The sequence below is a fragment of the Myotis yumanensis genome, unplaced genomic scaffold (assembly GCF_028538775.1).
Source record: "Myotis yumanensis isolate MYYU_CA2020_CCGP unplaced genomic scaffold, mMyoYum1.0.hap1 SCAF_2, whole genome shotgun sequence".
Lineage (NCBI taxonomy): Eukaryota > Metazoa > Chordata > Mammalia > Chiroptera > Vespertilionidae > Myotis > Myotis yumanensis.
Genome location: NW_027223753.1, coordinates 57,999,929 through 58,144,107, shown reverse-complemented (window position 1 = coordinate 58,144,107; position 144,179 = coordinate 57,999,929). Strand labels below are relative to the sequence as shown.

The 144,179-nt window shown below is 36.1% G+C and overlaps 1 protein-coding gene and 2 pseudogenes across 1 annotated transcript; 1 reads left to right on the top strand and 2 right to left on the bottom strand.

The window, feature by feature from the left end:
• Positions 1-4,389: 4,389 nt before the first annotated feature.
• On the bottom strand, positions 4,390-5,141 carry LOC139001854 (TCF3 fusion partner pseudogene; annotated as a pseudogene).
• Positions 5,142-24,112: 18,971 nt separating this feature from the next.
• On the top strand, positions 24,113-127,925 carry ADGRL4 (adhesion G protein-coupled receptor L4). Its single transcript, XM_070405457.1, has 16 exons — positions 24,113-24,291; positions 25,617-25,763; positions 73,145-73,297; positions 80,652-80,801; positions 81,238-81,308; positions 82,116-82,295; positions 82,404-82,587; positions 84,042-84,158; positions 88,516-88,721; positions 94,068-94,241; positions 95,433-95,636; positions 98,657-98,877; positions 99,007-99,073; positions 124,343-124,434; positions 125,941-126,109; positions 126,464-127,925. Exons 1-16 carry the CDS (start codon positions 24,270-24,272, stop codon positions 126,524-126,526), a joined length of 2,220 nt encoding a protein of 739 aa, XP_070261558.1. The 5' UTR covers positions 24,113-24,269; the 3' UTR covers positions 126,527-127,925.
• LOC139004470 (small nucleolar RNA U3) lies at positions 104,393-104,470 on the bottom strand (annotated as a pseudogene).
• Positions 127,926-144,179: the final 16,254 nt, after the last annotated feature.

Here is a 144,179-nt window from a genome sequence, read left to right as displayed (position 1 = left end):
TCTCGCCTAAATAGGAATTTCTTAGCAGGATGTTGAAAATAAGAATATCTTCATATGTATAGCTCAATATACATATATTTCAATTAATTTAGTCATAATCAACTTTAAACAATTTTGAAATGATTCTACCTTAAAATGTTTAAATATTCCCCAGATTAAACACTCTGTGCACTTTACTGAAAATATGTAAGATAATTTACTACACTTCTGTTTCTATACTCACAGGACATCTTGTTTAGATTATTTTCTTTAGCCATATCATTTGATAGAAAGAAAGAATAAAAGAGATTGTACTTTATTAACAAAGATACTCTTTTTTGGATTTTTTTCTCCCACATATTTTTTTAATATGATGAACAAAGATTTCCTTTGTAAAATATACATTTTGTGTCACCCATTTTTTCAACATTCACTCAGTAAAAATATATCTGAATGCATATTATTTATGAACACCATGCTAGGTACTGTAGACTTCTTTTCAACAATTGATATCTGTTTCCTTTCTTTATATAATAACTCTGTTTTAAGTTATTTGAATTAAAAAGTTTCCACCCAAATTTCCTCTGATACTTTTTTCTACTTCAAATGCACTTGTTCTAAGTTAGTAAAAAATAGGTAGTGAATAGAGAATTACTTAGCTGTGTGTGAGTGAGCACATAAGAATCAGTCCCCACCCTCACAATCTGAGTTTAGAATAAATCCTGGAAATAGTGTTCATTTTTTCAGGGAATATGAGCATTGACATTTTTATAGTAGCATGCTTATTCTTTAGTGGTGACAGAAAAAAAAAAAGACTGATATAATCATTTCAGTACTTCAAATTACATCATAGATAGTGATTCTTTTAAATCAAAACATACTTCATAGACTTACTCTGTAAGTTTTATATTCTGTACTGTAACTAAGTATTTTGGGATTAAAAATGACAGATATGGGGTGCATTAGCAAAATGAATAGTCACTCCTTCCCACCAATGAAACACTTTTATCATCACAATTTATCATGGACTAGCTCATAATTTAAGAGGAAACATTTGAACTACAGAATATATTGCAAAGGAAGTTATTAAATTATGACTACAGACTCAGTAAGCATTTTCATTACAAATTTTAATATTTTGAAATTAGCCCTAGCTGGTTTGGCTTAGTGGATAGATCTTTGGCCTCAAGACTGAAGGGTCCCAGGTTTGAGTCTAGTCAAGGGCACTTGCTGGGGTTGCAGGATCGATCCCCGGTAGGGGGCGTGCAGGAGGCAGTCCATCAATGATACCCTCTCATCATTGATGTTTCCTATTTCTCTCTCTCCCTCTCCCTTCATCTCTGAAATCAGTAAAAACATATTAAAATATTTTTAAATTAAACTGTATCACTTGAAAGGTGGAAGAAGGAAAAAAAATACATAGTTACCATAATACTTCAGATAAGTTAGAGAGGAAGGGAGTTTACCCTGATTGAGTCAGCAGTTGCTTGCATTTTTCACTCTGCTTTGGACACCTACATTTTGGGGTATCGTTTGTCTGATTTTTGCAGGAAGTTCTGATTCTTCCCACTGCCTGAGTCACTGTTTAGAATTTCCATTGTTCCTGTTCTAACACTTCAGAAATAAATATGAGTTTAAGTTCAATAGCCAAATGCTTAAGCAGCAGAGAATTTTTATTAATTCTATTTGGCTTTATTCCACTATTCTTATTAATAGCCACTGGCATTCAGAAAGTTATTTTAAGACAATGTGTGTCCAAGAAGAATTCTATAGATAAATATGTATAATAAATGCTGATAAATGACAAAAATCCCAGAAGAAAAACATGCTTTTGAGAGAGGGAAGCATCCAATCCCTCAGTGTTTTACTCACTTCATTAGACATGAAGAACCTCCTCTTCCAGGTTCGGGGTGCAAAACTGAGAAAGATACAGCCCAGGCCCTTAGGAGCTCACACTTGATTGAGGAAACAGTTAATAATCAATTTGGCAGAGGTGCTTCCAGACAATCAGGACTGTCAATATGACATGATACTGGGCACCATTCAGGAGAATCTGCAGAGAGCAGGTTCTAGAACAGTTCAGGAGAAACCTAAAAGTGGCCACACGAAGAAAGGCATTTCCTCTTCCAGCCTTTGCATGTTACTGTGAGAATATATGATGCTAAGAGAAGCCACAGTTTTGTTACCACTCTAAGGAGAAATAAGAAAGAAAAGCCGTGGGAGGCCAATTAAACTAAACACAATCAAAAGCTCATTCAGTTATATTCTGTATTTATAAACAAAATGACTTAGACAGCTTTTCTAACTGGTCAAGAGAATTTGAAAAGTCAAATCCTATATAATAAAAGGCAAATAAAAAAAAAAAGGCAAATATGCAAATCAACAGAACCGCAGAATGACCCGTCGCTATGAGGCTCTGACCACCAGGGGGCATATGCTCAATGGCAGGAGCTACCCCGTGGTGGTCAGTGCACTCCCACAGTGGGAGAGCCACTCAGCCAGAAGCTGGGCTCACAGCTGGTGAGCACAGCGGCCACGGTGGCAGGAGTTTCTCCTACCTCCGCAGCAGTGCTAAGGATGTCCGACTGATGGCTTAGGCAGGCTCCCCACAGGAAGCGGGCCTAAGCAGTCAGTCAGACATCTCCCGAGGGCTCCCAGACTGCGAGAGAGCTGAAAGACACTCCCCCCCCCCCCCGCCAGTGCATGAATTTCATGCACCGGGCCACTAGTATGTGTATATGTATGTATATATGCATACATGTGGATAGATATATAGTTATTTCATCATCAAACACAATTTAAGTTAGCCAAAGGGAGAGATAGAATATGCAACTTGAAGTGAGAAAGTATCCTCTACTGATCTACTTAGTCCTAAATTTTCACCTTAAGTGATTCACTCCCTTGTGTCTTATAAAAAAGTTTAAATATTCTTGCATAGGTTCAGTTATTATTAGCTAATGTAACAATGCACATTATGCACATATTACACTAGGTAATGATGTAATGAATCAGATGTAGGGAAATGTGGTTGATGTTTGAGAGAGGGCTAAGTAGCAGGGGACCTAGTCAAGGGTATAAATCCAAGGAATGACAAATGTGGAAGCGAAGTTAGAATGAGATCAAAGTTGCCTACTTCCTACTTTGTCTGGCTCTACCAGTGAACACAATTTTTGAGCTAAAATCTATTTTCTTCCTTATTAATCAAGTCTATCGTCAACATGTTGATAGTTGGAAGTATTCCACAATAATATTTACATGCTTATTATGAGATAACTATAGGCCCGGTGCACGAATTTGTGCACCAGTGGGTCCCTTGGCTTGGCCTGTGGGATCAAGCCAAAGTTGGCTTTCCAACATCCTCTGAAGGGTCCCAGATTGTGAGAGGGTGTAGGCCAGGTTGAGGGGCCCCACCAGTTCATGATCGGGGCCAGGGAGGGACAAGGGAGTTTGGCCAGCCAGGGAGGGACCGCGGGAGGGCTCCAGGGTGTGTCTGCCCTGTCCTGCTCAGTCCCAATCGGCTGGACCCCAGCAGAAAACTAACCTACTGGTCAGTGCGTCTGCCCCCTGGTGGTCAGTGCATGTCATAGCGACTATTTGACCTGTCAACTGTCTGCCCCCTGGTGGTCAGTGTCCATAATAGCAAGCGGTTGAGCAGCCTTAGCATATCATTAGCATATTAAGCTTTGATTGGTTGAACAGATGACCAGATAATCGAACACTTAGCATATTAGGCTTTTATTATATAGGACATGAGGCCCAGTGCACAAAAATTTGTGCACTTGGGTGGATCCCTCAGCCCGGCCTGTGCCCTCTCGCAATCTGGAGCCCCTTGGGGGCCCCTTCCCCTGGCTGCTGGCACCAGTTTTTCTCCAGCGCCCGGAACACAGGCCTTTGCGCTTCGCCAGGAGGAGCCAGCGCGGTTGGCCAGGGGCTTAGCTCTTTTAAAAATACTTCTGAATGTTTGGTAAATAACCCTGTAGGAATCTACTTTCTGAAACATGCTGGTTGTTAAGGGCTGATTTGGGTAATCAACAACATGTATGTTAAAATCCTAATCCCCAGAACCTCAGAATGTACCTGTATATAGAGATAAGATCTTTAAAGAGGGGATTACATTAAACTGAGGCAGTTCCAGTGTGACTCTTAGCCCATCTCACTGAAGTCCTTATAAGAAGAGGAAAGTTGGGGTCCAGCCTTAGCAGGTCCAGAGGTTCCCCAAGGTGTGGACGGAGTTGGCGAAGAAGGAATGACACAGAGGCAGCATTCAGGTGATCATTATAGCCAGGTTCTCTTTTTATTGTCCTGTAACATCTATATTTATACTATTTGATCCTATAAGCATGCCTCTATAAGCTTTTTTTTTTTTTTTTTTTTTTGCCAAGGAGAGCATGGGGTCCTTTTATTGGGGGGTCAGTCAAAGGGGGAGCTGGCTAGGGTGGGGTAGGGCAGCAGCTTGTCTGGCCCCCGAGAAACCCAACTTGAGTCCAGAGCCTCGACCACTTTGAAGCCAAAGTCTTCCTCCACCTTTATCTGCAGGGGGGCCAGCTCCGGAGTCAGCGGGACTCCTGCCCGGCACCCTTCCCATGGCACTCACCGCCTCTTCCAACCGTTGGGCCCCTCACTGGGGGCCTGGCTGCTGGCTTTTGCAGGCGCTGTTGTCCTCCTGGGCGGGGACAGCCCCTCTTTCTCCGGAGGCTCGTTCTCAGTGTTGCCTGGGGTGGGGGTGTCTGTGCCCTGTTGCCCTTGTCCTCCAGTAAGATGGCTAACTGGCTGGCCCGGTAGTCCTCGCCATAGGAGTCCAGCACCTTCATGAGGAGCCTCCACTCCTGCTGGAGTCTCCATGTTATCCTCTATATCTGATGGAGCCTGTTCAGGACCTGCTCGATCTCCCTGCAGCGCCAACCCAGCACCTGGTACTTCCTGCAATTGAGTTCCCTTTGGCACAACGGCCACTGGCCTTGGGCTGCCTCCTCCTCTTCATCTCGATCCTGGAGGCTGGGGCTGCCCAGACCCCCAGACACGAACTCCCCTTCGGTCTCAAGCTCGCTCTCCAGGATGTGACCACCAAACAGTGGAGGCAGCGCCAGCTCCGAGCAGGGAGGTGCTGACAACTCCTCAAAGCCCACAGCTGCCATGGACCCCTCTCTCTGCTCCAGCTCCATTTCTCCCTGGCTCCCGGCAGAACTTCCAACCTTGCAAGCCTCTTAAAGTGCAAAACGACTCACCCCATCCGATTTCATGGCCAGGCACACAGGCCCCAGCAGCTAAGCCTCCTGGGAGTTGTAGTTCTCTATTTCCCATTTGCTTTCCTCGCCTCACCCCCACCCTCAGTCCCCACTGAAAGGCCCTGTTTGCTGGTCTAATGCTGCTGGCCAAGCATCTGAGTCACCTCCATCTTTATTCCTGTCCCAACACCGAGCAGTCTGACCATGGAGACTCTCCGCTTGGGAGGCCCCTCGGTCGCCTTCTGGGGCTAGGGATGCACCACTGCCTGGGCACCGGATCGCGTGTCCCGGCCCCTGGGTCTCCTTCTGGGGCCTGGCTGCGTCGCCCCAGGACCTGATCGCGTCCCCAGGCAGGGATGCAGCCTGGCCTCTGGCCCCGCCTCTGGGTGTTCTCTGATCACTGGTGATCAGTGATCTGAGAAGCCCGGCGTGGCAGGGAAGAGGCAAACATCCCCTCTTCCCTGCCCCACCCAGCTTCTCCGATTACTAGCCCAGAGCCGGCAAAGGCGGCCCAGTTCTCTGGCTCTTGGCTGCCACCTGGGTTCTGACACCAGTAGGCGGCTTCTTCCATCCTTCCCCTTTCACCTCCCATCATTGTGTCTATGTATGCAAATTAGCCGCCATCTTTGTTGGCGATTACGGCCATCTTAGTTGGCAGTTAATTTGCATATCGCCCTGATTAGCCAATGGGAAGGGTAGCGAAATTACGGTTAATTACCATGTTTGTCTATTATTAGATAGGATGATGACAAGTTGCTGACATTATTGAAAATGAATATAAACAAGAATTATGTTTGATGTGTATTCTCATTTAATGCTCAAAGCAAAAGTATGAGGCTGATATAGTCTTTAAACTCCTTGACAAAAACTGAGACTCGATCAAAATTTACAGAACTTGGAAGAAGCAAAAGCAAGATTCAAACCCAGGCTTTCTGGATGCATGTACTCTTAACCACTATTTATGATGTATGGCTCCCAGGAAGAAGCATGTCAGTAATTAGCCTCAGCTCAGCGTGGCACCTCTTTGCTATACCAACAACTATTTCAGAGTTTTATTTTTGAGTGTTGAAATAATCCATGGCAGTGTTTCTAGATTTTTTTATACGATCATATCAAATTATCTTTCTGAGATATAGTAAAGCTGCTTTTTATCCCACTGAGTACAGACTAAGTATTTGCAAAGATTAATAATTCATTTTTAAAATACCTGGAAACAATACTAAACAGCTTATTACTAATGCCCCTCACTTAAAAAATTAATATGTAGAAAGTTTAGGATAGCAATATTAATGTTTTCTCTTGAAATTTTACAGGGAGCATTGAGTTAATATTCATGAAATATACTGTAATTCCTAGTTTAAAGGTGCTTAATTTAAAGAATATATGGACTCTAATACAGTGGTTCTCAACCTTCTGGCCCTTTAATACAGTTCCTCATGTTGTGACCCAACCATAAAATTATTTTCATTGCTACTTCATAACTGTAATGTTGCTACTGTTATGAATCATAATGTAAATATCTGATATGCAGGATAGTCTTAGGCGACCCCTGTGAAAGGGTCGTTCGACCTCCAAAGGGGTCATGACCCACAGGTTGAGAACCGCTGCTCTAATAAAAGGTCAGATGTGAATTTTATTGAACTAAAAAATTATGTTTTTTGTGTAATTAATCATGGAACTTATCTTGATGCAGACTGAAAAACAGTGTGGCTCATTGCAATTCAACCTCATGAGGATAGTTAAATGGAGCGCGCATTATCTAAGTAACATCAGCCTAAGGGACACAACAGAACTTAACATAAGCATAAATGTCATAATTGCCATCACTTAATTTGCAGCTGCCTGCTGAGTTGATATAGCTATGATAAATGCTTTAAGAGTTTTAAAGACTGGGAGAATATCATGGGTCAACAGCACAAGAAAAGAAGTTACACAATATAATTGTAATATTTTTTAATATAGACTTCTTTCATTTATAGCAAGTATTATTCAAGCACAACTGCATTCTTTTGTGTATATTTTATTCATTGTTTATAATAGTAATAAGCTAGATACAGTATACATACTGGCTATAACTCCTGTGTCTTTTATTTTTGTCTCTCACCCAGAAGTGGACACTACCCTGATTTTTAAAAATATAATCTCATTGCTTTTTACTGTTTTAGCACACATACACCTATCCCTGAGCAATAAGGGAATTTGTTTTGAGACTTATAAAAATGGAATTATACCTATGTCCACTTCTGTGACTTGATTTTTTCTCTCCTCATTATGTTTCTAAAATATTCATTTATTTTGCATTTTGTTTTATTTATTTCCATTACTGAAAAAATTCCATTATATGAATGTACTTCAGTTATTTATCAGTTCTCTTTCCTGTGTTAAGGAAAGTTGTTTCTAGTTTTTTATGGGGTATTTGTGTGTGTGTGTGTGTGTGTGTGTGTGTGTGTGTGTGTTTAGTCTTATAAACAGAGCTGCTATGAATTGTTGTTTCTGTCCAGCAGAGCTCATATGAAACAGTTTCTCTGATTATATAGCTAGGAATAGAATTGCTGAAGGGTAGATATTAGGTTATTTTTTCTCTTAGTGTATATACCAAAATATAAAATTTCACTTGATCTACATCCACACCAACACCTGATATTGTCAGGCTTTTTACTTGTTGCCTACCTATACTTGTTCCAAAAAAGTTGAGACAACTGTATTTTGTGTTTTTTTTCAAAACTATTCATATTTAATTTCCAATTTAATTGAACATATAGATTAGTTTGTATATATATGACAAGCTTATATTTTTTATTAATTTTAATTTCCTATAAAAAGCTTCCATTAATATTTCACAATGTTTTATATACAGGTCTTCCAAATTGCATTATATAGTCTAAGGTACCTTTGTGGGGGTTTTTTTTGTTGATAGTGTAATATAGGGAACATCTGAAATCTGCAGGAGTATCAGAGATAAAAGTGGTCTTGTGGACTATTCCATAACTTTAGTAATGGCACAAATTTGTCTGCCGTATGCCCTGTTCTCTTAGGATAGGTGATCTTTCAGAAAATACGTTGGTCCCTTTACACAAAGAAGTGGATGATAGGCAGTTCCACCAAGGTAACTAACACACTTAATTATCTACAGTATATCCAATTTATATTTCTGTATAGGAACCGTATATGTAATATAAATACGTATGTATTATATATGTATATATTTTTGATTATTTAATGACTAGAGGTCCAGTGCACAAATTTGTGCACCTTGAAAGGAACTGTGGGCCACGAGGCTGTGGTGGGCACAGGGGCCGGTCTCGACTCATCCTCTGCACCTCTCCTGCTGTGGCCCCCGGTGGTCCCCTGTCTGCTGGTAGCCCTGCTCCGGTCTCCCCCACTCCCACGCGCTGATGGCACTGGCCCCGCTCGCACCCGCTGGTGGCGCGGAGCGATTGGGGCTGGTGCCAGCAGCAGGTGCCAGTGGGGCTGTTGCCAGCAGTGGGTGTAAGAGGCTGCTGCTGGCCCTGGTCACCCCTCAGAGCAGGGGGAGGTAGAGAAGCCCCAAGGGGCAATCGGAGCTGGCAGCCACTGCTCGTACCCACTGATAGCGCCGAGCGATTGGGGCCGGTGCCAGGCACTGGCCACAGGTGAAAGCGGCAGCTCAGGCGCCGGCAGTGGGTGTTGTGAGCGGCAGGTGGGACTGTGGCACACAAAAGCAAAGAATTTTCAGTAACCACCAGAGGCTCACCTTGATGACAGTGACCGGCGTCCTGCCTTGGTCTGGCGGCCCCACTCACCTGCTCCACCATCCTGCCACAGCCATTGGCAGGAGCACAGATAGAGAAAGAAACATCGATGTGAGAGAGAGAAAGAGACACATCAATTGGTTGTCTCTCCCCCATGAGCCCCAACCAGGGCAGAGGAACTGAGTCAACAACCAAGGTACATGCCCTTGACCAGAATCAAACCTGGGACCCTTCAATCCATGTGCTGATGCTTTATCCACTGAGCCAAACCAGCTAGGGCTAGTTTATTGATTTTTAGAGAGAGAAACATCAATGTAAGAGGGTAACACCGATCCTCTGCCTCCTGCACACCCCCTACCAGGGAATCAAACCCACAACTTTCAACCTTGGCATGTTCCTTTGACCAGGAATCAAACTGAATATTGTTCCTGGTGCACTGAACAATGCCAAATCAACTGAGCCACACCCACCAGGGCAAACCATAAGCTTTATCAGGTTGCATCTTGTTCACTGTTATACCCCCACTAGAGGCCCAGTGCATGAAATTTGTGCACTTAGGGGAGGGTTTCTCAGCCCAGCCTGTGCCCTATCGCAGTCCAGGAGCCCTCGCAGGATGTCCAACTGACAGCTGGCAGCCAGACATCCTTAGCACTGCAGTGGAGGCAGGAGAGACTCCCGCCACTGCTGCTGCACTTGCCAGCTGTGAGCCTGGCTTCTGGCTGAGCGGCTCTACCCCTGTGGGAGCACACTGACCACCAGGGGGCAGCTCCAGCATTGAGCGTCTGCTCCCTGGTGGTCAGTGAGCATCATAGCTACCAGTCGTTCCAACGTTCGGTCCATTTGCATATTAGCCTTTTATTATATAGGATTACTTTGCATAGTGCATTGCTCTTAGGTGCTCAATAACTAAATATTCCACACATGAAGGAATAAATGTTTTATGATGGACATGTAAAATTTGACCAGGATTTTGCCTTTAAAGGAACTGTAGAGTAAGAGTACTTAGCATAGGGCCAGGAATTTCCTTAGCATGCACTCCAGATCTATTCGTTTTTTTACCTCTATCCACTAAGCAACTTGCTTCCTGTAACTTGTTGATTTGAACAGTGATAGCCATGTGAGTCAGCTAGGATGTTGGTCAGAAAATAGACTGCTAGATAAGTAAAGGAGTTAAGCTGAGCACAGTTTAGTTTTATCTATTAGAATACCAGGTCATTTTGTGTAAAACAATAACTCTGATTTTTCAACAATCGGTATTCAGATGTTTTTCTGACAAATTGGCCAAGACATTTGGCTACCTCTGGAGACCACTCCTGGAAAGAGGAAGTTTGTTTTCCTGTTGCTCTGACAGGAAGAGGTGGATCTACTTCGTTAGAACGCAGAACCAAATTGTTAGGACACAGCTAAAAAGAATGAGTAAGTTAGTATGTGGTGCTCTTTAAAGTTATGTATCTATATAGGCAAAGTCTCCATGTGTGTGCTTGTTCACCTACTGAGTTTGCCGTGCTGAACACATCCCTTATTATAGGTTGCAGGCAACCAATTTTAAAATGCTGATGGGACAGGTGGAGCCATGGGCCTTGAGATGGGATCCAGACATTGTCACTCACCAATAGATGGTATTAGACACATTTTATTCTTGTTAATCCTCCGATCTTCATTTTTTAAATAATAATGCACATTTCACTCATAGAGTTACCTCAAATTGTGCATGAACTTATATCTAACAGATGCTTTAAGGTGGCTGGTAAATAACAAAATATTTACTACTTAGTAGTTATTAGTGTTAATAATGAATATGCACTTTGGTATTTTTCTGTTATTTACTTAAAATTTTGCTATACTAATCCTCCATGTCAATGAATAGTCTCCATAAGTAACATTTAAAAGTGATTGTGATATTTATTGTGTACAGTTATTCCAGTATCCAGAGCTATTTTTAAGAATTAATACAGCCCTATCCTGCTTGGCTCAGTGGATAGAGCGTCGGCCTGCGGACTGAAGGGTCCCAGTTTGATTTCGGCCAAGGGCACTTGCCTGGGTTGTAGGCTTGATCCCCATCCAGTAGGGGGTGTGCAGAAGGCAGCTGATCAATGATTCATTGATGTTTCTATCTCTTGCTCCTTCTCTCTTCCTCTCTGAAATCAATAAAGAAATATATATTTTTTTAAAATAATTAATACACTGGTCTGTTCTGTAAGCACTATATCATCATGTTGATCAATGATTCTCTCTCATCATTGATGCTTCTATCTCTCTTCTCTTCCTTTCTCTCTGAAATCAATTAAAAATATTTTTTTAAAAATCTGAATCAGCATTTTATTCAGATGGCATATAGTGACTCATAATTAATTTGAAAACTCAAATCAATTACTAGCCTATAATACTAGACAGTTCTATGCCAGTTAGTCTAAATAAGCAACTGTACTGTGATAGTGCAAATCTTTTGCAAGAAGACTCTTACTTTAGTTAATAGGCATTCCAATTGAATGGAATACAAACATAACAGTATTGAAACTACTATCTGGATAAGTCTGCATCAAAACTGGTATTTATTTATGATAAAACTTAAAAAAGGAAAACCAGGGAACTATTTTTTGTAACAAAAACAAAATTTAGAGCGTGCCTTCAGTAGAAAAAAACAACTAATATCTTATTTTAAATGATCTCCTCAAAGCTATCAACTAAGGGATGTATTTAAAGATGAAAGATTTTGAATAAGGTATTTGGAGTTATTTTACAGTCTCTCTCTTCATCATTCTCTTGACGAATGCAGACTCTGAAAGAGCTTCTTCAGCATCAGAGAATAATCTATACAAAAGTATACACATGAATTAACGTTAAATATATTGACAATTTCTTTAAGATAGTGTTTTATAAAATGATTAAATATTTTGCTTTAAATATTTCATAATTAAATCTACTTTTCAATTTATATTATTTTTGCTTCATTGGAAATATTTGGTTAATATATACTTGAATGAAAAAAATTAAATTTAAATTTCTACTCTATGAGTTATATATTTATAATTAATTGCATTTGAAATGAATCATCTATTTACTCTGATATTATTTTATGAATGTAAAATTGTTCTTAAATAAAAGAGTAGCACCGACATGATCATTTTGAACTTAGCCAGAAATAAATAAAAATAACCATTTTCCCCTATAATTACAATCACTAATTTTATGTAATCAGTTAACATTGACTAGTTGTGGCATAGTTTCCTTAGTTATTTCCTTTTTGTTGAGTTCTTAAGTTGTATTCAATATGTGAATGCTGTAATTAAAGTGGCAGTAATTAATTTGGTGCATAAAATGTCAAAATTTAGGGATTTATTTTAAGAATATACATAAAGAATGGGAACTATAGAGTCAAAAGATGACAATACTTTTTAGGGTATTGATATACTAGTTGAGAAGTTACTCACCAAATCGGTTTGTTTGATTTTGTTTTGTGTAACTCATTAATCAACTAGCAACTGAGGAGAATTTGCAGTATGAGACTACCTGTGTCAAGGTATTCTTAGGCATTGCTGCTTTTATAATATCCACATGATAGGTTACACAGTGGGTGGCAACGAGTAAACATAGGGTATGACCCAAAATTACATATCAATAACTGCACAGGACAGGGTGTGTCCCTGAGGAAACTTACTGTCTAGTGTGGGGTATTCTACACAAATAGCATCACTGAGGAAGACAAGCGTAAAGGTCAAAACAGATAAAGTCCTACACAGGAACACAGAGAATAAAGAAATTAAATTCCATAAACAATTGTAAGTCACAGAGCAAATGGTGTTTCTCATCACTAATGTGCACTCATAATGAGAAAAGACTTTCAGACTATTCTTATGTTGTTCTATTGAATCTCTATTTTATTTATAACGGAACAATGTACATCAACTTTTCCTTCACGTTTCCCCCTAAATTTTTTTGATCAATTATCAATATCAGAACATTTCTACTATAATATAAATTGTTTTTTAAGTTTATTTATGATTATGCAAAATACATTTGATCCATAGCAAAAATATGCATGTGCTAGATAGCACTACAGAGACATTTTGTAAAGATGAAAAGATCTTCTTTTTACCCATGTATCAAAATCCACTAATATCAATAAGCTAATGTTATCTAATAATTGCATTTGAAAGTAAAACCAGAACTGACAATTTTACTCTTAATGCTTTTAGTTCTAAGAATTTCACTTAAGATGCAAACTACTTAGGAATCAAAAGACTTTATCAATAAGCCACATTTGCTTCCCTCAAAGCCTGAGATTGTGTTACAAAAACATCGTGTGATAGTTATAAATTAATAAAAATTCCCATTATCATTTCCAGCATGTTGGGATGCTTTTTTTCATATTACGCTGATAAATACCATCTTATTTTTTCATGATCATTTTCATAATCTATAAAAGTCACCATGTTGACTCTCTAGAAATATTTTAGTAACCCTTTGATTGAACAAAGTTCTTATGGATTTCTTTGAAATCTTGATGGTTTCTCATTATTTTTAATAGACTAAGCAAAGCACCCAGAAGATTGAGTCATGAGCAGTTAAATCACTTGAATTTGGGCTTGCCACACAGAGGTACTTTCATGTAGCATTTATATATCAATCGGGGATGATCTTTTTAATTAAATTTACAACTTGAGGCTCCATTATAATAAATTCAATATGCTCAAATACTTTGGATAGACATCCAACATTAAAGCTATTATCTCATAATAAATTTTGAGAAAACAGTTGCCTTAATTTTGTTTTGATGCCTGGACTCAATAAATAAGTGAAGGAAAATAATGTGAAAATAAATATTACTATAATTTTGATTTTGTGTTGTACTTTTGTTTGCAAACAGGTTATAGTTTCAAAAATGTATCATACTTGCACCTCAAAATATTTATCAATATATATTAGAAATGTAGAAATTTGATAATGTCTTTGTAACCAGAAATATGCCATAGGAAGTTTTTACATCAATTGGCCTATTGGAAAATTGGTTTCATAAAAGTCATTTTTGCCAAAAGTCATAGTTTTCAAGAATCTATCAGTTAATTGATATAAATAAGAGTTAAGTTCCTATGGTATATCTCTAGTTACTAAAACATCACCAAATTTCTACATTTCAAATATTAATCAGTGAAATAAATGAACTATGCATACATTTTTTAAAAAGATGAATAAAAACAAGAAGATAATTCTTTTCCAACCTCTTATTCTAGTTCAGGGTCACAGGTAGGCAGAGCCTGTCAAGATAGGTCAGGGTGCAACGTTAAATGAAATTAGGGGTAGCCCACTCTGCCCATTCTGGGAGGCAGCACTGGTTTATCTCTCCACCAAGAGTATGAAATCAGCTATTTGCAAGAGTGCTGGGAAGTTCTTTGGGCACCAGGGGAAGTGAGAGTTGGCAATCCCTGCCGCACTATCATGACAGGCTACATTCTTTGTAACATTATTGACAATTATTTCTTTGTATTATTTTTTTTATTCTTGCTTAACTCTAGAATTGCTGAAGAAAAAAACATGCCATGTCAACTTTTATGATATGAGGAACAAGACTGACTGAAAGTTACTCTGAGGACTCATTCTTGATTTCCAAAGATAGCTTGGATTAGGGATTCTCTTTCCATCACCATCAGGAGGAAGTTTTCTATCCTACCCCAACTACCCGAAGGAAGACGTTTAATCTCCCAAGGGTCTTATAGTCAAAACTGATGTTATGTAGCTAGTACAGAAAGACTCCTAGCTCCAGAAAAAAAAAATTCTTAGGCTTGTGCTGTAAGAAGGGAAAACAGAAGACAGAGTCCCCTTCACTGGATTCCAAACCCACCAGGTATGTCTAGCAAAGCATTTCTCCAGATAAATTCTCAAGCCCAAGGTCAGCAGTAGAAGAGAGGCACCTGTCCTCCAGTCTTCCCATCACCCCCAGGGGAGGATTGCAGCTGGAGGCCTCTGTGCTGTACCTGAAGTACAGATGTGCCTTCTAGTGGAGAGAGCCCTGCTTTCCTTTTTGGTGGGATGAATAAGAGATCAATATTGTCTGTTGCAGAGGAAGGAATTTGCAGTCAACTTGGGGGCCAGGAAGTCTGAATTTTGAAATCAGCTATTGCCAAGAGAGGTCTGGAAAAGTAGCCGGGTACCTTTGGGCACCAGGGGAAGTGAGGTTTGGCACAGCCACTCCTTGAGAAGAAAGCAGAGGGGCATCTCCAAGTCCCAGCTGCTCACTGTCCAGGAAACCCAGAGTTAGACCCTAAGGCCATTTTATTATGCTGTAGTTCTGAATCTCCAGACTGTCACACAGAGTATGCCATGGAGTAGACACTCAATAATGTTGGCTGGAGGATGAATGAGTGAGTAGAGGATATCGATGCTACACCTAAAAGCAAAGCAACATTGAGAAATACACTAAAATTTAAATTACTTGCTTCTTTGTTGCCCTAACCGGTTTGGCTCAGTGGATAGAGCATCGGCCTGTGGACTGAAAGGTCCCAGGTTCGATTCTGGTCAAGGGCATGTACCTTGGTTGCGGGCACATCCCCAGTAGGAGGTGTGCAGGAAGCAGCTGATCGATGTTTCTCTCTCATCGATGTTTCTAACTCTCTATCCCTCACCCTTCCTCTCTGTAAAAAATCAATAAAATATATTTTATATAGATTTGTTAACCTGTTAGTGTGTGTTTTCTCATGAAAGAGCAAACCTTTCTATGACTAACAGGCGGCATATTTAGTGGGCTCTAATGGAATAATGCTAAGAGCCTTTGCCTTTAGGAACTATTCATCACATGGAAGCTCAGTCTATGCTGTTTTATGAAATTTACTTTATTTCTTGCAATCTGATTCCAATCACCTAATCAGAATAGTTTCCCTTAATCATAATATTTTTAAAAATTCTCATAAAACACAGGCCATTTTAACTGTTTTGAAGCATGTGGATGAGCAGGAAGGATGGCCATGGATGATGGTGTGTTTCCTGTTCTGATATAGATATCAGGCCACGTAGATAAAGCAATGCCTTTGGCTTCAGAAGATAAAGAAGTTTGACATCCCTTGGGCATACACAGCCACTGGAATCAATGAGGATGTGCTTGGAGTAGTGATAAATATGAACTGGGGCACAGTTCTCCAGATAAAGCAGGGCACTTAAAAATACTTTTTTTAGATTCTATTGTTCCTAGGGTCTTAGGAATTAATAGGGAAGTTATACAGATTGTTACATTTTTTGGAGATGACTCCATGCTAGTGTGACTTGCTACTCTAATAATAGATTATTAGTTTGAGAGAAAATATACATTAAAAATCATGCCTGGGCAACTTATTTTACCATATACATATGTTGTCACTGCTATGTAGCCCTCAACATACACCAAGAAGTTACCATTTAAATATTCCAATAAAATAGATGATTTTGGCATGTTATCTCTCATTAACTTTCTTGCATAGTGAAATTATGAGGTGTACTTTAAATTCAAGGATAAATTTTGGTTAGGAGCAAACATTTTATGATGACAGGGGTACAAAATTCATCCATTTTGTTGACAGTTTTATAAGTAGTTTAGAAAAAAATTAAATAAAATAAAAGATGGGATGCAGCCATTCTCTTGACAAGGATAGTAGGGAAATGGAACAAAATTAGTATATTTACAAGATAAGTTCTAAGATCATAATCATATGGCTCCTCTAAAATGCTACAGTAATGGACCACAGAACACTGTAAACAAGACATCACTTAAAAAAGTACACACATAACCTTAACAATCTTAGTGCTGAAAAATGCATATGATTAATTTCAGCCTTCAAAAACAAAACAGTCAACAGAGGATTAAGGCTTTGAAGTAACATGCATTATTATAAAGTTTTCAAAAGTACTTTCTAACAAATATAAATAAAAACATTTTTATTCTCACAAATATAAGAGCAATGAGGGACATATTTAAAAGATAAATTACTCATACTAGAATACTAAAATAATTAAAAATAAATGAAGAAAAATCACAAAAAAGAAATCTGGCCAATAGTATACAATTATTGAATAGAAATCAAATAAAAACTGCTTATGAAAGTATTTAATCAGTAGCCCAATTTTTTTATTTTTTTTAAGGAGAGTAAGTGCCTAGATTAACATAAGTGTTAACTGCTTGTTTGAATTTTATTTTTATCTTTAATGTAATTAGGCAAAATGAGAAAACACTTTTAAAAAAAGTATTTCAACCTCAGGATTAAATGTCAATTATGTTGATAATAATTTAACTGCCATTTCTATCTTTCACAGCTAAATAATTTCACATACAACCAACATTGTTACAATTTTAGTTTACAATTATTTTAATTTTAAGCACATACATTTCTATTAGAAAATAAACTTTAAAATAAGTATATTTTAGTAAATACCTGAATATCTGCTAATGAAAAAACAGCTTTTCATTCTTCCGGTGTTCTGGGAACTGTCACATTTATGCCCCCAAAAATTAATTGAGAATTTTTCTATACTATTATTCCTTATACCTTAAATAATTTTGTTTGCCTTTCACAAATAAGATTTACTTACAAAACACATCATTTAAAATGCCCCTTCCCTCTCTAGAATTCCATTCATAGGAAGAAATATTCTTGGAATTATCACCAAAACTGATCATTAGTCCAGATTTCCATCACTTGCTTGTAAGTCATTCAATAAAACAAATGTGTTTATCTAATTTCTTATAACAAAGAAACATTTTTATTGACAGATTTTTTTAGATGACATTATAGTCTGTTACTAAAAATAGTATTTGGTGTAATTAAAATTTGCAAAAATAATGTTTAAGAATTTTGTTTGAAAAACTACTACATCTGGTTTTTAAATAATTTTAAAGACATATGGAAACTTAACTCTATATCTTAGCCCTTGATTTTAAATGTTAATGTATAAGTTATGTGTAATGATGCCTTTATGTCACCATGACTTTTAGAAAAGAAAATGGTTACCTTTAGAGCTGTTTAATTATTTCTGTGTTGGCAAAATTTTATTAGCAACTGGTTGGCAACAGCACTATTCATATCATTTGTGGTTATAGCAAGAGATATGGGGAAATCTCATGGCCTGATGGCAACTTTTAATAATTTTTTAATGAGATAAATTACAAATGATTATAAGCTAATGGTTTTTATTTAGACTTCCAATTAGCTTTCTGCTTTTTAAGCCAATCACTTCTCACTGAAGGATATTAACAAAAGAGATTACAATGGAAAAATTAAATCTTGCCTGGGATTAAAGATTTGTGACAAAGAGGAAATTAAAGAGTAGGAATAAGAAGATAATTCTCTAAGTGGTAGGAAGTTAATAATAATGTGCCCCGGAGAACTAACCAGAAACTTCTTTCTTCAGTACGCATGTTACTAATGATGATGATCTGAATAACAAGCAGCTAAAGTATGCTGACAGTACATAATTACAATATTTGATTTTCCTAAGAAAAATCGAGTAATTGTGAGGAATCGTAAGAAGATATAATAAACTAGTGATTGCAGAACACAGAGGTAGATGAAGTGTAAAGCACAAGGCATCACATACATAAAGAAAGAATTTAAATTAATCCTACCTCCTGATTGATTCTTTAACCTCTCAGGATACTATTTGGACAACTCAATGAAGAAGAGCAATTAACTATGAATAAATCAATGCTCCAACCTGTTAAAGGCATAGCTAAAAAACAATATTTAATAGAAAGTGATTTTAGCATGTTTTCATGGTTTATATTTTGAAAATGCTGCCCTTTAAAGAAAATGAGGTCGGTTTAATATTTCTGTGACATGGAAAAGGTCCAAACAAAGGGAAATGCATTAATAAAATAATCTAGAAGTTGGTCACAATGCAAACAATTACATAATGCAAGTGCTTTTTACTTTTTAAAAAACAATGCCTGGCTCAAATATATGTTGAGTTGCCCTTTGGATGCTAATTTATAAATCTTTATGAACTATAGGAGAGAAAAAAAATCATACAAAACAGGAACATTAGCAAATGTTAAACAGAATAATGGAAAGATTTAGTGAGTTTTCTTAAGGTCACAAAACAATTGAATGACCAGACTGGGAAGGAACTCAGATCTCCTCCCTTCCAGTCAACTCTGAAAATTACCAGATGCTTTTTGCCCCTTTCACTAAAAACAGGAGTAGCATAAAAGCTAGTCAAGTGTTTCTGTTCATAGTTTGGGAATTCAATTTTAAATGTTTTTCAAATACTAGGTGGTTTTTTTTTAAATTAGAGTATGAAGTTGTTAAAAATACCTAAGTGGAAATGTGTATTAAAACTTAATAATTTATAATTGAGGCAAATGTTGATAGATGTTAAGTAGACTCAATATTAGATTAGAGAGACACAAATCTCCAGGTAGCTGGTTTGAAAATTGTAGAATCTCTATACTGACTATTTAAGATCATAAGTTTAACACTAGACAAAAACAAACAAAACTAAAACATACTTCTCCACTGTTTGGGAACCATGAATTACTCTACAAATAACAAACTGTTCCTCTGACTTAAAAAATTAAGTGTAAAAGATTTGAAACAGGAATTTTGGGGGGTGAAAATGACAGGTTTTAGGAAATTGTAGAAATCAAGAGGACCAGCAGAAGGTATATTTCCATAGAATCGGGCAGCTGAAAAGCTGCAACATGTACATTTCCATAGAATGAGGGAGGTGGGAACAGCAAAAGGTCTATATTTCCAAAGTAAAGAGAAGGAAGCCCTTCATCCAGAAGGAGAAGAAAGCCCAAAGGGAATAGGAAAACTATAAGGAAGGAGTGGGGAGAACCTCACATGGGACATGTGAGGTTCGACCTTTGAGCTCAGGTATTACTATAGTAACCAGTCGAAGGGAATAGTGAGCAATCAGAGCGGATATCAAGGCACCAGGACCTGCAGCCTTTATAAGCCACAGGGAAAAGGAACTCAGTGGGACCCTTTCCCCCTCCCCACATGGGAATCCATTCTGTGGGACTCTTTCCCTCTCCCTACGTGGGAGTCTGTACTTGTTCTTTAATAAATTTCCACCTTTGCTGTACCATCTTCTGCCCATGGATTCATTCTTTGACTCCGGTGGACAAAGAATCCGGGTTCCAGTCCAAAAATTCTGTGTTAGATTAATATTTGCTCAATCCCAATAACATGAAATATATCTGGGAAGCTGAAAGACTTCTAAGGCAAATAATTTCTAATTAATCTCCAAAAATAAAAACTGATATTTTTTATAGAGTTTACTATGCACTGTTGTGGATATTTATTGATTTGTTTATTCCTTTAATTGGCACATTTTTTATTACCTACCTATCATTCTAGAGGGGCTGTGAGGTGTCATGGAGGAAAAATAAAACCTATGTTTGTTTGCTTTTATGTTCGAGTTCTAAGAGACAGGTTAAGAAGCATCAATAGAAAAGTCCCTTATGGAACCTCAATCTTACCCATTTGTGGAAATTCCCTTACACTGGGGTGCTGATGTCCCACTTTGGTTTCTTTGATTTCAATACTGAGTATGTTCCAATCAGATTATTCTTCCCAACCTTACATATCATTCAATTTTCCTTTTTTACTTTTTTACAGATCTTTTGCCAAATGTACATTGTTAACTCTGGGTTTGACTAAATTGATCTGTGGTGGAAAATTTTATCTGGTGAATTGTGATATTTAGAGGTATAGTGGTCAAACACTTAGAATCCAACAGTATTACTAACACTCTCACAGAGCCTCATGATAGGGGTCCAGAAACAGCATATGTTCCTTGTGCCAGTCTCTGTGGGAACCATAAATTGTACCTTTGGAGAAAATCTTCATTTCAGTTGGGCTCTAGTTTCCTATACTTAGATGTGCTAAATATTAAAGATGTGGAATACCCAAAAGATCTGCATGTATATTAATAAACTTAGCAACCCACTATGATATAGCACAGCAGGCATTGTTATTTTCTTGTTACAATATGTGAAATGGTTCCCAAAGAGGTTAAAGAATATACTCAAAATAAAAACTACAGTTAAACCTAAGTCTTCACAATGACTACTTACCATAGCAAACTTCAACCTGACCAAGAATCTTTCAAGAAAATGCTATCTAATTTGGCATCTTATAGACAGACTCAAGATACAACTTATAATCATAGGTTTGATAAGATCTCACATTGCAGGATGAGTGTTCATAATAGTGTATTAAAACCACAATTGGGTAGGCAGCTTAAAATGACTTCACTTCCATGTGTTATACTTAGGCAAAAATCAAGCTCTAAGTAATTGTTATATCTTCAAAAGTTAGATATGTCTCAATGGTACCCAAGGGAAGTTTATTGATAAGATTTAAACTTATAGCTATATAGTCTTTGAGAATGCTTTTTAAAGATATGCTTTTATCTCACTTATAATTGAAATATTTGAATGGATTGAAAATTTTAAATGTTCCTTTTTCAATAATTTAAACACAATGGACCCAGAATTATGCAGCTATTTTCTTATATCTATTCCTTAAAAATAGTATTATTTAAGTAATATGTTTTTAATTCATTTTAATTTTTACAAAGAGCAATCTTAAAACTATAAGCAACACTAAATACTTTATGCTTGCCTGTGGGCTATTTTGTATTTTCTTGATAAAATATATGAATAAATTTTTACTTTCTACTTACATACATGCAAAAGAGAAGTTTGGAAAATATCTTTTTTTTTAAATTGAATTTTAACCCTGATAATTTTTAAGCAATTATAGAGAATGATATTTTTAATTGGCTACTCTTTATTTTTATCTTTAGGATAAAAAAATAAAAAGTAAGCTGATGTGGCTGATTTGTGAACTATTTTAAGGTAATGATTTAAAATATAGACACTGTGTTTCAGCTTATAAATTGTGTCCGATAATAATATATTTCTATATGTGTACCTTTTGAATAATGATATATTCAATGACTTTGGAAAAACTAGCTTCATATAAATGGAGTCAGGTCATTAGAATACTTTGAACTTTATATTATCAAACTGGGTTCATTAATGTGCTTTTTTTCCCTTCAAAGCTACTCCTCATTCTATCTATCCTATTTTTGTGAATGGTTCCAACTCTCTCCTGCTTGTGTAACCAGGGATACATCTAAAACATACCCCTCAACCTTAGCAAGGCAGCCTGAGATCAGTGTGTCTTTATCTAAGTCTTTCTGGAATGTCCCTCTCTCCCCACCCAAATACTCCTACCCTTGTACAGACATGTTGGGTCTATTTCCTAAATTATTCTGGCTCTCCTGCCTTTGATGTCTCCTTAACATCCCTCATTCAGATTGTTGCCAGAAATTTTTCACTGAATCACTGTCAATTTAAAAAAAAAAAAAGGAAATTACCCAAAGGAAACCAATTATCAACAGAATAAAATCCAAACCTTTCTTCTCTCTCTCTCTCTCTCTCTCTCTCTCTCTCTCTCTCTCTCTCTCCTTATTATTTATTTATTTATTGGCATTTAGAGCATTTAAATCACCTTTCAGACCCTCTGAATAGATAACTGGTGGCTTCTCATTTTTTCACTACTCTCCTGAGGGTGTACTATGGAAGAAACATAGAATGGTGACTGAGAGCACAGATTCAGGGGCAAAATAGCTCGAGTTTGAATTAAAGCCAGTCCTTTAGGTTAACTGTGTGACCCTGGGCAAGTCACAGCACACATCTGTTCCTCATTTCCCGCATCTGTTGTGATTATGGTCTCAGGTGCTTTTTGCAGGTATTAAATTAAGCTAGAAAAATACAGTGGATGGTCAGGAAAATATATCTGTGCATAAGTATTTATCTCATGGTAACGTGTCATTGTGACTAGTTTTAGATGCTGCCTTAGTAGTTTTTTTAAAATATATTTTTATTGATTTCAGAGAGGAAGGCAGAGGGAGAGAGAGATAGGAACATTAATGATGAGAGAGAATCACAGATTGGCTGCCTCCTGGGGAACCAGCAACCCAGCATGTGCCCTTGACTGGAATAGTACCCGGGACCTATCAGTCCACAGGCTGACATTCTATCCACTGAGTCAAACTGGCCAGGGTTGTTGCTTTAGTAGTTTTATTACCTTTGTGGAGTCCAAGGGTCATTCTTGTTCATCTTTCCCAGGGTATTCCCTATACAAAGTAGATTCTCAGTAGATGATCCCTAAATTGAACAGAATATATATGAAATATGACAAAGCTGTGCCGAATTCTTTAAAGATAAAATGACTTGTATTGATAGCACAAACATCAGTCATTTCTTTTATTTAAATAAGCTTTATTGAGGTATAATCTACTTACAATAAATGCACCAATTTTAAGAGTAGAGTTCAGTGAATTCTGATAAATGCATGCATTCCTGTAACCTCCATTCAATTCAAGTTGTAGAATATTTTCACCACCCCCAAATTTTCCTTTGTGCCTCTCTGCAGTCAATCCCCACTTTCTACCCTACCTGAGGGAACCACGGGTATGCTCTCCGTCATTACAGACTGGCTATACCTGCCAGTTGTTTTTCATTTTTAAGCTAGACTTCTTTCCATGTTTCAACCTGAATCATCAGTTTCTATATACTATATGGTAGCATGCAAAAGGAAGACTATATCTGTTGTACCAGATCTTATGGGCCTGGGGGTGAGGGTATGGGTAACTTTTAATTGAAAATAGAAACCATCCTTTTGTCATTTCAATGCCATTTAATTCTTGAAACTTCGCTTTTTTGATTGCTTGTTTTCCCTCAGTCGTTTCAGGCACAATCGTAACCTCTGGCATGCTAGAGAATATCCTTATTTTACACTCTGAGCCGCAACAAAGTGTGGGCTGAATACTGGCAATGAATGCTCCAATGTTTGGAGTCAGGGGTCCTGACTACTTTTTTGGCCCATGCTTTTTATGGAACCTTATCAGTGGGTAAAAGCACGCCACATCCTGAAATGCAGGCTGCAGGAGGGACCCCTATACCTGTCCAGCTCTGGACGCTGCCTCTGGCGGGACACTGCCTGGGTCTCTGTGGAGGACAGGCAGGCATTGAGTGGGGTGGGCGCTGTGGCCGCTACACCTGGGGACAGAATGACCCCAAAGAGGGTCTGCAAGGGCGCTGGCATGGTCGCCAAGAGCCAGGCAATGAAGTCACGGTGGCGTGGGGGCAGGGACCGGGGCCGGACGTGGCCGGCAGACTCGGGGCTTGACACACACACACTCACACACAGAGGCCGGAAAGTGTCCGGAGGAAGCCGGCGCGTCACTGGGGACGGAGCCGGGACCCTGCCGCGCCCGCCCAGCCGCCACCCGTCCCGGGGACACCGTCCAACACCCAGTCGCGCTGCCGCCGCCACCACCACGGCCGCCGCCAATGAAACTCCTCCCGCTCCTAGGTGAGTGCCCAGCACCCCGTCCCTGAGCTGCTGGGGGGCCCGTGGCTTGTAGGTAACCGGGGTTTCCCAAGGTGGAGCGCACTTGTCTAGTGCACGGGCCAGGTCTACAAGGAGCAGGGGCGCAGCTTCTCAGGATGTTTTTCTCTTTGGCCTTTCAACTCTGGAGTGCGATATTAGGGGCCCAGGGACTGTCATTGTTTTGTTTTTCCTGCTGACAAAATCCCCCAAATCTTCAAAGTCTTAGACTTTGACCTTTCTTCTGAGCCTTCCCCCGCCCAGAAATTTGGGGAAATCCAAACTATTAACACTTGAGGGAGTTTCCTGGCGTTCCCAGGGGACTTTGAGCCCAAACTTCAGGCTCATTTAAAATACCATTTTGATGATGCTGTACAGAAAGAAAATCGATCACATCCTTGAAGGCGAATTAATTGTGGTTTAGACAGTATATACAGCCCTATAGGAGACTGGGGTTTAGAATTTTAGAAGCAAGTGTGTAAGTATCTCTTGTTACTAGTCAGGATAGCTTATCTGAGGTGACTGAAAATATTCAGAAAATGTGAATGGTTCCTAACTGTCCCTTCTCAAGCAGGCTTGTCTTGAGAAGGCCGTAGACAATAATAAAGAAGGAAGGTCCTACGGTCTTCCGTATTTTCCCCTAAAAACCTACCATTTCCAACTTCGTTTTCAATCACTCTGAAATAAGTCTTGTTGCTGAATTTTGTTGATCAGGTGTGTGGGGGGTTGCTTTTCCGGAAAACCAATCTTTAACCAGTATGCTGTTTTATTTTAATTTTCTCTACTGGGAAAAAAATGTAAAAGAATGTTTTTAATAGAAAGGCAGATCATTAGAACATAGAAAAATAGCAATTGCATTTGTCCTGGATGTTATGTGTTGCTCTTCATCTTAAAAGAACACAAATTTGAATTTAAAAAGACTCAATTTACTGTGATTTCAGCACAGAATCATTCCCAGAGGGGGGAGGGGAATGCTTTGCAATCAGCAGTTACCTTTGAAAGGATCTCACCTGGGTGAAGGTGATCCTATGGCCCAATGACCTAGGAACACTGTATTCTTTCTAAAGCTGGTTGTTGAATTTTAGCTTTGTTGAGATTTCCTCGGTAAACACTGAGATAGAAAAAATGCCTCCATCTTTTTTACTTACTTGCTCTTCTGCTGTTTTTAGCTAAATGTTCCCTTGGGAAATCCTTATCATCTAAAGAGAGAGAAAGAAGACTTATTTGTATTATTTTTATTCTAACTCAACAATGGGAGGAAACTTTTCTTTTTCTTTCTGAAAAGGTTTTTATTTTTCTGTTTTCTTTAGTGGGTTTTTCCACTGTGTTGAATTGTTCTTATACTCAAAATTGCACCCGGACTTGTCTTCCAAATGCAAAATGTGAAATACGGAATGGAGTTGAAGCCTGTTATTGCAACATCGGATTTTCAGGAAATGGCGTCACAATTTGTGAAGGTAAACAATCATTATTAACTCTTTTGGATTTTATTGTAAGGTTAAATTTTGATGTGACTGCTTTTCCCCTGTCCAGAAATTAAAGCTTAATTAACTAAACCATAAGTTTGAATTACCCATGTTAAAATTTATACTTGATCATATATTTTTGATAATTCCATTATGTCTTTTTAAAATGAATATTAAAGACTCCCCTTGAACTTAAGCTGGAAAACTAAGTTGCAAAGAGCAGAGTCACAAAGAACAGAGTTCATGACTTCCAGGCTCTATTGCTAAATGTGGTGCTCAGATACTCCATTTAGTTCTCGATTATCTAAATTTGAGGATAATATTAAGAGAGTTCAGGTTTTCCACAGCTACCCTGGGTGATGGAGAGAGGAAAAGAGGAAGTGAGGGAGGGAGAAGAATTTTGAAAATGCATTCATTGTGGAAAAGTAGACCTCATTTTAAAAATTTTAGACTAGAGCCCAGAGCAAGAATACTAGGAGGGGTCCTTCTAGAATGCAATTTAGCCATTGACTTGATAAGCATAATACCAGCTGATAATCAAATTTAAGTGATTTCTTGTCTGTGATCTTCACCACCACCACCACCACCCTCCTCTTTCTTCAAGAGTCACTTAATCTTTCTTAATTCACTGTATTCATTTTTAGTATAATCTAGTTTTGACTGAGTCAATAGAACAACATTCTATGTAGAAGAGAGAAAGAGAAAAAAGTTTCAAACCATATAAATAAGTTTTAAAATATAAATGTCAAGTTCAAATTAGAACCATGTGGTTTTATACTATTTATATTTAAGATAATATGGACTTTTTCTAATTAAGCCAGGATATTGCACACTGTTAACATGCATGTGTTTGCTTATAGCATAAACAAGTTTTATCTTGTAAATCAATTTGATAAGCTCCTTAAAAAGATTAAATATGCAGTATATTGTAAGACCAAACCTCATTATTATAATTAGTGTAAAGTTTAACAAATGTAGAACAAAGCTACAGTAGCTTAATGTTGCATTAGATCAGGCCTTTCTCCTTGTAATATACTCATCTACAAGCATCACAAAATTCTTTCCATAAACAATCTTGCATTTTTATTGTATATTTAATTGAATGGCATTATGGAAAGTTGATAGTTGAGTGATCTTCAAAATACTGCATCAAACATATTAGTGTGCTTTTCTGCTAATCATTACAAGTTGAACCAAGGCACTTCATAAGTAGTGTTGTCTTTTTGTTAATTAGATATTTTTCAACTATTGTGATTACTATCATTAACATCAATAATTTTTCACAATTTGAAGCATCAGCAGTCAACCAGCTGTTATGTATTTAATGATTTCTATAAAAACATCTTTTCCTTGCTGCCTAAGTTAATAGCCAGCTGATGGGCAGAAAATATTTGCCACTGGAAAAAAATACTTCAGGACCTTAGCCTGCAATTTCTTCTTGCACAAAACACAATTCATAATAGGAATAGTTTTTCTTTTCAAGTTCTTTTTAACTTAAATCACCCACCTTTGTTTAAACTTAAATTCTCTTTTTTTTAGCTTAAATCCCATTCTTATTTAAAGAAAGTTATATATTCACTTGTTTTAATATTACTAGCTGAGGTTTATGACATCCTCTTAAAACTATTCAAACATTTTTTTTTATCTTTTTCACTTTTTATTAATTCACTGTCAGATTTTTTTTATTTTTAGTAAGTATATTTAATGTGCTTTTTAGAATTTAATTAAACTGAAAATATTATCAACTATTTTTGGCTTCTTTCATCTCTAGAGAAATTTCCTATGTTTCCTGTCTTTCTTTAAGATTGGTATTAGGTAAATAAGAAATCACAGAACAGGAGTTTTGTTTCAGAAGATGCCTGACAGTGGCTCTCAACCTTCCTAATGCCACGACCCTTTAATACATACAGTTCCTCATGTTGTGGTGACCCCCAACCATAACATTATTTTTGTTGCTACTTCATAACTGTAATTTTGCTACTGTTATGAATCGTAATGTAAATATCTGATATGCTATATGTGTTTTCCGATGGTCGTGACCCACAGGTTGAGAACCATAAGGTGCTCCAAGTATTTTGTGCTGGATATGTATCACAGGGTATATTAATTGAGCGATCAGTGGGAATTGTCAGGATATCAAGGGTATGAACTTCTGTTAACAAAGAAGAGTCATTGGTAGGTAGTAAGTAGCTAAGTCTCATGACCAATTGTTGTGTATTAAGATGACCCTGTTGGTAGAGTAAAAATAAATTAGCAAGGGTCAGTCAATCCACAAAAGGCTATTTTATCCAACCTATCAAAACAATAGTACTTTATATTTGTACAGTGCATTATCTTTTATGTCACGTGTACCAATGTACCTCTAATTTTTATATAAACTTTCGAAAAAAAAAGTACAGATGCTATCTTTTACTTACAAATACCCTTATGACTGGGTATAACTGGTTCTGTTGAGCTCCATGTTACAGTCTTTTGCATATGAGAGAAGCAGGACTCTGAAATCTTAAGTGAGTTCTGCAGTGTTTGAGGCTAAAGTGATAAAGCTAAGACTCAAATACTGGGAACTCAACCTTTTCTAGATTACCAAAAATATAAAAATGTTACTAGTCACCAGGCATAATTGTGTAGTACAAGTTTTTAAACCAAATTCCATTTTAATAGGAATTTATTTATTATTTCAACAACTTATAGAGGTATGGGTGGGAATTTATTTACACACTTTTCTTTATGGTGCTGGGTGAAGATAAGACACAAGATGAAGAAGTTTGTGTAAAAATTGTGGGGTATATATAAAGAATTTTGAAATGGATCTCTCCTACCCATCCCAGGTAATCAGGAGGGTATAGTCGGAAGGCTCGGAAGAATGTTTATGTATATCTAAAATATGAAATTGCTGGAATTGGAATAAACTGCTGGAGAAGTGAGAAGCTGGTACAAGGGGGTGCTGTACAGCACATGTTTGGGTGGAAGAGACAGTCTCCCTATTCTCATATAAACTTATTAAGTGGGGCTACATTCTTGGACATTTCATGGAATCCGAATGGGGTTGGGGGAAAATGTCCCAGGTTAGCACAGGAAGGATCAAGAAAGATGTCATTGCCACCTTTTATGTATGTATAGAAACCTTTTCATGGCTTGGGACATAACTATTATAAGCAACATCACAAGTATTTCACAGAAAATAATGAAGTCTCAGTGCCTGCACCCAGGGAGACATACTCTACATTTAAAAACAGTTTTTCATTATTATCTGACTAGTAGCCCGGTGCACAAAATTCGTGCACATTAAAAGGGAATTAATTGCCCTAACCGGTTTGGCTCAGTGGATACAGCATCGGTCTTCGGACTCATATATATATAGATATGGGTAAACAACGTGATTTAACAGCCTTTGAATGTGGGATATATATACATATATATATGTATATATATATATATGTATATATATATGTATATATATATATTCATATATATATATTTCATATATATATAAGTAAACAACGTGATTTAACAGCCTTTGAACGTGGGATATATATATATACTGTATATATATATATATATATATATATATACTTCATATATATATAGATATGGGTAGACAACGTGATTTAACAGCTTTTGAACGTGGGATATATATATACTTCATATATATATATATTTTTAAAAAACTTACTGTCAGATTTAACATTTTCAGAGTATTGACTTTTTTTCAAATGAAGTATACCATTTTTTGTTTTTATTTTAGGCTAAAACATTAACTGATGATATAGGTTGCTGATGATAGAGTATCAATTATAATAAAAATTAGACATTGCTTTTCTAACATTAGTTTTCATTTTGCATGCAAAATTGACATGGCAGTTGTACCATCTTGTATTTTCTTTCTGTTCAGCAATATATTTAGGAGCTGCTAGGAAATTTTAATTAAATTAAAATTGTGCTCTAAATGTGGAATTTTCATACATGTTAATCCTCAAGTAAATTAATGGTAGAAAGAGCAAAGGGATAATGGAGATAGTGCCCTCAATAGCACCAAGCAACTCACCGAGTCTCAGTTTTTTTCTGCTTCATTTATGACAGCTCTACTCTTTTGTCAATATTTTAAGATTGTCAAGTTTATTTAGAAAAATTTATCATTCCTTTGTTCTGGAATGTCACTTATCTATAGTCCCAGGTTTGTAGGTCATCGGCATACTTCATAGCCAGTTCCTAGTTGTCTCAAGAAGTAAATGAACCAGTCTTCTGATTATCAATTTTCTCATTATTTCTCTTCTTCCTTATTTAGTCTTGCTAATGCTTAAATAAGTAACTTCCATATTTATAGCTTATTTACAAAAAAGAGTAATAATATTAAATACATTAAAATTAATTTTAGTGCTTTCTGTGAGCTAGACTCCATTCTAAGCACTTTGCATAAATTTATAAATTTAATCCTTATAACAGGTCTCTGAAATAGGGCTAGTATTACCCTCAACTTATAAATTAAGTAATTTTCCCAGAGAAATCACTTTCAAAGAGTTGCCACATATGATCCTCAAAGTACAATCTGAGATACGTCTATAAATAAGGAAATTGAATCTCATTGAGATAAAAATGAATTATTTTGGTTCTCCTCCTCCCACTTTGATTCTCTTTTTCCCCACTACATGATATCAAAACAACTGATAAAAAATAAAAAAATATATTGTTCATATTTATGATACTATAAGAATAAGTATACTAGGAAAGTTAAAACTATTTACATGTTTCAGTATCTTGATCGGTTACAATGTTTTAACTCCTATTCCTCTACTGCCTTCCTGCCCAGTGTACTGAACAAAGAAATGAGTGAAATCAGGGTGGGGCCATGAGGAGTCTATAAATTGAGTGAACCTTTCAAAGCAGAATCCACAGCCACTAAACCGGGTCAGTTCAGGGCATGCAGAGAAAGCTACAGTGAAAGTGATGGCTTTTCCTTGTGGTGATGGTATCCTATCTCCTTCCCAGGAAGGGTGTGGGAATCTAGGTGACTGGTTGAGACACTATTTTCCAAAGGCCACACAGATCGGTCTCCCTATTCCCCACTGACGTTTGCTCCAAGTTAAAGCCAAGAAAATACTCCCAAAGGCAGTGTTGTCATCTGCCTGGAGGGAATTCTTGAGTGTAAAAATTAATGCCACTTTCCTGCATACTCTCTCCATGTATGTGATTGGAATCATGTCTGAAAATTGCTGCGTGCCACCCATGTGTACAGGGAACTGAAGTCTCATGCATTAAAGAGGTTGTAATAGGCTGGCAGGCAAAACCTGGGCCAAATACCTGTAATAATCAACATTGTTATTTAATTATAAACATATGAGTCATGTAAGGATAACTAGTCATCGGAGGAAAGCCAACAATACAAAGCATACAGATGAATAAATAAAACAATGGCCTGGAAAATGTAACTCTAGGAGGAGAAAAGAGATTGAGGGGAAAAGTCCAATTTATAACCTCACAGAGACTCTGGAAAATTTCGCAACTAAACAAAAAATAGAATTGACTTCCATGTACAAAGAGCTATCACACCACATAAATACTTTCTTCTTTGACAAATCCTAGAAACTCCAGGTTACTCAGTTCCTGGTACCTCCTTTCTCTAACCTACCTCTGCCTTTGTAGCAAGAGGCATCAAGACAATAAGCTGATAAAATTGTCAGTGAATAAATCAATGCTTAAAAATGGCCAAAAGATTGAGGCTAAAGTCTCCATTCCTGGGTTTCTTCTCTTACAAGGGTAATCATGCATAAACAGGGAAATGACAAGGAACCATTTTTTTTTTTTTTTTACACATCAGTGGAAGGTACACCAGGACACATTCACCTAATATCCTTTTTTTAAAGTTGTTTAAAATATTACAAATATTTTAAACAACTCCTTTTTTTTCCCAATTGACCTTCCCCATCACCTAATATTCTTGAGTTCATCAAGGAGAATCAATACTCCTTTTTATGATAATCTATAATAATCTAATTTTACCCACTTGTGATTTTTTTTTAACCTGGATCGACCTCTTCCAAATTCCTCCCCACCTTTATCTCAAAGGTGAAGCAAGGTAGCCAATGTGTTTTCTGACCTTAATTACATCATTTGCGTATCTTTTTATCACATTGCAGTGTCATTACTATGGGATGGAATCTATATATGGTAACCAGGAATAGCATATTGTTTCTGAAGAAACTCTGCCCCATTTGATTATACCAGAAGTTTGTTACTGACTCACTTATAACGCCTGTTGTTATAATATTATCTCATCCCTATGCTAGCCGTTTCCCCCAATTGATTTTGTGAATTCACTAGCTAATATGTTTTTTTTTTTTATCAAACTATGAGAAAAAGTTTATTTAGGAAATCACATAGGTAGGAGAAGTGAGCCAGCCATAGAAGAAATGAAGTCAGAAAACAAGTTAGAGAGGCAAAAGAAGGGCCCTTGTAGCTTAGGAGAAAGAGAGAGATAAGAAAAATACACCTGGGGAAGGGATGGTGAAAGGAGCTGGTATGCTCCATAGAGAGAGCCTCTTACTTGCTAATACTTTTGATTGTTCCTGCAGCTGGGGGAAGGAAGGCCCAAATCGGCCCTGGTCACTGGCCAGGCCTAGGGACCCTATCCCTGCACGAATTTCATGCACTGGGCCTCTAGTGTTATCTATATTCTAGCTCTATTCAACTGGGATTCTCATGGTAAATCACAAAGAACATTCAAGCCTCAGTTTCTCTGTAAAATGAGCTGATGAGACTAGGATCTTTATTAATGTCTCACTTAGCTTTAAAATCTTTGATTCTGTTACTGAGATAATAGTCAATTTCCAGTTCATCTATTTTTCAGGATAACTGGATTTGGGGCTCAATTTGAAACATGGACTAGAAAGATATACAGATTTCAATCTCTTGCCTCTAAACTCAGCGCACTTTCCACTGTACATTGTTCTTTTTAACTTTGGTCTCTGGAGCTGGCATTACCAATGCAGACAATGTTTTCAGTTAGTCCTTCTGCTTCCCTCTTCCCTACTTAAGACCTATGACCCATCATGATATTCTTTCCTGCTGAGCCAGGATCTGACCTCAACACTCTTCTCCAGACAAATATTACAAATCAGTAGAGGCTGACACATAAATAAAACTTATTTCCCATGTTTTCGCTAGTGACTTTCTCCTTTGGAAAGAATTTCTGGACCAATCTTCAATGAACCCCACTGAATTACAGTGCTGAAAAGTACAGTATTAAATATAATCTGATCAGCAAGAGAAGCACTATATCAGAGTCTCTTGAATCATTAAAAACAAACCATAGAAACCCTAGCTGGTTTGGCTCATTGGATAGGGTAGCAACCTGCGGACTGAAGGGTCCCAGGTTTAATTCCAGTCAAGGGCACATGCCTGCCTGGGTTATGGGCTCGATCCCCAGTAGGGGCATGCACGAGGCAGCCAAACAATGATTCTCTCTCATCGTTGATGTTTCTATCTCTCTCTCCCTCTCCTTTCCTCTCAGAAATCAATACAATATATTTTTAAAAAAACATGTTAGAGATCTCAGTTCAGGAGAGCTGGGCTCTGTGTTTAAAAAAAACAAAAACAAAACAAAACAGAGGGCTATAACACCTGGATTTTCTTATACATGTTCTCCTATTGTAGAGCTTTAATCACTGTAATATGAGTTTGAGAATAACTCCTTTAAATAAGATGCCATGCATATCCATTTTGGAGGAGGATTGTGATTTGTGTGGCTTTATAATTACCATTTAACTATCATGTGGAACAAAATGCCGCAAGATGTTACTTCTCCTCAGGCTGCAAAAGGACTTCAATGATTATTTGTTTATGAGTGGATGAGGAGCCAGTAATGGTGAAAGTGATCAGAGGAGCAGTCCTCTTAGCTAGAAACAAATAGCCAAATTTCACCATTCTGAATTACATATAATTTCAGGCAGCAAAATACTTTGTGTTATGCTCAATAAATGAGACAATATAATCAATGTGTGTGTGTGTGTGTGTGTGTGTGTGTGTGTGTTCAGGGGAGAAATTGGCACTTTCAATGTTGTAAATATAATCCAAGACTCATTGTCAAAGACCCAGTTCACATGCCACTTTCTTTGTAAGGACTTTCTTATTCTATCTGTGAAGAAAAAAAAAACTTGTTTCTTTTTTCATGTTCCTCATAATTCCCTTTAATTTTGCTTTTATATATAATATTGGAGTAAGCAGGTCTCCCTGCTTTTCAGCCATCCCTGGGGAATCCTATCAATGATCATTGTTTGAGTACAGTGACTAAGTTCTTATTCCATTATACCCTTAGAACCTACCAAAATTTCTTAGGTCCAATTTTTAAAATACTTTGGACTGTTGTTGAATGGTTGTTCTTATTTGTGGGTGCCCCATTCTTATTGTACCTTGCCTATGTTTAATTTATTAGGACATTGTGGATGATATTTCTGCTTGGGTGTATCAGTACTGATTTGTTTAAATCGTGTCCATTGTTAAAGGCTAGTACAGCAAAATTACCTTAAGTATGATCCCATTCCAAATATTTTGCTGTAAAGAAAGAGTATCCATGATAGCCAGATGGAAAATTTGCATGACCAGTTAGCATCCTATATTTCACACTGGTTTTCTCTAATCATTTTCCTACCTTATTTTGAGTGACCTATTATGCCAGGCTGAATTTTCATTAACCTAATTATTGCTCTTTTGAACATTTTCATGAATTAGGAAGTGGTGTGTCCTAAGGCAGGACCAGTTGTAATGCTAGTACTGGTGCTTTGTGATGATGGACTTCTGATTTGGAGCCACTCTGGCCCTGATCTTCAGACTCTCATGAGTCATGCTGACTATGCTATTTCCTTCTGCATCGTATGTATCAAATATGCCTTTTACACAAAACCCTAGAAAGTGTGAAATTATTGGCTCTTAAAAAGAAATGATATTTTTACTTCTAATTAATTAGTACTTTGACAGTTTTTTTCTAATTTCAAAAAAGTTTAGTTTATGTATTATTGAGACTGTCTCCCATTTATCACTCCTTCCAGTGCAACTGACCTTTCTAAGCACAATTGATATGAAGCCGCATTTAACGATCAGTACCTTTTTAAGATGAAGTTTTATCTTTTTGAATTAATGTGCACAAAGTGAAGGACTGTCATTGAAACAAACTTTGTTTTTTTATGAAGCTCTAAATTTGATTAAAACAGAATAAATGATCACATGAATGAATTGGGAAGAAATAAACTATTTTTACTCTTTGTAACTTTAAATTATTTCATTAGAATTATGATACTTCCAAATATAAAGATTATGAAGAAAATATTATCTCCATCCACAAAAAATATTTCGTTTTCTATTTTTTAATAGAGTCTTTAATGAAGGTCCGTGTATACAAGTGTGGATAAATTGAAGGGTGCTGGTGAGGCATGGGGACTAACAGTAACTTGGAACAATTCCCATTCCCAGAGCTGCAGGGAGAGGGTGGAGGGAACCCAGAGAGAAATGGAACCTTGGAGAATAGGTCCCTGTGAAGAGCCGAGGCTGGGGAACCTGCCACTGCCAGAGGGGGCACTAAAGGTTGGAGGTTGTAGGAAGGTTTTACCAACTTCCCTCTCTTCCCATCCCTCAGTCTCCAATCAGGAACTCCACCAGGGAGTCTGGGGGATGCTTGTGGTCTGTGGGGATCAGCCTCCTGGGGCAGAATGTAGGCAGTGAAGGGTCTTTCTGGTGCTCTGTCTAACAGGTTTTTAATGTTCACTTCTAGGCCTTTATCACAACAACTTCTCCATACAGGTTTTTTGTTTACTATGACTTTGCTTATTTTTATTCTTTCCTGCTTGCTGAGAGTGTGTCTCTATTTTCTCCCCATGAAAAGTGGAGTCCTGCATGGCATGTGTCCTAAGCTCTGGCATTAGGAGTCTTCATGCCGAATGCCCCTGCAGATGGTTGACGTTTTTGGTTAAACTGATCTCTCAAAATTTTGTAGGAGTGGTTCTCAGAGTGCATTCCACTGAGCACTCCTCTTATCACACATGGAAAAGGGTTTCACCATTAAATGCATTTGGGAGAGTGTGCTTGCTAGTACCATTAACTTAATGTGCAGAGGAGGAAATCTACATCATTTCTGAAAATGTGTAATTGCAAGAGAGATTACATGGAATATTGGAAAGTGATTTTGGTAGAGGAAAAAAGGTTCTTTTATAAAACAAACTTGGAAAATGATGAATGAAGCAAAAACAAAAACAAAAACAAAAAAACCCACCAAAAAACCCCAAAAAACAAGAAACAAAATTTTATACTGAGGCCTTTTCAGGTATTTTTTTTTTTTAATTTTTAAAAATGTTTTTTAACTCTTCCCAAAAGATACTCACTTCCTTGCTCTGGGAAAAATTGAAGCATGCTGTAATTAACTAAATGATTACTTGTTTAGGAGAATGAGGGAAAAATGGTTTGAAAAACAGATTATCTCAGATAATTTCTTCTTCCTGTATTCTTGAGATATGATTTTATATCCAGTATTTTACCAACCATCAAACATCAAACTGTTCCCAAAGATCTAAATTTACAATATGCTTGTATAACTTGTTAGCCATCTGTATGAGAAAAATACCACTGTATAATGTACATTATATAGCATGTGTATAAATGCATCATGCAGTTGGAATGTTAAAAAGTTATAGAATAAAGCATATTGGTCTGGAATAAAAAATTTTATTTTCTGAATATTAAAACATTAAGGCAATATTAATAAGTTAAATATAAATATTTTAGCTCCTTTAAATATTTTGGTCCATTGCCATTAAGAAAAAGGGCACCAGCCCTTAAGATACTATAGACATATGTGTAGTTCTGAGTAGGGGGAGAATTAGGATATTAGGATAAAACAAAATCTGTTTAAAGAAATTGGAAATCAAAGAACTTCAACACATGAATGTAATAGATGATGATATTTAATACTCAAGTCAAAGAGTTTTCATTAAAATTTGTGTTTGTCTTGCATGTCATTGGTCAGACAAGTTCAATTCCTGCAAAATCCCTTTACATGGAATTTACCGCAGAGTAATGCTATTTTCTATATTAACATGATTTTCCCACAATTTTACAGTAGTTCAGATACTTATATTATCAAGAAATCCAGATTAGTGTATAGTTTCATGGATTCCCTTTATAATTGTTTGAAAGTTCCCAAATGAATTGCTGGAATATACAATATCAGAACTATTCAACCTTGGACTGGTTTTAAGGAGGAAATTAATACTTTTGACTTTTATTTGCTATGAAAAGAGCTAGTGACGTTCTCTAGGAAGTTTAGAATCTAACCAAACACTGTAGGCTACATCACATTCAAAGCCTTGTGCCATTTGTGAAAAGTCGGGAGAACCCAACGACTGAGTTTCTGTACTATATTTTTTAAGTACACAGATTTAATTTTAAGGTTATGGTTTGACAATAAAATTTGCTATATGAGTGTTTTTGACTGATAAGAAATTGATTTTGTGGCCTTGATACACATTAATTAAAATATCTGGCAATGTGTCAGGGCTAGATTTAAGGAAACACATGTACTGGGAACCCTATCATTTCTTCACATTAAACTCACAGGTCAATCACGATGTTATCATTATAAGGAAGGAAACTACTTTTTGCTACTGTGGAGTCTGAATATTCTCCCCCGATTGCATAAAAGCGTGTTTTATAAAAGTGATGTTATATTTATCTGATTCATTATATTGAAGGTGGAGCCTTTTAACTTATTTAAGTGATTTACTTATTGATGAATACAGTACTTTATATTTTCTAATATTAAAAGTTATATTTGTAAAGTAAGAATACAAGCACATGAGCTCATTTAGGCATAAAATTTACTTGTTTAAATTATTCAATGCATTTTAGAATGTAGTTTTTAAGAAGTTACAATAGAAGGGAGGAAGTAAGTTGTCAATGTTCTCCATATATTTTACATTTTAGCTTAATAGGTTGTGTTTATACAGGAAAACTAATGGATTACAGAGGAGAGTTAAAACAAATGGTGAAATTCGTGATATTTTCCCAAAGAAAGCCAAAATATATAATTTGTTTGAGATTTTTGTGGGCTTGACTCACCAGATCAGTTACCTATTATGTAAAATAATTATCCTGCCAAGTGGACATCTCCACTGTATTTCTCTCTTGTGGATATACAGCATCAGAACCAAAAATTTGGGTCATGTGTATTTAGTGACTTCCTGCGGTTGGCCTTCTGCTGATCAAAGAACATCTGAGTATTAAAGAATTTAGTATGAAAAATATAACTCAGGTTGTGTTTAACATTTACAACTGTTTTATTGTGCATTTTTTAATTATTAAAGTCAACATGCATAGACAAACAAATCAATTTTGATGAGATTTCAGCACAGAATGTTAGGTGGTTCTAACATTTGCTTGATAGTTGCTCGTTTGTGGCAAACATTTTATATTTTGAAATAAGAGAATTGTATAATCCTTTGGGCCGGAAAGGTTGTTATGCCAGGTTTTTTTGTGCCATATGGAGGATAAGTTCTAAAGATAATTTCTGGACCTTTGTGAACACAGAGATCTATTGAGAATACTAAAGAAAGTACAACAAACCTCTGTTGGATATGCAAGGCAGGAAGGCGAGCAGATGCTTGATTATAGTGTTATGTTTGTTCAACTAATGTTATGTTCATTGCAGCAGTTTCATAATGGAATACCATGTGGAAAAGAATGTGTTTTTATGTGATTTGGACTCTGAATTTCAGTTTATTAGTGGACAAATGTGTCAGAAAAATTTTAGTAAAGGCCATTAATTTTGTTTTATAGTCAATAATTTCATTATACTTATCCTTTGAAAAAATCAGGTGGTTGCTTTAAGAGTAAATAAGAGTCTGAATTTAAGCAAGGCTTTGGATTATAACCCATAGTTCAATTTCATTATTATGTTGAGAAAAGAAACATCAAGTCTTATGAATTATTGGTAATAATTTTAATAAAAGATTCCAGTGATTCATATATTGCTAATATCTTAATATTTTCAGGTCAATTCATTTATTAATGAAAAAGTAATTGTCCTTATAACACTATTTACAATTGAATAGAAATAAGATACACTTATTGATCAGGATTTAAAATGAAATTTTGATGTATAATAAGTATTCATTAAATACATATAATAAATATAGGAGAAAACAAAATGACTACTGTTTATTTTAAAGTTGGTTTCAGAAGCTGAAGCATTATGAAGAAGACCCACTATGATAATCAGAGCCTCTACTTTTTTTTTTTTAACTCTCAGGAAAATCAATTTCCATTGATTTTCAGACAGAGTGGAAAGGAGGGACGGGGAGGCAGAGAGAGAGAGAGAGAGAAAAAGAAAGAGAGAGAAAAAGAAAGAGAGAGAGAGAGAGAGAGAGAGAGAGAAGCATCTTTGTAAGAGAGGCACATTGGTTGCCACGAGAGAGAGAGAGAGAGAGAGAGAGAGAGAGAGAAGCATCTTTGTAAGAGAGGCACATTGGTTGCCACCCGCATGTGCCCCAATAGGGGCTGAGGATCAAAAACCTGCGACTAAGGTATGGACCCTTGGCTGGAAATCGACCCATTGACACTTCAGTCTGAGGGCCGATGCTCTAACCACTGAACGAACACTCGACCAAGGCTGAACCTTAACGTTTTAGATTCAACCTATGACAATTTCAACCAAGATTTATCAAATATAGAATTACAGTGTATTGTGGGAGGTGAGGCCATAGGAAAAGCAGAGCCTCTAAAGAAACCATGGGATCAAATCCTGGTTCTGTCATTTACTAGCTGTCAGATTTGGACCACTTTCTATATATCTTGATATAAATAGTTTCATTAACATCAAAATATTTTTGAGGATTAAAGAAGATAATACAAATAAAGCACTTCATTATGATACTGGTTATATATAAAGACCTCAATAAATGATTATTGTTAGTAATGTAAATCTGTCAATCACATTCTGCCAAATTAGTTTTGGTAAATTCATTCTCTTTCTACTTCTCAAACCATCCAGAAAACCAGATTATCTAGGCTTCTAGGTTCTGAGGTTAAAGTTACACATAGAATAACAAGATTCTCTTCTGCTTTTCCCAAACTCTACAAATATGATTCCCTATTTGTTAACAGTTCATTAATTTTTAACTTACATTTTAAGCTCACTGTGTCTGAAGGGAAAAAGAATTAAATCATTTACTTATTAGTAAGCTTTCTTTAAAGAGTGAGTTCTTAAAATATTATTTGTACCTATCATTTGGTCAACATAATTGAAGACTGAATTTAAACTAGAAACAGGTTTTTTAAATGTCAATGATCAGAAAACAGGTTTTTAAAAAATATTAGTATGGATATATACCATTATTAACAAATATATTAATATCCATCTTGTTTATTGCTTGAAAACAATAGGGTTTCTATGAAGCCTTGAAGAAATCTCTGCATTATAAAATTCTGAATATTTTTGTTTAACTTAACAAATCTGCTACTGAAATTTGCTATTTAAAAGTGAACAGATTACAGATATTTCTATATGTGAAGTTTCTTTTCACTATTTTGCAATTTCAAAAAAGGACTTGCATAATACTTTGACATAGCTTATTTAAATAGAGAAATATATATTTACATATGTGTTTTTGTGTGTATATATATCATATAATATCACTATAAATAGTATCGTTTTATATATATCATATTTATTTTTCATTGCATAAGATTGTTCTGAGAAAAACATAAAGGTAAATAATTTTGCAAAGTGGAAGGATTGAATATTTGGCACAACTTTGTTTCAAAGATGAAAATTTAGTGTCTTACCTCTCAGTATAATCTCCAGGTATATTCTTAAACTCTGAGAGAAATCATGGATCCTTAGAAAAACCTCATGAAAGTACAGGATTTTCAGTGCCTGGGAGAAATGATGTGTATGCATTGATGGGAACTTGTTGAGAGGAATGATTGGAGTTACTCTATCATGATTCTGCTCTTCTGTGGCTGTTCAAGCATTCAACAGTGTAATATCTCAACCTGAATAATGATAGATTTGAGTGAAAACATGTCAAGACACCTTTATTTAGTTTAACAATATTTCTGAGTTATGGTTTAACTTATGTCAACTCAAGATGGTCAAATATTTACTCATTGCATTTGAACCCTCTGTAATTTCTTGGAAACCTTTCCAATAAACGAAAAGTAGAAAGGCAAAATAAGAATCCAATGAATTAAAAATGAAAAGGAATCCTTTTTGAAACTAAATCTCACTTACTATTTTTTTTAAAAAGACAAAACCAACTTCTCAACACTTGGCCAGTGGTGGAAACTCCCAACAGGCTCTCCTCAGTCTAAATTACTTCACTCTAATTTTTTTAACCTATCATTTCAACATTACTGTTATTAAGGAGCTGATGATCAATTGAACTCTTTTAGAAAGTCCTGAAATAAAGTGTTTATACCCTCAATATAATATTTGCATTTTGTTATTTGGCAATAAAGTACTAGGTTATGACTAAATTCCTTCACTTTTAAGTTCTGTAGGGCCTTGATGTTATCCATAGAAAAACTGGATTCTATTTTCAGATATTTGCATGTTGAATATTACATTTTCTTCTAAAAATAAAATAAATTGCAGGCCAGTAAAGGTGAATGCAGGCTCATCAGGTGGAGACTGTTGAATTGGTCAGGAAGAGAGAATATTGGCTTACTCAAGATCAGTGACCAAAAGGATGGAAGAAAATAGATAAGAATCTATACTAATAAAAGGGTAATATACTAATTAGGGCAGACATCTTCCAGACGACCTTCCAGATTTCCTTCCTGACAAAGCTGCAGCGGCTGCAAAGGACCAAGGTGTGCCTGTGAAGGGCCCAGGCTCATGCCAGCAGTGGCAGCAGCAGTGGGGTAATGGGGGCGGCTCCTTCCCCTATCCGCCAGGTCACCTCTGGCAGAGGGAGGCCAGACTGCAGCTTAGGCCAGGGACCAAGGCAGAAGTGGTTAGGGGCAATCAGGCTGGCAGGGGGCAAGTTAGGGGCAATCAGGCCAGTAGGGGAGCAAGTTAGGGTTGATCAGGCCAGCAGAGAGGCAGTTAGGGGTGATCAGGCAGGCAGGCATGCGAGTGGTTAGGAGCCAGTGGTCCCCGATTGCAAGAGGGATCCCAGATTGGAGAGGGTGCAGGCCAGGCTGAGGGGACCGCCCCCCATGAATTTTGTGAACCGGGCCTCTAGTGATATATAATATGTAGGGATCTATAGGTCTTGATAATAAAAGGGTAATATACCCTTGGATATTCCAAGTGAAAAGCAGAAAAATGAGAAGGATATCTCTTGGGTTTGTTATATGAACAATTGGGTAAATGATTAGGCATCTGATGAGAAAACATGAAGAAAAATGGATTATTTCTGTTTGGATATGGTATGCCTATTATGCTAATATAAGAGGAGACAATAACACATATTGGTCTGAAACTTAGACAAGACTTACGTAGACAGAAAAAAAAATTGGAGTCATTAGCAGAATGTTGTTCTTAATAGAAGCCATGTAAGCAAATATGATTACCTATAGAAACTACATAAGAGATCATTGAATGAAAATAAAGAACTAAGTAAAAGCCCTAAGAGACTCAGAGACTCCAATATTTAATAAATATGGAAAACAAAATTGACAGGGGATTTATAAATGTGGCCTTAAAAGTAGGGAGACCTTGTGTGTTATCATTAAAGATAAGGGAATGGGTACATGAAGAGAAATGGAGAATTCCTGATTCAAATGCTACTGAAAGGCCCAATAAAAATTGCAAAACACCCTATAACTTTTAAGATAGAGATCAATGGTGACATTAGTAAGAACTACTTTGGTGAAGTTTTGGTGATTGAATCTAACCTAGAATGGGTTGAGCAGTGTCTGAGAAGTAAAGAAATCCTTCTAAGTAGTATGATTATGAAACCAATATAGAAATCAACCAAATGTATAGGCTGTTGGAAGGAATTGAGTAGAGAAAGAGTAGAAGATGACAGAAAAGACTAGAATAAAGTATACATTCAATGAAGACAAAAATGCACAGGCTCTCGAGCATCAGAAAAGGAACACCAAACTAAGTGAGGATTCAGAGCAGGAGGTTCTGGCTTCCTTATAGGCACAGGTTGGCATTCGCATGCTATTTAAAAAAAAAGGCAGGGGGAGGGGGCGATAAATGTGGCCTGCCCGGAAAATCACAGGACTATTGCAGTATTGAAAAGGAAAGGATAGCAACAAAGAAATTATCCACATAAAATAACCAAGCAGTCTTTGCCAGTGCCTAGATCAGGATGCTAAATGACAGTTCCAATGATGCCAAACTTCCTATCTTTTCCCATAGGTAACCACCGTGATTTCTTTCTTACTCAGCTCAGGCTGCTAAAACAAATACCAAAGATTGGGTGATTTAAACAACAAACATGACATATAGCTCTGGAGGCTGGGAAGTCCAAGATCAAGGTGTTAGCAGACTAGGTGTCTGGTGAGACACTCTTCCAGGTTTACAGATGCCCATTTTCTCTTTGTTCCCTCACGTGGCAAATAGGCAACACTCTGGTCCTTTCATCTTCTTACGTAAAAGAGGACTAATATCAGTAATGAGGTCTCTACTCTCCTGAACCTGATTGTCCCAAAGGCCTTACCTCCAAAGACCATTACATTTGGGAGTTAGGGTTTTAAGATAGGAATTGGGGGAAGAGGGACACAAATATTTAATCCATTGCAGTATCCCTTACCAACATTGGCTAAACTGTGCTTTAGAATGTTTAGAATTGGCATGGGAATTAATACATTATAATTAACGATGGTAAAAAAATTTTTTAATCCTGCATTTATGCTGTAAATTAGATTTTTCAGACTGCATATCTAATATATGTATATTTATTTACTTATTATACTTATATACGTCTACAATATGAAACACCCCAGAATGGAAATGTAAAAAGAAATCTATGTGAATATACAAAGAAATGTTAACATTTCTTCCTATATATGTATGGCTAATTCTGCGTGCATTTTGAGGTACATTTTCTCCACTGTAATTTGGAAACAACTGTAATTGATGAGGTCCTCTTTAACAAATATACCATGGTAGCCTGCCATGGTATATACTGTGTGGCTGTCTTAAATCATGCATGGATGTTGTAATTATTGTGCTTTCTGTTAGCTGTGGATTTAGATATTGAGATTTGCAGATACTCTTAACTAATGTTCTTGGGGCGGGGGGCGGAAATTCATCTGAGATTGAAAATTTACTGTTAAAAATAACACTGACAACTCCTTCCAAAATATCCTTTTTAAATGATGCCAATGTGGCATGATTTATCTATTTTTGTTCCATGACATATGTTATTGAGATTAAAGTGCTTTCAAAGCATCATATTGCTATAGAACACCACTCTTATGGTCAAATTCATCTTTAGACTCTTTATCCAACATCTTTTCCAAGATACATTTTTTTTCTATTTTTGATCATCTTTTGAGGCATTAACTTAGACTATTTACAGACATTTCAAATAGAACATCAGCTGCCTTTAGTTATGATGAGCTAACAATTTTGAAAATATTTGAATTTGAGTACAAACATAGTTTGCATTTAGATTTCAACTTTATTAATTGCAAAATATTATTCCAGATCCATCTTTTGAAAGTTTGAATAAGAGAAGAAGAATAATGCATACTGCTTTTTAAGATTTTAAGATTTTTAAGATTTTTGTCATTCATCTTTATTTAGATGAAAAATGAGAGATTATACAAATAGTTATCAACCGATTTGAAGTAACTATCAAAAAGGTCAAAATTAAGATTCTATTACTAAGCTAAATTCATCAAAAAGGAATAAACTTTATTTTTCATATATTTTAAAATTACATTTTTGTTTTTATAAAAGTGATGCATGTGCATTACAAAAATTTCAAGTCATTTAAATAGTAGAAAGAAAAAAGCAAAATATCACTTAAATCTCTATGCCCACCTCCCCCAAGCCTGCTTTCATGTAATTAATGAAAATTAGTATGGAGATTTTTCCATGAACACTTAGAAAAGGATATTATAGATAAGGGAAATGATAGATGATGATGATGATGATGATGATGATGAAGAAGAAGATGACGATAGATGATAGATAGATGATAGATAGATAGATAGATAGATAGACAGACAGATAGATAGACAGACTATTGTAACAGTTGGGTTATTATTTTACTGAAAGGTGCCCACTATCATTTTACTAAAAGTTAACAGAAGTGAAGGAAAATACTATTCTAATAGAAAGTATACAATATATACTATACACTGAAAGATGCTCACTCTCATTTTACTAGAAGTTAACAGATGAAAAAAAAAAACCTGTAATGAGCCCAAAAGAATTGCTGATTCCAGATTTCTATTTTTAATCACCAGAGAAATGAATTTTAAGAGAACTGTGTACATATAAAAATATATAAATAGAATCAGCCTGCTGAGACAATTTTTTAAATACTTATTTTAATTTCAGACAGTAGTTTGCCTGCTGCTACAAAAGATGAATCAATTACATAAAAACACTTTCTTCTCCCTTCCCCTCTCTTTTTACCTGGTTTTGTTGCTTATGCTATTTTCGCTTTGTCAAGGCTTATACTATTGATATTCTCTTCTTCCACAATTCCCATAGAATATTAGTCTTCATTTTATGTTTAAAACCTTTCAATGCTTTGGTTGAGTAATTTTCACTATTGACTCTCCATGTTTTAGGGGTTAAAATATATCTTCTCTAATTAGCTGAATTTCATTATTGAATCTATTTTATCAAGAAGAATTTCTGACCACTGTGTTCTCTGTAGTCCTCTATATTTGAAAAGGTCTAACAGTTCCTTTTGTATTAGAAAACCTTTTTCTGGACATACTATTTTTTTAATGCATTTTTTGTTGTTACTGCTTATACAGTATGGTTGTGTTGGATTTACCTGGTTATTTGCTCATTTCTTTCTCAGCATTCCCTAATGTTTACCATTCCTTCCTTCTGTGTTCAATATTCTTTGCCCTGAGGTTCACCATTGGTGGCAAATTTTGCAGTGTTTGTTTATCTGAAGATATCTGTATTTTTTGTTTTTTAATTTAATGTAACATCTAAGTTGACAGATAAATTTTACCTTAAATCTGTGAAATTGTATCATATATTATTTTCTAGCAGTCACTGTTTAAAAAGTCTGTCATTATCTGTCTTGACTCTATAGCTGTGTGTATTAGCTTGGGCTTTCTTTTTTTTTTTATTGTTTTTGTGATTAATCACTATGCTTTAATTATGTTCAATTTGTAACAATGAAATTGGGGGTCACCACAACAAGAGGAACTGTATTAAAGGGTCACGGCATTAGGAAGGTTGAGAACCACTGAATAAACAATCCTTTGAAAGGCAGAGAGCATAAACCAATCAGCTTTTTTGCTTGTCCTGAATCATCACTATCTTTTGTCTTTTTTTTTTTTTTAATTTTTATTTCTTGAATTATTACAAAGAGTATTACATATGTCTCCTTTTTCCCCCCCCTTGACATTCCCCTGGCCCCTACCCCCCGCCCCCCCCCCCCCCCGCCCCGTGTCTTGTGTCCATTGGTTAATCTTATATGCATGCATATAAGTCCTTCAATTGGTCTCTTAATCCCCCCCCCCAACCCTCCCCAGGCTTCCCACTGTAGTTTAACATTCTGTTCAATGTTGCTCTGCTTGTGTATCTACTCCTGTACATCAGTAGCTTGGGCTTTCTTAACAAAGTACTATAAACTGACGTCAGGTGTCAGCAGCATTGGGTTCATCCTGGCATGGAGAGAGTCACCTTCTGGCTTTGTCCTAACATGTCCAAAATAATGTTTATAAGGTCTTCTGTTTACAAGACCATCTATGCATGTCACTATGATGTGTCCAGGCTTAAATTTCTTTTCATTTTATTGCTTGAAAAATTGAATTTTCCTAAATAGAAACATTTTTTGTCTTTATTTCTATAAAATATTTATTTTAGCTCATAAAATAATGACTCCTTTATTTATTCTAATTGAATGTTTTTCTCTTTCTAGCCCTCATGTCTCTTAAACAACCCCTACCTGTTAAGTAATTTCTTCAGATCTACATGTTAAGTAATTTCTTCAGATCTACATGTTAAGTAATTTCTTCAGATCTACATTAATTTTTTGCTACATGTTAAGTAATTTCTTCAGATCTACATTAATTTTTTTTACCAAATGAGGAAATAACCTTGATGACATGGCTGTGCTACTAAATGAATCAAGGCTGTAGTTACTCAACTGCAGTACTTTTTCTTTTGCGAGATAATTCATTATCTTATGGTTTAAGTCACTTTGAAATGGGTTTTCTATTATTTATAGTTAAAGCACCTTCCATAATTGATAATCAGTTTGTTTGCTTTGATTTCCCAGCTGTCCCCACTTGTGCCTTGCTTGTAAGGCCATATTGATGTGAGCTCTTGGCCTACCATTCATGGGAGAATGTTACAGCAAGGGGGGTTGACTGGCTCTAACAAAAATGCCACACATATTTTGCAAAGGTACTTGCAAATATGGGAAATAAAAGTGAGACTTTCAAGTCAGAAAGCTCTTGAGCTTAAGTTAATGATGTCAAAAAGTAATCTTTAATATAACTCTATGAACACAAAAATTATGTAACCTTCAAAGAAGTATATTGTTTCTCAGAAGGTCCTAAAAGTTGAACTCAAGGGAATTGAAATGGACAGGTGGGGAAGATTACAAAGAAGACTAAAAATCGAGATAAAAAGTGACAGTTGAAAATGAATTTTAATATCTATGGAACATAAAGTGAAAATGATTCTTAGCTGCCACTTTTATAAAACTGAGGAAAACCAGGATATCAAATTGACTCATATTTCTGTAAAACCGTATTTCTAGTCATTTTATATCTTTTTTTGAGAATTGAAATTATATAATATGGTTAATGTGTTTAAGGAGAGTAAAAGATCATAAATACTACTAATAATAATATTTACTGAGCACCTACTCAATAAAATAACTCTTTTTATTCAATTATGCTATTCTTATGAGGTAGGTTCTTTTATTGTAATTATTTTATTGGTGAAAATACATAGTTAAATTTAACTTTTATGCCTGAATCAATAGTGCTGTAAATCAACAGAAAATAATCTGAAACATCATGAAGGGAATAGACATGATATAATCATGGCTTTTATTCTTCAACCAGTCCTTGCTATATCAGTCATTTCATATTAATTAATCTGTTTTTCTTTCAATAACTTTTTTTATTCTGTCCTCTTTGTAATTTACATGATAATCTGACTGCTCTTGGAGGGAGAGCTTATTGAGGGACAGGGGTGAAAATTAAAAGCTGTTGTAGAGAGAAGCTGATGCCTTTGGCAAGAATTCCTAGAGGTGTCACAAAGATTAATACAATTTTGGAAAATGACTCAACCTGAGACAAAAGAAATGCTGTGGGCTCCCGTAATAGACTGTATTGTACAAGCTGCTCACATGGAGGAGATTAATGTACTATTCTCAGGCTTAAATAGTGATGGTATAAGAGGAAATGGGTTTCATCTCTAGCCATAGAAATTTAGGTTATATTTAGGGAGAAATTTTCAGGGTGAAAGGTGTTAAGTATTGGAATGAGTGCGAAGAGAAGTTGCCATATCTACTCTTATAGAGGTTTTTACAAACAGTATAGCTTCTTGTTTCTTTGAGATGATTTAAACATGAGAGATGAACTATGTGACCTTCCTAGTTTATTTCCAGCCTTGTAATTCTGTGAAGAAATAAAATGTTTCTTCAGAACTATTCATAAATTCCATTAGGCTACAGTTTAGTGCTCTCAATGGTAAACTAATTACTAAAGATTTCTTCTAAATTTTATGACTTTATAAATAACTCCTCGGTGGCTGTGAAACTTTTCGTTTTAAGAATATTAAGTAAAACCCTTTAATTGTAGAAGTCAGCACTATTTTTCAGTGAGACAGTCAAATGGACTTGATTTATTGGTTTCTATTAGAGACAGTGTTATATTGTAAGAAGCAGCATTTCTTTAACTAAATATTTATTGTGTCTATTCTTAGATGAAAGGTATGAAACACTAGAAAGAAACAAAGATGATGTCCCTAGCCTTCAGAAGAAAGACCAAGTGAAAATGTTATGTAGTAAATAAAAAGGATTGGAACTCAGTGTGAATAACCACAATGAGAAGAGATAGCACATGGGAGAAAGGAATGCCTTCCAACTGGCTCACAGGCACGTGCAGATGGGAAATTAGAAAGGCTGCTTGGAAAAAGATGAAATTTGAACTGTGTCCTAAAACATTAGTATTTTTTACTAAAGTGAAGTTAAGAAAAAATGTCAGAAACAGTATGTTTAATGGTTCCAAAAATTAGAGACATGAGGTTTTTGAAAATATTTATATACTTCATAGATGTGAAATATTGGCTGCAAGAGAGAGGTGAGAAGAGAGATGCAGTTAAGGGTTGGACTGTGAAGGGGCTTCAGTATCAAGCTATGGGAAAATGGACTTAAATACATGGGATTTGAAGTTAATTTTGAAAACAAAGGGTTTTTAAGAAGTGAGAGAATATGATGACATTTATATTTGGGGTCTATAACTCTCATGACTCTATTAACAGTGATTATATTTGAGGGTCAGGGTAACCATTTACAAGTTATCATAAATGTTTGTTTTTACCTTCTTAGGAAGGCTAGCATATTATGGGGATAACTAAGCCAGGTCTAGAGAAGACTGTAATGTTTTCTGAGTTTAAGTCAGGCACATTTGGAGATGTGTTTTTGTTAAATTCAACTCATAACTGATTTGAAAAAGTTGCTGCTGCTAGTGATAAATGATGAGTATTCGCTCCAAAATATTAAAATAGAGAACACTGACATTATTTGTCATTCTAATATCTATACTATACTATATTATACTATACTGAACTACACTATGTTATAGATGTTAGAAGAGAGAAGGAAAAAATAGTTGATATTAGATTAACTTTTGTTCTTAGTCCTAACTGTAAGATTTACAGCTTTGTAAAAAGAAGGATTAAAAAAAAAAGATGTCTTTTCGTCTACTTTTCTAACTGATGAAATAGAACTAATAAAATCCAACCCACAGGAACTTTTGTAAGGATCAATTGAAACAACACATGTAAAGCACTTACAGATTTCAGCACCTGGAAAGTACTTGATAAATGTCAGTCTGCTCTTGTGCATATTTGTAAAATACAGTAACATTTCTTAGGGAATTCTTTGCAAAGGGAAGTATATATCATATATGTTGAAGAGTAAGGTTATGAGAAAAAGATGATAATAAAAACAGAAATATCTTGCAGCAATGGCCTGAGGAATTACAGGGGAGAGGAATTGAAGCATTGATTATTGCAGGCAATTTTCTACTTGGAAATTGTAGCTTTTCATCTTCCATGTTCTTGTGGGCAAAGATAGTGCCTTTCACATTTACCGTGCCGGCTATAGGGTAGGCGATACATTTTAACACAAAAATAGTTGTGTGGGTAAAAGGACCAGTTATACAGACAGATGGTCTATGTTAATCCTTTGCAAGGGGCAAGAAAATTCTCCAAGAGTCCCCCAAGCTTCAGAAATATGGAACCTGATAACAGACACAAAAATTAGAGTCAGGAGTACAGCTTCTAATGAGTACTTTTAAACTGGAAGATAACTGATTATTTGATTGGTGACTTAGGGTCCAAGAGCTAAATGGAAGTCCTGTTATTTTGGATTCTGGGGAAGTTGAACCTTTTCCACATAGACAACGTAAATGAGGAGATAGGACAGAGGATGCAATGGTTATAGGAATTTAAATGGCTGAAAACTTTTGTGGGGATGATACTGTTAATTTTGATATTAATTCCTAATGATCAGTTATTTGTTAATTTTTTGTTTATTTAATGAATTTCTTTTCTGGTCTAGTGACCTATATTTATTTGTTAGTATTTTCTACCACTAATACATGATGGGGGTGACTGTCAGGTATTTTAATTGTGTTAGACTTTGCTCATCAATTCTAGGTTAAGGACATTATTTACTAGCATAGTCTATAACTAGGTTCTGGGGGTGCTAAAAGAAAATAGCACTTATTCTCCAAACTACTCATCAATACACACACACATACTTCTGCTAATACCACTACTACTACACACAGGTTTTTGCACATGGATCTGTTTCTGGCTTCTCTAGTCTATTTTCTATTATATGTACTGTGGTGAGATTGGTTAATAAAATAAACAACTTGTTTTTATTTTTTTTTAAATATATTTTATTGGTTTTTTACAGAGAGGAAGGGAGAGGGATAGAGAGTTAGAAACATCGATGAGAGCGAAACATCCATCAGCTGCCTCCTGCACGCCCCCTACTGGGGATGTGCCTGCAACCAAGGTACATGCCCTTGACCGGAATCAAACCTGGGACCCTTCGGTCCACAGGCTGATGCTCAATCCATTGAGCCAAACCAGTCAGGGCAACAACTTGTTTTTAAAATACTTTAAAACTAGCTCATAAGGAAAGAAAAGACAAAATCTGGAAGGAAAACAAAGGTGTAAAGTGGAGATATTTGAGAGAAAATGCTAATGGTAACAACCCAAGGGTATCACCTGTCTGGCTTCCTGTAAAACCACAGAAATATGTGCTTTCCACGTGAATTCAGTCTGATGTTCAGAGCTGAGAGGCCCACTCCTGGTGGGAGCAAGGTCCACTGGCAACATCATTCCTCAACCAGACTTCCCACATGTTTGTTGCAAAACCAGAGAGTCAGAAGCAACAGATGGAGTTGCACTATGGCACCAAAAACATTCAGGGGAAACATGCCCAGGTGTATATTGACCATGAAACTATGTGCAAAATCTGATGATTTTTGAGAGATTAATCAGAAAACAGAACTATTGCACAGAATTTGAGAATGTTTGCTAATAAACAGATTACATTTGTGAAACCAAACAGGCAACACTGTCCTTGCCTTTCAAACAACAAATTTTATTTCTCAATATATCTTCAAGCATGATTGTATTAAAATTTTTAAAAATTAAACAATGTTAGCTTTTACATTAAAAAGGAATCTCCTAAAATATATATATTTGCATTTTATCAGAACTCTGGACTAGATAATTATAACCATTAGATTTGTATATTACGAGTTAGGCAAATTCCTATTTTTAAAGACTAAAATACTAGACATAAAATAACTTCATAGTTTTAATTATTCATGTTCATGTAAAGTCACTATCTCATTTATTACAGAAAACAATTCTACAGAAATTTGGAAAGGTGCAGTATTAATTTCACCACTTTGTAGGTGAGAAAACACAGATACAAAATAGATCTAAATGACTTCCCTGAGGTAAACAAACAAACAAACAAACAAAAAACCCACAAACCTAGTTGTAAATAATTCTAGAATTGGGTTTTATCTTCTCAACTTAATATGTTCTCACTTTTTTAACACACCAATAAGTAGAATTGTATTTGGATCACATACACATCTTTCTTCTTCCAAGATATTAAGTATGAGTCATTTAGCAGGAACCAAGAAGTTGCCATGTTCAATAAGACTGCACAATGAAGGCATTAGGTATAACTATTATCGAACCCATCTCCACAAGGCCTTTGAAATAAACAACTTTGATACTCTAACAGAAAACATCGCAGAAGCAGAAAACTGATTTTTATTTGATGAGTTTAACAATATCTCAACTAATAAATTGGCTGCCGTCCTTGCCCAGTGTGGAGATGGGGGGAGGAGGATATGTAGATGCACTTTTTGGCATGCCAATTTGCAATCACCCCATGACAGAGCACAGTTTTACTATGATTGATGAAACATTTTAGGGGTAAAGGTGAACTTAAATGGAAGAATTTTATTTTGGAATGACATTGCTAACAATAGTGCTGGGGAAAAATAAACATGAAAACATTTTAAATAGATAGTAGGAATGAAGCCCAATCCAAGCTGTCTGGAATGTCCTTGCTGTTTTCACCTACTTTTGCATCACATCTGGGATGTAAACAACTTAACTTTAAGGTTATTGCTGAAACCTATTCTGCATTGTACGTTGATCAGAAATTGTGTCTGAAATAAAAACGAGAAACCTTTAAGACTTAAGTGGCTTGTCATAAAAGGATATTATTAAACATAAAAAATGCACTAACTGCATACTCTGAGCTAGAAAAGCATGAACGTGATAAAGAATGTACATTACACAATACTATCAGGATCACGCTGGTCTTGAACCTTGATTTTTAAGTGCAACAAAGTTTTTATCAGTTTTCTTTGCTCTTAAGTATTCATACCTCAAGTTGTATAGTCAGTTTAACCATTCTGTATTGGCTCAGATCACTGGACCAGAAAATAAGGCATCATGCCTTTTCCCAGTGTCTGTACTATTAGCTAAATCATCTTCACGCAGCTCAGGGTACCTAACCAGTACTATAAGGCTACAAAGCTGATTGAAGAAAGTAATTTATACTTAACCCTTAAGGCAATTATTTCAGGGCTGGAAGTGTGATATTTGAATATACCTAGTTCCATTTTCAATTTAAATAGCTATGAATTATTCATACCTTGTTTTGAATAGTAAAAATTTTTAAATTAATGAACTCTTCTACAAATAGAAGAAATGTCAATGTATTTATTGTATGTCCCATAAAACATTGTTTCTTTATGTATTTTAATGATCTCTTGAGGCCTAGATTTTATTATTTGTAAATTTATTTTTACCTTTTTTACTAAAAAAATCATGTAAAACACTCAAGTGACTGATGGTTTGAGACTGGCCAGACATAAATGGTAGAGTAATAGTTTTGTGGTATGCTTTAGGATAAAGTGGGCAAAGGAAATGCAGAGTATGAATATTTTATTAAGCAGCATAGCCTCTGCATTGCAGTAGGGTCACTAGTATTATTCACACCTCTTACAAATCCCATACCAAGTTTTTAGAAGCTTGTCCATAAAGGTATATGACATACTCAGATTTGGTGCCAACAAGAATTAATATTGCGGTCTCCTCAATGAACAAGCACTTACTATGCATCTAATATGTGCCAGATATCACTAATATATAGCCTTTTTCCTTGAGAATCTCAGAACTGAAAAAGGACAAATTAGTAGATTTCATCAACTTATAATAATAAAATATAGAAACAATATTTTAAAATAATAAAATATAAAAAACAAGCTTTTATGCACACCATAGTTTTCCATATCGTTTTCTTAAGAAAAGGTAAGCTTCCATGGCCATTTTTCTTAAGTACATTGGCTCCTTTTTTTAATTAATTAAAGTGTGTTGCTTAATTAATTTTATGTAGCCAGAATTTTAAATATGGCATCAGAATTATTGTACTTTATTTTGCATATAGTGATATACCTGTCATATTTGAAAAGATGTTATTATCAGAATGATGAAAAAGTCATGAAATTTAATTTCTGTATTCTTCCATTCAATAAATAGAAATAATTAATAGATATACAGATATATACATATATAAATAAATCAAAATACATGTGAAATTTCACTGATTTTTTTGAAGACTGATATGCTTTATGGGAACTATATAAAGACAAAGATGTCATTCTGACATTGTCAAGATAAAGTTTATGCTTGGATGGAGAAAATTATAGAGCAAGGAATCGAAGATGTCTTCAACATGGGTCTGTAGGAGGATTTGTGAAATAAATGGTGTGGATACAAAGAACTTGAGGGAAGAAAAATGGCTGTTGCCTTTGAAGCAGATGGTAAAAAAGTTCCAATATTTAATACAGGGAAATGTTGGGAGAAGTAAGTGGGAATGTCCAGTAAATATTGAGTTAAAATTCAAAGATAGATCAAGGGTGGAAGAATATAACATAGATGTGTCCTCAGGGATAACAGGTGAACACAGAGGGTGAATGTTATCTCTAAAGAGGACAAAAAGCTGCTAACTGAGGCATGTTATGAATGCATTCAATGTCAGTTAAAATATAGCCTGAAATCCTGCTCCTGCTGTGGTCTCCAGGTCTAGTACCATGACACAGGTATTAGAGACTGCATGTGCGTAGAGGAAGGTTTTTGGTTTTTTTCCCAGTGTTCAAAGGTTCCCTCTGCTCACTTACCCCCATCCCACAGAGCTGTGTCCACCCATAGAGGGCACATATTTCTAATACATATGATAGTCCCATATTAAGGACATCAAGGCTAACATGCAGCGTGGATACCTGTGCTTCCAGGTTTTAACTGCTGGTAAAACAAGACAAAACAAAACAAAAACACAGATTGGCCTCTGGTATAGAGTAGGTCATCAACAAAGGTGTCTTGGAATGTGGAACTTAGATTAAACAGAATTAAGTGATTTGAGCCAAATACGCTTGTTCAAACTATAGTTCATGACCCATTAGGAGGCCGCTCAGTCAATGTAGTAGATCAGGGACAGCATTTTAAAACATACTGAAATATGATAGAATAAATAGTATCAGAGCACGGTACATGACAGAAGGTGTTTTAAGTTTCAATTTACTTATTAATATACCCACATGTGGGTGTGTAAAATGCCTTTTTTACTAATATATCCACATGTGGGTGTGTAAAATGGCTTTTTTACTATTTATATATCCACATGTGGGTGTGTAAAATGGCTTTTTTACTATTAATATATCCACATGTGGGTGTGTAAAATGGCTTTTTTACTATTAATATATCCACATGTGGGTGTGTAAAATGGCTTTTTTACTATACTTGACTGTTTTAAAAAGTTTTCAAAAATTTACTCTAGGAAATACACAAAGTGGTAAAGTTAAGACAATATCTCAAATTTACTAACTCCTCAAGGCAATCACAGTTGGCTATAGATATAAGATAATGTTAGGTCACTCAGTAAAGGTGTCAGGGCTGTAATTATGGTTTCAAGAGCAAGGAATCATGTTTATTGTCAAAGTTATGGTGAAATCCAAAGGCCTATGGCTACCCAAAACATGCTTTAAATATTTATTATGGTATCTGTGTGATAATTTAAAACACTAGCTATTATTTACCACATCCTATATAATAAAAGCCTAATATGCTAAGTGTTCGGTAGTCCTGTTGGCCTTTAATCAATCAAAGCGTAATATGCTAATGATATGCTAAGGCTGCTCAACCGCTCACTATGATGTGCACTGACCACCAGGGGGCAGATGCTCCAACTGGTAGGTTAGTTTGCTGCTGGGGTCCAGCCGGCCAGGACTGAGTGAGACAGGCCAGACACGCCCTGGAGCCCTCCCATGGTCCCTCCCCAACTGGCAAACCTCCCACGTCCCTCCCTGGCCCTGACGTGAACCAGTGGGGTCCCTAGCCTTTAGCTATAGCCAGGACCCCTCGGGATGTCGGAGAGCTGGTTTTGGCACGTATTTGTGCACTGGGCCTATAGTAAAATATATGCAATTATAAATGGCCGTGGCTATAGATACAGTTCAGAACACATCTGAATAGCTTTTGCAAAATATCATAGATTTTAAAAATCAAGCTGCAAGCATATGCTTTTTTAGAAAAGCCACATTTTTATTTCGCAGACATAGTTCATATGAAGATATGCCTCTAACGATATTGATGCCTGCTGAAGCTTCTAAGCTGAGGCTAGCTCTTTGTTGAAAAGGGAGATTAGCAAGGTACAGAAAGAGGCAAAGTGCATACTTTCTCAATATGGAAAAAGTAATATTTTTTCTTTATAACTGAATTCGATTCTTGATTGTAATATTGTCAAAAATGGTTTTGTTTTCTTAGTATTTGATTAATATATCATTTTTAAACTTAGGGTGCAATTTTGTAAATGCATAGTTGCTTTTAATCCAATATTATTTTAACAATAGGCTTTGTCTATGAAAAAAGGTATGCCTCTAAGTGAGCATCTTTTGTAGAAGATTTCAGAGATATTTCAACCAATTTGTAAGCAACGGAAGGTGGAATTTAACTCTGCATGTTCAGGATGTTTCATTTATTATTAAACTATGGGCATTATCTAAGGTTAGCCAATATTCTTCAAAATGTAATTTTGAATGGCTATACATTATCAGATAATTTTAAAAAATATATTGAGTATTTAGGCTCTTGCTTATTCTTAATATTATATTACTTTATATTCTTGTACATAATTTTTGCCAGATCTCTGAACCTTTGAATTGGTACCTGGAAAGGAGATCCTGGGGAAAAGGATATGGCCATTTTATACAGTGACAGGAAATTAAAATGTTAGAGTAACATAAAATGAGTCCTGACCAGTAAGATCAAAGGAAATATAAGTTGAATTCCATTACTTCTGTTAATTGCTATTTTTTTAAATAGGGGTCATCATACCAGGTTTCCCACTAGGCTAGACACTGTTCTGATACTTGCACTGGAAGAAATAACCAAGGGTCAAAGTTGAGGCAGGATTGGAGTAAGATGTTAAGGAAGATATTTATGTCTTTGCATTTTCTGCCTTATGGCCCATTTTATATCAAAGTTCAGGGTGGAGCAAAAGTAGGTTTACAGTTGTGATTACACAAAACAATTTATTATATTACTAGAGGCCTGGTGCACAGATTCGTGCACATTGAAAGAAAATTAATTAAAAGGTAGCTGGCTGGCAGGACGGGCTGAGACGGGCCAGACATACCTTGAAGCCAACCTCTCAAGGTCCCTCCCTAGCTGGCCGCAACTGGGGCAGCGCCGGGGCTCGAGGGTGTCTGTGGAGTGAATGGGGTCCCTCCGGTAGGAGGGGTCCCTTGGCTTGGCTTATGGGGATAGGGCCAAAACTGGCATTCCTACATCCCCTGAGGGGTCCTAGAATGCAAGAGGGCACTCTGCAAAGTTGCTGTCACTCAATAGCTCCTGCATTGAACATCTGCCCCCTGGTGGTCAGTGTGCATCATAGCTACTGGTCAGGTGGTTGGACGCTCGTTTAACATTTTATATAGAGAGATTAATAATTTATTTTTATATTCCATTTTATACAAACAACTGTAACCTACTTCTGTCTCACCCTGTATATACTTACATGACTGCCAGCCTCATTTAAGTATTAATGTGATCTTATTTCCTTGATTTTAAGATGCCATAAATGTTGACATGTCATCAATGTAATACAATATTTTCCAAAAAAAATCCAACTATATCCAATTTACACTTACTGAAAGCTTAGATATGTGCCCATATAACTACAAAATATAGCTGAATTTCATCTATAATCTAATCTAACAAGTGGTGTCTTATGATGGGGAAATATGGGTCTTTTCCTTTTAGTGTAACAGTCTGTACATTTGATTGATATTTTTATTCCACCAAATTTATTTCATATTAGCTATTTCATAATTTTATTTTTCTCTTAGTTTTGACCTTGTCAGTTTACTTTTTATACCGCTTTTCCTTATTTTTTATGAAAATTCAATTGTGAATTTTAAGTCCATTTCTTATTTCTGTTATTCATAAATAAATGCATATTTTTGTACTTTAAATTAGATAATGACACTTCCTTTTAGCAGTGTGCTTTACTTGACTACTTCACTCTGTTCTCACCCTGACCAAAGAAATATGAACCTTATTAACCTTACTATGTCCAGACTATTTATTAGTTGGTTTCAGTTGATATTTTGTGAGAATCCTAATTATCCCTTATATTACACATTTATAACATACATTCATCATCCATTTGAATTTATATATTGCAGGGTTTATGGTCCACCACAGTTATATCTTTACCTAATTTTTCCATGTTGAGGTCTGTCTCCTAAATTTATTGTTATTTAAATAGAACATTATCTTGCATATTATCTTTACATAGAGTGCATCGGTGACCTACTCTCTGAGTCGAGCTATACTCTCTGACCAAAAAAGATCCTATATAATAAAAGAGAAACACGTAAATTGACTGTCCCTTCACTACGCCCACCAGCCAATCAGGAGTGAATATGCAAATCAACCCAACAAAAATGGCAGGTTAATTTGCATACACAGGCACCAGGTGGAGAGCAGAGCAGGAGAGCTGGAAGCTTAGGGGCCATGGCTCCCCTGGTCGCTCCCAGCATGGGGAGCACCAGGAATTCTGGGAATAGTAGTTCTGATGGCATCCCTAGGACCGGAAGCAGAAGCCCAGAGCACAGGGAGCACCAGGAATGCTGGGAATCATAGTTCTGGTGGCAGATGGATCTCCTAGACACTAGAGCAGGGGTCCTCAAACTACAGCCCGTGGGCCACATGCAAATACAAATATTGTATTTGTTCCTGTTTTGTTTTTTTACTTCAAAATAAGATATGTGCAGTGTGCATAGGAATTTGTTCATAGTTTTTTTTTAAACTATAGTTCGGCCCTCCAATGGTCTGAGGGACAGTGAACTGGCCCCCTGTTTAAAAAGTTTGAGGACCCCTGCACTAGAGCAAAGTGAGCCTGGAGCAAGTTACTGTTGCAGTGGGGGATGGAGGGAAAACAAAGATGAGAGATATAAGTAAAATCAGAGTGTCTAGGAAAAATTAAAGGGAAGATATCCTAAAACTTCCAGGAAATCTCCACCAATGAAGCAAAGAAAAAAAAAATGCCTCTATTATTCTGTAAGCAACAAACCAAACTGGGTTGAGGGTCTCAGAGAATTCGCTCATATGATTGCAAAGACAGAAACTCCCAGAATGGAGAAGGCTCCCCTGAGGGCTGCCAGATTGGAGAGGGTGCAGGTCGGGCTGAGCCCCCCCCCCCCCAGCACCCCCCCCCCCCCCCCCCGCTCCCGTGCATGAATCTTTGTGCACTGGGCCCCTAGTAGTAATATTTATCCTCATGATTTATACATGCTACTGCACTGTCTCTCAGTCCTATTAGGGAGAATCAGATACTATTCTAATAATTTTTCCTTTGTAAACTGGCAACTATTTTTGCAACTGAGAGATTATAAAGTTTTTCTCTCACTCACTGACTTGATTCTCCCCTTCAATGTGTATTACTTTAATGATTAGAAACAAAAATCAATAAAGCTAGTTTTTAAAAAACTATTTCTTAACCATCACTTAAAGTACCACAAAGACTATAAATATTATTCATAACTGTACCATTACCATTATAGATATAATGGAATGAAAAAATTTCAGAATCATTGACTCATAATTTGAATTGAATGTATGAGAATTTTTCTCCTACCGTCTGTGTCCAATGAACAAGAAAAGTGGTTTCTAGTGACTAGAGATATGAGATGGTTTCTTTTCTTTTTATTTGCCTACTCTACTTATGTTCGATTTTGCTTTTTTTGCTCTAAAATGTGTGTTTTACTAGTTCAGACAAAAAGAAGACTAAAAAAGATGGTAAAATAAGATGTGACCATTTTTTTAATGCTGTCTTTCCTTCAGAAGACAAATAAATGCCAAAACAGCAACAGAGACAATTTTATACATGTTTTCTCTGCCCTCCCCCAGGCTGACAAATCCTTTGCAAAATCTGATCCCTAGTTAAAGACAAACTTTTTCTCTAAAAATATTGAAATGATACTTGGTGCTTCAAACAGTTTAAAAAACTCATTTCCACTAAGTAAAGTTTTAAAAATAATAAATAGCTAACATAAACATTTTATTCTTGTATAATCAATTCTGCTTTCTTTTTTTTAATATTTTAAACTGCCCCTTCTTTATTTAAAACACGAGACTGGGGACATTTCCATTATATAATTATTATGCCATAATTGGATGCATTTGTCAGCCAAACATTTCAATATTCATTTAGCTTCTTTTGAAGTCCAAGAAGAGCAAGTGGAAATGTCGGTCTGCTGTGACATTTCACGGCTTCTCATCAGACTAGTTTGGCAGCATATATTTTCCTGAGGATTTTAATTTCTTTCCAGGTATCTTTTTTTATTTTTAAATTGTTTTATTGCTTAAAGTATTACAAAGGGTATTACATATGTGTCCTTTTTTTCCCCCCCGCCCTTGACAATCCCCTGGCCTCCCCTACCCCCCAGTGTCTTATGTCCATTGGTTATGCTTATATGCATGCATACAAGTCCTTCGGTTGATCTCTTACCCACCTCCCTCCTGTTCCCCAACCCTCCCTGGCCTTCCTGCTGCAGTTTGACAATCAGTTTGAGGCAGCTCTGCCTCTGTATCTATTATTGTTCATAAGTTTATAATGGTCTTTATTATCCATGAATGAGTGAGATCATGTGGTATTTTTCCTTCATTGACTGGCTTATTTCACTTAGCATAATGCTCTCCAGTTCCATCCATGCTGTTGCAAATGGTAAGAGTTCCTTCTTTTTTACAGCAGCATAGTATTCCATCGTGTAGATGTACCACAGTTTTCTAATCCATTCATCTACTGATGGGCACTTAGGCTGTTTCCAGATCTTAGCTATGGTGAATTGTGCTGCTATGAATATATGGGTGCATATATCCTTTCTGATTGGTGTTTCTGGTTTCTTGGGATATATTCCTAGAAGTGGGATCACAGGGTCAAATGGGAGTTCCCTTTTTAGTTTTTTGAGGAAACTCCATACTGTCTTCCATAGTGGCTGCACCAGTCTGCATTCCTACCAGCAGTGCACGAGTGTTCCTTTTTCTCCACATCCTCTCCAGCACTTGTCGTTTGTTGATTTGTTGATGATAGCCAGTCTGACAGGTGTGAGATGGTACCTCATTGTTGTTTTGATTTGCATCTCTCGGATGATTAGTGACTTTGAGCATGTTTTCATATGTCTCTTGGCTCTCTGAATGTCCTCTTTTGAAAGGTGTCTATTTAGATCCTTTGCCTATTTTTTGATTGGATTGTTTATCTTCCTTTTGTTAAGTTGTATGAGTTCCCTATAAATTTTGGAGATTAGGCCCTTATCAGATATGACTTTGGCAAATATGTTTTCCCAAGCAGTGGGCTTTCTTGTTTCTTTGTTGATGGTTTCTTTTGCTGTGCCGAAGCTTTTTATTTTGATGTAGTCCCATCTGTTCATTTTCTCTTTAGTTTCAACTGCCCTAGGAGCTGTATCAGTGAAGAAATTGCTTCGGCATATGTCTGAGATTTTGTTGCCTTTGGATTCTTCTAGAATTTTTATCGTTTCCCGTCATACATTTAAATCCTTTATCCATTTTGAGTTTGTTCTTGTGTATGGTATAAGTTGGTGGTCTAGTTTCATTTTCTTGCATATATCTGTCCAATTTTCCCAACACCATTTATTGAAGAGACTATCTTGGCTCCATTGTATGTTCTTGCCTCCTTTGTCAAATATTAATTGAGCATATTGGTTCGGGCCAATTTCTGGGCTCTCAGTTCTATTCCATTGATCTATATGTCTGTTCTTGTGCCACAATTCTGCTTTCTTTACCAGGATTATTCTGGCATTTGTATTTGATGTGTCTGACCTTTTCTTTACTAAAGTAGACATACTCATTCAATTCCTATGGGAAAGAGGCATTTATACTTTGTGTTTTATATTCAAGAATGAAAAAATGGGAAGTATTTTCTCAATATTGTATTTATTTTTATATTTGTCTTCTTAATAACATTGCATATGATACTACGTGGATATGGAGGGATGGGTTACGTGTGCATCATACTCATAGACTGGTCTGCACTTAAAGATTCAGGTGCAGAAGAAATTCCCAGAGTGGAGGAGAGATATAATGCTATGTCTTTCCTTTGGTCCCCTTCTTTGTCTCATGTAGAGGACAGTAATGACAGTTCCATTGTGGAAACAATAACTCTGTTACTTTTCTTGACCAACTGAACCCATTGCAGTTCTCTTTTGTTCCTTTTCCTTCACCTCAACTTTCCTACCTCCTTCCCTTGATATTTGTTTACCTTGATATTTCCAAGGTAATCCAAAGAAAAATATTTCCAAGAAAAACCCAAATCATAGAAAGTCCATAATCGAGGAGGCTCATAATGATGATTTTTCTAAGTTCATTAGAGTGCTGGGTATAAGAAGAGAATTGACAGTCTACTGAAAACAAAGGAGCCCAGCAAGCTGCCTTGGGTAGAAATGCCTTGGGTGCAGGGGCACGGAGTGAGAGGGAGCTTCTGCCTGGCTCCCCCTTAGACATATTTGACAAAGAGGGCCTATTTCACAAGGAATCACATATTGGTTATAGTCATTGCAGTGTTCACATTTACAGAGCAATACTGGAATCATATCCAGAGGGAAAATGTGTGGAAGGGTGATACTGCTGTTAAAGCTCCTTTCTTTCAAGTTGTTACAATTAATTTGAGCTTCACCAATACTATTTTAAGTGCTAAGAAAAGAGAGGAGAGTATTTCTTTTCTTTTTAACTTACTTTCCCCATCTGTGGTCAGTAGATTGAAAATGGAGTACAAGTAAAATCTTATTTAGATTTTAGCATATCAGTGTCTTACTAAACCAGTAACATTCGAATTTATTACTTCATATCACCCTTGAAATTGGATAATTAGATGCCCACAACTTGTGTTTTCTTCAAAGCACACTTTCTTCAAAGTACACCTCACTCTACAATGCAAAGATATAACTTGGTCTTTGGAGTCAGGCAGTCTTACCGTGTCCAACAGATTCTCTCTCTAAACTGGCATAATTTAAGCCATCTGAGAATTGGTTTCCTCTTAAGTAAAACGGGGACATCAATCATTTTGTTATCATAGCAAATAAAAGAAAATGAGCAATCTAGCAGAACACTTGAAAAATGCTTTCTCTCTTTTTATGATTATGAGATGTAAATCATGCTGATCTAGTTTTTAAAACAAGCCCATCACAACTAAATGAATAACCAACTGTAGTTTCAAGCTGCCCAAAAATACTAGACAGGGGTTGGCAAAGGAAGCTTACAGTTGTTCATAGGGGGAAAAAAACATGCAGGTTATGTTTATTACAATAGCTTTAACTTGAGCATTTACAATCTTTTTTTAAAAAAAATCTTTAAATTCTTTATTAGTTAAGGAATTACAAATGTGTCCTCATTCCCCCCTATTATCCCCCATCTCCCCCCCGCCCCCACTCATGCTCTCATCCCGCTGTTGTCCATGTCCATTGGTTTGGCTTATATGCATGCATACAAGTCCTTTGGTTGATCTCTTCGCCTTACCCCCACACTCCCCTACTTAGCATTTACAATCTTAAAGTGCTCAAATTGCCAGCCTTCAATCTTTACACATTCTTGCAGTCTACTGGCTATACTCAAGCACACTTTGCCATAGAGTTCTTTATAAACCTACTTTTGTCCACCCCTGTATTGAGAAAGGATATTTCTGGCATATGCATCTTTTATTATCTTTACTCCCTCTGTGGGTTTTTTTGGTAAGCTGGACTGAACCATGTGGAACTTCAAGGATTTTTTCTAGCCAACACTGAAAACAAAAATGTAATAAGGGACTTTGTTGGCCCCTTTTCTCTATTCTCACATCCTAAATTCTGGACATTGTCACTCAGTTGGTAAGAATAGGCAAACCCAAGTAACAAAACAAAAGTAAACAAACAAACAGAGAAACAAGAGGAGAAAAGAAAAACAGGGATGCAATAATGGTCACAGCAAAGTTCATTTTCACTGCTGAGATCAAAGCAGGTGGAGTCTGGAGGGAAAGGTTATCCAGAGATAAGTGCAAAGGAAGACAGCAGACTGCCTTGCACTGGAGCCTAGTAAATGCCAGGCTCTTGATTCAGATGCTTCTCTGGAAGGGAGTCTTGAGCTCCACCTTGTGATTAAACAATTCATGGCATAAGGTTGACCCTCCAACTGCTGAAAGTTCCATCTAAATGTCCTATAGGCACCTCAATCTTTCCATGTCCAAAAGTGAACTCACTCTCTCAGCTCAGAAGAAAGCTCCTCCTCTCCTTCTCCTTGTCTCAGTAAGTGAATCAAGTTACTCACCAAATCCTTCCAGGTCAGAATTGGGAGTCATCCTTGTTTCCTCTCTCTCTCTCCAAGTAGCTCCTATCCAATTAGTCCCCAATCCCCTCTGATTTTTAAAATTTACTTTATTATGAAAAATTTCAAATACACACAAGTAATAATAATAATAATAATATGAAGATCTACATGTAGTGATTATGCAGGTGACACAATTTTCAATTTATGCCTCATCTAGTTTAATCTTACCCACTTTCTTTCTCTCCCAGATTATTAACTTTTTAACAACTAGGTGCACCCTAACCAGCTTGGCTCAGTGGATAGAGCGTCAGTCTGCGGACTGAAAGGTCCCAGGTTCGATTCCGGTCAAGGGCATGTACCTGGGTTGTGGGCACATCCCCATTGGGGGGTGTGCAGGAGGCAGCTGATCGATGCTTCTCTCTCATCGATGTTTCTAACTCTATCCTTCTCCTTTCCCCTCTGTAAAAAATCAATAAAATATATTTAAGAAACAACAACTAGGTGCTTCTGAAATGGTTGGTTCTTCGTGGCTTGCAGTGTTCTACCAGGTCTACCTGGATCTTAGCTAGTTTTCCTTATATTTCCAAAACTGTTTTGAAATTCAGATTCCATCTGATTTCTTCACTACATACAATCTGATGATGGCCATGCTTTACCTAATGAATATATTCCTAAACTCTTAGCAAGTGTTTTTCCACTTTAGACCATGCCTACCAGCTCAGATTCTTAACCAGCAACCTCTGCCCTCATACCCAGTGTTCAACAATAGAAGTCTTGAAAATATGCTGCTTTTGCAGGCTTACAGACATTTCAGTAAACATTTTCTTTTGTCTGAATGGATTATTGGGAACCCTTTGTCTAAATTCTTCTTATACGTCATTGCCTGGCTCAGGCATTTCCTCCTCTCTAAACCTTCCTATAAATCACCTTCATCCCCTCATCCTGAAAACTTGTTGAGGAAACCATTCTCTTTCCTGAGTTACTATTGTTCCACTAGATACCTCTTTTATTTGTTACACATAATACTTTCTAAAAATTTGGGTTTTGCCCATCTTCTCCAGTAGCCCTGGATCCTTTACGTCTCAGACTGTGTGCATGCCTTTGCTCTTGCTGTGCTTTATGCAGTGTATTAGACATAAGCCAGGAATAATTTTTGCTAAAAGAATGTCAAATATTTCTTAGTAAATGTTTATGATAAGTTTTAAAATTTAACTTCATTTTCAGTGTATCAGTGAATTTTTCAAGTGACATTCTTATCTAAACATTTATTTTATAATCCCACAAGACAGATTAAATGTAGTGATAAAAGATTTGGTATCATAACTGGCAAATTGATTGTAACAATGGAAATAATAGCACAAAAGAAGCAGGTTTCTATTTTTTTTATACTACCCCCAACCAGAGAAACTTTCTCCCTGACAATTAATTATTGAGAAGCTGGACACTGGAAAGTATAAGGCAATTTAAATAATTCAAATTTATATATTACTTTACAAGATAATTTCTTACCTATCTCTAGGACCTCAGGGGAAAAGAGGAGGTTACTTTCAGATAAATGGTATTTTATGGAACAAGATTTGAGCTCGACTTCTAGGAAATTCATCCATATTGTATATCTTGGACAGAAGATTGGGTGATAGACAAGAAAATATTTTTATTTCCAAGTTCTTGATAAGGAAGCTAAGAGGTCAAGTGCTCAAATCCACACAGTAGAGAAACAAACAAACAAAAAAAACAAAAAAAAAACATTTTCAATCTTTTTTATTTGGCCTATTAATATGTTACCCAAGACTTTTTGAAATGTGTTGGAGTTCAAATAACATACTGGCATGTTAATTTGTTTTTAGAAACACAACTAGGTGATATAAAGTGCCTCCTTTTCTTGGACTCTGACCAATACCACAGACCTAGTGGGTCCTTTTTCACTGTATTTTTGCATATCATTTTTACAGCTCTAGACCACAAGGGATTCATCTTCATTATTCTCTATATTACCAATAACTGATCTGAGAGTACAATTCCTTTTAAAGTTAATATAAACTTTTCCCAGTATGCCATGAAGGCAAGCAAATTTTGTGATAAAAATGGAAACTTTTTATTTTAATAAGACCTCAATTATATGGGCCTGTGTTAACTTGCTTTAAAATGTGAACTCTGACAGCAGGGCACCAATCCTGACTTTTTGATTAATTTTTATATATTTCCCTGTATAGACATAGTCATATCTGGGGACTGGGAAACTCCATAAATATTTGAGTAACTGAATGATTGAATCAAGACCAATGTATGTGAAATATGTTTCTTAAACTTGATTTAAATGGTTGTGTTCAATTTGTGAGCCATTCTCAGCTAACTTTAATAAACCAGTCTAATTTTTATATTAATATATAGACATATATGTTTGCTTTCTGAGTATATATGCACAATATATCTCTATATACAGAATAGATAAGTTAATAATTAAATACAGCCACACTAATAAATTATTAACACTTCAGCATTTTATATAAGGTTGTTTATAATTTATCTTACTTTATTATTATTTTTTCAGCAATTTTACTCAATTCCTCCAACCGCCATATACTTTATCTTAGGGGTGACAAATGCCTGGCCAAATGCTAAATCTGAGCAAAGTGTTTTAAATATGCTTTTTACATTTTTAAAAATGTAAATCCTTTATATATGGGGTGAACTTCCCAGTAACACAAACCATATCAGCCTTCTATTGTCTGCTGTCTGTTGGAGTCAAATGTTAGATTATACCTACCTGACCTGCACAAGTTTCTGAGAGCCCCTTTCTTCATAATGTGTCTCCAAGTCGTTGGCCTCCAGGGGGCGCTCAAAATTCTTCTCTTGCTCTGTTCTTTCTATTCACCCCAAAATAAATCAGGCCACAGGCTGGAGATTAGAACTTTCTAGGGACAAGGGATTAGAACTCCAAATATCAGAGAGATGCCTATGGTAAGGTATAAAGAGGGCTGACTAGTTTTTCATCTCACCTGGTTTTTCCAAGCAATTGAAATGGTGGCATGCCTAACATAGAGATTTGGGTGTATGCTCAGAGCGAAAACATTCTAGGTGATGCTTGGTTCCTTTGTTTTATGTTTCTTTAACTTGATTTAAATGGTTGTGTTCTATTTGTGAGCCATTCCTCAGACTAGGAAGGGATTCTCACCAGTTTTGCCATCAGAGGGATCTGAGTTGAATAAATCCTCACAGTAATGAAAATTTTACATTTGTTGATCTTTGGACCTTATAGAATACTAAAGAGTCAAGGACAGGTCTCAAGTATTTGAGAGTTTGTTTCCAGAGAGCTTTTGTGAAGTAAATTATATTTTTTTACACGACATAAAATGAAATACCATTATTTCATTGATGTTGGATAATTTTTAATAGCATGGAATAATTCTTACAAAAATGTTATTACAATGGTACTGTTTAAAATGGAGGTGCCTAAAAAGATGAGCCTTATAAATGATTTTTATTTTATTTCTCTTCTTTAAGCCTTCTTTCAAAGAATTACAATAAGTAGCTTAGGAGCATTCAATTATTGGAACTTTTAAAAATGGATTATGGAGAAACTAGTTTGATCTTTTCTTATATTTCATAAAGAAATATCCTATCCATACTAATGGAAACCCTTAGCATTTTGAGATCTTACATTATAAATTCTTCACAAATATCTTTATTAACACACACACACACACACACACACACACACACAGGGATGAGTGATGTAAACTGGTTCCCAGACTTTGAAAGCTCATTTCTATATAAAAAAGAGATAAGGCACGTTTACTTATGAAGGATCTTACATTTCATGCTAAAAATCAGGTAGCTGTTAAGAATTTTAAATAGGGTATGATAAGAGCTGATTATATAGCAATAAAAATATTTTTAATAAGATTAGCACACCTGTATATAGCCACTTACTACAAGTGAGGCACCAGTCTAGGCATGGTCTGCACATCAGCTCCTTTCATCCTCTTGACAACCTGAGGTAGGCACAAGGTATTTTCCATTTTACAGTAATCTTCTGATTACAATGACTAGCACATAATAAACATTGAATAAATGATAGTGGTTACTACTATAAACCTTTTAAATAATATTGTATGTAAGAAAAATAAGACCACTTTGACATTCAGAATACTGTAGGCTTGAATCAAACTTTGCTCTTTATTAGTTGTGTTTCTTAAAGCAAAGTAATCCAACATTTTATATTACAGTTTTCTTATTTATAAAATGAGGATAATGCATGTCTAACAGGGTTTATATAAGGATTAAAAATGCAAGTCAGATCATGTATATGAAGTGCTTAGCATGGTGCCTGATCCATTGGGAGACTTCAGTGAATGCTATTAATCATGTCAATCAGACGACCATGTCAGTCATCTCTTAAAGGGGGTTCCCTAGAAGCTACAAGTCATGAAACTACCCTATCGTCAGGTAGGAGGTGAACATACATCACTTACATTATTTTTTTATGCTCATGACATCTCTTAACTGTTTCATAATATCTAAATAATATCTAAACAAAATAATATAAAAATGTAATGCAGGAAAGCCTCATCTTTCAATACCCAATAATCTTCTCTGACCTCTTTCCTCACCCCAATAAAATGAAGGAGCCCACTATTTACCCTTGCCACCTTCTTTCACCACACCCACACTTCCTGCTCTATCTTGCTTATATCTACATTTGCCTGTCAAGATGCTCAGGTTCTAGAAAACAAAGACAAAGTCGTGGTTCTTTTATTACCCATTAAAGACACAATACCAAAATATCATAACTATACAAAATAAATGGTTGGCCAGGGGAAGAGTAAATGTTATTAATGCAATGGATTTGCCTAATTCAGATTATATTTATTAAGAAAATTATCAAAAGTATAATACTATCTTCCTTTTGTGATTCAACCAATTAATTATGTAAGTTTGTGGTTAATCAAATACATTTTCTTATATTTGGAAATTCTTTTTGGTATTCCTATAAATATATGGTTTCATTATACAAGTATCATTATACTTGTGAAAAAATAAGTATGTCAGAGACTTCTTGGCTGTGCAACATCTCTTCTTTCCTCTTCTTAGGCACCGAGCTGGCCTATAACCATCAACCTCCCTTATAGTTAGGTGTGGCCATTTGAATGAATTCTGGTGAATAGAATATAAATGAAAGTGATTGGTACTATTTATAGGCAGAGTTCATACTCAATTATGCTCTATTCAACTCCCTACCTGGATAAATACAGACAGCTGGGAAGCCCTATGGGTGGTGAAGCCTTTAGATGAAAGAAACCTGGGCCCCTGACCTGTGGGAGAAGCCACACCATAAACCTAAAGACTAAACCTGGTTTCGGACTATAGCATTAAATAATCTTTTATTGTCCTGAGTCATTACATGGTTTTGTATATTTAAAGGAGCTGACCTATTATAACTAATATCATAAAAATGATAAAAATTAATATTAAATAATAGGAAGAATATCTTGAAATGCTAGCATTTGCAAATTTTATCTGACCTGTTTCATAGTAGTCATTTATGAAAAAAGAGAGGACTTCACCTGCAGTTGTCTGTCAAATGTTAACTTATATACTTAGATCCTTTTTGCTTGAAAATAAGTAAGTGGGAATAAAATTTAAGTTAAAATAAGAATGTAAATAAAGTTTTCATTTTCCTTCTGAAATCATTACCTCAATATCTTTCCTTCTCTCAAAATAGATCTATAATTCATTAGATATGTTCTATGATATATTTTGGCTTTTAAAAATGATGCTTAGTTAGACAGCAGGATTCAACAGTTAAGAGAACAGGCTTTGGAAATAAAACTCCTGGTTCTGTAATGAAGTGGCTATGTGATTTGGCAAATTACTTTTCCTCTCTATGCCTTATTTTCCTCATCCCTATGAGAGGATAATAATGGTACCTACTTCCTAGAGTGTAAATTAATATTTATAAAATGTTTGAAAAAAATTCAACTCATAGTTATCACTATATGTGTACAACAGCCTGTGTATGATTAAAGATTATCTAATTTATTCTTTAAAAAGAAATTGAACTTTGTTTTACTAAAATGGAAAATAAAAATCTAAGATGTTTTTAAGGTTGACTTGTTTTTATACCTAATTGCCTATGATTTCTTTCTCTGCTCCTCAATTAGACTTTCAGAAATGACTCCGTCAACCTATGCTTACATACTTGCCCAACATCCTGTCTTTCCTTAGTGATCTTCCTTCTCTTTCTCTAACCAGTACTTAGTTACCTGTGCTACAGTGGCCAATTTGGATCTATTAATTTTCCAGGGCTCTCCTAGCAAACGAGCACAAAGGTGGTGGCTCAAAACAACATGAATGTATTTCCTCACAGTTCTGGAGGCTAGAAGTCTGAAATCAAAGTGTGTGAAAAGCCATTCTTCCTCTGAAGGGTCTTTGGAAGAATCCTTCCTTGTCTCTTATCAGCTTCTACTGGTTGCCAGCTATCTTTGCATCTGTCTGTGCATAGCCTTCTCCTCTGTGTCTCCTTGTCCAAATTTCCTATAAGTATAAGGACACCATTCACTGGATTGGGGCCCAGGTAATCCACTCTGACCACATCTTAACTTGATTGCTTCAGCAAAGATCCTATTTTCAAATAAAGTTACATTCACAGACATGGAATTAGGTTTTAAACATATCTTTTTGGGAGATAAAATTTAATAAACAACAGGATTTTATGGAACTAAAAATATTCTCTTTCTCCTCCAGCCCACCATGATCACTTCAGAGAAACATTTATTTTCTATTTCATTTATTTGACAGACTACAGGCCTAGTGCATGAAATTCTTGCACAAGTAGGGTCCCTAGGCCTGGCCGGAGGTCAGGGCTGAACGGGGCCTTCCTGGCTGCCGGCCGGGGCGTCCCTTCCCTGGCTGCTGGCTGCTGGCTGGGGCCTTCCTTCATTCTGCACTGCCCCCAGTAGTCAGCACACATCATAGTGAGTGGTCGAACTCCCAGTCTCCCAGTTGAACTCCCAAGGGGATAATTTGCATATTAGGCTTTTATATATATAGAAAATATAAATCCACTTTCTGACTTTACAAAGGAATTATTAACCTATATATTTTCTGGCAAATCCTATATAATAAAAGGCTAATATGCAAATTGTCCCCTCAACCAGGAGTTCGATCAGGGGGCAGGGCTGGCCAGCCAACCTCCTGTGTCCCCTCCCCGTGACTGGCCCACCCTTATTGGCCCCAATCAGGGTGGGCTGGCTAGACCCCACCTGTGCACGAATTCATGCACCAGGCCTCTAGTTATATTATAAGCACCTAAGGGTTGTCACAAATGACAGTATTTCATCTTTTTTATGGCTGAGTAGTATTTTATTATGTATTTATACCATATCTTTATCCAATCATCCATGGAAGGATACTTTAGCTGTTCTTTGCCACTGTGAATGATGATTTCACTCATATGTGAGATATAGAACTGAAAGCAACAAATAAATAAACAAGACAGACCAACAAAAACTCATAGGCACAGACAGTAGTACAGTGGTTAACAGAGGAAAATGGACAGAGGGAGGTAGTAAAGGGTAAAGGGGGCCAAACATATGGTGACAAAGGAGATTTTATTTTGGGTGGTAAAAGCACAATATAATATGCAGATTATGTATTATAAAATTATACAGGTAAAAACCTATATAATTATATCAATGTCACCCCAATAAATTTATTAAATTATTTAAAAAGAAAAGCATTAATCCAAAATGAAAAAGATAATCTAAGGGTAAGGACCATGGACTATGATACAGTTTATTGTTGTTATTGTTTTTTTTTTTTAAATATATTTTATTGATTTTTTTACAGAGAGGAAGTGAGAGGGATAGAGAGTTAGAAACATCAATGAGAGAAACATTGATCAGCTGCCTCTTGCACACCCCCTACTGGGGATGTGCCCACAACCAGCAACCAAGGAACATGCCCTTGATCGGATTCGAACCTGGGATCCTTCAGTCCGCAGGCCACCGCTCTATCCACTGAGCCAAACCGGTTAGGGTTATGACACAGTTTTGCGTGCATTTGTATACTTTTCTATAGGACAATATAATGCATGTAGTAATTAATGCATTAATGAGTAAATGAAGGAATATAGAGCTAGTAATTAAAAATTATTGTAGAGAGCAAGTGATAAAAATAAATGTACATGATTAGAACATGTCATTTTTAACTTATGGAATTCTTTTGACTGATTGTAAGTATTATAAATTCACAAATTGACATTATTATAATTAAATTACATATAAAATATGAAAATATTCCAATATAGATTCCACAGCTATATTCACTACTTTTGAAGTAAGAGATCCTATTTTGTTTTGCAACTGCAAACAAGCTTTTACGTTATAAACAAGAATAACACAAGTATGGAATGTGAATTCTCTAGTACTAACTTTTCTTAGCAAAAAACATTGTATTGCTTTAAACTATTTAACAGTCAAAATCCCCAATGACTAATGGAAAATAGTAGGAATTCATCTCAATTGTATAAAAATAATGTTTTAAATTTATATTTGCACAGATGATAATGAGTGTGGAAATTTAACCCAGTCCTGCGGTGAAAATGCTAACTGCACTAACACAGAGGGAAGTTACTATTGCATGTGTGCACCTGGTTTTCGATCCAGCAGTAACCAAGTCAGATTTATCACTAATGATGGAACCAAATGCATAGGTAAGTCAACTGTCTCACTTAAGCTTTTACCTATCGCTTAATGCTTAGTACCTCCATAGATGAAATAATTTTTAAACAAATTCTGCCAGTCCTTGTTTATATTCTAGTTGTTAAATGCTTTCAGAAACTTCATTAATTTCTTTATTTATCCAATGTTATTTGATCAGTTACTATGGAATATTCGAGAATATAAGAAAAGGATTTTTTTGAGACAAATCAAATAGTTTACAAAACAAAACTCATGAACTATGGTGACAAACGACAGAATAACTACTTGCATTTTAAAGTCCTAACTCAAGAAAATAATGATTTGCATCACAAGATACCAATGCTTTTATAAATATGCTGAAAAGGGGTCTACATTTTCTTAGAATATGTTCAAATAGAAATTACTTATGAAAGACTTGTTCTAGTGCTTTACTACTTCCTTCAAAAAGTTACTTACACTTAAGATTTCTAGTAAGGTTTTCTGAACACTAGAGTCTTATTTAGAAAAGCATTTCCATTTCACTAAAATGTCCTCTGGGAGGATAATAATTTCAATTCAATCCCTAAATGAAATATAATACTGAGTCTGAAGAGAGTATCTAGAAGATGTTTTTAAATGTCCTATTGTAACTTGGTTATGCATTGGATTTATCAGATCCTATAGAGTTTGGATAATAGTCTGAGAAGAAAAGATTGTTTAGAAACTTCAAAAGATGAACAGCTCCACAGGAAAATTCTCTGAAGTGAAAGACTTGAACTTTAAAAATAAATTATAAATCATCTTACTCATGTTTTCTAAAAAGTGTCCAGTTTACCAACAACTTGTATAATTAATTATGATTGATAATTGTCTGTAAGATTAATAGGTGAACTGAGGCCCTAAGAGTTAAATCACATAGCCAGGGGTATATAAATATAGGACTAGAACTCAGGACTTTCTATGCATCACAGACAGGAATAGTGTGCTGCTTCTACTTTACATAATTAAAAGAAAGAGATTCTAGAGGTTAATCTAGATCGCACTAAGGCCTTTGATTAGGTCCTTAGTGAGATTCTCATCAGTAAACTAAGTAGAATTCTGGCAGTGTTATTATTAACAACATGATGAACTAGGAGATAATATTCAAAGAAAATTTATCAGTGAAATGTCTTTATCAAAGAAATTATGATATCTCATGTACTTGCGGTTCATAACGTTTACTTTGCAATGTAAACAGGAAAGATTTTATTCTCCTCATTTTATAGCCAAGGGAAGTACAGGACTACACTCAATTCATTTATGATAAAGGGAGAATTAGATCACAGTCTTGTATCTAGAAAGCTATTGTTATTTCAACATGAGACTGAAGTCGGTGGGCCATTAAATTCTCATACATTGATGTGAATCACACAAATGCAGTGGGTCAAGCTTTGCAAGGGCATAAAGGGCATAAGGGATTTAAAATATGAGAAAATAATACTATTTTGTTGAATGATAATTTTATCTTTAGTGTTTGTAGCATTTTTATTGGAATGTAGATTTACCTTTATTAAGGAAATAGGATAAACATGAAGTTCTAAGCAGAAAACTTACAGTACCTCACTCTTTGTTCTTCTTGAGCCTACACTCTTGTTGCTAGTCTCCTTATAATGTTATTTAATGTGAGTATTTTACCTTTAGTAGCTAAGTTCTAATTTTGTAGGTCTGTAAGCTTTACTATAAATGTTCCAGTAAGTGAAAAAAATCTAACTTGTGACATCTTAATCACGGTATTTAATACAGTTTTAATTGTGCTCTTCATTCCTTCTCATCTTTAGAAGACATCTTGCATTTTCATCTGATCATGTTTATTTTAATATGCATCAGTTCACAAAGGGTTCTATATCTCTCTGTTCTTTATAAGTATAGAATTTCTATATTGGGGAAAAAAAGTGAATCACAGATACAGAGAAAACACACACACACACAAATTGTTTAATGCCAACATCTTTTGGGGATATAATACATTTGTAATTCAAAACTATTTCTCCTGCCCTAGATGGTTTGGCTCAGTGGATAGAGCATCGGTTTGAGGACTGAAGGGTTTAGGGTTCCATTCCAGTCAAAGGCACATGACAAGGTTGCAAGCTTGATCCCCAGTAGGGGGTGTGCAGGAGGCAGCCAATGGATGATTCTCTCTCATAATTGATGTCTCTCTCTCTCTCTCTCTTCCTTCCTCTCTGAAATCAATAATATATTGATTTCTCCCAATGTTTATTTATTATTGAGATACTGTGGAATGGCCCTAATTTTTTGTTAATTTCCTTTTTTTTTTGCTATTTTAAGTAATCAGTAAACACAACAATTATATGAAAACCCAATACCCAGTACTGAGTCCTTCAGTTTCTACTTGTTTTGTTTGATGGATTATTCAGTAAAAAACTCCTTCTCTGGAAAATTGTTATTTCTCACCAATCTTGTTGTCCTTAAGGATTAAACTTCTTTTTTGAGAAGCAGAGCATCTATTTCTTTTTTCCAGTCCTGTAGTAAAATCCTCAGGGAATTTGAACAGAGAACCATAATTCTATTCCTTTTATACATTAGTATATCACCTTGTACTATGTTGCCTGTAATTTGAAAGTTTAGCTGATAGTTAAATTTGATATGTCTGATAATTATAGTCATTAAGAATCTCTATAAATAGATAATGAAAAACTGCAATTCAGGGCAAAAATGACCCAAGCAAAATTCTTTACTTTTAGTCTATATTTAAATACTATTTAACACAGATAAGGTGATTTTGTTACAGAATGCTTTGAGCAAGATTTAGCACCATGCAGGATTTTCTTCACCTTGGAATCACAGTAAAGCAAAAGTTAATTTGCCCAGCTTCCCAGAGACCTGGTACAGGCTTGCATTTCACAAATGCAGAAACTGTGGCAATCAATAGTAAAGTGACTCTCCCAATACCAAATGAGTAGAATCTAAGAATGCCTTCACATTTACTATTGTGCTTAAGAGCTGTGTTTACTGCTTGTAATTTTTATGTCCTGTTTTCATGGATAATCTTATAGTTTCAGATTTTTTTCTCGTTTTGAATAATATTAGCATCCAATTTTGTCTCTGCAGGTTACTCCTAGTAATTGAACATTGTATCTTTTCTTTGAAGTCTGTGAGTTAAACAACTTTAGAAAATTCTGCTACTGATGAAAATTATAAGAATCAAAACAATTAAATGATCATGTTTTGAAAAGGAAATTCTGATAATATTCTGGGTTGGATTATTGTAGACATAAAAAAAACAAATATATGCCAGAACCGGTTTGGCTCAGTGGATAGAGCTTCGGCCTGCGGACTCAAGGGTCCCGGGTTCGATTCCGGTCAAGGGCATGTACCTTGGTTGCGGGCACATCCCCAGTGGGGGGCGTGCAGGAGGCAGCTGATCAATGTTTCACTCTCATTGATGTTTCTGGCTCTCTATCCCTCTCCCTTCCTCTCTGTAAAAAATCAATAAAATATATTTAAAAAAAATATATAACCTTATTACTGAAAAAGTAACAAATGAATTTTTGATGTGCAAAACAAGCACATGATTTTTATGATGTGCCTACATTTAGAGAAATCGAGTTTGCATTAATAAGCCAAGAGTTAGGTTGGTAGTGGAAAAAGTAGATCAATTCTTAAATATGGTATGTCAATTCTAGTCCAATTGAAATAATTACATAGTACAATTTTGCTTTAATTAAGAAGGGGAGGGAGTTCTTTTTCTCTCCTTTATAGCTTTGGGAAGTTCCAAGACAGAGCAACCTAATGAGACACTCATTATCAATCTATTTTCTCCAAACTGGCATGTTCACAGGGCTCCTAATATTAGAAAAAAAAACATAATGGAACCTCTGGACCTGATTTCTAGTTACAATATCTACTACATCTTCGACTCTACTCCAAACACCTTCACATACATTTCCTCATTTGTTATGAAAAATAACTATTTGGAGATAAAAGGTATTTTTATAGTATTACCGAGGGTCCCAAAATTAATAAATAACATAGATTTAGGGGGAATCCATTGTTGTTTTAGTAGGTCCAAGCCAATTATGCCCTGCAAGAAATTGCAAGAGAAGTTAGGGTGGATCTCGCTGCAAATTGGCAGTCATATTCATTTTGGCTGATCTAGTTTCATCCTATTTGAACATGGGATAGTCTTTCAATATTTTATGATTCTCTCTATATTGCTAGGTAACCAAGGCGTATAGAATGATAAGCTGAGGGTAGTGGAAGCACCTAGCCAGTTGTGGTAGCCACACACTCCATTACTAGGTTAAACTCAATAAACTACTGCTGAGGCTCTGAGTGAAAAGGATATCAAATTCAGCAAACCTCACATCCACATTTTACATAAAAGTAATGGGAAAAAATATAAACAAGAAAAGTATATATAAAGAGTTTGGAAAACATTACTTAGATGGGATGATTAGGGTTTGGAAAACATTACTTTGGTGAGATATTTAATATTCTTTTATAACATTTGGAATCTATAATAAAAGGGTAATATGCTAATTAGACCAGACATCCTTCTGGACGTCCTTCTAGTCCAGCAGTTCTCAACCTGTGGGTCGCGACCCCTTTGGGGGTCGAACGACCCTTTCACAGGGGTCGCCTGAGACCATCGGAAAACACATATATAATTACATATTGTTTTTGTGATTAATCACTATGCTTTAATCATGTTCAATTTGTAACAATGAAAATACATCCTGCATATCAGATATTTACATTACGATTCATAACAGTAGCAAAATTACAGTTATGAAGTAGCAACAAAAATAATTTTATGGTTGGGGGTCACTGCAACATGAGGAACTGTATTAAAGGGTCGCGGCATTAGGAAGGTTGAGAACCACTGTTCTAGACAAAGCCGGGGCTGGAGGGAAGCCAGCCCTGGTCCCAGGTGCATGCGGAAAGCCAGTGCCGGTAGCCAGGGGAAGGAAATCCTACTCTTGCACAAATTTTGTGCATCAGGCCTCTAGTCAGAATATAAACATTTGCATAATCCTAATTTTGAATACTAGTCTCCCAGGATATTACCTCATGATTTTTACAGACTACCATTTTGTGAACTGGTGAATTCAGAAGTTGAAATACCTTCTTTGGTCAAAGGCTGACATTCTGAGATACCACGTAGCTGATACCACTTGGTGGTGCGAGGGCTTGAACTAGAGCAGAGCACCAACATAAGCATCCCAGGCTGAGGCGGATGCACATGGGAGAGCTGAAGCACAATCCGTTATGAGCAGGATTGTGTACACCTGTGCCCAAAGTACAAGAGGGCAGATAAAAGTTGAGTTTGTACAGCCAAGATTTGTATGTTGCTCAGAGATTGGATGTGGGATGAAGTTCCCAAGGTATGTTGCACCTTTAAATAATTTTGAAATTGAGAGAATCAACACCATGATTACTGTTAATCCATAAAAGGCATCTAAAAGTATGAAACTTGAGTAATCAAAAACATAGCTTTCTGCCCGGTCTGAGTGGCTCAGTTGGTTGAGTGTCATCCCATGCACCTAGAGGTCTTTGTTCAATTCCCCATCAAGGCACATGCCCTAGTTTTGGGCTTGATCCCCAGTATAGGGCACACAGGAGGCATCTAATCTATGTACCTTTCTCATTGATGTTTCTATCTCCCTCTCCCTTGCTTTCTCTCTAAAACTCAATTTTTAAAAAATCTTATAAACAAAACAAAACATAGCTTTTCTTATCCATGGAAGAAATTGTTCTGTTCATGATACTTCATGGATGTTTTCACACTTTCTTTGGAGTGTTTTCCCCACTTGATTACAGTTAATGCTACTTCTTCAGCACTGTTCCAAAAAGAACTAGTCTTTTGTTTTCTCATACTTTTTTTTTATCACTTCGTTGTTTTCATGAAAAAATAATAACCCTAGTATGTGCTCCTACCTGGGTCCTTCTCTTCAGCTCAACCTGGGATGCTTTCCCTGATGGTTCTACATATTCCAAGAGTCAACCTGCTCTTACTCCCCTCCACTTTAGTTTGTCTCCCCCACTCCTTTTTTTTGAGTGACAATTTATGGACACATATATAGAAATAAGAGGAAGAGGGTGAGGATGCTAGAGCAGTCCTGTTTCTTTAAAAGTAATGTACTTGGATTCCTGGATAGTACAGATCATGAATGCACAGACGTGGCAGAAGAACATGGGGCTTTCTACCTTTTTGGGGGCCTGTTAATTGTCTTCTTAAATCTAGTACCATCACTTTTATAGCTAATAGAGTTTTCTTCAAGAATCTGGCAAGACATCTATTATTAGTTTCACTTTTGTGTGGTGTGAGTTTTAATGTTTTTCTGTAGCTTTATTGCATTTTTAAAGTGAAAAATTAGTATCAGCTACATTTAAGATAACTAACTAAATGACATTTTAATGAACTTCAATTACTTTCCTTTGTTATGACAAACAGTATTATGCCACTCTATTAGTTTTATTTAATAAAATTGTATACTTAAGAGTACAGATTTATTCATTAATCTAACAGAGTAGTTCTAAGATGTCAGAACTAGGCTGGAAACACAAAAAAATCTTTGCATTAGTTTAAGGTAACAATCTGGACTTCAGTTCCTTGGAATCATTCTCTATTGGAACTATGCCTACTGGCAGAGCATTTATACTGCATTTATTACTTTAAGACTTATTTCACTATAGTATGTAAAATTTTTAAAATTAGGAATATAAATTATGTGAGCTTAAAACCTATCATTTTTCTTGTGGCTTTGATATATAGCTACTGAAAAATCAAACACTTAATTCTGTACAATTTGTTACTTTATCTACATTGGGTATGTATTAAGAATCATAATATAATGTAACCTGAACAAAAAAATAACATTTGAGGTAAAATTTTAAGGGAGTTGAATCACACATTTGCTACATCTTAATTTTTAGAGTAATTTGCATGCAAAAATGGAGCCTTGGAAAGAAATGGGCTATTCTTTTTTATCCTCCAGAGTTATTTAAGCTGAATTGTTATAATTAATTAAGTTTAATATTAGAAAGCTAAGTATTTTAAAAATTGGGTTTTTATTAAATTAGGACTAAATATTACATAGTCAATGATGAAATTAATGACTTTGTTGATGAATCATGCCATTCAGAAAACAGTTCAAGAGTTTGGCCCATGAATAACATTTTCAGTACACTGTCAAAATACATTGGCTAAATCAAGGTTAAACAAATATATGAGGCTAAGGTAGCTTTGTCATTTTTCTAAATGATGGGATTTTCCTTGCATTTTTATACAATTTGCTATGACTAAATAGACATAATATCAGCAATGTAGCATCTATATGAGTACTAAATTAAAAAGTTGTGTTTTTTTTTTTCAAATATTTCCAGATATAGATGAATGCAGTGAATCAGTTGCCTGTGGTGATCATGCAGTATGTGAAAATGTGGATGGTGGGTATAACTGCTCCTGCAAGGAAGGTTATCAGACATCCACAGGAAAAGCACAGTTCACACCTAATGATGGCACTTACTGCCAAGGTAAATTATCAAATAACTATGTAAAATATGTACTACACAGTTGTAAAGTGTCAAAGAGCTATACCTTCCAAGAAATGTTTCAGTATTCTTTACTTGCTTATAAAGTGAAATTTAAAAAAATAATAAAAATAAAAATATATAAAATTTTCTTTATAGAAGATGTAGACCACATGTTTGATATAGTTAAATACATCATATTCCTTAGGGTGACTAAAATCTTCCATTTTTAATAAAATAGTGTGTATTTATGAATAAAAATGAATAATTTTTAAATTAATAAATAATGAAAAATAATTGAATTTTAATGAATGAAAATTGAAAATGACACTTGGGTTAAGAATGTGTTTTAAATAAGTAAGCAAAATTATTGTAATCGATATAATCATCTTAGAAAAAATATTTTAAAACTTACTATATGATCCATTTTCTTCTACAGAAAATGTGAATGCAGACTGCTATTTAGATAATGCCTGTATTGCTGCAAATGTTGATAAAATTTTAACAAAAGTAAGTAAACTAGTTGAATTAAAATTTTATCTTTATATTTTGATTTTAGTTAAAATGTTTTCAGTGTCACATTGTAAAAAGTGTAACAAGCAATTGATTTTCATGAAGAGTTGAAACTATTTACATATAGAGATCTAAGAATTTTGAGTCACAGGCAGGATTAATTTGAAAATCACCAAAGTTTTGAAGAAGACTTTCACATATCTAGTTTATGCTACTTTTCACAATTCAATATAGTCAAAAATTCTTTTAAATATGTAAAGAAAGTTGACAAACAAGATAGAAAAAACATACTTTGATGTCAGGCCCATTCCCACATTCTAAGGAGTTATAAATGAATGAATCTAAATTTTGCTCTCTTTAGCAAATATTTCAAAAAGTAGGGCATCTATAAAATTTTTATCATGTGATTGAAAGTGTGAGTCTCAACAAGACTAATTAACAATCAGCTAAAGCAATTTCCATTTTATCGCGTTGTAAAGAATTTTCTGTGGTTGATTACAATCTAATTCAAATTAAGTTTATAAGTATTATAACTTTAAAAAGATGATTTAAAAAATTACCAATTCAAACATGCTGTTCCTTTTCTGAAGTAATTTTTATGTTTTTTAAGTTATTTGGAAAGCTTTTCTAAATAATTTTGTGTTGAAGTGCTGCATGTTATAATTTGGGTTTAATATGGTAACTTATTAATATATAGGACAAGAAAACCAAATTCAGAATAAATTGAACATGTAACCTTTAGTCTTGAAAAGATCCAATAGTACTCTAATCTGGTTTCATTTTTTGGAACTTATTTTTGTTCAGATTAGGAACATAGGCCAACTTGTGGCTTTACTACAAGATGTCTATAGGAATTCTGTGAAACATCTTTCACCAATGGATATAACTACATACATAGAAATATTAGCAGAATCATCACCATTCCTTGGTTACATGAATAGCACTATCTCAGACAAGGGCGGCCTTTCTAATTCAACTCTTGCTGTAAGTATGCTGAACTTTAACTCAATATTATTGAGCTTCAAAATTCCCCTTACATCTATGATTAATGAAAAATTCCAACATTTTTAAAAGATACACATTTTTCAACAGGAATTTGTGAAAACTGTGAATAATTTTGTTCAAAAGGATACATTTATAGTCTGGGACAAGTTACCTGCGACTCATAGAATAACTCATCTTACAAAGCTGATGCATGCTGTCGAACAAGCTACCTTACAGATTTCTCAAAACTTCCAAAAGACCACTCAGTTTGATACTAATTCAAGTGATGTAGGTAAGAAGCCAAGGTCAACTTCAAAGCAATGGTATTTTCCAAGCAAGCCATTCTCAAAAGGAAGGAGAATATTTAAAACTAGAGGTCCAGTGCACGAATTCATGCATGGGTGGGGTCCTCGGCCTGGCCGGTGATCAGGGCCATTTGGGGCCATCTCACCCAGTCCCGATTGGGGCTGATAGGGGTTGGCCAGCCAGGGAGGGACCTCGGGAGGTTGGCTGGTTGGCCCCAATAGGGGCCCATGGGGGTCAGGGGCCACCGGCTGGGAAAGGACCACAAGAGGGCTCCAGGGCTTATCTGGCCCTTTCACCCAGTCCTGATCCACTGGACCCCAGCAGCAAGCTAACCTACCAATTTGAGCATCAGCCCCCTGGTGGTCAGTGTGCGTCATAGTGATTGGTTGAGTGGTTGACCGAACCGTCAACCAATTGGTCAGACACTTAGCATATTATACTTTTATTATATAGAATACTGTTGATTAAATAGGCATTTTTTTCATATCAATGTAGAAAGAAATAGTGATGCATAGTACAAGAGTGACATGAATAAAGGATCACTAAAAAGGGATGAATACATGAGCACTTCCTTATTCCTACAATCTCCACCTTTTCCTATTCCTGAACTGCTGAGCATTTAAATGCACAAAGCATATTACTCCCTTGCCATTCTGAGTTAGTCATCTCATAACTTGTTAGGATCTACCTTGACCAATGATAGTAACAGAGAGATTCTCTGGATATAGTATTTTTAAATTTCTTTTTAGAAATCTTTGTCTTTTGATAACTTAAAGCAATTAATATAGTATATTAGAATGTTTCCTGCTTCATGCAGTATTATACTTAAAACATTAGGAATCTTGGATCAAATTGAAGATGCTGATTATGTAGTTCAGAGGAAACAGAGTACATCTCTACCATATATTGTGGGTGACATCCTGCTGTGCAACAGTAGATATGCAACAGAAATCATTATCTCATCAGGGTTCATCATTTACTCAAAATTAAAGTAGCAAGCATTGTGACTAATATATAGGAGCAAACATTTCTATGATGATCCTGCATGGAAAAGGTGAAAATACACCAGTTAAAAAAAGTACCCTACAGGAATTTAATTAGATCCTCTCCATATTGTATATTATAATACCATCCTCTAGGACATTATAATTCTTATTCTTTGCTTTGGTAATTATGATATATAGCCTCCCTGTGTTCATACATGTTTTATCTTTTATTTTTTATTTAATAAAAGTATATATAAACTATGAGCATTATAGTAAATTAAAAAAATAACCTTGAATCAGATAAATTATAATGTTCAAACATGTTCAAAACAGGTTCATTCTATCTGTCATAAATAAGAAGTTGAAATAACAATAGCTGAAATTGTCTATTAACTAAATAAATATTGATTAAACTAATTTTAGGAAATTTATGATTTTCATGCTTTTGTTTCAGCTCTCAAAGCTTTCTTTTTTGATTCACATCACATGAAACATATTCATCCCAATATGAATGTGGATGGAGATTACATAAAGATATTTCCAAAGAGAAAAGCTGCAGATGATACAGACGGTAAGACTTTGACAATCATATACACAATGTCAGTGATTTGCAATAAATACTTATCAAGGATTTGATTATATCACGTGTACATATAATATGTATGGTTTTCTATAAGCATTTGATGTTTAAAAACAGAATTTCCATATTTTTACTTGAGATTTTCATTTGGATAGAAATACCTGGGAAGAATTTTAGCTGACAATATCTACACCCTTCTTGTCTTACCTCCAACTTCTGTAACTGTCTGATATTGAGATGCTAATGAAAATATTTTAAAAATGTGGTTTTATTACTTGGTTTGCAGCAGTCTATAAATGTTATGATTTGCATACAGTTTTTAATTTTTCTTCAGTAATGCTTCATATTTCTCATTGTGAGACTCAATTTGTGATTGTGTAAGGAAGGCAAATAATGTTCAAAAAGACAGAAAGTTATTTAAACTTGGACTTTTTTTCCACTTATCATTGCTTAGTCTTCAACTGAACTAAAGGCACTATTTCTTAAGGAATGGAATCACAGAATGCTAGACTAGAAGGTAACAGTAATTATCTAAACTAAATCCTTAATTCCCACTATAGTTAATAAATTTGTCTCTAACCATATCAACGGATAGTACAGAACCAGCAGTAGAATGGAGGGAGTTGAATAATTCAGTCATGGCCAGCTTTTCCTTGCCCCCTAACCACAGACAATCTATCAGCTGCTATTTTAATTTAACCATTTATCTGCTCTCTAAGTGCAATGCACTTAGAAAAAAAAATGTCTGCCAATAGCAGAACTGTTGTGGTTGTTCTTCAAAATATATTACCTAGGGAAAACATGAACTATATTTTCTCAAGAATCTATGGGTGGTCATAAATACATATGAAAAATATATACAATAACACATTTGTTCTCTGTTATAACCATCCTACATAATAAAAGGGTAATATGCAAATTGAACCTAACAGCAGAACAACCAGTCGCAATGATGTGCACTGACCACCAGGGAGCAGATGCTCAATGCAGGAGCTGCCCCCTGGTGGTCAGTGGGCTCCCACAGGGAGAGCTCTGCTCAGCCACAAGCCAGGCTGATTGCTGCATGCAGCAGTGGTCGCGGGAGCCTCTCCCACCTCTCCCGCCACCTCGGCAGCGCTAAGGATGTCCAACTGATGGCTTAGACCCACTCCCTGCGGGCGTAAGAGTCAGTCAGACATCCTAGGAGGGCTCCCAGGCTGCCAGAGGGATGTCTGACTGCCAGTTTAGGCCCACTTCCTTGGGGAATGGGCCTAAGCTGGCAGGTGAACATACCCTGAGGGTTCCCAGACTGAAGGGAGAGCACAGGCCGGGCTGAGGGACACTCCTCCCTACCCCCCTGCCCCCAGAGTGCATGAATCTTGTGCACTGAGCCTCTAGTAGGTTATAAAAATACATCTTATATTTTATATTTTTGGTGCTACATTGGATTTTGGACCATGTCCTACTACAACTACTCACTGTTGCATGAACTGGTTTATTAACTGGTATAGATCAAGTTGACCTAAAAGGTTTTCAAGTCCCACTTCCGGCCCTAGTCTATCCATCAAAAAACCTGGATTAGTTGCCATCTCTTTGAGTTATTATAATTTCAGTAGCCCAATCATGTTTTACTAACATTATTTCTTTTTTGATATACTTTTTCTAGGCTAGCAGTTCAAGAAAATATGTAATGTGTCTGAATTTCAGCAAGGTTATCAATGTCTCTTATGATACTATTAGGTTAATATAAAAAATATCAATAGCAATATACTTGGGCAGCTTCAAGGTCACATAACCATATCCAAAGAGTATTATTTAATAGTACTAGAGGCCCGGTGCACGAAATTTGTGCACTGAGATGGTGGGGGGTGTCCCTCAGCCCAGCCTGCACCCTCTCCAATCTGGGACCCCTCGGACATCCCTCTTCCAATCCGGGACTGCTGGATCCCAACCACTTGCCTGCCTGCCTGCCTGATTACCCCTAACCACTTCTGCCTGCCGGCCTGATCACCCCCTAACTGCTCCCCTGCCAGCCTGATCGACATCTAACTGCTCCCTTGCAGGCCCGATTGACCCCAATTGCCCTCCCCTGCAGGCCCAGTCACCCCTAACTGCCCTCCCCTGAAGGCCTGATCACCCCTAACTGCCCTCCCCTGCAGGCCCGATCACCCCTAACTGTCCTCCCCTGCAGGCCTGGTCACCCCCTACTACCCTCCCCTGCTGGCCATCTTGTGCCCACATGGGGGCAGCCAATTTGTGTGAGGGCATGATGGTCAATTTGCGTATTACCTCTTTATGAAATAGGATGATATTGTGATGTGGAGAATTCAAGCTTTGTATAATATCCTTTTTTTCATGATTTATCAACATTTATATTTATAATTTTGATTATGCTTTGTAAATTATTTGCCAGTGTCACAAATTTGAAGGAGCTAATGAATATGGTAGAGTTTTTTCTATGGGAAGTTGTACAAATATCTAACATAAACATATAATGTCTCTAGTTAATAAGTATAATAGTAATCATCTTATATAATAAAGAGGTAATATACAAATTGACCATCACGCCCTCGCACAAGATGGCCACACCCATGTGGTCAAATATGGCCGCCCCCATGTGGTCACAAGGTGGCCACCAAAAGATGGCTGCAGGGGAGGGCAGTTGTGAGCTATCAGGCCTGCAGGTGAGGGCACTTGGGGGCAACCAGGCTGGCAGGGGAGGGCAGTTTGGGGTGACTGGGCCAGCAGGGGAGGACAGTTGGGGGCAACCAGGCCTGCAGGGGAGGGCAGTTGGGGGCGATCGGGCCAGCAGAGGAGCAGTTAGGTGTCGATCAGGTTTGGCAGGGGAGTGGTTAGGAGGTGATCAGGCTGACAGGCAGAAGTGATTAGGGGAAATCAGGCAGGCAGTCAGGCAGGCAAGTGGTTGGGAGCCAGCAGTCCCGGACTGTGAGAGGGATGTCTGACTGCCGGTTTAGGCCCGATCCCACAGGAATCGGGCCTAAATCGGCAGTCGGACATCCCCCGAGGGGGTCCCAGATTGGAGAGGTGCAGGCTGGGCTGAGGGACACCCCCCCCAAGTGCATAAATTTTGTGCACTAGGCCTCTAGTAATAATATAGTATCTTAAACTTTACAGAAGACTCTCACATGTATTACTTCACTTGATCTCCACCTTATCTTAATAAATAGCTAGTATATTACTGCAATCATTTTAAGAGGAGAAAGCTAAAGTTCTAAGCCCGTGGTTGGCAAACTGTGGCTCGCGAGCCACATGCATCTCTTTGGCCCCTTGAGTGTGGCTCTTCCTAAACCTTAGGAGTACCCTAATTAAGTTAATAACAGTGTACCTATCTATATAGTTTAAGTTTAAAAAATGTGGCTCTCAAAAGAAATTTCAATCGTTGTACTGTTGATATTTGGCTCTGTTGACTAATGAGTTTGCCGACCACTGTTCTAAGCAGTTAGTTACTTTATCAAGTAGCAGCAGTGACTGAAAGTGGAATTTCCGATTCTAAGAGTAAAGTCTGACTATAAAGTCCTATATGTATCTTTTATATTTCTGTAGAACAAATAGAGACATAATATGATCTGAGTTGAAACAAAAAGTTTGAAATATACTAGATCTAGATGTTGAGTTGTTCATACATTTAAAATCAGTGATAATAAACTGCTACAAAAACCCAGGCAATTTGAGCTCCATTAATAGAGGTGTAGTGTCTAGGCTAAGGGGAATATAGTCACATGATAGTCTGTACTGATCAGGTTACATGTCTAGTATTGGGTTATGTGTTGATGCACTGTATTTGAGGGGCATTATAGGGTGCTGGTCAATGACTACTTTGAAGAACAATAAATGTCCAATACTAAGACTGCATATCTATATGTCATCAATATTAAATAGAAAAAAATTTTTAGTAAGCATGAAGTTGACCTCTTACAGCTCTTTCAATTATAAACTTTCTTAATGCTATACATCTTTGATAATTCTCTCCCAATCACTTTCTAACTCACATATTTACACAGCAAAGTAATAACTCAAACATTTATCTTTTGGGTGAATATCCTTCACACTTTGGTTCTTAGGACTGGGATGTAAATTTACTTACGACTATTTTTCTCTTAAATATAGTTTGTGCAAAAGAGATGTTATAGTCTGTAATCAGTTTCAGAGACACAGAGGTGAGAGATATGTATTAATATGGTTTGGTGATGCCAGCATGAACTTATAATGACTCAGATTTCAGTATCTGGGTGTTTTTTGTATGACTCCCAGGGTAAAAAAAAAAATGTTCCAATTATGTTTATTTTAACAGCTTAAAAATGTTTTTGTTTTATAAATATTTCACCAAGTACACTCATTTGATTTATAGGCAATGTTGCAGTTGCATTTTTATATTATAAGAGTATTGGTCCCTTGTTTTCATCGTCTGACAACTTCTTATTGGAACCTCAAAGTGATGATCGTTCTGAAGAGGAGAAAAGAGTCATCTCTTCAATAATTTCTGTCTCAATTAGCTCAAACCCACCCACATTGTATGAACTTGAAAAAATAACATTTACATTAAGACATATAAAGGTAAGTTGTGACTGGTGAATATTGATTGTGATTGTGAAACATTCAAATAAGTGGATATCTGTACTGTGTCACTTTAATTATATGTAAGTTCTTGAGTATAAAAATTCAAAATTAAAAGTGTAAAGTGGTTACAACTAATTTTCTATATATTTTTATACTTCCAATGTCCTTTAAACTGCCTAATAAAAACCCAAAAAACTAACATATTTGATTCTCCAAATTTAAGCTATATTTTAGTTTTAGTTTTAAGGACATATATCATTCATTATGGAAGTCTCTGTACCTTTAAGGAATGAATTATAAAAATGTATCAGTGTCAAAGAGATAAATATTACTTTTTTAATGAAGGCAATGTTTGGTTAGTAATTATCATTTAAAATAATGTTTGTGCAGATTTGGTACTGATTAGAACAAAATCACAACGAAGTTTATAATATTTCAGAAAGAAATTAGCTGAGACCATTTTACTCTGTTATTGTTATTCTAAATCTTTTTTTCAAATTCATATGTAATTGAAACAATACAATAAAAAAAATCATTAGAAATAATCAAGTACTTAGTTTTTTTACATACCTAAAAATGAATGGGGAAACACAAAGTCATAGATTGCTGCCTTTTTACAGTTTCTTCGGCTCTCAGTCGAATTTCAGCCCTGGAACAAGATTAAAGGACCACTAATGCTCCATTTGGAGAACCTTGAAGTTGGCCAATTACATTGACATGTTTATGGGAGAGGGAAAGGACTGAAAGAACATATATGCTTGCCCACAATACAAATGTGTCACTATAAATAAAGACATCTAATGTGGAGAGAAACTAAGTGTAGGAAAGTGGAAGAAAAGAGCTCACACCTAAACATCGGTAGGCATTATGTTGAGGGAGATAGAAGGTGTGAAATGCTGTATGAACAGAAACTAAACAGATATTTTGATATGCTAAATGCAAACGACCCTTTTGACACCAGAAACTAAACACTGTTCTTTTACATAGCCTGACGGTGTTTCTACAGTTTTGTTGGAGGAATGTTTTGGCAGGTGAAAAGATGCCCGGGTCAACCTACTTCAATCTCTTTGACACCGCAACAGAACAAATCACACATTTCAACAAAAAATCTTCATTATAATTAATGGAAAAATTTTATTGTTCTAATCTGCCACTCTTATCAAAATTTCTTTTTCACTCAAAGTAATTATCATAATGAAATTTCATCACTTTTCTCTGACAACACACCTACTTATGCATGGTTCCTTGTCTCTAATAATAAAACTTTGATCCTATTTTTTTTTTCTGAGAAAGTACAAGTTATACATAACACCTTTAGTTTCCTGATTCCCTGAAAATTTACTCGCAACTTTACCAATGAGTATATACTTCTCCATTGCCCCAGAGGAATATTAGTAATAGTTGTCATAAAAATATTATCCTTATTCTAAGTTACTTTTTAAATAACTCAGTTGATTCTTACAATAGTCCTGTGAGATATGTACTATTATCTCCATCTTGTGAATAAGAAACGAAACTCTGAGAAATTAAATAACTTGCCTGTGGTCACTCAATAACCATCTTGTAGAAATAAGTTTTATACCCATAGTCCTCCTCCATAATCCATGTTTTCAGCAGTTGTAATACTCTTCTGCCCAGTGCTGTTCTCTGAAACCCTCCCCTACCGGCCTCTCAAGAAATTATATTTCATTCATGATTTATTCTTCTCTAGATATCTCCACATTGGTGCCAGTGTCTCCACTAACAAATAAGCTCAAGTTTCTGGCTTCCTACCCAAAAGGGACCACACTCTCAGTGTCTCTGTATCTCCTTCATCCAAGCTCAGTAACACCTCTTATTTTAAGTTTCTAAAATAGGTATTATCAATTGACTTTGATCTGTGGAAAATTTGGATTTTGTTTTCCTGCACACAACTTCCCCTGTGATACACATACTCCCACAACTATCCATACTCCCATGCTTAGATCAAATTGTAGGTCAAATCACTTTTTAATGTGCATATTTTCATAATTTAGTGTGTATTGTTCACAATCGAATCATGAGCATGAAACATCTTTCAAGAGTTAGTACATTCCTCTAATTTAGCTGGCTTAGATTTCTATTTAACCACTACTAAGTTGTACCCAAACTTTCTGACAATACTCTATATCTCCTCGCAAAATGTTTAAATACGTAAGATTACCTACCAGCTAATTTGATATCCTAGAGGCATCCTCCCTCAGCCTCTGTAAACTTGATCTTATCTGGACAGTTTGCTCTTTGGCCTGGACATGGCTTTCACCATCATCCTGAACATGCAACTCACCTGTCTCCTTGATCAGATTCAATGTTTCCCTGGGCCAGTGTTCCCTCTTCCTTAGTTTATTTACACATATAATGAATATTCTTCAGTGGCTCTTGAGAAAAGAATATTGAGGTATATTATCATTACACTTTGATAAATTCCATGACAGAGTTATAAATTGTAAACAATTTTTTTTTCCAGATTTTTCTAGACCTTTCTCAGTTGTCTTCTAGCTCTTAAAGTTAACCTGGAGAAGTTGATTACAATTCATAATGTCTCTTTTTCAGACCACAGTCTTTTGTGTATGATCACTTTTTTTTTCTATCTATAAAGTTTTGAGATCTTATTTTTATTCTGAGAGTTCTGATCTAAGATGAACCTTGGTGTAAGACTTTCTCCATGAATTGCATTAGGCCTAAATGAGCCTGTGTAGTCAGTTCTATGGAACTTTCTAGTATTACATCTTTGGTAATTTCTTCCTTTCCAGTGTCTCTGTTCTCTTCTCCAGCTGCTCCTATTATTGGATTCTTAGACTTCCTAAGCAAGCCTCTAAGGCAGTCGTTCTCAACCTTCTGGCCCTTTAAATACAGCTCCTCATGTTGTGACCCAACCATAAAATTATTTTCGTTGCTACTTCATAACTGTAATGTTGCTACTGTTATGAATCGTAATGTAAATATCTGATATGCAGGATGGTCTTAGGCGACCCCTGTGAAAGGGTCGTTTGACCGGCAAAGGGGTCTCGACCCACAGGTTGAGAACCACTGCACGAAGGTGTTTGTTTGTTTTTAAATTTTATTTTCCTTTTTTTTCTGCTAATATTTTTTATTTCAATGTTATTTCACTAAAAACATTATTGCTGTTACCCTGATTTCACTTACTGGGTTAAATATCTCTCTCTCAGCTACTATTTCTATTTTTTAAAACAACGTTTTCTGCTCCCTATCTTGTGTTGCTCCTGATTTCCCTTGTTTGGCTTGTTTGCCTTTGTGTCCTTCCTTTCATGCTAGAGCTCGTCCTCAGAGGTGTGGTGCTTCATGACTAGCCACTGGGATCTGGTACAGGCATTGAGAGATTGAAGAGCACATGCTGAGGTGGCTGAGGCAGTGGTGTGCTTCAGGAGAGAGTTATCAGGCACGTTTCTACCTTTCCTGAACGTCACTACCTAATAGTCATTTCTCTTGGGTCTGTGAGTTTCACAAAAGGACTCCTTTCAGTCTCATGCCTATGGACAGAAGCTTCTGCAAGAATTAGGAGAAGGAAGAGAACATGGTGAGCGAAGGTGGGAGGTCAGTGTGTAGACAGTCTCTTAACCCATTTTTAAGTGACGCTCACCCTCAGCTGACTCTGGCTTCCCAGTTTTAGAGTCCCTCTATTTTTTTCTGGCTTATCTGTTTTCCAACAAGCATGGAGTTGATCATTTTCCTATATGTTTGGGGATGGGGGGACTGGATATGAAGTCAATTTTCTTCACATAGCTTGACCTCTTTGAAGAAATGTTTTGTCATGTCCTTAATTTTAGCTCAGTTACTGTCTCTTCAGACTCAGTCCACTTAAATCGTCCTTTTCACCAGGGCTGAAGCTGTTGATCTAAGTGTTGGGTTTAGCTTATATCTCATTAAAGCAATGGTATGATTTTGTGAAAAATCATCTGAGTTTCTATCATTCTGAGGGTAGATGCTTTATCTTTTTAACTAAGAATTTCTGGCTTTGCAACAAAAGCCTATCATCTATTTGATACTCAACTGATATTTTCCTTAATATATAGTTGTCTTAGGTTTGATTCTGTCTTATTCCACTTCCTAATGATTAGTCTTGAATATATTTTTTGATACCTCTTGGCCTCTTAACACAATACTTACCTCACAAGGCTCTTTTAAGGGTAAAATTAAATAAAGTACGTGAGAAAGCACCTAGTTAAAATGCAAACTGTTATATAATTATAAGTAGTTTTATTTCTACAAGATACAAGATTAAGGTATTCACCATTCTATTAATAAATAATTGTTAAAACTTATAGTTCATTAGATATTGTGTTATGATTTTTAATATAAATATGTGATAAAGAGAACTACTATTTATTGAACAGCCATCTGATAGTCTATGTGATCAGCCCCTGTCTATCTCTGTTCTTGTCTTCACTCCTTTTTTTTTTATCCTCACCTGAGAATATGCTTATTTTTAGAGAGAGAGGAAGGGAGAGAGAGAGAAAAAAAAAACACACACACACACATTGATACGAGAAACATTGATCAGTTGTCTCTCATAGCGCCCCAACTGAGGATCGAACCCACAACCTAGGTATGTGCTTTGAATGGGAATCAAATCCACAACCTTCTGGTGTACCAGACAATGCTCCAACCAACTGAGCCACCCAGGCAGGGCTTCATTACAATTTATCTCATTCATTGTGCACTAACTACACTGGTTTCTACATGCTTCTGGGAGATCCCTGTTCAGTCTCACTTCATAGCTTTCCCATTTTCCATTCCAAGTCTCTGGGACCTTCTGTTCTCCAGTCTCCAGAGCTCATGCTCTCACTACATTAAGGTATTCACTTAGATATAATCTCCTGGGGAAGGCCTCCTCACATGAAACTCCATACTACTTTCTATCTCCTTTCCCTGGGTTATTTTTCTTGTTTAATAATTTCTCATCTCCTCATGAGAATGTAAGGTCAACAATACAAATACTTTTTCTGTTTGTTCAGTGTTGTATTTTCAGAACCCAGGTCAACAATTAATATCTATTGTATAAATATCATATAATTATGAGTGTCATGCACTCTTCAAAATGATACATACATGATCTAATTTGATAATAAATCATTTTCACATCAATTTTGTGACCCAGGGTTGATAAAATATGACATTGTTGCAATGTTAACTTCAATTTTTCCATATAAAAGCATCCTTCATTCATTAGCATTGATTTATGCTTCAGTTTTTAGACATGGTTTTAATTATATTGATATGCAAATGGTATTTTAAATATTACAAAGTGATGCCATATGTGTAACTTTTTCTCTTTTTTCCATCAGTAAAATGTCTCTTTTTCAGATCACAGATAAGTATAGGAGTCAATGTGCATTTTGGAACTACTCCCCTGACACCATGAATGGCAGCTGGTCCTTAGAGGGCTGTGAGCTAACGTACTCCAATGAGACCCACACTTCTTGCAGCTGTAATCATCTGACACATTTTGCCATTTTGATGTCTTCTGGCACTTCCATTGTAAAGCAACTTTCTACTTCATATTTATAAATCACCATGTGTTCTTTTTGTGTCATTTAAGAGAATGATTACTTTTTATATATTTTCTTTGGGTATAAATAGCATATTTCATTAATGGATGAAACTCCAACATTATCTTTTTATAGTCTTTGTTTCTGTTTTTCTTACCTGCCTTCTATGACATATCTAGACTAAATTTTAGCTTATTTTTAGTCTAGGACTTATCTAGTCTGTAAATATGTAGTAGATTGTTAAATATTGATGCATTGACTCTTTGTTTTCAATGGTCCCTTTAAAGGCCACTTATACATGTTAATGTATACTGGACTTTAAGGATTTTTGGCTTTGTATACAAAGTTTATTCTTACAATAAAATGTAGTTAAAATATTTGATACCTGGTCAATAAGAATTAGCATATTCATAACTAATATCATGTTTTAATAGAATCCCACAAGATTTTTAAACATGAAAAATCTCTCTAAGGTGAATAGCTTTAGAATGTGCATGTTATATCAGTAATATCTTGGATTTATATTACATAATATTTTATATATTGGTTTGATAATCTTAATTAGATTATAGGTTCATTTTCACATAAACATATACAAGTAAATCTTCCTAAGCATAATGTCAGTCATAAAGATGCTTTCTTTTTCTGAATGTTAAGTAAGCAAAGAAACTTCTATTCTGTATATAAAATATTAATATTCATCTAGTTGTAATAAAACCAACTTTCTCATTTCAAAATCTCTCAACTATACTTGACACTATATGTTCAGCATTTCTAATACCTTTGTTAATGTGTTTTAGATGAATGGCTGCATAGCAATAAGAATTGGTCTTACCACTGATAAATCTGTTTTAATTAACCATGTTCACATTACAATAATGAATTACCATTCTAATATCATGAAACTGATGATGATAACAGTACTAAACCATATACTAAAATATACTATGCCTAGAAAAAAAATCACTAATTATAGAACTATTAAAGTGCCTCATGATTTACATCACATTCCTCTGAATATTGAGCATTTTCAAGTCATCTAAATGCACATTTGTATTTTTACAGTTTATGGACATTTTGATTAATGTTTCACCAAAAATGAAAGTTCATTATATGGTGTAGTTCCTTTGACAAGTTACTGAGTTATTCTCTTAACAGCTTTATTATTATTTTCCCTTAGGGTATCAAAGATTATAATATTCTTACAAGGATCACTCAACTAGGAATAATTATTTCTTTGATTTGCCTGTCCATATGCATTTTTACCTTCTGGTTCTTTAGTGAAATTCAAAGCACCAGGACAACAATTCACAAAAATCTCTGTTGTAACCTATTCCTTGCTGAACTTGTTTTTCTGGTTGGGATCAATACAAATTCTAATAAGGTATGTAAATCTCCTTTACTCTCTATTTTTATTTTCTAAATGTGTAGGTCCCTATGTCTATATGTCATAGAAACATGAATTATAATTAAGGGTTTAATGGGCAAACACAATATATACTTTGTTTGTAAGTCTTTTCTAAGTTTAATAATGCTAACATATCTAAGCATCCTGCCTATCCATTTCATTAACTAAAATGTCCTTCATTATGAGGAACTATTGGCACAAATGAAAACTTTGCCACAAAATAAAGAAATAGACTTTTTGTTTTGTTTTGATTTTACATGGGCATTAAACAAAGGCAGGAGGAGAAAAATGGAAATAAAGTTTCTCTTAACACAGGGACTGAACATAAAAGCAGCAATGGTTCATAGGTTGAAATATGATAAATCGGATCTACCTAGTTACTACACTTTATTTAAACTACCCACTACCCATTTTCACCATTATTGACCAAGGGCCTTATAAAATAGTTTTCCGTATTATGTCTAGTTGGGTCCTCCTTGAGACAGACACTAAAATATAATTAAACATGTAATGCTTTTATTAGATGAAATGACTATGAGAGAAAATCAGAAGAAAGATACTTGGAGAGCCGTCAGACTACGATGCAGGTCTGATCCTGAGTGAAGGAGAGAGGAAAGCAAGTGGGGTGGGTGGAAGCATCTAAACCAGCAGTGCAGTTGTTGTTGTTGTTGTTGTTGCTGTTGCTGTTGCTGTTGCTGTTGTTGTTCTTCCTCTTCTTCCTCTTCTTCTTCTTCTTCTCCTTCTCCTTCTCCTTCTCCTTCTCCTTCTCCTTCTCCTTCTCCTTCTCCTTCTCCTTTTCTCCCTCTCCCTCTCCCTCTCCCTCTCCCTCTCCCTCTCCCTCTCCCTCTCCCTTTCCCTCTCCCTCTCCTTCTCCTTCTCCTTCTCCTTCTCCTTCTCCTTCTCCTTCTCCTTCTTCTTCTTCTTAACTTATCTAGTAATTTAATGCTAGAAATGGATTTCAGTCTCCTTTTTTTAGTCGTGTCCCATATCAGCAGTGCATTCTAAAGAAAGTTTAGCATGGTTGTTCGGGACTCCTTTCAGAAGACCTTGAGCCAAAGTCACATGACAAAAAATCCTCTGTCTCTCAGAGTACAGGAACATCTTAAAAGCCTGCTGTTCCAGGTTATTGGCTGGCAGCAGCCCGGGGGAAATATAGGCACAGCAATGGTTTTTCTAGTGCAGCATCTGGAGCCCCAGGCCAGCTGCTCTTCCTGCAGGTGAAGCCTGGAGAAGTGCATTGTCATGGCCATGGGGCCTGCTGCTTTTTATAACTACTTTATATCTATCATTGAAGTTTGGCTTATAGAAATAACAAAAGAAGTAGCTACACACTTCTGTATTAATAGAACTAATACAATGGAGACTAGAGAAATGCATTGTCATGGCCATGGAGCCAGCTGCTCTTCCTGCAGGTGGAGCCTGGAGAAGTGCATTGTCATGCCTAGGAACATGAAATTGTCTCCAATTCTCCATTGTTTCTAAAAATCTTTCAAGTATTAAACTAACCATTGGCTGTCCAGGTTTTCTTCTGAAGCAGATGCGGCAAAGCATCTATTTTAAATAGTATACATTAGGCATGTCTGGTGTTTGTTTATTGTTTGTTTGTTTTGCAGTGGTAGTCAGGACACCTCTCAATTTTATTTATCTATTTTATATATTTATTCTTATAAAGTGTTTATTTTTCATTCTATTTCATCTAGCAAATTCTTGCCATTTTCAAGCCATATTTCAGATCCCATGCCCTCACTAAAGTGGTTCCCAAATTTTCATTGCCAGTGATCTCTCTGTTCCCAACCTTACATAGTACTCTCCAATGTATTTTAGTATTCAGTCTCATTTATGCTTGAATGATACTGTTTTAATTAATGCAATCTATATATATAAAAGCCTACACGACCAAATGACCAAACAACTGTTTGGCCAGTTGCTATGATGTGCTTTGACCACCAGGGGGCAGACGCTCAACGTAGGGGCTGCCCCCTGGTGGTCAGTGCGCTCCCACAGTGGGAGCGCCGCTGCGCTGACTGACGGGTGCCAGACACCAGGCTCATGGCTAGTGAGCGCAGCTGTGACAATGCGAGCCCCTCCTGCCTCCACAGCAGTGCTCTACCTGGCAGCGCAGTGGCAGGCGCAGAGGGGCCGGAATGAGTGGAAGCAGTGCGGCTCCTGGCCCAGGCTTGGGCTCCTTGCTGGCTGCCTGCTGGTTAGCGTACTACCACATCCCCCGAGCGGCCCCAGATTGCGACAAGGCACAGGCCAGGCAGAGGGACCCCACCGGTGCACGAATCTGTGCACCAGGCCTCAAATATGTATATAAGTATGTATTATGTTATCTCTCCTAAAATAGGTTGTATTAGTTCTATTAATACAGAAGTATGTAGCTATTTCTTTTGTTATTTCTAACAAAAGTAATTACTAATAAATAATATTTAACTGGAATCATCTCAAATTTACCTGGCAATCTTATAACTTAAAGTGATATTTCAATGGATATTTTGTAAAATATATCATCATTTGTTTTATAAATTCAATATTTGATACTTAATCAAGATATTATGCTTTGTTTAGCATAGTATTAGAAATAATTTTTATTCTTTGAGCCTGAATAAAATAGAGTGAAGGCATCCCCAAAACAGAAATTAACTTAAATCAAAATATATTCACTAAGACATCATGGTTTACATGTAAATTCACAATTTATCATTTTTCACATAATGTAAATGTATAACTAACTCTCTGGACAAGGACAGTAACTTAATTCTATCACAGGATCGGTGAATATTTTACATTGATGAAGCACAGTTCTTTCAAGTCAGCTGTAAGTGGTACATCTTAAAAAGCTGACACTTGCCAGGAATATTTTAATGTGATCAGGCATTATATAAAGTGGCATGATTTACAGAGAAAGTCATGATTTTGTGATACAGTAATGTTTAAGCAAACATTTCTTATGTGCCTTTTTTCTTTCTTTCTTTTTTTTTTTTTTTGGTTTCTAGCTCTTTTGTTCAATCATTGCTGGTCTGCTGCATTACTTCTTTTTAGCTGCCTTTGCATGGATGTGCATTGAAGGCATTCACCTCTATCTCATTGTTGTTGGAGTTATCTACAACAAGGGATTTCTGCACAAGAATTTTTATATCTTTGGCTATCTCAGCCCAGCTGTGGTGGTTGGATTTTCAGCATCATTAGGATATAGATATTATGGCACCACCAAAGTGTAAGTTAAGATGATCTTAAAGCATTTGAAATATAATTCTAAATATGCTTTGTATATCACTGAAATTTTTGTTTTTTTAAAGTACATACAAGCACATTCATAGATTTTTATCTACTATTTACTTTTCAGGTGTTGGCTTAGCACAGAAAACAACTTTATTTGGAGTTTTATAGGACCAGCATGTCTAATCATCCTTGTACGTATATTTAAAATTGTTGCTAGAGTTAAAACAAAAAAAGTGATAAAGAGGGCTTAAAATTTTCGGCCATTAGGCATTATTCTGAGGGGGGGAAAATGTATTTGAGCATTTTAAGTATATCACTTATTAACATTTAAATACATTGTATCCTTATGAGAAAAATTTATATGCATCTTAAATACAAATCTATTACAATCATTTACCCCTCCTGGGGGAGGGTATATTTCTGTATAAGATATAGAAAAAAAAAAACATTTCCCACTTATCAGTAGTATCTCAGCATACCTCAATACCTAGAATGTTCCAAACAGCTGATAATCTGGCATTTCACATGTGTTTGTTACTTTATATTTTATCGCTGATCAGTGAACTTTGAAGATTAGACTGTCATCTTTATAGTGCTATCATTCTGTGTACCCTGTTATCATGAAAGTGATTTTACACTAAATTGCGACATCTGAGGCAAGAACCCTCTATTTCTCATGAGCAGACAAGTCATACTGATAGTCCTATTTCAGCTAGAAAGAGGGCCGTTTAATTCTTATCAGAAGTGGTTTCAAACCTACAAATGTGGCAGGTGTTATATGTTCCATTCTAAATAAAAACATTTTTATATGTCTCAGGAGCATTTTTAAGGGCTGTAAGTTTTCAAAGCCATTCTGAATATAATAATCTGTCAATGAATCTGGGAGGTCAGGCAAGGCTCCAGGATGAAATGAATTATCGGAGGAGTTATGACCATATTTTGGACAACTTTGTCCTATATGTTTTGACCATAAGCTAACGAGCTAATTTTTGAAAAAATATTTTCCCTCTCACTATTTCCCGATATGATTTTTACTGTTATGAGGAAGCTGCTAAATGGAGAAGACTTGAAATACAAAGCATAGAATTTCCGTCAAGGTTTATTTTTTAATGATGGGGATGAAATAAAATGCAGTCAGACACTACATTTGTTTCATTGTCACATAAAATTGTTTATCATTTTTACAACAAATCCAGTAATATAAAAAGAAACCATTGACTAGATTTTAGCTAAAATTATTTCAGAGTTAGTGTATTATAGTGTCCCATTCACATATTTTCATATGTCATCCTGATATGAGTATTTTGTGTGAAGAAATGTTGTATGTATTCTAATTTTACCGAATCACTCTACAGAATGGACTATCTCTGACATTTTTTCATACAAGTGAAAGTTCTGTGGATCAGTGATTCTTGTAGTTTAGATGAAAAGTAGAAAGTTAGCCGAAACCGGTTTGGCTCGGTGGATAGAGCATCGGCCAGTGGACTGAAAGGTCCCAGGTTCGATTCCGGTCAAGGGCATGTACCTGGGTTGCGGGCACATCCTCACTAGGAGTTTCTAACTCTCTATCTCCCTTCCTCTCTGTAAAAAATCAATAAAATATATATTTTTTAAAAAAGTAGAAAGTTAGAAAGTATACTGAAAACAGGAAAAATAGTAGTCTATCTAAAGTAAAAAAGAGAAAGTATTCCCTGAATTTTTTTTTTACTTTTGCTTATATAAAGGAAAAAACAAAAACCTGTGTATTATTTTATAGTAAAGTCTGCAGACTTTAGATGGGCTTATCTAAAAATGAGTCTTGCAGACTTTCCCAGAAACCTAAATGAACAATGTCACACTGTCCTAGTTTGGAATTAATGAACCAATTTATCTTTCATACAGTTTTGGTATGTAATTATTCCTTTCAACCAGAGGGTCAAGCTACTTAAGAAATGTATCAGGCTACTCAGTTTTACTCTAAAATTGTTTATCATTTGTATTATCTTTAAAAACTTCAGAAATTCCTTAAATAATTACTGTATTGAAGTGAATTCATTCACTCTAGTTGTTCCTGACTTTCTGTGCTAATGCTGGTTTTTTTTCATTCTCATTTTTCTTTTCTTCATACTGTTATTATTACTAGTACTACTGCTGTTATGCTACTGTATAACAGAAAAGTCAGGCGAAACTTTTCTGATAGTCCTAAAACAGTATTCAGTTCAAAGATTAAAGAAAAGAAATATTGAGTACCAGGCATTTGGAAAAGAGCCACCAGCAGGTTGGGTGGCTTCCCATGGGCCTTACAGAGAGACTGTAGGAACACCTCTAGCCCAGAAAGAGGACTGGAGAGAGGGGCCCCAGGCTAGTGGCTCAGAGTTAGGAGTCCTTGGCCTTTGGGAGAGAATAATATTCTCTATGAGAAAGTTTTCTCTGCCTGTGAGAAGAAAGTTAGGTGCTCCCCTTTCTCCTAAAGACAAGCTGGGGAGGCACATTCAAAAGGTTTGTAGAAAATGGAATCAGAAATGGTAAAACTATCATCCTGATCACACATTGAATGCTAGTGTGACTCTGGAATTTTCGTGATGAGCACATTCTTTATGGGAGCTTGACCTTTGTCCCTTGACCGTGGACCAAACGTCAATATAAAGACTAGACCTGCTTTTCTTTGGAGTTTCTTGCAAGCTGCATGCTTACTGGAGTTTCCTTTGACAGAAGGGAAGGATAGGATTATTATATAGCCTGCCCAGGAATAAAATGATGGGGGAACACACAAAGCTATTAACTGTTCTGTACGCACAGAAAAGTTAGAGAAGTTGTAGGGCTGCCCGGAAGGTTGCCAGGTCAAGTAAAGTTATGTACAACTAAAATAATGGGTTGAATAGAGATGAGGTTAAATGGTGACGTGGCTGCCCTTCTCTGAAGAATAGAAGGAGCCAAGATGTAAAGGAAATACTATAAACATCAAGACAATCACATTTACTGTCTAAGTGGAGGTCATCACATAAGCCAAGGTTACCAACAGTAATGAGAACCAAAATAAAACAAAGTGATGCCATGAAGCTTCCTCCATCACCAAGAGGTGATTAGAGCCTTCTAGCCCCCAAAAGCAGAGGAGTTGAGCTTTGAAGAAACAGTATGCTGCCTTCACACTCATCTACACAGATCTACTTGGAAATCATCATTCTATAATTGGGAATATACTAGTAGGTAAGGATCTCAAGCCCTATCACTAAGTTTACCATGCTAATTGGGTGTGGATATGATGGGCAAACAAAACAAACAAATATATATTATCCCAAATCACTGTAGTATTAATGCAGAGAAGACAAAACAAATGACAAAGAACAATATATAATGAAATATAAGTGACACTGATTTGATATGGATAGATTAATGTGGGACATAATAATCATTCAAGGAATCTTCATTGAGAGGGAGGGACTTGTTTGAGGATGGGCCAAGAAGCAGATTCTTGTTCACATGTAATAGATTCTAGCTGTGGATGTGTCTACCAAGCTGCTTGTATACTTGCCAGATTTCCTTTTCAAGGAAAGCAAAGGGCACAAACAAAATAGTAACCATCCTATATAATAAAGAGGTAATATACAAATGGACTCTCATGCCCTTGTTTCACAAGATGGCCACCCCAATGTTGTCACAAGATGGCCTGCAGGGCAGGGCAGCTGGGGGGGACCAGGCCTGCAGGGGAGGGCAGTTGAGGGTGATCAGGCCTGCAGGGGAGCAGTTAGGTGTCAATCAGGCCAGCAGGGGAGCGGTTAGGGGGTGATCAGGCTGGCAGGCAGAAGTGGTTAGGGGCAATCAGGCAGGCAGGTGAGTGGTTAGGAGCCAGCAGTCCCAATTGCAAGAGGGATGTCCTACTGCCGGACATCCCCCAAGGGGTCCCAGATTGGAGAGGATGCAGGGCCTCTAGTTGTAAATAAATCAATAACTTACAAAACAAAATTATCATCTGTGTTATTAAAAATATTCAACAATCATATTTCATAGATTCATCACTCCCTTGGTTAGATGTCAGTATTTATCAAATTTTTACCTTCATACGTGTACCTGTTTCTTCTCTATTTTCATAGTCAAACCTTTGTTATTCTGTAATAAGATTGTAATATTACTAATAGAATTTTTAAATGTGTAATTTATTGAGCAGCATTTGTTTTTGAAACACACAGCTAATACATTAATACTTAGTCTCCTTAAATATCACATTATTATCCAATTTTATAGTTAACAAAAAATAGGATTTTATTCAAATGTTAAGTCATTGGTCCAAGGTTCTAAGTCTACAGGTAATATTGATGTTAGAACTTAAAATTATCTGTCTTAATCAAAAGCCCACTTTTCATTTTACTTTGCATCTTTCGTAATTGTCTTCTAACCTATCTTTCTGCTGCCATTTTCTCCCATTTGTTTAATCTGTCTATAATAAACTCAGATAATGGGAACTATTAATAAGAAAAATAAGAATGTTTATGCTAAATCTTAGTATATTTCTGGCATTAATATAAATATTCTCCATGTGTCAGCACATTCAATCTAATCATTCAAACAACTCAAAATGGCTGTGTGTATGTGGGCACACACACCCAATTTATTTTATTTTGAAGTTGTGTAGATTGAAGCATAGAGTGATTGCATATCTTACCCAAGAGCTAGTAATTACCTGAGCTGGAACTCACATTCATGAAATTGAATCTATGGCCTATCTTCTTAATCCCAGTTCTGATAGTTGTTTTTTTTTTGTTTTTTGTTTTTTTGTTTTGTGTGTGTGTGTGTGTGTGTGTGTGTGTGTGTTGTGTGTGCGCGCCAATAGACCAAATGCCATAGGCTGGTACATAAAATTCTCAGAAATCTAGCTGAACCTTGCCTATGTTCAGCCATTTTTCACTCTGCATATCCTCCAAAACAACTCCTCCAAGAACTTTATGCCCCTTAGAATAGTTGCAATTCCTTGGATATTTTCTTGGGCCTTTGCAATCAATAATCCTGCCACTTCCTGCAAAATTTTTCTGCTTAATATCTTATTATTAATTAATATACAACTTGGTGAAAACCTCTCCAGGTTTTTAACTAATCTACAGAGTAAGGGCTAGGTTTTGTAAGTGATATTTGCTTGCTTTTATGAATGGAGCACTGAGGCATGTCTGGTTTGGGATCCAATATAATAAAAGGCTAATATGCAAATAGACCACATGGTGAACAACCATTCGCTATGATGCACACTGACCACCAGGGGGTAGAAGCCCAATGCAGGAGCTGCCCCCTGGTGGTCAGTGTGCTCCCAAAGGGGGAACACCACTCAGCCAAAAGCCAGGATCACAGCTGGCGAGCACAGTGGCGGTAGCACTAAGGATGTCCGACTGACAGCTTAAGCCCACTCCCCAACAAAGATGGTGGTTAATTTGCATACATAGGCACGAAGCAGTGGAGCGAAGACTGAAGGCGGCTCTGGCCAGTGCGAAGGCCTGGGTACTGGGTGCTGGAGGAAAATCGTTGCCGGCAGCCAGGTGAAGGGAAGGCCTATTGCACAAATCTTTTTGTGCAACAGGCCTCTAGTAATGAACTATAGAAATGATCCCTGAAAGTATAGTCTTAGGCCTCTAGTTAATAATAAGGATCTCTCAGAATTCTGAAGTATGAGCCAGTGACCCCACTAATTCCATCTACAAATCACCACATTTAGAATGGTAAGATTGTAACTATACATAAAAATGTCCAGCCATGCTTTTGAAAGATTGCAATAAGAAAAAGTCTTCTAGATCTTTGTAAAGAAAGCTGCAAACTGAAGATAATTTCTTTCTTTCTTTGACATTTTTCATCTTTAATGCTATATTCTTTCAACTAAAACCATGCAAGGGATTAGGTTCAAGTACAGAAATATAAAAAAGAATTTGCAAAAATCATTTAACTTTTAAGTAGAAATTGAAGTTTTTCATAGACATGTTCAATATTGAAGAATAGAGTTTCCTTGATTGAAGCAAATACTAATTAAACTATGTCCAAATAAGGTATTGTCATTATATAATATAAGCTTTCATTTAAATTCAAATTACAACTCTTATAATTGAGCGTTTCTGTATTGCTACTCTTACCCACCACTTCTCAAGTTTTCCAGAACTGCACTGAGTTGTTTGTAGTGGCCTCCTCCAGTTGTTCTGTCCATGTCTACACTACCTTAATTCCCTTTCACCAGGAAACACCTGGTAAAACCTACTCAAAGTTAATGCCTCACATAATGCTTACAAGATGGACATGTTTATATATAGTTATTATTATGTGATGCATTCTTATTACATTTTTTTAATTTCACAAATTTCCCAAGCTTGAAAAAAAAAAGAAAATATTACAAGACTGTGTAAAGTAAAAAGTGAACATTTCACCCCATACTCATTCTCAATGACTACTCTTTTTCTTAATGGTTACTCTGCTCCTTCCTGACCTTTGCTATGGCACACACACATATATAAATTTATTTACATAAGTTTAAGAAAGAATTTTGTTTATAAATTCAAGCAACCTGAATTATTTATAACCTGCAATATATCATATTAATACTTTTTTGTTAGAATATACAATTCTACCATTTCTTATTATTGCCTCCTATGACTGTGCTCTAATTTATTTAACCTCTTCTTTACTAATGAATATTTGTTTCAAAGACTTTCTTATTGCAGATAATACTGAATAGAGGATTCTTGTTCCAATATAGTTACATATATACGTAATGTAAAATTTTTAGAAAGTGCTTCTTAAAAGTAGAAATGCAAGTAGAGGCAAATTTTTAAATTTACAATTGCCTACGAAACATTTTCTTCAATTGATACTTCTACCAACAATATGAGAATGTCCTTTTTCTGACATTTTTGCCAACAGTACATATTGTCTACTGTGCTATCTAAATGGCTAAATTGGAATACATAAAACAGAAGGAAAAATTATGATAGACCACAGTTCTGCAGTAGTGGCACCATTGACCAAAATTTTGGACCAAAATTTTATAGCAGCTGTCCTGTACATTATAGGGAGTTTAACAGAATCTCTGGCTTCTTTTCACCAGATGCCAGTAGCACCACCACCTGTATACTAGAGGCCCAATGCACAAAATTCATGCAAGAGTAGGCTTTCCTTCTCCCAGCACTGGCACCCGGGACCCAGGCTTCCCTCCCGCTGCTGGCACCCAGGACCCGGGCTTCCCTCACTGAGGGAGGCCCTGCACACCTACTGCAGCCCGCTGATTGGTGGCTTGGGCCTCCCTCTTTGGAGCAATTGTGGAACCCCCCGATTGATCGCCCCGCCAGCCAGTGGCCTGGGCCTCCCTCTGCAGGGCGATCATGGGGCAATGACTGGGCCACCTTGGCTGGCCTGGTGCCAGTGGGTGTCATAGCATGGTCCCCAATGGTCGTCCGGATGATTGTCTGGGTGGTCCTTCTGCTGTTAAGCCATTTGGTCGATTTGCATATTACGCTTTTATTATATAGGATAACCAAAAATGCCTCCAGGCACACCAAATGTTCCATGGGGGACAATATCCCCATTTCTATTCATTGGAAACCACTAGTTTAGACTTTTATATTAAGTCTCTTATATAAAAGTTTATTTTGCCGCTTGCTTTAAATGGCATAAATATTTTAAAAAGAATTAAAATTATTGTTTGGGTAATGTCTTTTAGATGACCCCACTGAAGCTATATTAGAAACCCTACCCACTGTAAATTTTAACTGTTGTGGATAATAGCATTAACATTTTAATTACATGTTTTAATTTAATGGCATCATAATTGTTTGGTACATCTTTTTGTGACCTCTGTAGTTTAAGGTGCTTTAATATTCTAACCTTTCCTCCATATTATGTATTAATAAACATTTTAGTACATGTAACATCTAGCTACTTTTTTCATATTATTCTGACCTTCTTAGAACTATAGGTAGCTGGGATTTTAAAAGAAAAAGTGGAGTTCAAAAACATCTTAAATAATGCACTTGTAGTTTTCAATGTATTCCCATACATGGGAACTATATTCTTACTGGAAATACCGTCACAGATAATCTGCTTAGGACTCATACTAAAAATTTCATAAAAATTTAATAACTTCACATAAATTAGAGATAAAAAAAATTCCTTAGGTTCCCCAAACCCTATTAGAAATAACTGGCCATGATGAAGTTTGTCATTGATATTTTTTATGATCATAGCTTTACAGTGAGGGGTGCTGTACAATGAAAGGGAAACTATGGATAGTGGTAGAGCAAGCTGGTCCTTAGAATTGTTCTTCGCTTTACATTTGTATAATCTTCTAGTCTTTACAAAACCCTTTAACATCTTAGTTAATCCTCAAAACATCAGTAGTACATCAAAACAAAAATGGTAATAGCATTGGGTAAGAGATAAAGTTTTTTTTTATTTTCACTAGATTTAGTGACTGTAATCTTGACTACCGAATTTATATATACAAATGGACATCCTGCTATTTATGGCTTTTTAAAGAACTGTACCAATTCCTTGAGAAGGTCTGGTTACAATCAAGCAAATTATGTGTGTTCTTATGTAGTTAAAAGGCAAAACCTTCAAGCTTCTACTCATTTAGAACTTATAAAAACCCTTAAACTTGGCCAAGGGCACACTGCATGTTCTGATCATTCTTATACTTCTTTTTAAAAAAAATATTTTTTATTGATTTCAGAGAGGAAGGGAGAGGGGGAGATAGAAACATCAATGATGAGAGAGAATCATTGATTTGCTGCCTCCTGCATGCCCCCCCACTGGGAACTGAGCCTGCAATCCAGTCATGTGCTCCTGACCAGAATCAAACCCAGGATCCCTCATTCCACAGGCTGATGCTCTGTCCACTGAGCCAAACCAGGTAGGGCCTTATACTTCTGATCAGCCTCCCAGCATAAGTGCCCTTGCCCAAGCTGATCTGCAAGAAGAGTGAGCAAGGCCTTCTTTGAATCAGTATTTATTAACATTTGCAGAGCCCTTGTTCTACACATCTGAAAATATTTAATATTCTCTATAAGTATTTATTATATCCCTCTATTCCCTTCAATATTTCCTATAAAATATAAATTACTCATTTTGAGAGAATAGACTATCTGTATGGCTATGTCTTGATTTCTGTTTCTCATATGAAAATGTTGTTTCTAGTTTCAGGGCTTCCCAAGAAAAGAATATTTAAAATTCCTTCTGATGAAAAAAATATGCCTCCTGATGGTATTAGATAAAAAAAAAAAAAAGAGCCCAAGTTGTTTGATATTAGGGCACATCCTTTAGTCATTACAGTTTAATTCACACTATTTCAGTAAGAACCACCATTTTATCTGTATTTTAATTAATTGGAAACTGAGGCTTGCAGTGCTTAAGCAATTTACTCGGGATCACACAGCTACTAACAGGTCAAGGCAAGCTCAATGATTTGCAGTTTCATTCTGTGCTGTTTCACTACCACATAGCCTTTCCTCTTCCCACGCACAGGAGATTGAAGGGAATAGTTCTTTGTTAGGTTCATGAAACACTTGTTCCTATCTCCTGAATTCCACAAATGGGTTCAGGTTGAGTTTTGAGAGACCTGGCACCGCAGACCTTCTAGAAGTTATTTATAAACTTTCAATTCTTAATTTTACTTAGCAAAGATGTCAGAATAAATTACTTTGCATCTTATTGAAAATGAAGGAACTCTTGAACTTTTCTTCCCTAATTTTGTATTGCTTTCATCTAAATACTTGTCAGAATATCCCATCTAAAATGCTGACTGCATCAGATTACAGATCAATATATGGAATACATATATTGGATGTTTACTGTATTTAAATTGATGGGTATCATTAAGCAATTTCCAATGCCCTGTATAACATCTAATTGCTCAAATCCTTTTTTAAAATTTTGTCAAATAAAGAAAAACCAAAAAGGTGAGTTAAAAGCTTCATCCATTTAAGTTGTCCTTAATTTTATATTTCTAATGAACAGTTATTTTCTTCCAGGGGAAAAGGTATGTTTTTTTGGAATCTTTGAAAAATCTTTATGATTTTCTCTAATTAATATTAACCTATTCATATAGGTAGTATTAAATCAAAATAAAAGTTCAGGTAGTATAAAAAGATAAAAAAAAACTGGGGAAAAATAGGTACAACATTTTGAATATTTCAGAATATTTATCAAGTATTAAAGTCCCAAGTAAGGCTGTGCTAGTAAGTAAGGGGGATAAATGGAGAAACCTTGCTCTCAAAAAACATCTCCAGAGGTCACTCTATGACAATATATCAGTAAGCTTGAAGCAATATATTGGAAAAGCAAATCTGAACATTTCTTTAGCCCTGTTTACATGTTTTTGACTTTTACATTGCTCTTGGGGTCAAGTCTAAAGCTTTTAACAAAGCCTATGATAAGAATTATATTGGTTTATTATCAAACTTTGGACATTTTGAGAGTGATAGTGGGTGATAAAAGTACTTCAAATTGATTTCATTGTATTGGTAGACCTATAAAACATCTCATTCAAAAATCTATTTTGAAAGTAATTTTTTCTACAATGTAAAAATTATCTGGAATAGAGCGCTATGTGCCTGACAATGACAGCATTTGGAATCTTTCTTCCACAGCTCCCTGACACGGAGGAGGTAGTTGTCCCTAACCACTAAGTGTATTTGAACGCAAGCTGACGCTCACACCATATCTGGATAGGGTCTGGAAAGAGAAGTGAGATATCGCTGATTATCTTTCATATTTCAACATGTGAAAGTTAGAATGATCACTGCACATGTGAGTCTCACACAGTCACTAAAACACTGCAGGAACTGGAAGTAGAGCTTACCAAACATACCCAAGCTTGTCTAAGTTTTGTAAGCAAATTAAAAAACTCAGACAAATGCTGAACTGAACAGAACACGGGGCAACAGACATGAAAATTACTGGCCCTGGCAAATAGGGATAAGGTGGACACTCTACCATTGAGGCACCTCATGTTCTGGCACCTGCTGCTCAACCTCGTCTCCCAAGAGAGTCCCATAGACCTTTGCAGTTTAGTCACACTGGCTGCTTCACAGCTTCTCAGAGGTTCTGTGTACCTTCTCACATCAGCACCTCTGCACCAAAACACTCCCTGTGGCCTCCCTCTAGCCACCCTTTTATTCACTTAACTCCTGTTTGATTTTCAGATATCAATTCAAACACTACTTCCGGAGGAAGTCCTCCCTGGCTCAGCTCACCAGTCTAGATATTTTTGTCACATGCCTGCATAGAAGCTCATTATTTTCTTTGGAATACTTTCCTCAAAGTAAAATGACACATTAGTGTGAATCACTGATTAATAACCAATTCATATCTGTCTTAGTCTCCAGGAGGCTAAGTGCTGTGAGAGCCAAACCTTATGGAAGTTTTCTCACTATATTATCCTTGAGGTTTATCAGGTAGTAATCACTCAAGTAATGTTGTTGAATTAATAAATAAATGATGCAAGCATAGTAGTTAGTCAAAAGTGTCAATTTCTTTCCCCAAAGGAAATTTAAACAAATCATCATCATGGAAATGAGATTTTCTTGAGAAGATTTCACATAAGAAATAACACAGGAGCATTCATTATAGCCTATCACTCTTTATCTCTTTTTTTCCTTAGGAATGATTGCTCTAGCTATCATCTACCTATCATTATTTATCTATCTTTCTATCTACCTATCTATCTATCTATCTATCTAATCATCTATCATCTATCTATCTATCTACCTACCTACCTATCTATATCCACCTATCTATCTATAGCATGCTTTCACTAGGAATTTAATTGGCATTTTATGTTTAACTGAATACAATGAGATCTTGGCCAAATAATGGCAAAGGTTTTCAAAGACAATATGATTGGCAAAAGTCCCACACCATGGGTTCTTTCTATGCACTGGATTTCTAATATGTAAATGAAGATCATGATGCCAACTCTATATACACAGCTACTATTTTAAAAATAAATTAAAATTGAAAGAATAAAAGTAGACTTTAAATGTTGAAAATAAAATTTTTAATAATTTAGGGAGCAATTATGTCTCCTGTTTTTTCACCTTTTTAATTGGTAATAGGTTTAGTACAATTTATATTTAATTATGCAATTTCTATCTAGTTGCTGAATAACAATAAAATATTTTCATATTTTTTATAAAATTAGTTAATTCTTACAAACCTCTGTCTTCATTTTATACCACATGTATATATAAGGAACAGTTTTTTCTTGCTTATGTTAACAAGATATGTTATGACTCAGTTTTCATTATTGCATTAAATCAAACAATTGCTGGAAATACTCTTCACATATTGTTTTTCTCCTTTACCTTTGTTTCTTTTCTATTATCTTTCTATTACTTATAACCATCTAGAGTTAAAATCATATAAAAAATAAGCCCATGACATTCACTTAGACCCATGAAGGTCACTTTAGCCTTCATTTTTATAAATTTTAAGTTCTCTCTACCTTTTGATTCTGTTTTAGAGACCAGTAAATTATTTTTTAAATACTAAAAAAAAAAATCAGCTATTAATATATTCCTAATGCAAATATGTTAAAAAGATGAAGTGTAAATATTTTTAATGCCTAAGATGATTAAATATTGGAATGGAATCTATAATAAACTAGAGAAATTATTTAGCAATTCATACATCAATAAATGTATAATTTTTTATCTTGAAAAATTACATACGTTTACTAATTTACTAATATTTTAAGCACATTACATTATACATTATGCAGGATAGGGTAAAAGTAGGTTTATAGTTGTGAGTAATCAAAACACAAAGTTCTTTTATTATTTATTAACTAGAGACCCAGTGCACAAAAATTTGTGCACTCAGGAGGGTCCCTCAGCCTGGCCTATGCCCTCTTGCAGTCTGGGACCCCTCGGAGGATGTCCACCTGCTGGCTTAGACCCACTCCCTGGGGGGCCGGGCCCAAGCTAGCAGTCAGACATCCCTCTGGCAGCCCAGGAGCCCTGGGGGGATGTCCACTTGCCAGCAGAGAGCAGGCCTAAGCTGCAGTCGGACAACCTTAGCGCTGCTGAGAAGGCGGGAGAGGCTCCCACCACCACCGCTGTACTGGCAGCCATCAGCCTGGCTTTTGGCTGAGCGGAGCTCCCCCTGTGGGAGCGCACTGACCACCAGGGGACAGCTCCTGCATTGAGTGCCTGCCCCCTGGTGGTCAGTGTGTGTCATAGTGACCAGTCATTCTCAGTCATTCTGCTGTTAGGGTCAGTTTGCATATTACCCTTTTATTATATACTAGAAGCCTGGTGCACGAAATTCGTGCATGAGGGGGGGTTCCCCTCAGCCCAGCCTGCACCCTCTCCAATCCGGGACCCCTCAGGGGATGTCTGACTGCTGGTTTAGGCCCAAACCTGGCAGTCGGACATCCCTCTCACAATCCTGGACTGCTGGCTCCTAATCACTCACCTGCCTGCCTGCCTGGTTGCCCCTAACTGCCCCCGCCCCCTGCTGGCCTGATCACCCTTCACTGCCTCTGCATGTTGGCATGATCACCCCTAACTGCCCCCCTTGCTGGCCTGGTCACCCCTAACTGCCCCCTGCTGCTGGCCAGGTCACCCCCAACTGCCCCCTCCCCGCCAGCCTGGTCACCCCTTACTGCCCCCTCACCAGCCTGATCACCCCTCACTGCCTCTGTATGCTGGCCTGATTGCCCCTAAGTGCCCTCCGCTGATGGCCAGGTCACCTCCAATTGCCCCTTCCCTGCTGACCTGGTCACTTCTAACTGCCCCCCTGCCAGCCTGGTCACCCTTTACTGCCCCCCTCTGCCAAACTGGTCACCCCTAACTGCCCCCCCTGCCAGCCTGGTTGCCCCTCACAGCCCCCCTGCCAGCCTGGTTGCCCCACGCAGCCTGCTGTTCAGTCATTTGGTCGTCCCTCACTAACCCCCCTGCCGGCCTGGTTAAAGGCAGCCATCTTGTGAGGGCGTGAGGGTTAATTTGCATATTATCTCTTTATTATATAGGATGATAGAGGCCTGCTGCATCGGTAGGGTCCAGCTGGTTTGCCCTGAAGGGTGTCCCGGATCAGGGTGGGGGTCCCCCTAGGGTGCCTGGCCAGCCTGGGTGAGGGGCTGATGGCTGTTTTCAGGCTAGCCAAACCCCCTTCAGGGTGGGAGGTCCCCGCTGGGGTGCCTGGCCAGTCAGGGTGAGGGGATGAGAGCCGTTTTCAGGCTGGCCAAGCCCCCCTAGCGACGGAAGCTCCCAGCCTCTCCTTTTTTTTCTTTTTTCTTTTTTATTCTGGGATTATTTACTTTCTATAATTAAAACTTTGTAGCCTGGGCAGGCGGGAGGGAAGCTTGGCTTCCTCCATTGCCAGGGGCAACCCACTCCTGCTCGCTCCAGCTCTGTGGCCATGGCCAGCTGAAAGCAGGTCTATTTACCTTCTATAATTGAAACTTTGTTGCTTTGAGTGGAGCTCAGAGCCGCCGTGGCAGCTGGGAAGCTTGGCTTCCTCCATCATTGGGGCAACCAAGCCTCCTGCTTATTCCAGCTCCGTGGCTGCCGGCCGCCATCTTGGTTAGGTTAATTTGCATATAGTCGCTCTGATTGGCTGGTGGGCATGGCTTAAGGTGTAGCGAAGGTACGGTCAATTAGCATGTTTGTCTTTTATTAGTGTAGATTATTGTATTCTTTTCCATATGAACAATTGTCAACTTACTTTTGATCAACCCTATATATAATGTATATTATAAAACAATTGAAAATATAATCTAAAAGATTAAAGATGTAATGACAATATTTAAATATGTTCAATATGGTCCTTACTAAAATATTATTAGTATTATGTTTTTAACACAGAAATCCCAATGTCTAGCCCTAAGTTCAGTTTATTTTAATACTTAATGGTTATCAGAGCTGAACTTAATGTTTATCAGAGCTGAAACCTTACAAAGATACATTAAATCTGTGCTTTAGTATGACTGGATGGTAGACATACAACAATGACTACTCTGTTCTAATACTAATTTCTTCAGGAATTCAATAATTCTCCCTAATTGCACTTTTATTATTGAAAAATATAAATTTAAATTTATAAAGAAAATGTATTTGTTTTTGCCATGATATTTTCCATGTATTATTTCAGTTAACTTCATCATAAAGAACAGAGTATTTCCTTAACGGGAAATGACTTTTTAAAACTCTCACTATTAAGTAGAAAACATTAAAAGAGACTTCAAAACATGTATCATTGACTTAAGAAAAATTATGTGTTTACTTGATATGCATGACTTTAAATATGATTAAAAGCTGTGAATCTAAATTCATATTTCAAATATTCCTTTTAATAATTTGAATTTTTAAATAATATTTTATTAAATCTGATTACATCTTCATGGATTTTAACCTGGCTGACTTACATGGACTTGCAAATCAGCTGGCAAATAACTCACTCTAGGAGTAGGAAAAATGTCAGTTTTGTCATTTTCTCATTTGAATATTCATTAGTATGAATTTTAACCCACAGTGCACTTGGAGACATCTTGGGTCTTATTTTTGGTTTGTATCTTGTATGTGACTCTATTTGACATGTTAAAAGTGAGGCTACCAGTGTCATCTTTATCTTAAGTATTAAACCTCAATGGTCTCCTTAGAAAAATATCAGTGGGAATTCTAATATGTTCTTCCTGTGCCCCAATAGATAATTGTGGCATTGCATTTTGGGGTCCTCTAGCATGAACACGGTAACCATATTCAAATGCTAAGGGATAGAAAGCTCTGTTTTTCACCAGAACAGGAAGAATTACCACCTTCTTAGATCCTTTGACCACAAAGAACAATGAGGACAGGTATCTCCTTTGGCGTTTGCTGGCATAGCATACTAAATCCTGTTCAGTGTTAACAAGATCTTCATCACTGTTATCCGAAGTTCAATGAACCCTAATGCCAGTTAACTAACCACATCACTACTCATTAATGTCTTACTCTTCTATACTTAACCATGTCTAAAATGAAGTAACTTTTAGCAGTTAATATAAATGAATGTATAAACAGTTAAATTATGGAAATTTTAGATGTCAATTTAACTTCTCTTTATTGGTCCTTCATTTGTGGTTTGCTAGTTTTGTTAAGTTCTTAGGATTATAAACTCTGGAACCAATATGAATTTTGGCTTGGCTACTTCCTAACCATATCATCTTGGCCAAGTTATTTTACCTCTTTATGCCTCTGTTGCCATAAATGTTAATGTAATGATAATGATAATGATAATGATAATAAGAATACTTACCCCATTATGTTGGTGTGATGATTAAATGAATTAATAAAATAGAGAAGACTTGGAATAGTGTCTGGCATATAGAAAACACTCTTTTATTTCAGAATAACTATCCATCCATTTGATACCCCAGTGGTCAATGCACGGTGGAAGAACATTGCTGTCTTCTAAAGTGTAAACCTTAAGATATTAGTGAAATATCATGAGTACTGTTATTCCCAGAGTAATTTATAAAAGATCTTCTTATGATATTTAGAGCCTACTTAAATATATTTGTTATATTTTCAGGTTTCAGATGTTTCAGATTACTCTTAATATATGTATTTTTTTCATATAATTATAGACTTCACTCCCATTTCTCTTTGGTCTGCTCTCTACTGAACCTGTTGGTAATAACCTGAGCATAGAAGTATCCCTTAGCTCTGTAGATATTCCCAAGGATGCTGAATCCCAAGCTTAGTGAATGCTAACAAGATGAGGTTTGGAGAACTATTTCCTAGCAGTGTCATGTAGAGAAAAAAAGTGATCCCATTCTCTAATTCTGACCATAGGTCAACAAAAACTGTGATATTATAACTTGTCTATTTTCACTAAATTTGTATTATTAAAATTTTACATCTAAGCTTTGAAAATTTTATTTCCAACTATCACTTTATTAACAAAAGTATTTAAAAAGTGCCGGCCCAACCATCACTTCCTAGCACAGCTTCACCATGCACAGGTGGAGGAATTCTGTCAAGTCTGGGTGTATTCTTTACTCAAACCTTTTAGACATGATTTCAGCCTCTATACACTTTGAGAATATTTTATCAGTCTCAGTACACATGTTCCACAGCAGTTGCCACATCTGAAAATGTATCCATTCTTCATTTGAGATCTTTTTTCAAACAGTTATGGATCAGCCTATCTGAAGAGGGTGATGTCCTTGGGATTTTCTACTTAGAAGCCAGTGTCCTCAGATGTAAAAATAAATTAAAAGCTATGAAGTTAATGGTTGCCATATAAAACACAGGGTGGCCAGCTAATTTGAATAATGGTTGCCATACAAAACACAGTGTGACCAGTTAATTTGAATTTCAGATAAACAACAAATTGCTTAAAAATAATATGTTATTTATCTGAAATTCAAATTAACTGGGCATCCTATATTTTTACTTACTTATCTGGCAACCTGATGAGAACAGCCTATAAAGGAAGGAATTATAGACAAAATAATTGACAGATACTTGAAATTCAAAATGCGTTTTGTATTTCCTGGGAAGTCACTTATTAATTAAAATTTATCTGGATCTTTGTATTTTAAGAAATATAGAAGCAGAATCCACAAATAATAAAGAAGATTTTATATAATTTACTACTCACCAAATATCTAGAACATGAATAACTAAAGGCCTGGTGCATGAAATTCATGCACGGGGGGAGAGAGGGTGTCCCTCAGCCCAGCCTGCACCTTCTCCAATCTGGGATCCCTCTTACAATCCAGGACTTCTGGTTCCCAATTGCTTGCCTACCTGCTTGCCTGATTTCCCCTAACTGCTTCTGCCTGCCAGCCTGATCACCCCCTAACCACCGTCCTGTCAGCCTGATCACCCCCTAACCACTCCCATGCCAGCCTGATTGATGCCTAACTGCTCCCGTTGGCCTGATTGCTCCTAACTGCTCTCCCCTGCTGGCCTGGTCACCCCTAACTGCCCTCCCCTGTGAGCCCAGTCACCCCTAATTGCCCTCCCCTGCAAGCCTAGTACCCCAACTGCTCTCCCCTGCTGACCATCTTGTGTCCACATGGGGGCGGTCATCTTGTGTGTTGGAGTGATGGTCAATTTGCATATTACCTCTTTATTATATAGGATAAATGAGTTATTGATAAATAAGCATTTATTTTATAAATTTTATTTTAAAAATAGGAAACACTTTAGTATAGGGTATTTCACATATATTTTTAACCCTGTATTAGTTTTCTATTGCTGTCTTTTATTACTACAAACTTAGTGGCTTAAACAGCATAAATCTATTAGCTCACAGCACTGTAGGTCAGAAGTCTGGGTGCAGTGTGGCTCAGCTAGTTTCTCTGCATAGTTTCATTCAACTAAAATCAAGGCATCAGCCATTCTGGTAGCTCTGAGGGAGAATTTATTTTCATGTTTATTCAGGTCATTGGCCAAATTCACTTTCATGTGATTGTTTTCCTGGCTGGCTGTTGGACAGGAGTCAATCTTAACTTGTAGAGTCTCCCACATTTCCTGGCTCACTTTGTCCTCAGTCTTCTCTGACCTCTACTTCTGACTCATCTCTCCTGCCTTCTCTTGTCCTGCATCTCACAGAGTCTTTTCTGTCTTCCTCTATTGCCTCTAGGGGCTCACAGATTTACATTGGGCCCAACAGGATGTCACCGGATGACTTTTTTATCTCAAAGTCCACAACCTAAATTTTATCTGCAAAACTCCTTTTGACATATTCACAGGGTCCAGACATTAGGGTGTGGACATTTTTTGGAGACTGGATTATTCTGCTTAATACTCCAATCCGATGTGATTAGCATTGTAACTAAGCATTTACTTGAATGATTTTAATTGGGAAATAATAAAAAAAGGAAATCAGACAGAAGTCAAAACTCTAACTACTTGATTCCAATCTAGCTAGTACAGAATATTTTTTTATTAAAAGATTATTTTATTTAATTTTAAAGCTTAAATTGAAAACTACTTAGTTGCCTCTGCAGGGGTCTTGTGATTGAGAATGAGTCCATATTTTTTCATGGCCTCTCAGAAGGCCTGAAAAAAACCCACCTTTTGTCCTTAGCAGAAACAAATTTGTCCTGGGCCAGTTCATTTAAAGGCAATAAAACTACTTGAAAGGACACAGTAGTTGTGATCATGACACATTCTTAAATGAACCAGATTCCTTTTGATATATATGAAAAATTAAAGCCTGGGTCTAAAAGTGCTGTAAGAGAAATTGTCTCATTCTTTTTGGTGAGATCTGACATCAGCATATAGATGGCTTCATCAATTATTGAGGGAAAGACTAAGAAAAGAAAAATGACTGATTGGGATGCTTCATTTTGAAGTCTGAATGTGAAGCCCTTGGGTTGAATGTACCTGTAGGTCGAAATCTTTCAGAATTAGATCCTGTTCTCTCCAGCTCATCTCTTTAAATTTTTTGTTTAAAAAAAATAAGGCACTTAAAAATTTTATCGCACTCTGTGAAACATCAGAACATGTGTGCCAAACTTTGAAGTAACCATATATGTCAATGATGTTAAGGAACAGATTTCTGTTCAGATAAATACCCTTAAGATGAAGCAAGGGGAATTATTTTAAATTTAAAATATTACTTTTATTCTCAAGGGTTAACTTTTCATGACTTTGAATGACTTTTACTTCACAGCTACTTTCATTCTCTTTTGTATTCTAAAGTGCAGCAATGAATTTCAAGAGTTCTTGGTTTGGCATGTGATGTCCTTGTCTTGTTTATTCCTAGAAAAGTATTATGAACCCCTACTTGACAAGCTAAAACTGTTTTCTTTTTATTGAGACAAAGATGATAATGAATGACTTTGTTCATTTGCAACTCATTAATTAGCTCTTGTGCTTTTGTGGCATTAACACCTAGAGATAAATAATAAGAGAATCACAACTAATAAAACTACCACATGTATGTATACACTAATGAGCCAAAGTGGGAATAATTTTAAAGGCATCATTTTCTTAAAGTTAGTATTAATGATTTTCAAATATTTTTTTAAAATTATACATTCAAGTTAGTTATCAGTGATGTAACTGTTGCCTGTAGTATAGTGCTTATAGTATTTTTCCAACTATTTAACCTACAATGCAGATATTTCTCTATTCTCAAAACCATTACTTCTGAAACAATTGTAAACTATTTCTTATCAGAAATAATTTTAATTCTATATAATTTTGTTTTGAACTTTTGTTTTTTATTTCATATTAGACCATTCATACTTATTTCATAAAACATCCCCCCCCCCCAATAAAAGAGACATTTCCATATCATGTAAAATGCAGACTTTCAACTTAATTTCTACCTCTAAGTAAATAAGGTCATGTGCATTTAGGTGATATTAATTCTTCATTTACATTTTTAAAATCTATTATAAAAGGGACTTAAACTAGCTTCCTATCCTATATAATGAAAGCCTGATATGCAAATTGTCCCCTCTGGTGGTTGTTCAACCAGGAGTTCAACTGGGAGTTCTACTGCTCGCTATGACATGTGCTGACCACCAGGGGGCAGAATGGAACATGGTGGGAGTTGGCGATGCTGTGCTGGCAGGAGGCAGCAGTGGAGGCGCTGCTGGCCCTGATGGGCCCTGACCAGAATGGGTCCGTGGTGGGATGGTGGAGCAGTTGAGCAAGTGGTGCCAGGTAAAGGTGGGGTGCCAGATGGGGCTGCAGGACTGCGAGGCTGGGGGCACAAACTGGGGCCCAATCTCCGCAGGCTACCCTGAGGGACCCCACCAGTATAGGCCCAGTGCATGAAATTCCTGCACCCTCTCACAGACCGGAAGCCCTCAGGGGATGTCCCACTAACGGCTTAAGCCCGCTCCCCATGCTGGCAGTCAGACATCCTTATCGCTACAGCTGCACTTGCCAACTGTGAGTCCGGCTTCTGGCTGAGCAGCACTCCCCCTGTTTTAGTGCACTGACCACCAGGGGCAGCTCCTGTGTTGAGCATCTGCCCCCTGGTAGTAGGTGAGTATCATAGTGACTGGTCGTTCCGTCGTTGGGCTGAAACCAGATCTCCAACATCCCCCGAGGTGTCCTGGATTGTGAGAGGGCACAAGCCAGGGCGAGGGACCTCACTGGTGCATGATCGGGGCTGGGGAAGTTGGCCAGCCGGGGAGGGACCATGGGAGGGCTCCAGGGCATGTCCGGCCCATCTCGCTCAGTCCTGATTGGCCAGACCCCAGCAGCAAGCTAACCTATCAGTCAGAGTGTCTGCCCCCTGATGGTCAGTGTACATCATAGTGAGCGGTTGAGCAGCCTTAGCATATCATTAGCATATTATGCTTTGATTGGTTGAATGGATGGCCAGACCCTTAGCATATTAGGCTATTATTATAACTTGATGTTAACTTTGAGTTTTGTTAAAAAAATAATACTCTGATATTTGTTAAAATGGTAAGGAAGACTTTATTTGGGACTATTGTGATGGGTGTTAAGACTGTCACAATAGGGAAGACAGATTCGTTTCAACTCTAAATACAATAAAGACATCTGGGGATTATAGCCAAGAAACAGGTTGTGTGTTGGGGGTAGCTTGAGGTTGGTGAGTGAAAAATTACTAGAGGATACATCAAGATTAGGGAGAATTCTAGCTATACACTTTAACAATATTCTTATTGAAAGGCAGGTCAAGATGATCAGATATCAAGGCTGGGGGATGAGGAATTTGATTAGATATCAAGAGTAGGAGGATCCTCTTTAAGCTGACTTAGCAGGATTCTTACCAAAACTGGACTGTGCAAGGATGGCCACTGAAGCCGTAGGTCAAGGCCTAGAAGAGGGCTCAGAGGAAACTAACAAACATTTAGTGGAGGAAAATCTGTCATTTTGCCAGTGATGAAAGCAAGGGAAGGACATGTTGGCCTACAGAATCAGCATTGTTCACATGGTAATGAATACCATCATTTTCTACATTTTCATGGAATTGATCTCAGATCTGATTTATCATTTGTGTTCCAAATTTTCATAAAAGTACACTGGGAGGCAGTATGTGGACAAGCAGCATTTAAGCAGAGGTAGTGAGGGAAATAGCTAGGGGGAATATATCTGAGGGCCCAGCAAGTACAATCACCCTCAAGGCATCTCGGTGTGCTGGAGGAAGGACAAAAAATCCAATGTGACATGATCAGAAGGTGGAGTAGGACTTGAGGGAATAGTTATATCATTTCAGATCCTAGAGGCTATTGTGAAATCTTCAGATCTAACTCTGAGATGGAAAGCCATTCCAGGGTTCTGAATAGAGAAATGGTCTAACTTACATTTTAAAGAGATCTGTCTTCTGTCATGAGGAGGGACTATAGGAAAGCAAGCTAGAAGAGGGGAGACTGATTAAAAGGCTTTTCTAGTAGCCTAGGGAGGCATGATGGTGGCCCCTTCTAGGGTAGGACTTATGAAGATGGTGCTTGGTAGAGATATTCTAAATATGAATTGAAGGTAGAGGTGAAGGGTTGGCTGATAAATATGCCTGATCTGCTAGAAAGATGAGATAACTTTATTATTTGTTTGTTTTTTTGTTTTGGGGGCAGGCAAGATTGCAGCAAAGATGAGTTCTTTGAAGAAAGACTAGCAGTTTGGGTTTTGACATTTTAATCCAGGATGCCTATTACATTTCTGAGTGGTGAGGTCAGACAGGACCTAAGGATAATATTGTGAGTCACAGGATGCGATCACCTGGGAAATGAGTGTACATAGGTAGGTCCAATGGCTGTGATCCAAAGTGCTCATTTATTTTGTTTTGCAATTCTTTGGTTCTGGTCATTTAAGATTGGCTTAGGAATCAAAACATGAGGGTGTTTCCACCTGTATTCTTTACAATGCAAACAATTGCATGCACTTACTGAATAGTATTGAACTTGCCTACTGACTGTTCATCTTCTCCATTATGCTGTGATTTCCTTAAGGAAAAGCCCTACAGTACTTTTTGTATGATTACTAAGTAAAATAATAAATAAAAACTTTTGCATTTAAGATAAAAATCAAGAACTATCTCTGTCTACCTGGCCCACCTCACTTCATGGGACTCTTCTCTGTGTTTACTACCCCCCAGCCACTGTTATTAGTTACTTAAAGGCACACTGCATTCTCAACTCTTTCGTTCCTCTTTGCTTTTTTCAATTTCCCTCATAGAATGTATTTCTCCCCTCATTCTTGATCTGCTAATGTATTATAATTGATCAGGTACTAGTTTAAATGCTAGATCTTGAGAGGTACTTCCCAAATCTTCATTCTAATCTAGCCCCATCTTGCCACTCCTAACAGTCTAAATCTGTGACTTAGTAGCACTTATCATAGTTTGTAGATTTATAAATATTTGTATGATTGTTTACTACCTTCTTCTTAGTAAGTTTATGAGAACAAAGGACAATGTCTATTTTGTTCATTAATATGTACCAGCCCTCACCACTATACTAGACACTCAATAGACCCTTTAGAAATGCAAATAAAGAGTTCCATATATTTGTATTATTATCAATGTTGGTGGATAACACAATCAATGTGTGATTATTTTCATTTCATAAAACCATAATACCTTTTGATAAACATGTTTAAACCTCTTTTCTCTTACAATTGGAAAAATATGAGTTTATGGAATAGGAATTAGTTTCCTACTTGTCCAGCAGCACCTGGTTTTACAAGTATGTAAACATTTTCCCTTTTGTTCAGAAAAAAAAACGGGGTCACCTATAGGGAATGTCCCATTTCAGAATGGGATCACCTATAGGAAATGTTCCATTTCTATTCTTTACCGTATGATGTAGAAAAGCATGTCCAAAATGTATCTGCACTTCTGAGAAACCATAGCAGTACGAGCAACTATTTTTCAAATATATTTTATTAAAAACAGGAATTTAAGAAACTTTATTTGATGACTATTATAAATTACTCCTGGGAAAATGATGCATTAGAGAATAATTTTTATCATTTAAAGTTGTTTTATGTTATAACTCTTCCTTTGTTGAGATAAGTTCAGTATAAACATCTTATAAAAGTTATTTGAAGCTTTCAAACCAATAATGTGTTGAGTATATTATTTATACTAACAAAATTCTAACATTTTTATTATTTAAAAAATTTATATATTTATAAACTAAATACAGCCATTGTTTCCAAATTTATTTAAAGCAGCGATAGGTATAGAAACCTAGAAAATATGATACTTCTCTTTTTCATAAGTAGTAAAGATTATTTATAAAATTAAATTGTCATTTCAATTACTTATTTGTGTATACAATAAAATGAAACTGTCAACTAAATCTATTAAATTTACTTTATCTTCTCACTGCAATTGCTAAAGTTTTTTTTCTTTATATGAAAGCATTAGTGTAATTAGAATTAATTAATCATATAATTAGAAGTAATAAACATTTGGAAGCAGGAAAAAGGGATTAGACCTCATTTCTCTAAGATTTTGCTCTCAAGGACTTCTCTGTGGAGAAGTGACAACATAAAATTATCTGAGCCATTACATAAAACTGCTTTTTATAACAATAATTATTAAATTTTATTTTGAGAAGTAATATAAAATGTCCTAAAATATGGAATAGAATCTTTCCATAACTATGAGCTCTTGAATACTCGTTTAAGAATTAGCTGAAAATTAAAATATTACACTTTGCTATTGTTATTACAAAATGGCTTTTGAAAACCTGTTTGGATTAATAAAATATATTCAATAAAGGATTAATATACAAATTATTTCTATAATATTTAATATTTAAAATTTATTAATATGCTCATATTAATATAGATATTCATTTAAAATATCTCTCTCAATTAGTCCTCTGATACTTAAATATGACTTACAGGTTTCCAAAAATATAGGAATTATAAATGTTTATCAACAAAATGTATATATACCTTCAAACAAACATTTCATTGATTAACATTTTAAAGTTTCTGAAGTTAAAATCAAATCTCAACTTAAATATTAAAAGAGATAGCTAGATGAACTATATAAAAGAAAGAACATTCAAACATTTTCTAGCAAAAAAAAGTGTTTTGTTGAGTTTTCTAATTTCCTTTCAATTTCTATTTTCATTTAAAGGGTTGACAGAATTATCACTAACATGTCTCCTTAAAGAAACAAAACACGATTTAATGAACAAATATTTGATTTCTCAAGTGTTCATAAAGTTTTTCAAACCAAAATTTATCTGAATATGTATATTAATCATAATATTGGTAGTGGATGATACTCATCAATCTATAGATGTGATAATTAAATCTGAAGTTTCTTGAACAGGTTATTTAGTCCAATTTGGTAAATTGTACTAATTACCATGTGTACTAACAATTTTCAGTGATAATGTAAACATCAACCACAGATTTTTTTTGCTAAGTGCACCAGAGTGTACTTTGTAATGCACATAAAAATGCCATGATTTTCTAGTTTCTGATCTTTGAAATCTTTACTATTTGTTTATTTCCTTTATATGCATATAATTTACCATGAAAATTATCTCCTTTGAAATTAATTTATTTTCTCAGGTTAATCTCTTGGCTTTTGGATTTATCATATACAAAGTTTTTCGTCACACTGCAGGGTTGAAACCAGAAGTCAGTTGCTATGAGAACATAAGGTAAATGTTCCATTAAGTTTACTTTGTGTGTGTGTGTGTGTGTGTGTGTGTGTGTGTGTGATTAAAAGCTTTAGTAACTTAAGGTACAAATAACTTTTGAAAGGACAAATTTTGAATGATTTTTCATGCTTTCTTCCTCTATACTTAAAGTACTTTTTGTTAAGTAGAATTTAGTATGTTTAATAAGCCTACAATTACCACTTATCAAATGGTAAGTAAAACAATCTTTATAAGCATACTTCTCTTTGAAAGAAAAGACAATGATCATTTTAAGAAAAAGTGGGCCTTAGTGATTTTTTTTTTGCAAAACACTTCTCAAAGCTTCGTACCTGAGTTTCTTCCTTGTGTTTCCTAGTTTACATGTGGCCATGGTTTTTCCTTTAACCCCTCTCTTTAACATTGATTTATTAAGACTGTGAAAAAAGTTTGTTTAGGGAAAACTTTAGTGTATCATAGGGAACATTAGACATAACTAATGTTTGGGTTGCTTGGAAACACTACTGTAGTTTCATTACCTTGCACAAGATTTATAGTTAGAATTTAGCAAATGTTTGATTGATTACTTTCTTTTACTACTCACCATTCATAGTTTCACATAGCGTGCTGGTTTTAATTTTCTGAAGTACACTGCTAAAACATCTTCTGCATAAAGAATGCTTAGACTAAAAAGAAATAAAAAAATAATCATTAGTTGCCTCATTCTTAAGGCAGTGAGCAGGATTGAATAGTGTTTTACCAAAAGTCATAGGATAAAGGCTGAAAATAAGTAAGAGTGAGTATGGGCATGCATTATCTTTTAATTTTTAAGAGATTAGTATTTTGACATGAATTTATTTGGAGGTAACGGTATTAGAAAAGCTATAAAATAAAATCTAATTTTATACTTTACTAAACCAGAAAGGAAAGTTTTCTTTGATGTCAGGTATACAGTGGGGCCTTGACTTACGAGTGTCCCGACTAACGATTTTTTTGAAATACCAGCTGTCTCTCGGCCGATTTTTTGCATTGAGTTGATAGAGTAATTTGAGTTAACGAGCTCCTTAACGAGGTCGGTCTTGGAACGAATTAAATTCGTAAGTCAAGGCCCCGCTGTATGTGCTGACCACAGTTTGTATGGTATACTTTTTAAGATTTCTTAAAGAAAATATTTCCGAACAGACATATGTGTTACCTTCGGGAATTACTGCAACGTTCGATGTGAAATCAAAGCACACACACTGCAGTACACAGATAAAAATATTTTTAAGATTAAGAAAATTCCCTGAGAAATGGTATATTTTAATAACGCTACCTTGATTTCGGAAGCCCATCCTTGCCGCAGTGCAGTAGCATGCTCTGAAGGCTGTCCCATGTAACTGTGCAGAGCTTGCCAGAGTTTGTCAAATTGCTATTGGTTTTTGCAAGATGTCTCACTTATACTACAAACTAGTTTCCCACATCATTTGAGGAATCAGGGATATGAGTCCATGTAACTTTCTTAACTGGAACATTTCCAACACGTTCTAGGTCTTGTGCCAGAGGAGCCCTTGCTCTCCTGTTCCTTCTTGGCACCACCTGGATCTTTGGGGTCCTTCATGTTGTACACGCATCGGTGGTGACAGCTTACCTCTTCACCATCAGCAATGCCTTCCAAGGAATGTTCATTTTCTTATTCCTGTGTGTTTTATCTAGAAAGGTAAGCGGTTTGTTATATTGGCCAACTCTATGACATATTCATATAGCATCAGTTACCAAATTGATAAAAACCCTTATTCTCAATAAAGGCATGACTTGTGCCTTTATTGCCTAAGTGCAGTACATTTTAGTATAAAAAAAATAAGAACACCTACTTGTTCTCAGAAAAATATGCTTTTTGTAAACTTGCTACTCACAGAAAAATATGCTTTTTGTAAACTTGCATATTCTCACAGATAATTACAAGGCATTAATAATTTAGAAAACATAACAATAAAATGTGATTTGAAAATAATTTGATGTGACTGTTGAAATTATATTTAATATTTCTCTCTTCCCTTTTGCTTTTCTTTAGATCCAGGAAGAATATTATAGGTTGTTCAAAAATGTCCCTTGTTGTTTTGGATGTTTAAGGTAAACAGAGGAAACTATGGATAATTATTGCTACACAAAAATAAAAAAGCCAAGCTGTGGATGGCCAATGCATGAAAATGACTCAAGCAAATTATCCAATTAATAACTAGATAATCAAATATTTTAAGTCAGTTTTTCTGTTTACAGTGTAGGAACTGAATATAATAGGTGAAATTATGTACCATGTAGCTACAGTATGCTTCCCTACATGATTTAGTTATGTCAAAAATAATATTACAGATATTTGGAAAGTAATTGGTTTCTCAGGAGTGATATCACTGCGCCCAAGGATAGATTTTCTTTCTAACACAAGAAATATATGAATGTCCTGAAGGAAACCACTGGCTTGATATTTTATGACTCATGTTGACTTTAAAACTAGTCCCCTATCACCTTGGTAATGAGCTCTGTTACAGAAAGTGGAACATAAGAGAATAAAGGAGCAGAATATAAAATAGTAGAAAGGGAATGACTGTCATAACAATGGAATGTATTTTGAATGAACTTGGGTGGGTTTTTTTTGTAAACTAGATGAGAAATTATAAAGATAAAATAAAGAATTGAATAAACACATCTTACCACTTCGTGAATTGTTCTGAACATAAATTTCTACAAAAATAACTTGCACCTAAAAAATAAAATAAAAATAACTTGCACCTGTATTTGTTATATTCACTTTCTTTTCCAATATTTCTAAAAACTGCACAGCTTCACAAAAGAAAAACATACACATTTCTGTTCTGTTTTTACGTTAACATTAGAATGAAGCATATGCTATTTCTATACTTGCTTCACAGATTGTAACTTCAAATGCATAATCAGTAATGCACAAATGTGTCAAAATATAATATTGTTCATGCCTGTAAATGTTGTTCATGCCTGTAAATAAAGCTGAAGCTTTCTATTCTATGACCTTCAGTGTAGTGAAAAATATTGTATCTCATTAGACTGGTAAAGTTGAGTTCCTTATTTGTTTAATTTCAAAAATATTATAGTTTACATTGCAATATTCCCTTTTAACTTACTGTTTTTAAAAGGGCATTGTAAATATGGAAGTATTCATAAAGTGAGTTGCTTTTTTTTTCTGTTCAGAAAAGTACACACTTCAAAGTGTTATTTATGACAAAGAAATCACTCAGAACTTCAGAAATTTTCACAGTGGATCTATTTTCTGACAGTTTTCCACTATCTATTAAAGCATATCTGTTTAAATGTACTGCTGCTATCTATCCTCAAATTGTCTCATTAAAATGAAGAAGCACTAAGATTTCAAATATGTCACTGTTCTGTGCTTACCTGTAAAAGTATGCCAATACGCTAAATGCTGTGATTTTAATTTCTCCAGCTGTTGAAATGCAGTCTGTCAGATCTTTCTCTAACAAATAAAATGTTATCTAAATGAATCCTGCTACTGCTTTGCTAAGTCCTTTCCTCAGGAAAGATGAGCTACCTGCCAATATGGCTTATACATTTTTAGACAATCCGTGATCATAACTTTTTATTATGTTTTTTATCTCTTACATAGTAACCTATGAGCTATTATTGTCATTGTCATTATAGGACAGTGTTTGGGGAATGTCATATGGAAAAGTAATTTGTTCAATCCATGGGGTGGTAGGCAGAATAATGACCCTCCAAAATGTTCACACCCTAAGTCATAGCTTATGACTATTTTAGGTTGCATGGAGAGAAGAATTTAGGTTGATAATCAGCTGGCCTTCACATTGGAAGAGCATCATGGATTTTCTGGTTGGCCCAATGTAATCACAAAATTCCTTATATAAGTAAAAGAGGAGGTATAACAGAGAGCTTGTCAGAATAAGAAACCTATATTCTTTCGCATGAGATTTCAGGCCTTCTCATATCACCCTACCTCCCTGGTTTTCACTTTTGCCCTATCAACGTTTCTTTAGTCATACCAAACTGTTTATTTTCCCCCAAACATGTTATCTGTTACCTAATCCCCTATTTCTGGAATTTTCTCGTTGTTACCATCATTACTCTGACAAACATCTACTTATCCCTAATGTATCTTTCTCAATGAAACCTTCCTTGATTCACCCAAAGAATTAATACTTCCACCTTTGTGTCACTGCTGTCTAGTAGATATTTATTTTACCATTTATCACTTTGTATTGCAATTATTTAGCCTTTGGACATTCATTGTACCAAGTTTTGTTCTGCCGTAAAGGCAGGTACCTTCTCTTTTTTTGCTTCCTGAGTCAATATTACTGCCTTCTGCTATCTTGTGACGACACAATTGATGTGATAAGAGAGTCCGGACCCTCTGAACTAGTCTGCATTTTGCTCTTTCCCTTTAGGTTTTCCATACTGGAGTCCATGGGGTGATCCGGCTTTCTCAGGGAAAGCCCTCCCTGCTTGTCTCTTACTGTCACGCAGTGAGGCAGAAAGAGATGACCCAGCAAGGTCAAACTGATGAAGTGGAGCAGGCAGGAGAATGAAGCTGCCTTGAGTTCATACTAAAGCTTAACTCAATTTTCCAGGAAAGAACTTTGGGGATTTGTAAGGAACTTGCCAAACTACTAACAGAGTAGTACTTCATTACCCATTTGGCTTTTTATTTTATTTTATTATGGTTTAAAGTATTATACATGTCTCCTTCTTTCCCAATTGACTCCCCTCTTCCCAGCCATTAGCACCCCCGAGGGCAAGTTCCCACCACCCCAGTGTCTGTGTCCATTGGTTATGCTGATATGCATGCATACAAGTCCTTTGGTTGATCTCTAACCTCCCCTCCTCCCCTGCCTTCTCTCTATGGTTGAATGGTCTGTTCAGTGCTACCTTGTCTCTGGATCTATTTTTGTTCATTAGTTTTTGTTGATCATTATATCTCATATATGAGTGAGGTCATATGATATTTATCTTTCTCTGACTGGCTTATTTCACTTAACCTAATGCTCTCCAGTTCCATCCATGCTGCAGCAAATGGTAAAAATTCCTTTTTTATAGCAACATAGCATTCCATTGTGTAGATGTACCACAGTTTTTTAACCCACTCATCTGCTGATGGACACTTAGGCTGTTTCCAAATCTTAGCTGTTGTAAGGGATCACAATACCAGATATCAAGCTATATTACAAAGCCATGGTTCTCAAAACTGCCTGGTACTGGCATAAGAACCGACATATAGACCAAGGAACAGAATAGAGAACCCAGAAATAGACCCACGCCATTATGCTCAATTAATATTTGACAAAGGAGGCAAGAGCATACAATGGAATCAAGACAGTCTTTAATAAATGGTGCTGGGAAATTTGGTCAGATACATGCAAAAGAAAAAAAAAAAGAAACTAGATCACCAACTTACACCATACACAAAAATAAACTCAAAATGACTAAAGGACTTGAATGTAAGACGGGAAACCATAAAAATCATACAAGACTCCATAGGCAGCAAAACAGCAGACATATGTCATAGCAATATCTTTACCAACACAGTTCCTAGGGCAATGGAGACGAAGGAGAAAATGAACAAATGGGACTACACCAAAATAAAAAGCTTCTGCACAGAAAAGAAACCAACAAAACAACAAGAAAGTCCACTGCATGGGAGAACATATTTGCCAGTGCTATTTCAGATAAAGGTTTCATCTCCAAAATTTACAGAAAACTCACACAACTTAACAAGAGGAAATAAACAATCCAATAAAAAATGGGCAAAGGACCTAAGTAGACACTTTTCGAAAGAGGACATACAGAAGGCCGAGAGACATGAAAACATGCTCAAAGTCAGTAATCATTCGAGAGATGCAAATCAAAACAACAATGAGGTACCATCTCACACCTGTCAGAATGGTTATCAACAAATTAACAAATGACAAGTGCTGGCGAGGATATGGAGAAAAAAGAACCCTCTTGCACTGCTGGTGGGAATGCAGACTGGTGCAGCCACTGTAGAAAACAGTATGGAGTTTCCTCAAAAAGCTAAAAAAGGGAACTCCCATTTGACCCAGTAATCCCACTTCTAGGTTGATATCCCAAGAAACCAGAAACACCAATCAGAAAGGACATATGCATCCATTTGGCTTTTATTCCTCATATACCACTTCCTCATTTGATAGTGATTGTGGTAAATATTAGGATTTGATACTCAATCTCCTCAATCTATAAAATATATCACACATTCATTAATAAATATGCATTTAAGGCTCTTCATAAACAAATGGGGATGATGGGTTATAGGATCTCAAGAGATTAAATCAAAGAACTCAATACATTAAGTTTGGCCTGAAATAATGAGACAAATAGATACCAAAGAGTATAAAATAAATTCCCTGACTGTGTTTCCCCCCACAAAAAAAAAATATGTTGATTAACTAACGACACTTTGAATAGGAAAATATATTTACACACAATATAATATTCAGAAAAAGCATAAGAAAGTTTATAAACACGATCTTCATGCTATACATAACCAAGAAACTATATATACTAAGTTGATGATATCATTTCTTAAGTCCCTTTTAATTCAATGCTATACCCCTAAACTTAGTGACTGCATTCTTTTTCCTTTTTTATTTTTTTATTGATTTCAGAGAGAGGAAGGGAACCGAGAGATAGAAACATCAAGGCTGAGATTCATCCATAGGCTGCCTCTTGCACAACCCCTACTGGGGACTGAGCCTACAGCAATCCAGGCATGTTCTTCTCTGACCAGGAATTGAACCCTGACCTCCTGATTGATAGGTTGACACTCAACCATTGATCCACACCGGTCAGGCACAACTCCGCAGTCTTACTTTTTTGTGAAGTCAGTCTAACTTACTGTACCCATTTTCAATGTCTTATAAAATAAGGTATTTTTTTGTGTATCAATATTATTCTCTAATTTCTCTAACATGAGACCTTTGAGAGAAAAAAATGAATTATGGATTAAGTAAGGATCCAGAGAGAGTACCCATTATTCAGATTATCTTCTATCTAGCATGTCTTCCCTCATGAAAATTCTACCCATTATACGAAACATCTTGTTATAAAACCTCTCTGATCAATTTGGTTTTAATGCCCCCAGTCACTATAGCTATAGCACTTACAGATTGTACATAATAATAGAACTTAATTTGGGTCATTGTGAAGTCATCATGCAGTGTTCAAACTTAAAAGTTTTAGGCTTTAGATTACAAATATGAGAAAAATAACAGGGATGACACTTAAAAAAAAAGTTTTCTCCTTGGAAGGTGATACAGATTTCAATTGTTAAATTGCATGACCTCATTTTATTCTCAGAGTAGCATATGCAATTCTATCCTCATTTTTCAGTGTGAAAAGTGCTCAATGTCCCACAGCTAGGAAATCGTTCAGAATGGCAGCCCCAGCTCTTTCTGTTCCCCCAGGTGACTGAGAAACTTGCTGACTCAGATAGGAAGTGACTGGATTCATACCCAGGCTTTTTGCCTCTAATTCCAGGGTATGTCCCACTGTTCCATGCTATTGGACAATATTAGGGCAATATTCCTGTTTACAATGACATGCTTTTTTGACAGGTCTCTTCTACGTGCATATGCGATTTGAAATAAGGCAATTTCATTTTTTTTTAAGGTGAAATTTTTCTTCTTTTCTCTTTGCTTGGCCCCGCTTTTCTTACACATTTATTTCTATCCCTCAATTTCCACCGGCATCCTCAACCAGGCAATTTATTTTAGCTACCTGGTACATATTCTTTCATATTTTTCTTCGTGTTTATATTATCATATTCAAATCATTAATGTGAAATCACATTATAAAAACATGGTACCTGTTTTTCTCACGTAACTCACAGGTATAGCTAATTCATTCTTTTTAATGACTGAATAATAGTCCATATTGAGGATGGATCATAAATTGCGCAGCTGTATGCAACCTTAATTAATTCAATAATACATTCAAAAACTACTATATTTTTCAGAAGTAATGTTCATCATGCAATGTGACTTGGTTTTGTTGTTGAAAAGAACAAACACCAATACATTTTTTTCCTACAATAGATGGGGACCCTTGTTAATAAGCTAAAACACCATAACCCTTTTATTGATATCGATTTGCTTGTTATTTCTGGTAAGTATTCAGTGAAAACCATATCAGAGATTTGAGGTCCAAAAAGCTCCTTGAGAATTTTCACTTAAGTGAAAATGATTTTAATCATTTACCCTAGATTGAAGGCTTGAGCAAGCGTTAACTTTGGTAGGCAGTCTGCAAGTACACAACATTTTATTTGGTAATTCATTCAGATGTTATACATCATAGGTTTGTATGTAGTTATCATTCACATAAAATGAAAGGGTTAGTTTAGCTGCAATGGCTCTCTTCCCATGCCAACATAACAGGATTTTAATTCTGCCCCCCACTTTGAGGCATTGTAAATAATAACATCTACAAAGTATATTACAATTTATACACTAAAAATAAGGGAAAAAATAATAGGTTTCCTTCAAAATTGCCCTTAAGAAATGTGGTTTTATTTCCTATTGGGCTGCAATTTGCAATATATCAGTATCCAAGGGCCAGTCTGCTCAACCTGAAAATGTTATTTTCTTCCTTCTCCTTAATGTATCAGAAGTGGATCTAAAAGGACCTCCAATATGCAGGGAGTCAGTTTAGCTCTGGAAGCTTTAGATGATAAGAACAGAGCCTTAAAAAGGACTCCCTGTTATTTCTGCCCGCTGTGAAGAAAGAACCATGCACTGCCATCACTGTAAATAGTGTTCAAATTCCCCTAAAATTCCCCTGGTTTTCTGTGCATCTTGGCTCCTGTGAGGTCATTTATTCTGTCACTTCAGCCCACAGGCAATCATGATAACTACATCTTTCACTCAATCTAATGCAGGAGGCTTTTCTGCAAGACCTTCAGTGACCAAGTGAGGAAAATAATTATTCAAAACAACATTGCTTCTTGTTTCTCAAGTGTTGTTGCAGACTTCTCTGCAGAACCACCTAAATGCTCCCCAATTTCATCTTCCCACTCAGATCAATTTCTCAGACTCCCCTAAGAAACATGTAAATAAACAGCTACCTCTCACATGTTAGACCTATACTTTCAGAGAGGGAGTGGGTGCTGTGAACACTTGCACAGACTCTGCAGTCAGATTGCCTGGGCTAGAATTCCATTTCTACCTCCTGAGGTCCATGATCTCAGGCCACTTATGGCCCTGTGCCTCAGTTTCTCATCTAGGAAATGCCGATAATGACAGTACCTACCGCATAATGTTGTTATGCAAATTAAATCATCTAATAGGCGAACCTATGACATCCATGTCAGAGATGACACGCGAACTCATTTTTTTGGTTGATTTTTCTTTGTTAAAGGGCATTTAAATATATAAGATAAATATCAAAAATATAAATCTTTGTTTTACTATGGTTGCAAAGATCAAAAAATTTCTATATGTGACACGGCACCAGAGTTAAGTTAGGGTTTTTCAAAATGCTGACATGCCGAGCTCAAAAGGTTCACCATCACTGTAATAGATGGAAGACAATCACTACAGTGCTTAGCACATAGAAATCGACATTGAAGTATTAGCTATTATTATTATAACCTGGGTGAGCAACTATTGACTGTGCAACTACTAGGTGCCAGCTACTGTTCTAAGCATGTGGTAGAATTCACTAGTAAACACCAAACTAATAAAAAATAGACATAAATTTGTGGTACGGAGGGAGGATTTCCACACCATTGATTATCAGCAGGTGATTCCTGAAACAAGCAAGGAACAGTAAAAAAAAAAAAAAAAATCCCTATTTTCTACCACTTCCTAATCTACCTTCCCAACCTCTACCCTGCCCCATCCTAAACTTTTAATTCAAATCACTCTTTCATCCATCGTGAAGCTGGTAGGATGTCAGAGAGAATTTTAGATGTTCAACGTTACTGACATGTCCTTTGGAGAGGGGGTGCCCCCAGGATCCACACTGTTTGGTACATGTAAAATATCTGTTCCTGCAGGGATAATGTTCTACAACGTGATTAAAATTGCTTTCCTGTACAAAGGTGCATCAATATATTTTTATTTAAATATAAATACTATTAGCATTTACATGAATTTGAAAAACATAATCTCCTCTTTAAACAGGGTATATAAGCAAAGTTAAATTGGAATTCTCAGCTTTCCATATATTCTTATAAATAAGAGAGAAATGTATACTGGCATTATTCAGGTACTTCATAGTCTCTGTTTAGGACACTTTGCAGTCATATGATTTGCTCTTGCTTAATGTAAAACATGGAAACCATGCTCCTTTATAACATAGTCTTGATCTTTTTAAAAGCAAAAGCGCATGATCTATTTTGATACTTAGAAAAAACAATACAGGAATCTTTAGTAGAAAAAAATATCCTATATAATAAAAGCCTAATATACTAAGTGTCCCGTTGTCTGGTCAGCCATTCAACCAATCAAAGCGTAATATGCTAATGATATGCTAAGGCCGCTCAAGAGCTCTCTATGACATGCACTGACCACCAGGGGCCAGACAGTCAACTGGTAGGTTAGCTTGCTGCTGGGGTCCGGCTGATAGGGACTGAGCAAGATTGGCCAGACATGCCCTGGAGCCCTCCCACGGTCTTTTCCTGGCTGGCCAACCTCCCGTGTCCCTCCCTGGCCTCAATCGTGCACAGGTGGGTCCCTCAGCCTGGCCTGAGCCTCTCGCAATCTGGGGCCTCTAGGGGGATGGTGGAGAGCCAGTTTTGGCCCAATCCCAGGCTGAGGCCGAGGGACCCCACTGGTGCACGAATTCGTGCCCTGAACCTCTAGTGCTTTGATAAATGTCTGTTACTCAAATGCAGACTGCATGTGAGTTTTGTTTTATCTATTATTTCTGCTACTTAAATGTTCAGCATTATTTCCTGAACAATACGATGAATATTTTGTAAGTATATAAAGGTAATTTCTAGTTTCCATATTTAGTAAGCTAGAAATTGCAAATTTCTGAGGCAAATGAACTAGAATTTCTATTTGTTGCTAATTTAGGAATTTAGATATTTTGTTATATATGTTACCCTTCTTTGCATACCTCATCATTCTGATAAAGAATGCTTCAGAGTGTAGAAATATAGTTCTTTATTCTTCTCTGTGCTAAAATATATAAGACATGTTTAGGATTGTGTAATTTTTTTTTTTGCCCCAAGTAGATTTGTATACATAGCTTGAATACATAGAGGCACTTCCTACCCACCTCCTCCCCCACCCTCAGGAGATGTGAAAGTAAAATAGAATCTCTTTCTTGCTCACCAAATCTCTATTTTCTTGAGAGGAGGAATATAACATTGTTTCTTAGCGGCCCTCCATTTTCTTTATAAAACTCAGAAAAATTAAATGGATAGTATATAGGTTTTGACTTGGGCATCATGTGTATTTTATATACAAAGAATTATGCTCATTCAAAGTTCTTACAAAATGAATTTAAGGCCCTTTACAAAGATGGAAAAAACTAGCAACTAGATAGTATAAATGCAAAGCACATATGAGAGTTGAATCAAAAGAAAAACAAGGGTATAGTCATACAATGGAGGTAAAAACTATAGTAAAACAATAATGCTTTACTCACGCAAGTTAGGTCTTTTATGTGTTGCTGTGTGACAAACACTCCAAAATCTGGTGCATTAAAAAAGTGGTTTATTATTGTTTCTCACATTTCTGTTGGTTGATTGAGCTCAATAGGGTAACCCTCACCTACAGTTGCTCATGAAGCTGCAGTCAGATGTTCACTGAGGTTGCAGGCATCTGACATGGTTGTCCATTACAATCTCAACATGTACTGCTGATGAGCAGCTGTTCACGGTCTCTCCATGTCATTTAGGTTTCACACAGCGTGGATTCTGGGGTCCTTGAGAGAGATTGCAAAAGCAAGCATTTCAAGAGGCCTCCATAGAGGTTAAAAGGCTTTTTAACCTCTGAAGTCATATAGTTTACTTCTGTCAAAGCAGTCAGTCACAAAGCCCATCCAGACTTAAAGGGTTAAAGAAATAGATCCACCTTTTAATGACGAAATGACAACGTCACATTGCATAAGAGCATATAGATATGGGAAATATCATTGAGGTCATTTTGGGGAAAATACAACTTGCCACATTTTTATCTTCTTGCCAATATCTGTATATCATAATGATGTCCTTCTATTAGACAATGCAATGAGCATCATAAGATGGTTTCCTGGTGTCCTTAGTACAAGCCAATGAAATCACACTAAAAAAAAATTCAGCAAAAGCAATAAAAGCCATAAAAGTCTCAAGTTATATGACCTAGGTAACTATTTTTACTATTATATCTTAATCCAGAGGTAGATTTAAAAATCCGTGTCTGTATCAGTATTTCTCATACTATATTCTAGTATTCTGAACACCAGTACTCAGATCAATGGTAATAGGGGTCCCTTTGAAAAGAATAAAATAATAAAAAGCATTTCATAAGTAAAATTTTTTGAGAAACCTGCATATTTTTCCTATACGCACTGCCCCACTCCACTACTAACTCTGAGTCAGCCTGTCAATTGTTTTAATAGATAAAAAGTTTTGAGAATTATTGCCATTTTAAAAACCACACAAATAAAAATGTTGCTGTTATTTTAACATAATTTTGCCATTCTTTTTAAAACTCAGAATACTTTCCCACAACCTTGAGTACACCAATTAAGATCTGAGACACCTCACAGATCATAGACGGGGGAGTTCTGATATGATACAATGGAGTCTCCACATCCTCATACTGTCACTCATCTACAATTATTGACTCCATCAGTTGAGTTGTCCAGAAATATTGAGAATAAACTCTAAGCCAAGTATGTGTTAGATATGAAACAATATCCCTTTGCATTCAATCAATCCAGGAAAATAGTAGGTGGTCCATTGTAAAAACAAGTACAACAAATGGGGGATCCCAAAGCTTTATTAAAGAGGCAAACCAAGGGAGTGCTTTCCAGAGAACAAAACAAATGATCGGGTGACTGAGAACCCAGAGTTCAACTCTATATGTAGCACAGTGGAAAGAGTTTAGTAAAATCATTCCTGGTCAAGATATAGACAAATATCAAGCAAGATGACTTTTGCAAATAAATTGATCTTAATATTAAATACAAGGTTACACGTGTAAAATCAAAAGTCAGTGTAAACATCTACAAATGTCCTCTTTCACTCATTCGATAACTTCCAGTTTCAAGGTTAGAACATACTTGCATATATTTGCTGCCCCAACGCCCCCTCCAAAAAACACAAAAACTATAATTCTAAAAATTAGATAACCATATTTCTTTTTATAAAATAGCATAGAAATTATTTTGTATTACTCTTCATATAATTATGATTCTCAATCTAATCATTGTAAGACAGTTAATATTTTTTTCTAAACTAATGTGAACTAACATTTAGTAAATAAATGAATGCATTTTAAAGGTTATATAATGTTCCCAGCTCTGGCACTGGTCTACTTCATGTTGCTTAGAGAATAATATTTCTACAAAGAATTGTGATTTGAAAAAATAGAAAGCAAATGTCTGATATAAAAAAAAGGGGGGGGGAAAGAGTTTATAAGCCTAATGAATCTATTTTAAAAGTTTTATATATTCAGTGAAACCAAACAATGTCATATTTTCTCTTTCCCTGACCACCTGAGTCATAAAGCTATGACCTAAAACAAATTGTACTACACTATGACTAGATTTTATCAAACCCAGATCTAGTTTTGACACTTTTTTAAGGCAAAATGACTGATTCAAAAATAATACAAGTGCTACCAAGATATGAAAGAACTTTTGGGTCCCTGTTTCACTGTGACAGTGTACCAAAGAGAAAGGAAAATTATGAAGTTGTGTTTAAGGGAAAGTGAATTTCTGAATTATAAGGAAATAAAAGAAACTTTAAATGAATGTGGTTTGCAGGGATGCCTCCCCTGGAGCTACACAAAATTGAAAAGCCATCTACCGAATCTTAAAATAGCATTCAATGATATCTTCTAGTCTACTCTTTAATGGATGATTTGTATGGAACACTTCCAAGTGAGATGAGAGTATTACAAACTACTGACTCAGATTTAATCACCCTTCAGACCCAGCAGGGGGTAGGTAGAGATAATAGGGGAGGAGTAGAAAATCCCATGTTTCAGTGTTTTATTCTGCAACCACCCAAGCACCACATCCAGTGAGCGCGACACATATCATCATGCACCTTGGCCATACATTATGCTTCTCATTTTTAAAGGGAAAATAACCACCACCAAAAAATTAACCTGCTTCTCTAGCACTATATCTGCAATAAGCTAAATCTCAAAGTAAGTAGTTATTGCCTTTTTGTGGCACTACACAAACGAACATGCTTGAAATGAAGAAACAGACAGCTATTTTAGTTTTAATTTAATTTGTTTTCAAGAGGTAGCATTCTATTATAAGATGATTAAAGCCAATGAAGAGACCTTTACTTTTAAATAGTAACCCAGTCATTGAAAAAAACACACACATAAAATAATGTTATTTTATAAGCAAGGAATGATAGTTAAGATTAAAAACCTACCACCTTCTTTAAATACACCCATGCCTGAAACACCATGTATGGGGTTCTGCTCTTTCCTAAAATGTTAGAGATAAATAACATCCTATAAAGACTAGCGTGTAATAATATAGAAAGACTTCTACAACTCAGATGCCTAAAGATAAAAATTAACCATTTTTCTTATTCAAAAGTTTGTGTTACAAAATACTTAAACATACAAGAACTCACAACCAACTTTCTTATAGAAAAGAAAAAAACAAGTTCTTTAAAAATCTCAAAGTGTGTATTTTTTTGGGCACTGGTAATTATTGTCAGTACCATTCATATTTAAATTCTGGTTTTGATACTTAAATTTCATATTACTGCTTTATTATATAATGTGGTGTGCAGTGAAGAACTAATATTAACCAAAGAGAGGTCTGAGCTTTGCCTTCAATTTTTGGATGCTAATCTTCAGGTTTCTGGAATGTTCTGCTTGATAAGATTGTCTTTGTGGGCCTGGGGGCTTTGGCTGCCATACAGCATAACAACATAATTTGTAATGAAAGATTTGGGCCACACTGCATTGGTTCTGAGCTACAGAGGAACTAGAGACTGAAGTTCTTGGGAGGAGCTGCAGACTACAGGTCAGCAGGAAGTATATAATCAAGCCCCAATAAAAATATTGGGCACCAAAGGTTCTGGTGAGCTTCTTTTGCTGAAAATACTGTGTGTATTGTCTTATATCATAGCCAGGAGTATTTATATAATGGAGAGAGAGACAGACAGACGGACACAGATAGACATACACAGGGAGAGACAGAATTCTTTTTTTTGTGTGTGTTGTTGTTTTAAGAAATTGGCTCATGCGATTTTATGCTAACTGGCAAGTTCAAAATGTTTATGACAGACTGGCAGTTTGGGAACTAGGAAGGAGTTGATGTTCTAGTCTTGAAGCAGAATTTTTTTTTTATTCTCTTGGAAACCCAATTGTGTTACTCTTAAGGCCTTCAAATGATTTGGATTAGACTCATCCACATTATTGAGGATAATTTTCCTTAAAATAAATTGATTGTAGATGTTAACCACATCAACAAAATACACTCACAGCAACATCTATACTAGTGTTTGAGTAAATATGAGACTATCTGAGAGGGCACATAAGACTAACAATCACAGTAGCCAACTAGTCTGAGTACAATCCCAGGACCCCGTGAATTTATGACTGATATCTAAAATGAGGATAGTCTTGTGGGGATTGTGTCCTCTAATGAATACAGTCAACTGATTTTTGACAAGGGCACAAAGCCAATTCAATGGAGAAAGAACAAATGGTGCTAGAAAAATTAGGTATCCATATTATTATAAAACCTATAAACAGACTTTACTCATTATGAAAAAATAACTTAAAATGAATAGTAGACTTAAATTTCTAACTACAACATTTCTGGGGAGAAATCATGGTGAAAAAAATCAAATTTGATGATGAGCTTTTGGACCTAACAAGAAAAGTACAATCCATGAAAGAAAAAATTGATAATTTCAACTTTTTAAAAAATGAAAACCAATGCTCTACATCTACAAAGACAGTGTGAAGAGAATGAAAAGACAAGCCACACACTGAGAGAAAATATTTGCACGTCAACTATCTGATAAAGCATTTGTATTCAAAATATACAAAGAATTCCAAAACTCAACAATAAAAACCAAATGATACAATTTTAAAATGAGAAAAACATCTAAAGCAGAAATATGGTAAACAGGCATATGAAAAGATATTCAACATCATTTGGCATTAGGAAAATGTAAACTAAAACAATGAGATAGTACTTCATGATGATTAGAATGGCTAATATCCAAAAAAAACTGATGATATTTATCTCTGGCAAGAATGCAGCACAACAGGAACTCTCATTCATTGGTGGTAGGAATGAAATGGCACCACTATAGAAGACAGTTGACAGTTCTTCATAACCTAAATATCATTTTAGCATATGATCTAGTAATTGTGCCCCTAGGTATTCAAGAAATTGATTTAAAAATCAATGTCTACACAAACCTACACATGAATATTATAGAAACTTAATTTATAATCACTAAAATATATAAACAAACAAGATTTTCTTCAATAGGTGAATAGCTAAACAAATTGTGGGATAACGATGCAATGAAATGCTATTTGGTGATTTAACATAATGAACTATAAAGCCATGTAAAGATGTGAGTGAACCTTAAATGCATCTTACTAAGTGAAAGAAGTCAGACAAAATCTATATGCTGTATAATTTCATTCATATGACATTATGGAAAAGTCAAAATTATAAAGACAACAAACAAATCAGAGATTGCCAGGAAGAACTGGGAGGTGTGTCTATTAATTGGGGAAAGGGAATACAAGGGATTTTTTTGTAGTACAATGAAACTATTCTGTATAATATGGTAATGGTGGATACATGACCTGGCATTTGTCAAAATCCATAGAAATTTACTAAGAGTGAACCTTAACATATGCAAAATTTAAAAATTTATTTAAAAAGTTAGGAAATTCCAGCATGTAATGCAAAATGTGACAAGAGAATATAACTCTTTTACATATTTATAATACAATCTCACTGAAAGAGAGTGGGAGAAAGTGAAGTAACTGGAAATGAGTACAGTCTATAAGACTAAAGGGAAAAAATGAATGTATGTAATACTGTATTCTAGTTGATAAAGTTACTTTCTATGGAGGTATGGGTTAACAATTTTGAAATCATTATACATGTATACTGGAACTGAATAATCAAGTAAAATTATGGTGGATGCTGATAGCCAAATGTTTCACTTTTGGAGTGAGAGGTTATAGTTAAGCAAAGTGAGACGGCTAAAATGATATATGTGATAATGTATTACAGTTGGAGACATCAGAATTAATGGGTTAGCTTAACATATATAGAGATGGTTATTATAGAAATGTGTGTATGTATTCATGTGTGCATGTGTGTATACATGGATTGGTAGATATACATCTATTTTAATTCTGTCATCTGAGAGAGCCTAACACAATGATAGCCCAACAACAATGAGCACATCTAACACTCATATCTTGGATTTAAATACCATTAAAAGGAATTAAGACCTCATGGAGAAATGGGTTTTCTAGGAATGGGGAAGGAAATATACAAGATGATCAAGCCTGGATTGTCTTATAGTGACAAAAAGTAAGAAAGTGGCAAAAATATTCTTTTTAATTAGTGGGAATATGTCAAGGCGACAGTAGGCCAATAGAAATAGCTCCCAATAACCAAATCTGGAATACGAATGATCTTTGGTGGAGTTAAGGCAACACATTGGAGAAAAGTTCTTTTCAAAAATTGTAAAAATTGCCGAAACCGGTTTGGCTCAGTGGATAGAGCGTCGGCTTGCGGACTGAGGGGTCCCGGGTTCGATTCCGGTCAGGGGCATGTACCTGGGTTGCGGGCACATCCCCAGTGGGAGGTGTGCAGGAGGCAGCTGATTGATGTTTCTCTCTCATCGATGTTTCTAACTCTCTATCTCTCTCCCTTCCTCTCTGTAAAAAATCAATAAAATATATTAAAAAAAAATTGTAAAAATTGTATATCCACATGCAAAAAAGAAAAGAATCTACACAAAATCCTTATAACCTTCACAAAAATTAATTCAAAATAAAACATAGACATGTATGTGAAACACTAAACTATAGCATTCCTAGAAGATAACATAGGAGTGTAGTGGACGGCTGTAGGGTTAAGCCTTGGACTGGCCTGTTGGCAAAGCCACAAACAAGTCCAAGTTTAGAGGGCACAGCCCTTTTAGCATAATTAGGCTTGACCTTATGATGCCCCCTAGATCCTATCTGGGTAGCTAATGGGTTGTGGGAGATGCAGCAAGTGCTGCCAAAACAAGTGAAACTCACAAGAACATTGTAACTATGGTGACCACTACCTTGTTTACCTCTGGCGATAAAATAAAGGCTGGATATCTCTCTCTGTGGCCTCAACCAGGACAGGAGATCCACCCTAGACCCAGCTTATTCTCTTTGTCTGTCTTTTCTTCATCCTTCACCGCCCTCCCTCTGGCTTTCGAACCCTTGGCTGAGCTGGCTCGACACATAGGAGAAAATATAGGGAAATCTGGACATGGCAATGACATTTTAGCTACAATACCACATGAAAGAAATAGTTGGTAAGCTGGAATTTATTAAAATTTAAACATTCAGTTCAGTGAAATACACTGTCAAGAGAATATAAAGCCAACCAACAGACTGGGTGAAATTATTTGCAAAATACGAATTTGATAAAGTACTATTATTCAAAGTCTAGAAAGAACTCTTAAAACTCAACAATAAGAAAATGAACAACGTGATATTAAAAATGGGCAAACAGCCTAAACAGACACTTCACACAAAAAATATACATATGGCAAGTATGCACCTAAAAAGATGCTACACTTCATATGTCATTAAGGAAATTAAAGTTAAAAGATACCAGTACTGGGATAGCCAACATACAGAACACTGATAACACCAAATGCTGATGAGGATGTGCAGCTACAGCAATTCTCACTCATTGCTGGTAAGAATGCAAAATGGTACTGTCATTTCAGAAGACAGTTTGACAGTTTCTTACAAAATTAAACATACTCTTATCATGCAACCCAGCAGTCACACTCCTTGGCATTTACCCCAAGGAGTTGAAAATGTATATCTACATAAAAGTTACACACAGATGTCTACAGTATCTTTATTCATCATTGCCAAATTTTGGAAACAATTATGATGTTCTTCAGCAGGTGAATGGATAAATAAACTATGGTACATCCATCACCAAAGAAAAATGAGCTATCAAACCATGAAAAAAAATGGAGAAAATTTAAATACATATTACTAAGTGAAGAAAACCTATCCAGTGAAGCTACATACTATTTGATTCCAACTATATGATGTCTGGAAAAGGGAAAACTCTGAAGGCAGTAAGAAGATCAGCGGTTGCCAAAAATTAGCAAGAGAGAGGGATAAAGAAGCAGAGAAAAGATAATTTTTAAGGCAGTAAAACCATTCTGTATGATACCATAATTGTGGCTACATGTTGTAATATCTATGTCAAAACTGACAGAATGTACAATACCAAAAGTAAACTCTAATGAAAAGTATGCACTTGGGTGATAATCACATATCAATATACTTTCCACTTATTGTATCACT

What these genes read in the sequence shown, in the direction of transcription:
- ADGRL4 (XM_070405457.1), top strand. Translation starts at nt 24,270, where the DNA reads ATGAAACTCCTCCCGCTCCTAG. An exon ending in TGGCGTCACAATTTGTGAAG is followed by an intron (nt 25,764 to 73,144) that starts GTAAACAATCAT and finishes ATATTTGCACAG; the next exon opens with ATGATAATGAGTGTGGAAAT. An exon ending in TGTCTTCTGGCACTTCCATT is followed by an intron (nt 94,242 to 95,432) that starts GTAAAGCAACTT and finishes ATTTTCCCTTAG; the next exon opens with GGTATCAAAGATTATAATAT.